The sequence below is a fragment of the Ictalurus punctatus genome, chromosome 8 (genome assembly GCF_001660625.3).
Source record: "Ictalurus punctatus breed USDA103 chromosome 8, Coco_2.0, whole genome shotgun sequence".
Classification (NCBI taxonomy): Eukaryota; Metazoa; Chordata; class Actinopteri; order Siluriformes; family Ictaluridae; genus Ictalurus; species Ictalurus punctatus.
In genome coordinates this window covers 3,323,471-3,462,500 of record NC_030423.2, presented here as the reverse complement: position 1 = coordinate 3,462,500, position 139,030 = coordinate 3,323,471, and the positions used below count along the sequence as shown (strand labels likewise).

The 139,030-nt window shown below is 41.7% G+C and overlaps 5 protein-coding genes across 8 annotated transcripts in view; 4 read left to right on the top strand and 1 right to left on the bottom strand.

Annotated features, from left to right (window-relative positions):
* The window catches only part of zdhhc15b (zinc finger DHHC-type palmitoyltransferase 15b), a 10,088-nt gene extending 2,786 nt beyond the window's left edge, over positions 1-7,302 (top strand). For both annotated transcript variants that reach the window (XM_017474424.3, XM_017474423.2), the window contains exons 8-12: positions 1,083-1,215; positions 1,950-2,076; positions 2,223-2,332; positions 4,567-4,637; positions 4,716-7,302. In XM_017474424.3, coding sequence (XP_017329913.1) covers positions 1,083-1,215; positions 1,950-2,076; positions 2,223-2,332; positions 4,567-4,613 — 417 coding nt within the window. In that variant the 3' untranslated portion in view covers positions 4,614-4,637; positions 4,716-7,302. The remainder of the gene's footprint in view (positions 1-1,082; positions 1,216-1,949; positions 2,077-2,222; positions 2,333-4,566; positions 4,638-4,715) is intronic.
* Positions 6,500-23,542, bottom strand: LOC108268981 (uracil phosphoribosyltransferase (FUR1) homolog (S. cerevisiae)). 2 transcript variants are annotated; one of them, XM_017474422.3, is made up of 7 exons: positions 23,161-23,541; positions 23,033-23,075; positions 15,333-15,402; positions 13,984-14,046; positions 13,723-13,884; positions 9,109-9,207; positions 6,500-9,018 (listed from the first exon to the last, which is right to left on the bottom strand). In XM_017474422.3, exons 1-7 carry the CDS (start codon positions 23,313-23,315, stop codon positions 8,912-8,914), a joined length of 699 nt encoding a protein of 232 aa, XP_017329911.1. In that variant the 5' UTR covers positions 23,316-23,541; the 3' UTR covers positions 6,500-8,911. The 2 variants fall into 2 exon arrangements, with proteins under 2 accessions (XP_017329911.1, XP_047013020.1); XM_047157064.2 differs by lacking the exon at positions 13,984-14,046 and having other exon boundaries at positions 23,161-23,542.
* A 478-nt stretch (positions 23,543-24,020) lies between these two features.
* Positions 24,021-57,344, top strand: abcb7 (ATP-binding cassette, sub-family B (MDR/TAP), member 7). The gene is made up of 16 exons (XM_017474419.3): positions 24,021-24,201; positions 31,781-31,852; positions 32,758-32,832; positions 34,687-34,806; positions 37,533-37,665; positions 39,173-39,441; positions 41,857-41,945; positions 43,393-43,480; positions 45,043-45,217; positions 45,680-45,837; positions 47,638-47,801; positions 47,921-48,050; positions 49,144-49,315; positions 51,105-51,208; positions 52,038-52,145; positions 56,100-57,344. Exons 1-16 carry the CDS (start codon positions 24,055-24,057, stop codon positions 56,322-56,324), a joined length of 2,229 nt encoding a protein of 742 aa, XP_017329908.1. The 5' UTR covers positions 24,021-24,054; the 3' UTR covers positions 56,325-57,344.
* Positions 57,345-69,827: 12,483 nt separating this feature from the next.
* nexmifb (neurite extension and migration factor b) lies at positions 69,828-132,471 on the top strand. Its single transcript, XM_017473458.3, has 3 exons — positions 69,828-69,894; positions 116,387-116,535; positions 120,961-132,471. The coding sequence occupies exons 2-3, from the start codon at positions 116,436-116,438 to the stop codon at positions 124,989-124,991; spliced, it is 4,131 nt and encodes a 1,376-aa protein (XP_017328947.2). The 5' UTR covers positions 69,828-69,894; positions 116,387-116,435; the 3' UTR covers positions 124,992-132,471.
* A 5,793-nt stretch (positions 132,472-138,264) lies between these two features.
* The window catches only part of rlim (ring finger protein, LIM domain interacting), a 7,676-nt gene continuing 6,910 nt past the window's right edge, over positions 138,265-139,030 (top strand). Inside the window, exon 1 of one of the 2 annotated variants that reach the window (XM_017475035.3) lies at positions 138,265-138,442. The gene's annotated coding sequence lies outside the window, so the exon portion shown is untranslated. Of the gene's footprint in view, positions 138,443-138,475; positions 138,772-139,030 lie in introns of those variants that run through there. The other variant, XM_053682171.1, reaches the window with a different exon arrangement.

Sequence of the window (139,030 nt, the reverse complement as noted above, 5' to 3'; positions counted from 1 at the left end):
TGAACACAGGGCTTTGTAGCATCCTGTCATTCAGTATGTTTACACGGACGACAATACTGCGATATTAAGTCGATACTCTAGCATGTAAACGGCGATTATCGGTGACCTTAATCCGACTAAAGTCGTACTCGAAGTAAACGCAAATCGAATAAAGACGTGTGGAGTACTCCTGTTTTAATCGCATCACAGACACGTACACACCTTAATCACACTATCAACGTCGTGTGGGAGTTTTCAGCGTGTTCTGCGACAGGACACGGACACACGCGGCAGCGCTCAACCGTTTGACGGCAAACGAGAGCACGGCTGCGTCCCAAACCGTGTACTCGCCTACTATATACATGTAGCTGATCTACTATACGGTAGGTAAGTGCGCGGTTTGGGACGCAGCCCACGGTCCAATCAGTCGTCTGTTTGCACGTACAGCACGACAAATAATTAACCGCACTCGGAGCTTCCGTAAAATAAAAAATGAAACCCCCAAAACTGTATACGGTACCATAACGAAGACCAAATGTATGTCGATACGTGAAATTCTGGAGGGAACGTCGGACGGCGTGGCGTACTGACGTGTGCCGTTAATCGATCCATGTTCTACAACATGTAAAAGGGGAACACGAAAGGAATATATTTAAAAGCAACTCATATAAACACCTTAATCTTATAAGAATATTATCTTATTCAGAATAAGGTCGATAATTAGATTATCGCTGTCTGTGTATATGTACTGAATGTGTCATCTTCAAGAGAGGGTGAAAAACAGGGGCTGGTGAGGGTAATTTATACTGTTTATAGCTGTTCTAAGTGATTACAGGAACTAACGTCTTTTGTTCAACGATATTAAATGTAACGCTGAACGGATAAAGGTATGATTTGTCATTCTTTAATAAATAAAACAAGGGAATAATTGGCAAGTTGTAGCAACAGGCTGCATCACACCAACCTGACGTTGATTGTTTTCCTGTAACGGCATGCCCCATCGTGTTTTATTCCTTGCATGGTGAAACATGTTTTTTTTTTTTTTTCTTCCCCCCCCCCTCAGACAAAGGAGTAAATTTTACATTTCCTTTGTGTGTTTTCAGGGCGAGCTTCCAAACAGCCATGCTAAGTTCCATGTCCTTTTCCTCCTGTTTGTGGCTGTGATGTTCTTTGTGAGCCTCATGTTCCTCTTGGGATACCACTGCTGGTTGGTGGCTAAGAACAGATCCACACTGGGTATGATGGCTCTGCTGTGTTCTCGGCACTGTTTCGTTTAGTTTAAGTGATGCTATACTGTTTATATGGCGACCGCGTAAGCCGAAAGCACTAGTGGCAGCTCGGACCGTCTAAATAATCGCATGTAATAAAAGGAGCTATTAAGGTGCATGCAATCAGAAACTTGTCTTCAGGTCTAACAAACATTATTCTAATAATATTAATTATTTGATTAATATAGTTCATTCATTTCGACTGCAATTGTATCACGAATGTTTGTAAATACAATTTCGATATAGTATTGGTAGATGGTCGATGGATGGATGGAATATATAGCACAAAGCGAGCTCCATAAAGACATGGTTTGCTAATGTTGGAGTGGAAGAACTGCAGCGTCCTGCACAGAGCCCTGACCGCAACCCCACTGAGCACCTTCGGTATGAACTGGAACTCTGACTGCACCTCAGACCTCCTCGCCCAACAGCAATGCTCACTCACTAATGCTCTGCTGGATGAACGAGCAAATCCCCACAGCCACGCTCCAAAATCTAGCGAAAGCCTTCCCAGAACAGTGGGGGTTATTATAACAGCAAAGGAAGACTTAAATCTGGAATTGGACAATCAACAAGCACACATGGGTCTGATGGTCAGGTGTCCACAAACTTGTGGCCATATAGTGTAGATAATACAGCACATAAACTAAAAACCAAAAAAGCTTCATCTTTTCTTTGTGTCGCACGCTCACTGTTTTTCAGAGGCTTTCTCCGCACCCGTGTTCCACAACGGTCCCGACAGGAACGGCTTTAACGTCGGTTTGCGCAAGAACCTTCTGCAGGTCTTTGGGGAAGACAAAAAGCTCTGGTTTTTCCCGATCTTCACCAGGTTAGTAAAGTGCAGTACCTTACGTTGTGTGTGTGTGTAAAAATATAACTGGTGGAATGGTATTAAAATGAATTGTATAATGATCTCATCATGGCTTTCAGAATGCCGTGTGTATATATGTCATCAGTGTCCCTTGTGGTCTTTAGCCAAGGTGACGGCCACTATTTCCCTCTGCGGACTCTGAGCGAATGTCAAAACCCTTTACTGGCCAGCGAGAGGAGATGGAGGGAAGATGGGTCAGATGAGGACGGCACAGGTAAGGACAAGATAATGGAACTGAAAGAACAACCTCTGCCCCATTCCAGGTGATTTAAGTGTGATTAAATCACTGTGATTGTTTAATCAATTGCATTTGAAAGAACGCCCAAATTAGGCACATTTTATATATCTGCTCTAAATAAATCATAGCAAATGTGTTTGGAGCTGTCATCTCATTTCTCTCTCTCTCTGCATAATAATAGGTGATGAAATACTTGCCGTTTTATTTTATTTATAAAATAAATAAACTTCGCTTCAGTCTGTGTGCAGATCAGCTGACTTTTTTTTTTTTTTTTTTTTTTTCCCCCGCGTTTTTGGATTTGCACGTTGCAACACTAACCGCATTCCTGACAATGGCTATTTAGAATACTTAGCATGGTAGAGGTTTTGAAATAAGGGAAATCATGTCTTCACTGTCTGCGAGCGAGTCGCTCTAGTTCTGAGCCGTGAACATGTTTAAAGTCGACAGACTGCTGAGCTAGCAACTTAACGTTTATTAGCCCAACACTTCTTACTCTAGATACGAGCTAGGTAACTGTAGTTAGCCGCTAACTTTATCCGTTTGAATTATAAACATGTGGGAGCAAAAAAAAAAAACCCAGACAAATGGACTAAAACAAGGAAATATAATATTGGCACCCCCTTGGTAAATATGAGCGGAGAAGGCTGTGAAAAATGGTCTTTATTGTTTAACTTTTTTTTTTTTTATCTTTTGTTCAAAAGAAATCACAAAAATACTCTGCTGTCATGGATCTCAAACAATTGCAAACACAACACAGGTTTATCCACAAAGAAAATGATCTTTTTTAAATATAGGTGTGCAACAATTATTGGCACCCTTTAAGTCAATACTTTGTGCTACGTCACTTTGCCAAGATAACAGCTCTGAGTCTTCTCCTATAATGCCTGATGGGGTTGGAGAATACATGGCGAGGGATGAGAGATCGTTCCTCCATACAGAATCTCTCCAGATCCTTCACATTTCGAGGTCCACGCTGGGGGACTCTCCTCTTCAGTTCACCACACAGGTGTTCTATGGGGTTCAGGTCAGGGGACTGGGATGGTCATGGTAGGACCTTGATTTTGTGGTCAGTAAACCATTTTTGTGTTGATTTTGATGTATGTTTTGGAACGTTGTCCTGCTGGAAGATCCAACCACGGCCCATTGGAATTTTTCTGGCAGAGGCAGTCAGGTTTTCATTTAATATCTGTTGATATTTGATAGAGTCCATGATGCCATGTATCCTAACAAAATGTCCAGGTCCTCTGGCAGAAAAACAGCCCCAAAACATTAAAGATCCACCTCCATATTTAACCGTGGGCATGAGGTACTTTTCCATATGGCTACCTCTCTGTGTACCAAAACCACCTCTGTGTTTATTACCAAAAAGCTCGATTTTGGTTTCATCTGACCATCGGACCCGATCCCATTTGAAGTTCCAGTAGTGTCTGCACACTGAAGACGCTCGAGTTTGTTTTTGGATGAGAGTAGAGGCTTTTTTCTTGAAGCCCTTCCAAACAACTTGTGGTGATGGAGGTGACTTCAGATTGTAGTTTTGGAGACTTTCTGACCCCAAGACACAACTAACTTCTGCAGTTCTCCAGCTGTGATCCTTGGAGATTTTTAGGCCACTCGAACCGTCCTCTTCACAGTGCGTTGAGACGATATAGACGCACGTCCTCTTTCAGGTTGATTCATAACGTTTCCAGATGGTGGAACTGGGTATTTTCATTGCGTGTTCTGTTTTCTTATAGTCACTTCCTATTTTGTGAGGCTCAACAACCTTTTACCGCACAGCTATATTCCTTGGTCTTACCCATTGTTATGAATGACTAAGGGATTTTTGCCTATGTGTTACCTCATATTTATACCCCTGTGAAACAGGAAGTCATGTTTAAACAATTTCCTGAAAAAAAAAATATATCATATGAATTCATGGGGTGCCAATAATCGTTGCACACCTATATTTAACAAAGATGATCGTGAGTTTTCTTTTTGAACAGAAGATCAAAAGGTTAAGGAGGGCACTGTACACTCATGGGGGCCCCCTGGTGGTCCAAAGCAACAGCTCTGATCTCAAGTATCACTAAGAGTGAACAGATGAATAAGATGAATAAAATAGAATACAATTGTGTTGCTCTATCTGTAACAGTCGCAGGTGATCGTTATCTAGTTTTGTTTGGCAAAAATAGAAAACAGACGATGTTACTTTATATGTACTTTATTTACAGATGGTGAAGTAGAGAATGACGCTTCAGTCCGACTGGATATTGAATAGCAATCGATTGAACTACACTTCTCGGTACGTATAGACTTTTTTGTTTATTTGAGTCTGGATGAGGGAAAATATTTGCTCTGACTCTTGTTATATATTTACCAGAGGAGCACTTTCAGCTGCTTCAGGCTTGCACTGTAAAGGCGACGGAACACCAAATCTCGGATGAAGACGCAGCATTCCAAATACTGGAGGATTTCAGAAAAGCATGGCCTCAGAGAGTGGCTTTGTCCTCTTTTTCTTTTCTCTTCTGTTTTACCTTGTATGATCTGGGTTATTAAATCTTACACAAGCACCTCCATCGTCTTAGAGAATCACCAAGGACAATCAGACTGTTCCCAGGGGCTTGGATTTGCTTTGTCTTCTGAGTGCAAGATAACGATGGGTTTTAATGACCTTGCGTTTCATCTCCTATTACGTTTCAGCACATGGATTCATCTTCGAACGTGTTTGCTCCATTCTCGGTGGCAGCTGGTGTCATAGCATTGACAAAAGCTGCAGGAAAGACCGTTTTTCTGCCGTTTTTCCCCTGTGTTCTACAAGTTCTACTAATTGTCCTGCAAGCGTGATCTCTCTCCAAGCCTTAAATATTCATCAAAGACTATAAGGACCCTCCTGTAAAATCACTGTGGTGCAGTGAATACTACTTTATTTAAATATTTAAATTGTCCGTTTTTTTTTTTAACGATGTATTACAGATGTGCGTGTATTGATTATGTGTATTCCTTTAAAACGCAGCCTGCTATTTACAGTTCGCAAACATAGTGTGTAACGAATGATGAACGCTGTTTTCGTGGAAGTCTTGACTCCATGTTCTCCATTCCAAGTCCACATACGGTCCTCCGAAACTATCGGAACGGCAAGGCCGATGCATTATATTTTTGGTGCTCCACACCAAAGACGTCTGGGTTTGAGACGGATAGATGGATATGGGAGAGGAGTTTCGAATTTCAGCTTTTATTTTCCTGGTATTTACATCTAGACGTGTTAAACAACCTAAAACAGAACCTTTTTTTATCGGACCACACAATTTTTAGGTGAGCAAAAGTATAGGAACAGATCGGTTTTAAAGTAAATGACACGTAATATTTAGTTGGATCAAGCCTGTGACTCGATGACATCACCAAACTGTTGATTTTTATCTAGTGTGATGCTTTTACCGCAACCTCTTTCAGTTGTCTGTTTCAGAGGGTTTCTCTCGTCTGTCTCCTCTTCAGAAGGTGAAACGCTGCTCAATTGGGTGAAGGTCTGGTGATAGACTTGGCCAGTCTAAATCCTTCCACTTTTCCCCCCCAATGATAAAGTGCTTCGTTGAGTTGGTAATGTGTTTTGGATCATTTTCGTGCTGCATGATGAAGTTCCTCCTGATTAATTTGGATGGATTTCTCTGGATGTCGGCAGACATGTGCCTGTATACTTCTGAATTCATTCTGCTGCTACCATCATGACTTAATCATCAATAAAGATTAAAGAGCATGTTCCAGAAGCAGCCATGACGCTACCTCCACCATGTTTCACAGACAAGCTTGTATGTTTTGGATCACGAGCAGGTCCTTTCTTTCTCCACACTTTATCCTTTCCTTTCCTTTAGTAGAGGTTAATCTTGATTCCAGAACTTTTGTGGCTCATCTCTGCAGTTCTTTGTGAATTCCAATCTGGCTTTCTGATTCTCACCGCTGATGAGTGGTTTGCATCTTGTGGTACGGACTCCATATATCCGCTCTGTAATTCTTCTCCGACGGTGGATTGTGATACCTTCACCAGTGCCCTACGGAGGTTGTTGATGATGTCACTGACCGTTGTTTCTGTCAACAGCAGTTGTCGTTTTCCTAGGCCGACCCATTCTGTGTCTGTTGTTCACTACACCAATGGTTTCTTTCTTTTCCCCGCCCAGAACATTCCAAATTGCTCTACTGGCTACGACCAATCTTTGTGCCTCTGATTTGATTTTCCTCGCTTTTCTCCCATAGACAGCTCTCTGATCTTCATGTTGGCTCATCTTTTTTTTAACAACAGACGCAACAGTCTTCACAGGTGCAACCGAAGGCTAAAACCAACCTATTTATTGTTTAAACAATCAATCTAACGGGACACACCTGGGTAACAAGGAGCACCTGTCAGTCATACGTTCAACCTGTCACACGTCAACATACAAATACTAGGAAATAAAAAGCTGGAATTCTTAAACTCTCTTCTCACATCCGTCTTTTGATCTCGAACGCAAACGTACAGCAAAACAAGTGAATCGGCCTCGCCGTTCCGATAGTTTCGGAGGGGACTGTAATTTGCTTAAATCACAGCTGATTCGGCTTATCGGGGTCATAAGCTGAACCCGGTGAGCGCAGGAAACAGTGTGGCACTGCAGCTGACATGAGTTTCTTGTCATTTCTCCACATAAATTTTGTACTGTAATCTTAAGTCAAGAGTGCCACTGTTCACTAGGTAACACTGAATGTATTCCATATCAGCATCCTGTGTTTTTTTTTTTTTTTTGGACTTAAGGCTTTTCTTGGTATTACGGAAATGTGTAACTGTATTTGTCATATTTGTCCTTTCTTAAGAGTCATTATGTTGATGTAATATTCCCATGTGACCTTCCCTCTTTTTGAAACATCCTCGTGCTCACTTCTGGTACAATGCATTACACGTTAACAGATTCAAATTATGCATTAAAAACAGTTAGATTACTACACTCCTGAAGATGGGTGATAATTTAAAGGAAAATAATCGAATAAATTCCACGTCCATTTACATTTATTCATTCAGAAGTGACTTACAGATGAAGGGAATACAAGCAAAGCGATATATATATATCAAGGGGAGAACAATACAAGTAGTGCTATTGTACAAGATTTCTAATTGAGTTCTAGAAAAGCAGAGGAGAGTTAGTGTGTAGGTTCTGGAAAGGGAATACCCCATCAGCAAGGTCTATGAACGTAAGACATCTGGGTGAACTGCTTATTTAAACGTGTGCAGTGTTTTGGATGTTTATTGGAGCTTTTTATTCCTGGACTTTCCATCCATTTTCTATAGCGCTTATCTTACAGGGTTGCGGGGAACCTGGAGCCTATCCCAGGGAGCATGGGGCACAAGGTGGGGTACACCCTGGATGGGGTGCCAGTCCATCGCAGGGCACACTCACACACCCATTCATACACTACGGACACTCTGGACCCGCCAATCAGCCTACCGTGCATGTCTTTGGACTGGGGGAAGAAACCGGAGTACCCGGAGGAAACCCCCGCGGCACGGAGAGAACATACAAACTCCGCACACACACACGCAGGGCAGTGACAATCGAACCCCCGACCCTGGAGGTGTGCGCCGAACGTACTAACCACTCGGCACCCTTCCTGAACTTTCCATCAGTAGAAAACCTTACTTGCTGAGATATTGACGTTTGGATGAAACCCATATTCAAATGTGAAATCCCTAACGCTACAAGTATCGGCACCCTGGCTATCGCTCTAGCGCTACAGGTATCGGCACCCTAGCTGTCGGTCGCTCTTTTTCTTTCTTAAAACTACACGTTACTTTCAGATTTCCACCGGAAACTATTTTAAACTTTCATACCAAGCCAACATCAAAGTTTGTTGTGACAAACTTGACCTATCTAGTTTCAGTTCACCCTCACCCTCTCTGGGCTGATTAACGAACTGATAACGAATGAAAGACAACGATGAAGATGAAAACAACGTGTATGATGTTTGGACAGAGAAGTATACATTTATTTCCCCGGGGCAAATTCAGATCAGGTGCTTCATATGTTCATAGCACTAGTCAAAAGTGGTTAGCTGAAGTGCCAGTGTGGCAGTCGACGTGTATATCGATGACAAATCATTAATGTTCCACGTTACGGTTCCAGAGATTTGTAGAAGCGACGCGAAGACTACAACACGTTCCTTTAATTCGCCGCCTATTTGTATTTACGAGTTATACTAATGTATCTAAAGTACTAAAAATAGTAAACGGCTAGCTAGCGATCACTGGCTATTCTTTATGTTCTTGAATCCAGTAAATAGAACCTCTGCCTATTACAGCTTTAGAATAAACCCATTCACTACAAGTCAGACTGTGATGATGGCGGATTGTGATTTCCATTGCTGTAACCCCCAGCTATGCTTCACGGACCCTGCTTTGAGAACCATTGCATTATACAACCATGCACTGCGCTTCTAACACGCTATACTAAGGCACTTCAAACTTTTTCAAAAATTTTATAGTTTAAATTATAACGCAAACCAATTCCAAACTTAGAGAAATGCAAAGAAATACTCAATGGGCTGTCTCCAAATGAAAATTCAGTCGGTCCCAAAATATTTCTCTCCAAAGTGAGTTGGCGCTACAGAATGGACTTCGGTGGTCAGGATGGTGATTTCTGGAAACTCTTGAACTATGGACGTAACTCCTAAAATAACAAAACGAGGCAGAGTCAAAAATCCCTCATGTCTGGTGTATAAAAGCGTCGTGAGTTCAAAAGACTTCGGAGCTATTTTACCATGCGGGGTGGAGAAGAGGCTCAGGAGAATGATGCGTGAAGCCTGGACGCCGTGATCGATCAGCACTCGGACTGCTTCGACGACAGCATTCCCACTACCTACAGGGCAAAAATGATTGATGCAGATTTGTTAGGTCATGTTGTTTCCATTCACATCACCACACCAAAACGACAGTTATATTTCGAAACTATAGAATTAAAAGGGGCGCACGGAGGCTTAGCGGTTAGCACGTTCGCCTCACACCTCCAGGGTCGGGGGTTCGGTTCCCGCCGTGGCCCTGTGTGTGCGGAGTTTGTATGTTCTCCCCGTGCTGCGGGGGTTTCCTCCGGGTACTCCGGTTTCCTCCCCCACTCCAAAGACATGCACGGTAGGCTGATTGGCGTGTCTACAGTGTCCGTAGTGTGTAAATGGGTGTGTGATTGTGCCCTGCGATGGACTTGAGAAATCTTGGCCCACTCTTCTTTACATCATTGCTTCAGTTCATTGACGTTCGAGAGGGCATTTGTTTATGCTTAGCTCTTTTATGATCCCACCACGGCATCTCAATGGGGTTGCGGTCTGGACTTTGACTTGGCCATTCCAACACCTTGTTTTTTTTTTCTTCTTTAAGCAATTTAGATGTTGATTTGCTGGTGTTCTTAGGATCACTGTCCTGTTGCATGAACCAATTTCATCCCAGTTTAAGCTGCTGGACAGATGGCCTCGAATTTCTCAAGAATATTTTGGTGGAGTCCATTGTTGTCTCAATGACTGCAAGTTTCCCAGGTTCTGTGGCTGCAAAACAAGCCCAAATAATCACCGCTCCACCACCATGCTTGACAGACGGTATGTCATGAACATAGATATTTAATGAGTTTACAACATTAAATGTTCTGACCTTGGGAAGGCTCACTCCTGGGGAGATTTGCAACTGTCTTGAAGGCTCCCCGTTTGTAAACAATCCTCCTCACTGTAGACTGGCGAATTTCAAATTGTTTGGAGATGTCCTTATGACCCTTCCCAGATTGATGAGCAGCAGCAATGGCTTCTCTGAGGTCATAGTTGATGTTCATTCTTCTTGGTATGACGTAGACCCATACCCGAGTGCTCCAGAACACCAAACTACCAAAAAGTTCTGCTTTTACAGCGGCACTCCCACTTTTTGATGATTAACTAATCTTGTGCATTTCATTAGTAACACCTGGCTGCTATTTACTCTCTTTAATGAGTGTAGAAATAGGAATGGTTTACTTATTTTTTTCCCCTGTATGGCAGCCTTGGACATGGTCAAATGTTGACATTTTCTGCCATATTAACTTCTGAAAAACTACAACCATTTATAAACAATCTATTTATGTCCATTTTGCTATGGCAACTTGAGCAGAGCATAACATTCACCATGTGAGAAAAGCACTCTCCGGTTGCAAGCTTGCAAGTAAAACGCCTTTAAGCAGACTAACTATTCGTACTAGATCCTCATTCACCTAATGTGACGTCTGCAGAAATCGTAGCCGAGTTTAGAGCGTAAATAAAAACATGTCTTCGTAGTTTCTGGTGAAATAGATTTGTGGAGGCGGCTCAGGCCCTTAACCCTCATCTGCTCCCTCGCTTTGGATAAAATTTTCACTCGGCTGAGCGGATGTTTCTTAAGAAAAGCCCCATGTGAGAAGCTCCTCATTATTGAGAAGATTCCAAAGCTTCAAAAGCAATCCTGTTATCAATTCCTGAACTATACAATTTCATTATATAAACCGTGTTTCTTCTTCTTTTACGTGAAAAGTTCCTGTTTAACGTATAAACGTGAAGCGAAATGAATAACACGCTGCTGTCTAAACATTCCGTGCGTCTCTCTCTCCCCAACAATGAGCCGGATTAATCTGATGACACCAACAGCAAGACAATTAGTACTTGGTAAATATATGTTCCTAACATCCCGGGAAATGACTGACGAGCACTGATGAAGACATTATTCGTTGCGGCATTTGACTTTGAACAGCGCACAATGGTTAAGTGTATTAACGTCCGACATAAACCACCCATTACGCTGCTATTTCAAGGGCCCGTCCTCGTGCTATTCAGCACTTTGTGCCTAACTGGCAGGTCCTGTATAATTTCCTTCCGAGACCCGTAATTATCCTGGGTGGCTGAACAAGCTGGAAACGTGGAACGAGACGCAAAGGTCAGCTCAAACAAAGTGGCTAGGATATAGTGCTCTGGGAATCGGACCGTGATGTAGAAGGCGATGTGAAAATTGCAGGTGTGCCAATGCATATGATGGACAAAATATCTGAGGCAGCCTGGGAAATCCCATTGGATGTCACTATGGCTATATTCTGGAAACCCCCCCCCCCTCCCCCCCCCAACCCAAAAAAAAAATCATTTATTTATTTAAAAAAAATATTCTTCGCTGCTTTCTAACCTTGCCTGCCAAGATCATGTTGATTAAGAAGCCAGTTAATCAAACACAATGGTAAAATCAGTCGGTCTGCCTAGATGTCTAAAGACGTTGGACAGCTGTGTTCCACAGTGAAAGACACATACGCTTAAGTAACTTGGTTTTGTGATCAGATTGTGGTCAAAATACCGATAACCGATTATTCGGAGTGATATCGGCAGATTCGATAACCGATACCGATACTTCTGCCTTTTATGCCTGATTTCAAATGAGTAATAATGAACTCCACAATTCTGAAAGAAATGCAAATAAAAACTCCATTTCAACAAGTTGTTTCACACTAACTGGTCTCATCAACAGAAAACACATCACTCTAATTAACATGAACTCAATTCTGAAGATTAAAAGTAAGATCTCTTAACTTATCGAATGTTATTTATTCATATTAACATTGCCTGAAATCTAAAAAACAAAAAAAAACAAAACCCTCCTGTTAGTCTCACATTCACTCTCCACAAACAAAAGCATTTCTACTTCATCGCTGACATCAAACTGGTCCTATATAATATCAACTTTTTATATATATATATATATTAAAATGAACTGGATAGGAAATACACTACACTACAAATATACTTTTCTGTACAATATATAACTTTTTGTCGACTCATCTTCATTGAAATCTTCCATCGGTGTACTGGCGCGTCAATTCGGCTCTGGCGGCGCGGCGAATAAAGATGTTCGACGCGACGTCGAAACTCCCGCTTCGCTGCTGCGCCGTCCGGTGTAAAAGGTTAGAGACCGCAGTTTTGACGTTATTCCACAAAACAGACATCATCTTTACGTACGGCACGGAATCGATGTGTTTTCCCGCCCTCTTTTGATTGACGGGATATAATCGGCCCTGACGTTTCTAAACCATCAGCCGGTGTATCTCTAGTTAATAATAGGTATAATAGTAGTTGCAGAGAGAATATCCCAGAAAGCAGGTGAAGATTAGGTCTCCTAATCTTAGTTCTCTGCACTCCAAAGCTGGTACTGTGCCTTCACTGACCTGCCCTGGTTATTTCGGGAGGGGGAATCTCTTCGGCGGCTGGAGGATCGTTTCAACATGACCGTAGACTTCGGGAGCAGAAGCGGATTAGAAGGAGATCGCGGAAGGTATTGTGATCTGAAATACTTTCCACTTCTGCTCAGACTTTCTCCCTTTACTCTGCTACCAAATTAGCAAGCTAGCTATTTTGTGACTATCCCATGGACGTAGTTTGAAGAACATTAGTCGTTTCATCTCGGTTGTTTCTTCCTACAGAGAGCGCGTGTGTGTTCTGTTCTACACTCTATACGCACTCACGTATACTCAAGAGCACTTGGGAAAAGTAGTACAATGCAGGTTAGGTTTAGTCGGTGCTTCAGAAAGATATCCTATGAACAAAATAGCATAAGATGAGAAGCTCTTGACCTCTTTCTGTCTTTCGATTTCTGGCCCAGTAAGCTGTAGAAGAGCTTTTCTATTCTATTCTTCCCTCAGAACTCTTTACTTCCATAATCCCTTGTTTAATTATATAAAACCAATTCGACGTACATAATGAGTGCTGCTTAATTATAGAAATGGAACAAATATCCATCCATGCATTTTCCATACTGCTCATCATACACAGGGTCGCGGGGATCCTGGAGCTTGTCCGAGGGAACTCGGGAGACGCCCTGGATTCACGCACTACGGACAATTTTGGAAATGCAGATCAGCATACGATGCATGTATTTAGACTGGGGGAGGGAACCGGAGTACCTGGAGGAAACCCCCAAAGCATGGGGAGAACATGCAAACATGGTAGGCTGATTGGCGTGTCTAAAGTGTCCGTAGTGTATGAATGCGTGTGTGAGTGTGTATGTGATTGTGCCCTGCGACGGATCGACACCCTGTCCAGGGTGTACCCCGCCTCGTGCCCGATGCTCCCGGGGATAGGCTCCAGGTTTCCCCGTGACCTTGAAAAGGATAAAGCGGTATAGAAGATGGATGGATGGAATACGCAAGCAAATCCGGATGGGAATTTTCCATTGACATATCTGTTGTAACTCTGCCATGTGCTGTACACTTTCTCATTTGCACGTAAAGTGTAAACTAGACGTACATAGTTCTTTTCCCGTCGAAAACCCTTGAGGGATACAAACTTTTGCACACAACAGTAATATAATTTTTGTTTAGTCTACAACTGAAATGGGTTCGTTCAGCACTTACTCAGGATAGGATACATGAGCAGGATTTTGCGTCTGTAAATATCCGGCGGGAACTTTGCGTAGTACACTTTAGCTTTCAGCGTCTCCTCGTCGCTCTGTATAAGGATCTTGCCGATGCGGATAGATCGGCAGCAGTCCCTTAGGCCTTGCTCCATCGCTTCACCTGTTTAGGGACAGATATGTAGAGCGTCACGGGAAAACTCGGAAAACCGGTCTGTTTATATATCGAGGTACAACTGTGGAAACGTGGAATGTGACAGACCGCTCCTCATTATACTGACGCCGCAGTTGCCTCTCTTAAATCTCACACCTTCATACTTCTGTCCTGGAAGTTAGAATGGAAAGGCATTGTTCATGAAAACTTGCATAGCAGTGAAAATGTATGGAGGTCAGTAATCAGAAAACACCTGAACAAACCAAAAACACAAGAGCAGACCATAAACACAACAGCAAGATCCAAAGCACGACAGAAAATAAACACACAACAGCAAATAAACAACACAACAGCAATGGCTAATAGAAAGGCAGACTCGCACTTAAGGTCAGAAGACTGCAAGGAAAGTCAAGCACATGCCGTAAATCCCACCCGGGAAAATTGGGGGTCGCGGGCCGGCCTTAAGCGTCTCGCACCTTTCGAGAAACTGCTCGCCAAGGTAACAGTTCAGATGATACGCAGAAATGGCCGTGACATATACTTTCGACGTGGAAGCAGGCCTGCCTGCTTCCAAAAGATGGTGCACGAAACTGGGATGTCTGCACCATGAAGAGAAAATATCCCAGACATGTCGATGCAGCTCTCACGCTGACGACAGTATGAACAACAGCAGGTTCGCATACAGCTCGAGGGTTGGACCCAGGAGCCAAACCCAGAGCTGCAGACGGGCTGGACCTGGATTCCAGGTACCCTGCCGTCCATCTGAGACAACAGATCCTTCCGGAACGGAAGCTGCCATGGTCTACCCACCGATAGTATCAGAAGTATGGGAAACCAAAGTCTGGCTGGCCATCGTGGTGCTACAAGGAGCACCCTGCAGTTGCACTGGGAGATCCTGTGTAAAACCCCCATCAGATCCCTGCTGCTGATTGGCTACAGTGTGTGTCAGTCTGTGGAAAACCGAGAGCTGGAGGGTGTTTACAGTAAAAGGAGATACGTTAAAGCCTAAATGAACACACTGATTTGTGCTTATTTTTATCAAAGATATTGACATGATGTCATTTCAGACATGCTGTCAACTTTGCACAGTATTACGCAATCCTTAAATAAGGAAGCAACTTCATGTTATTGTTTTCGCTTTGCTAAATACCAGCCTCGTGACAGTCATACGCTGGGCCAAATGTTTTGAGTTCATGTCGCTATGTTTCTCAACCGGCTGTTCCGTTTTTGATTCTGTTGCTGGGTTTTGTTTTTTTTAATGTTTGGCATGAACAGGCCACTGTAGATGCTGATATTAGCACAGGCAAAAAAGTTAGGGGAATCAGGGGATTATGGGATTCGTCAGTGGAATGTAACAAGACTCAAGGTGTCCAGTGAACTCTATATCCTGAAAGAAAAGGTTTTAACCGAACGGTGGAAAAGTGCCTCGGCTAGAACATGAAATGAAAAGTACTCACCTGTGGGTGTGGTCACTATGCACTCAGTATAAGGCAGCTGATTTAGTCCTTCTTCAACTACGATTCTAATCTACGGACGGATCAAGAGTGTGTCTTAATGCAACGGCAGCTCACAACACCAAGCGCTTGATTTAAATCACTGATTTAGTTCAAGTAATCCCTTGTGAAGATGAAAATGAGTATGCTTTAACATGACAGCCCTTCATTTATGCAACGGACGCTTCAAGTACGTTGTTTCGGTTAATAGATTTTCTACATTTCGGCATGCTTACGTATATAGCAAAACTATATTTTGGTTATAGTTTGGTACTCGGGATGAGTACCACGTTAAAGCTATACTTCTGTTTTTATACTTGATATATGCGAAGTTAAACGTGTCCCTGTAATCGATTTTACACACCGATCAGCCATAACATTAAAACCACTTGCCTAATATTGTGTATCTGCCAAAACAGCTCTGAGAAGGTGTGCTGTGGTATCTGGCACCAAGATGTTAATAGCAGATGGTTTAAAGTCCTGTAAGTTGCGAGGTGGGGCCTCCATGGATCGGACTTGTTTTGGACTCCAGCACATTTGTCCCATAGATGAGCGGGGGTCAGGACGGGCTCTCTGCAGCCACGCAGCCGCATACGCAGCAAGCTGCGACGCACTGACGCCTTTCTATCATAGCCAGCGTTGACGTTTTCAGCAATCTGTGCTACAGTAGCTCTTCTGTGGGATCGGACCAGATGGGCTAGCCTGCGCTCAGCACGTGCATCAGTGAGTCTTGGTAGCCCATGACCCCGCCAATGGTTCTCTGGTTGTCCTTCCTTGGACCTCTTTTAGTAGGTACTAATCACTGTATACCGGGAACGCTCCCACAAGACCTGCGGTTTTGGAGATGCTCCGACCTATTCGTTGCTCAGATCCTTGCGCTTGCCCATTTTTCCCGCTTCCAACACATCAACTTCAAGAACTGACTGTTCACTTCCTGCCTAATGTGGCGGCTGTGGCTCAGGTGGTAGAGCGCGTTGTCCACTAATCGTACGGTCGGCGGTTTGATTCCCGGCCCACGTGACTCCACATACCGAAGTGTCCTTGGGCAAGACGCTGAACCCCGAGTTGCTCCCGATGGCAAGTTAGCGCCTTGCGTGGCAGCTCTGCTCCCATTGGTGTGTGAGTGTGTGTGTGTGAATGGGTGAATGAGTCACAGTGTAAAGTGCTTTGGAAAAAAGCACTACATAAGTGTAGACCATCTAATATATCCCAGGCACCACTGTAATGAGATAATCAATGCTATTCACGTCACCTCTCAGTGGTTTTAATTTTATAGCTGATTGGCGTATTTTTATGCACTTTAGTTTTGCTAATTTGGCGTCGACAGATGGATGTTCTGGAACGTTATACCACCGCGCTGATGAATTCTCTAATCTGATTGGTCAGAAGGTGTTGATTAAGGTTCTATGTTAGCAGCTCTGAAAATAGGCTTGGCTGTAAGGTAAATCACGTTTATATTAATGTACACGTTCTAACGCGTTAACAGCTCATTCACAGGATGGACAAAATGCTAACAGCGAACAAAGTAAAATATCTAGGTGTTGGTGTAGTGAAGCCTTCTGTAAAGAAATCTCCAGCAGGAGTCTCCAGTGTCAGTGCTTTTTAAAGGTCAGTAAATTTTCAGGACAGAAGACTTCGCGATGTCTTGGTCTTATGAAAAGCTGGCGAGGGAATGAGTGTTTATAGCCGAGATAAGGTACGTGAACGTAGTGATCTATACGTAACTACACTCGTGGGAAAAAGAACGTACACCCTCCTTATATTCTATGTTTTTAGTTATCAGGGCCTAAATAACAATTGGGTGGTCCTCCCCAACTTCTATGAACAAACAAATAACCTCAAGACAACAACCCCCCCCCCCCCCCTCCCCCCACCACCACCAAAAAGTAAACCAACATTCAGAAACCATGTGGGAAAAAGTAAGTACACCCGATAATTCAGTAGCATGTAGGAAATGTAGCACTACATTTCCTGTAGGAGTTTAGAAGTCTCTCACGTCGTTTTTAAGAAATCTTGGCCCACTCTCCTTTGCATCATTGCTTCAGTTCATTGACGTTCGAGAGGGCATTTGTTTATGCTTAGCTCTTTTATGATCCCACCACGGCATCTCAATGGGGTTGCGGTCTGGACTTTGACTTGGCCATTCCAACACCTTGTTTTTTTTTCTTCTTTAAGCAATTTAGATGTTGATTTGCTGGTGTTCTTAGGATCACTGTCCTGTTGCATGAACCAATTTCATCCCAGTTTAAGCTGCTGGACAGATGGCCTCGAATTTCTCAAGAATATTTTGGTGGAGTTCATTGTTGTCTCAATGACTGCAAGTTTCCCAGGTTCTGTGGCTGCAAAACAAGCCCAAATCATCACCGCTCCACCACCATGCTCGACAGACGGTATGTCATGAACATAGATATTTAATGAGTTTACAGAGGCCTGTAGGTCACATGATGTAGCTCTTGGGTTTTCCGTTATATCTCTCAACATTAAATGTTCTGACCTTGGGAAGGCTCACTCCTGGGGAGATTTGCAACTGTCTTGAAGGCTCCCCGTTTGTAAACAATCCTCCTCACTGTAGAATGGCGAATTTCAAATTGTTTGGAGATGTCCTTATGACCCTTCCCAGATTGATGAGCAGCAGCAATGGCTTCTCTGAGGTCATAGTTGATGTCCATTCTTCTTGGCATGATGTAGACACACACCTGAGTGCTCCAGAACACCAAACTACAAAACGTTCTGATTTCACAGATCTAGTCACACTTCTTAATGATTACCTAACCTTGTAGATTTCGTTAGTAACACCTGGCTACTGATTACTCTCTTAATGATGGTGCAAGTCGGAAGGCTGTACTTATTTTTCCCCCACCGGGTTTCTGAATGTTGGTTTAGTTTTCTTTCACTACATGAGACTACATACTGAAATCTAATGAGTTACAACCTGAGGTTATTTATTTATTTATAGAAGTTGATGAGGACCACACAATTGTTATTTAGGCTCCTATTAAAAAAAACAACAACACAGAATTGAAGGACGGTATACTTTCTTTTGCCCATGACTGTATATACAGTTAAAAAGCATGACATGCCATTCAGTAATAAATAAAGAATTGTAGATATTTATAAAGTGCTGTAGTAGAAAAGGAATAAAGCACTTTGGGGCATTATTGGAAAATAATCTACTTCAACTTCAACCAGTTGTTGCTTATTTTCCTATAACAGCACGTCCCAAAATGTTTTACTCCTCACAAATTTACTCAAATTTTTCCAATACTGTGTACTTTGAAGATACACTCTGAAAATGCTAATTTTGCTAATTATTTGAACTGTATGTATATATATATATATATATATATATATATATATATATAAACACACAATATTACACTGTCATGTTATACTGTGTCGTAATTATAATGAGTAAAATTATACATTTGGCTTAGACGTTATATGTGATATATATGTGCTATGAGAGCACGTAGTAGTTACAAAAATTGTTTGCACATGCTTTTAAGGTGTTTTAAAGCTAAACACAAAGAAATCTGCCTGAATTCTATCATAACGATGGCAGTCACATACAGTACTGTGCAAAAACCTTAGGCATACTAATTATTAATGCATATTACGTAACAGACCTCTTTTCAGACAAAACACACAATGAAGTGTTTATTACTGTTTACTGCTCTTTATAGTAGTTTTATATAAGCTCTTTATAGCAGTAGCTGCAACCGTTGAGAGCATCCTGACCAACTCCGTCACAGTGTGATAAGGCAGCTCGGTGGTATCTGAAAGAAAATCCTTGCAAAGAATGATGAAAACCACCCAACACATCACTGGCACCCAACTACCAGCTATTGAACATCTTCACTACAGTAGATGTCTGCATAGAGCACGCAACGTCACCAGGGACTCCTCCCATCCCACTCAAAAACTGTTCAACCTCCTTCCTTCCAGGAGGAGATACAGGAACGTTCGCATCAGAACGAGCAGGCTCAGGGCCAGCTTCTTCCCCACACCAGTAGCATCTGGGTACTGGTGCTTGAAAGTTTGTGAACCCTTTAGAATTTTCTACATTTCTGGATATATGTGACCGGAAACACCAATGGATTTTCACACAAGTCCTAAAGGTGGATTTATTTATTGAGGAAAACGATCCGATATTACAAATCTGTACATATAAGTAGCGTATGTGAACGTTTGCTTTCAGTATCTGGTGTGACCCCCTTTGTGCAGCAATAACGGCAGCTGAACGTTTGCGCTAACTGTCGATCAGTCCTCCACGTCGGCTTGGAGGAGTTTTATCCCGTTCCTCAGTACAGAACAGCTTCGACTCTGGGATGTTGGTGGGTTTCCTCACATGAACTGCTTTCTTCAGGTTCCTCCACAACATTTCTATTAGAGTCAGGACTTTGACTTGACCATTCCAAAACATTAACTTTATTCGTCTTTAACCGTTCTCTGGTGGAATGATGTATGTTTAGGGTCGTTGTCTTGCTGCATGACCCACTTTCTCTTGAGATTCAGTTCACAGCCAGATGTCCTGACATTTTCCTTTAGAGTTCGATGGTGTACTTCACGATTCATTGTTCCATCGATGACGACAAGTCGTCCTGGCCCAGATGCAGCAAAACACCATGTTTCACAGATGGGATAAGATGGGAACCATTGTTGTTCAGTGTTCTCCTGAGGGTGGATTCATGAACATGAACATTGGCCAGTGTGAGAGAGGCTTTTAGTCTCTTAGAAGTTACGCTGGGTTCCTTTATGACGTATTACACATCTTGCTCTTGATGTAATCTTTGTTGGTTGACCACTCCTGGGAAGGATAGCAATGGTCTTGAATTTTCTCAATTTCCTCAGGTTGTGTACCTGTCTGACTGTAGATTGGTGGAGTCCAAACTCTTTAGAAATGGTTTTGTAACCTTTTCCAGGCTGATGAGCATCAACAACTCTTTTTCTGAGGTCCTCAGAGATCTCATTTGTTCATCCCAAACATGTGTTGTGAAGATCAGACTCGGATAGATCCCTGTTCTTTAAATAAAACCGGACGCTCACTCACACCTGATTGTCGTCCCGTTGATCGAAAACACCTGACTCTAATTTCACCTTCAAATGAACTGCTAATCCAAGAGGTTCCACCTACTTGTGCCACTCACAGATATGTAATATTGGATCATTTTCCTCAATAAATAAATCATCAAATATAATATTTTTGTCTCATTTGTTTACTTGAGATCTCGTTATCTACTTTTAAGACTTGTGTGAAAATCTGTTGGTGTTTTAGGTCATATTTATGCAGAAAAATAGAAAATTCTAAAGGGTTCACAAACGGTCAAACAACATTGTATCACCTACATATATTTATGACTAATACTTGCATATATATACACATAAACAGTTCCTATTAATAAAGTTGATATACTTAAACAAAACAATAAGGAAAATGAGCTTTTTCAATCATTTATTCAACAGTAATATCAATAGATGTCATATTCTTCTGTGGAAAAAGTAAGTACACCCTTGACCTCAGAAGCTAGTATTGCCCCCTTTAGTAGAAATAACTTCTTGTAGGCGTTTTGCATAATTGTCCACCGAGCTTGCTGGAATATTTCACCACTATTACATGCAATATTCTTTCAGTTTCAGTTGAGTTTGAGGGTTTTCTTGCATGTACTGCCCCTGTTTCAAATCCCCACACAATGTTTCAATAAGATTCATATCCAGGCGTTGACTAGGCCGTTCCATAATCCTCCATTTCTTCTTTTTGAGCCATTCCTTGGTGGAATTGATAGTGTTCTTAGGATCATTATCCTGTTGAAAGGTCCATTTCGGTTCAGCTTCAACTTTCGGACAGACGGCCTCACGTTATCTTCAAGCATTCTTTGATATGATGCAGAATTAATAATTGAATCAATGAATGCAAGCTGTCCAGTCCCTGAGGCAGAGAAGCAACCCCAAACCGTAACATTTCCACCACCGTGCTTCACAGTTGGTATGAGGTGCTTCTCCTGAAAAGCTGTCTTTTGTCTGTGCCAAACATGTCTACAGCTACTCTGGCCAAACAACTCTATCTTTGATTCGTCTCTCCAGAGCACGTTATTCCAAAAGGTCCGGTCTTTGCCTATATGCTCATTTGAAAACTGTAATCTTGCAAAGGCTTTTTCCTGACACGCCTCCCATGCAGGTCAAATTTGTGCAATCTCTTTCTGATTGTAGAAGCATGCACTTTGACACCAACAGTTGCAAGACTTACTAGCAGATCTTGTGGTGAAATTTTGGGGCTCTTGGAGACTTCTTTTTACATCGGACGGTCTGCTCTTGGGCTGAATTTGCTGGGACGGACATCCTTGGACAAATTGACAGTCGTTTGAAATCTGCACCACTTGTAGATTGTTTTCCTTACGGTGGAATGATGTATTTCAAGTGGTATTTCAAATAATTTGGAGATCCGTTTAAATCCCTTACCAGACTCATAGGTATTCGCAACCTTTATTCTGAAGGCCTTACAGAACACTTTATATCTTGGCATGATGACCCCACACACCTCAATAACAAAGGGAACACCAGACACTATATACGAGAGGAGTATAACTAAGACCGGTTCCACCTGCACTCCCTAAGCAGGTTCTAATCACTTGCACCCAATCCTGAACACCTGAATCTAATCTTATGAATTTGAAGGCGTACTTACTTTTTCCATGTGTCTGATGTGGTTTTTTTTTTTTTCATTTAAATTATGAAAATGATTACAAAATTTTGGTTTTATGTGTCATTTGAGAGCGTGTATCAACTTTATTAAGAGGAACTGTTTCAAAGAGGATCAAATGTTTGCTTGTCCAAATATGTGATAAATGCCAACAATTTCCATGGGGTGTACTAATTTTTTTCACATGACTGTATACATACATACATACATATATATACACACAAACATACAGGGTGTCCCAAAAGTCTCCATACACAGGAGAAATGAACACTTTTTAGCAAAATATCTTCCAAAATTGTCCCCACTTAGTTTATATATATATATATATATATATATATATATATATATATATATATATATATATATATTTATTTTTCAGATAGCCATATTGAAATCATTCTCATGGCTGGATCGAGCAGCTGTCACAAGGTTCAAGGTTGCGATGGACTTTAACAGTAGACGTGGCAAGCATATATACTGTACATATACATATATATGCTGTATGTGTGTATATGTATATACACAGCATGTATGAATGTGTATATGCATATATATATATATATAAACCTCTATTTATATATAGAGATATATATAATACCTCTATATTAACTTTGTTAATTTGCACACTATTTGCACTTCGTTGTTGAGTATCTGTACTGTGCAATAACGATAAATCTATTGTCGATCTAATGATTTGTAGGAACATTTCATTCTTTTTGAAGGCATCTCTGCTTTTCAGCATTTCTTTACATGTCCCTAAGACTTTTGCACAGTTCTGTATGCAAGTGTAAACGGTATACGTCAACTGTGAATTACACACTCGTTTGTGTAGAGAAGGTTTACACATAAGCATGTAACTATTTCAGCACTGACTTGTTATTAAGGGAACTTGACTGAGGACTTTACAATCATTGTAGTAGTTTGTATAGGTCAGATTTTGTACAGGATTGTATACTCTAAATCTTACCAGTCTGTCAGCACAGAACACAAACTCCCCTCTACTTGTGGTTCTATAGGGAACACATTCAAATGTTAGAGTACTACACGTGTTCTAAGTGCAGAGCATGCATGATTCAGGACATGGTTGAAGCTCACTTGTCCCTGATTATGGTCTGTAGTTCATGGATTTGATCAGTGAGGGGTAAAAGCTTCAGCTGGATCGGGGGGTCGCTGTTTACTGCTTCTTCACTCTCTTTCTCCAACGACTCGTTCTCAGAACCATCGCCATTGGCAAAACGCACCTGCTTCATTGTGTTCTGTTCACAGTTACCACCACGTGCAACCTGTTGATTATAGCAAGGCACGCTGATAATGGCACATAATCTACGTCTAAGTATAAAGTGCCTATGGAAGAATATAATCGTTTACAGAACCCTACAGCACGCACACTAAAGGAAAAAGAAAAAGAAATGGACTAATAAACAACGTGTCTTCTCACACAGCGGCAGCACGTGACAGCGTCACATCCTTTGGCGGCTGTTTCGGCGCGTCAAAATTGCATATTTTTTTAAAAATAAAATTGTCATGCTCATTAGAAAGTCCTTCATCATACTAATTTGCACCGAGGTGGAGTTATCTTTGCGTGTAAGGGGAGAAAATCTGTTACACAAATAACAGAAGAAAAAAATAAATAAATAAAATCTGTTGCACTTTCAATAACCATGTGTATTGAGGCAGTATGCGCAAACGTGTGAGAGTTGAGTTACTTCAACGCACCCTTCATTCCGTAAAACCCTGTATGTACTGCGATTTCATTGAATGACATAGAATTGTGAGTTAACTCTGGAATATAGTATTGGGCATACTTTACGTATAATTGTCGTTCATAATTTTTTAGCGTAAGTTTAAATAAAAATAAATAGATAAATGAATGAATGAATAAATAAATAAATAAATAAATAAATAATGCACCACCAGACGCAACCGGTGTTTCTTGACTGGAAACTTTCCGGGGACTTCCGCGTGATCACGTGACCGCCAGTCACCAACATGGCGCCGCTCTTGGTCCCGGTATGGTGCGGGTTCAGCTTTCAGAGACGAAACTTAGCTCTCCTCCTTCAGAGATCTAGCTCTTATCATGCCTGGAGTTGTAACAGTAAGAGTGAATTCAAACGGAAACAGAGGAGCGCATATGAGGTACGCTGTAAATGAAGTGTGACCCGTGTCGGACTTTAATTAATGGCAACCTACCGGAGCTAACGGCTAACTCGCTAACTAACAAACAAGGACGGACGAGCTAGCAAGGCTAACGTTGCCATTTAGCTATGACTAAATTTCCAACGGGGTCACGTTAAGAAATAGTGTGTCGCATAAGCTGTTAATTAATGGGTAGTGTTTGTAAATAAGCAGTTTGTTGTTGGGATTCGTGTAAAGTAATATAAATACGCTTTACGTTATAAAAATGACTTTACCTGTCGTAGCGTTCAGGTAAAAAAAAAAAGAAAAAAAAGGAGTTATTTATATGGAGGTTTCGACAAATGTACAAAACTCATATTATTATTATTATTATTATTATTATTATTATTATTATATATTTTTTTTACCACTATAAGTTTCATGTAGTTTATGTCTGTGGTTTGAGAGTTCACTAAAGCTTTGACACTTAGGAAGTGTGCAATCAGGTGAGCAGTGTTTTCTCATGTCATGTAGTAGGGCTGGGCAATGTGATGATATAATATCGATATCGTGATGAAGTAGTCACAATATCATTATTATGTCATTATATGGATATCTTGGTATGCGATGCGTGGTTTAAAAAAAAAAGTCACTAGAGGTCACCGGATGATGTCTTGGACTAATCAATATCGGGATAAAGTATGTCACGATATGCTTTTCTGGTAATCATGAAATGTTTTTTTTTGTCATGTTGCCCTGTAACATACAGAAAAATGATCTTAAATGTGTTTTGCGCAATTCCAAAACGGACATTGTTTACTGATGACTTTCCCTCAGCACTGTACCCCAAACAGCTCCATACAACCTTACACAAGTGTGATATGAAATCATATATATATATATGTATATAAAATAAGTTTTGTTTTTGTTTTGTCAAGTTTCTTCATGGGAAAGTAACTAATGCGTGGTTCTAAAAGTCACTAGAAGGCACAGAATGATGTCTTGAATTAATTTGCATATTTGCTGAATTAAGGTGATCATCTGAATATCAAAAAACAAACTGGAAGGAAAACATCTGAAGGCATACTGCAGAGTGGAATACAGTAGAGTTTTATCAGAATAGAAACAATAGATTATAACTTATTTCTTAGAATCTTTGGTCAGGGCACCACACACTAACTATTTATGTATTTAAACAATACTGTAATTTCTGTCAAGCGTGCCTACAAAATTAAGCTGTGGTAGTGAGTGTCAGGGGAAATAGACCTGAAGGAACCAGTTACAGATGGAATAACTGTCTTTCATTACTTGTAAATTTATCCAAGAAGAGATTTCAAAACAGTGGGACATTGGTGGGTTCGTGGGACAAACAGTGGTGGTCAGTGATTGGTCTTTTGGGATACGGTGGTGGTCAGTCATTGGTTGTTGGGATACGGTGATGGTCAGTGATTGGTCGTTGGGGGACGGTGGTGGCCAGTGATTGGTCCTTGGGAAACCGTGGTGGCCAGTGATTGGCCGTTGTGGAACCGTGCTGGTGAGTGATTGGCCGTTGGGGAACCGTGCTGGTCAGTGATTGGCCGTTGGGGAACCGTGCTGCTCAGTGATTGGCCGTTGGGGATCCGTGATGGTCAGTGAATGGCCGTTGGGATCCGTGGTGGTCAGTGATTGGTCATTGTGATACGTAGTGGTCATCAGTGATTGGCTGTTGGGGAACCATGGTGGTCAGTGATTGGTCGTTGTGATACGGTAGTGGTCATTAGTGATTGGCCGTTGGGGAACCGTGCTGGTCAGTGATTGGTCCTTGGGGAACCGTGATGGTCAGTGAATGGCCGTTGGGATCCGTGGTGGTCAGTGATTGGTCATTGTGATACGGTAGTGGTCGTCAGTGATTGGCCGTTGGGATCCATGGTGGTCAGTGATTGAGTAATGAAGTTGCTAAAGTGGCCTAAAAAGTCATCAAATGTAGTTAGAAATCTTAGAAATAGACTTCCGGTCTGCACTCTGTCCCATATAGCTCCCTACACAAATACAGAGGAAATAATAGTTTATACACCCGATCTAGTAGGGCTGGGTGAAAAATGATCATCCCAATATTTCCTTATTAAAACATCATGATAATCCGTCATATGAATTCTGTTCAATTGAGCTCAGTATTGAGAAAATTAAGGAAATAAAACGTGAGTTTGCGGAAACTAAACAATCTTTGAATTGACAGACGCGAACATGAATGACACTAGGTTGGTTTGTACGAACGGCCCTACAGCATCCATTTGGCAGTATTTTGGCTTGAAATCAAACAAAAGAGGAAAACTGGAGGATCCGATCCAAGCTATTAAAAAAAAAAGGTAAAAGCCTGAGACTCTCAAGCGTCGAATCTCCGCTCCAATATCCAAGTCCATCATCCTAGAGGATCTATGTCTCTCAGACCTAGCTTTGCATAATTTGGCATTGTGATTAAAGGCATAATTTGCTAGTGATTAAAAAACACCAGCTCGCTGTGTTTACACACGTTTACAACCGCTCTGTAAACATTGTCATCGGGTCATGTTTCAGCCATCAGTGACTATGTTAACATGGCCAGCGGTAATCTAATTATTGTCCTTATTCTGAATAAGACAATATCGTGATTAAGGTGTTTACACGAGTCGTGTTTAGAATATTCCTTTCATGTTCCCGTTTTACACGTTATAGAACGTAGATCGATTAACGGCACACGTCAGTACGTCCCCACGCCACGCCGTCTGACGTTCCCTCTAGAATCTCAGGTCTGGCACGCAGTTCGTAAGACGACGACCGATAGTTCCACCCACTGTGATTTAGTGACATGACAAATTCTGAATAAATAATTAAGCGAAAGTAATTTAGTGTGCTGTAGATAAACCTCTGTCCTGAGGTTAAGTCTTGCTCTTGTTCAGTGAAAATAAGGTGAAAGGATCTGATCTGATCACCGTAACAACGACCACTTTATTAGGAACACTTGCACACATTCATGCGCTTGTCTAATCAGCCAATCATGTGGCAGCAGCACAATGCATGCAGTTAATGTTTGCATCAAACATCAGAAGATCAGCAGTTTCTGCAACACTCAAACCAGCCCTTCTGATACCAACAACCACGCCACGGTCAAAGTCCGAGAGTTCGGACACTTTTACCCCCCCCCCCCCCCCCCCACTCCCCCCGTTCTGGTGTTTTTTCCTCACATTGCAGTGCTTCCACATGATCGTCTGTTTAGATAACCGCATGAATGTACAGGGGTTCGTTATAAGGTGGACTTTGGTTGGAATATTCTGCAAGATTTAAAAACAAACAAACTGAAAAGCCTGCCTTTTAAAGAACAAACACAGCAGGTGAAGCTCAGAGTAATTCTACATCTATTGACAGCAAAGAGGGATCAACCGACAGGTGAATTCTCGACTTGTACAAAAAACGAAAGGGTCTCAGTATCACACTAGTCGCCACGTTAAAGTGCGGCTTTAGCGTGACCCGCCTCCGCGTAGAGGTCGTGGAGCATTGTCGCATTGTCACATGACCGCAGCTGTCGAAGCAAATGTCTGTCAAATTCCGCCACTTGTGCCAAGCTAAGATAAGGCCGCAGAAGCATTCCCTCCCTCCACGAATGAGATTAGGTAGCCGCGAGACTCGCGGTAACGGGTGTGCGTGTCTGCAGATTATCAGCACTCAGGCTTGCACAGAAGTCTATAAGGAGCACACTGGCTTCCTTTTACTGTTTTACCAGACGCTCATTGATTCGTCCTTAACGTTTCCTCGTGACGGAGTCCCGATCAGGGCCGATCCCAGTGCTTTAATAGCTCGAGTGAGGTTTGGTTGCGGGACCGAGGGATCGAGATTCAGCTACACTGTAGTAGAGTTCAGGAGCAGCACTTACTGATGCGGTTTCCTCGCGAAAACGTGAAGAAACGTGGCGCTATGAAGATGGACGTTTGAAGCGCAGAGTTGTGTAGAACGTCTCGGTTTGCGTGCTGATCACTGTAGCTAGCTACACACCTGGACGCCGTCATCGTCCCTGTGTTTCTTTCCACGTCACGTCGCTTTTTAAGTTAAGATGAGTTAGCTGGGAGTTGAAACTCCAGGACTTTCAGAGAGTTTCGCTCGAGCCCTTTCTCAAGCCGTTTAGCATTCGTTTATATTTAAGCGACTTGTGAGTGAGGTAGGATTCACCTAAAGCGAGGGGGGGTCTAAAGCATGTACAATCGTGTTGGTGCAGTGGCATGTGTGTCAAAGTGTTCTTTAATTAGTGCGGTATCTAATGAACCTTTTGTCAGGGGTTCTCGTTACTAGGCGAGAGTCTACGTATGCTAAAAATATAGGTTGCATAGGCACAAGTCAGGTTTGTCCTTTCAAACTGACAGGTGCAGATGGGAGATTTCAAAGCGCCTGTAATTGCACGCAGATTCGATGGACTTTCAGTTTTCAGCCGTGTAGATCTGCGCTCTGTTCCGAAACGCGAGCAAACCGTCCTCCCGTTGGTCAGAGCGCACGTGTTGACGTTCCGGGGTTCTGCTCATAGCGCTCGTCTGTTGAGACGGATGGACGGCATTACATTACGTTACGTTAACGGTATTCGGCAGACGTCCTTATGCAGAGTGAGTTATATTTTTTTATTTCACTTGTACATCTGAGCAGTTGAGGGTTAAGGGCTTTGCTCAAAGGCCCAACAGTGGTAGCTTGGCAGTGCTGGGGTTTGAACTCGCATCCTTCCATCACATCAGTAGCCAACCGTCTTAATCGCTGAGCTGCCACTGCCCCAGCAGCGCCGCAATAATACCAATTTATTATTTTTTTGCTCTTATCCTGTTTATCGTATATTACATACATGCGCTGGTCACTTTAATAGGACACCTGCCCATCCATGCGTTTACCCAGTCGGCGAATCGTGTGGCAGCGGTGCAAAGCGCAGTTCAGACAGTTGAAGATTGGGGGGAAAAAAAAGGACCGTTTTCCATCCCATTGGCATGTCGTGGGTTTCATGTCACATTCCCCTCCCGCCCCCTCATTCTGATGTGAGATTTACCTGAAGCCCTTTATTTCTATCTGCATGATTTTATGCATCGTGCTGCTTCCACATGATTGGCTGATTGGGATAAGTGCATGAAAGCGCAAAAAAAAAACAAAAAACAGCGGTATAGATGTTCCTATTGAAGTGGCCGGCGAGCTTCTGTCTTAAACTTCAGTCTTATGGCTTTCAGTGCCTTTTTCCTGTGTGGTTCTTGTGTGCTTAAGTGTGACCTTTTACACAGCACGTTGCTTGAGTTAATGGTGGCTGGTATACCGGTAGAAACGAGGCGTATTATACAGTCCACTGAAACAACTGTATTTCTTTGGCTGGGTGCATTATGGGTCACTGGTGGGCTGTTTGTACATGAATAAAACATCACTAAACTAAAACTAGTATCTTTTCCACCCACCCAGAGAGTGAGGCTTTTCAATATCAAATCGTGTGTGTGTGTGTGTGTGTGTGTATACTAGTGTATATTAGCAGTACACTTGTACAGGCCACTGAAACAGTTGTATTTCTTTGGCTTGGTGCATTATGGGTTCGTAAGAAGATTTGGGTCAGCTGGTGTTCTGGTAAAACCACTTCAGAGCCATTTAAGACACTTTTTACACTCAAGCTGTTTGTATTATTTTATATATATATATATATATATATATATATATATATATTTTTAGCCTGACTTGCATGGACTAGACAATCCATCAATAAACTATGAGAAGAGTAGCAAAGAACTCGGCTAGCACGTCATTTAATAGCCCAGGATTGGTTTAATAGCTCTTTCTCACAAGCAGATTTGTGTCTTTACTGTTCCATTTTGTGTTCATTTCACTCTTTTTTTTATTTTTTTATTTTTTAAAGTCGATTTTCCGTCTCGGTAGTTGTAATCAGGCCTCAGGTGGCTCTTCACGTTAAGTCGTAAAAGACTGCCATTCATACACACGCCATTAAGTGCATTTTTGTTGTAACATCTGAATGAGCTGAGGACTTTAATGCCCAGTTTTAATTCTTGACCGCTCATTTGGTTTTCAATTTGAATACGGGTTTATGCCTCGGTATGAATTCATCGTGAAATTACGGCTCGAGAACTCTGAATACTGTCGGGTTAGGTTTGCAGGCATTTCAGCGTGCCAGTACAGAGCTTAAAGTGGGATCTTTTTCGTCGGCTGACTGTTTGTTTGTTTGTTTGTTTGTTTGTTTGTCGTCCATGCTCATGGTCTGTGTAAGATTTTCAGGATTGTGCAGTCCTGTCTATCTTTTATGATCTATTTTGAGCGCAGTGCACATAGCGTAATACAGAACTCAGAAAAGGTTCTGCGTTTGTGTGGGATCTGTCACGGTGTGCACTTTGACGAAGGTCCCAATGTGTTCTTAAGGTGTGCGGAGAAATTATTTAAAATGTGGTATGAAAGCAAAGTAACAGAGTCGTCGTAGGGTGTTTATAAGTAACCTTTTCACAGGCTCGCTTTGAGTGAGTTTAGCATTGGATGCCATCCATTTTCTATACCGCTTATCCTACAGGGTCACGGGAGACCTGGGGCATATCCCGGGGAGCGTCGGGCACGAGACGGCGTACACCCTGGACGAGGTGCCAATCCATCGCAGTGTATGATGAAATGAATATTCATAGTATTTTTAAAAAATCTATCATTTTAGATAGGAAATCATTTTGAAAATATTTCTTATGCCTTAGTAAATGGTTTTATTTTTCCTTCAGTGGGTTTACTGGGCTCCGATAGTTAGGCAAGAACATAACCGAGAAGCCACACCGTAGAAAATAGATATGAATAAACACAAAAAATTGTTAAAAAAAAAAAAATAATTATGGGAAAATGTTGCCTCAGAAACTTCTGAGGTACAGTCTTTTTTTTTTTTTGGTCTTTATTTGTGTTGAGTGGTCAGCTTCGGCTTGGACTCGTCTAACTCAACATGCCTCAGAGGTGTGTGCTTCCTCCCAAATTTTATGCAAATTACCAGAACGTAACAAAAAAGCGCACAGCAGAACGATACTTACGGACCTGACTGTATGCTTTTATGTCCATGATTTTAAGTAAAAAAAATTATCCTAATATTTATAATTGTTAGCTTGTCCAATTACTTTTGAGCCAGTGAAAACAGAGGGACTATGTATTTAAAAAAAAAAAAAGATTTTTTTTTAATGGCTGTAAACCCCTTGAATTAATGCTGATAGTCTACACTTCAATCCCAGCTTGATTGCTTCATTTCGAATCTATTGTGGCGGTGTACAGAAGCAAAATTATGAAAATTGTTTCACTGTCCAAATACATCAGCGGCCCCCCCCCCCCCCCCCCCATGTATTTGGTTATTAATGTTCTGACTGTTCCACTATACTATAATATAATATATTTCGTTATACTATAATGTAAAGGTTCCCTTTGTCTTAATCATAGCATTTCTGCTTTTACATTTGCTTTTGCTTTTGCCCTCATGTGGCTTTTGCCTGGCCCCCATTAGTGGAAAAAAAATGCACACAAAATGCTTCTCTTCTGCTTTATCTGCTCTTGTAGATTTTGGTTTAATCAATGCTTCTTTGTTTTTTTTTTTGTTGTTTTTTTATTGTTACAGAGTTTCAGTCTGTCATCAACATGGACATCAACACGAGGAGATACCAGTCGACAAATACTGGAAGCCATGAAAGTACATATTATGACCTTCCTTGTATCAAATGTTCTTATAAATGCAATCATCCATGTTTTGGATTAGGATTCTCATTGGATTGGGATTCTCATTCACATTGGATTGGGATTCTCATTCTCATTGGGATTCTCATTCTCATTGGGATTGGGATCCTCATTGGATTGGGATCCTCATTGGATTGGGATCCTCATTGGATTGGGATCCTCATTCAGTTGGGATTCTCATTGGATTGGGATTCTCATTCTCATTGGATTGGGATTCTCATTGGATTGAGATTCTCAGTTGATTAGGATTCTCCTTCAATTGGGATTCTCATTCTAATTCAGTTGGGATTCTCATTCGATTGGGATTCTCATTAGATTGGGATTCTCATTGGATTGGGATCCTCCTTGGATTGGGATTCTCATTGGATTGGGATTCTCATTGGATTGGGATTCTCATTCTCATTGGATTGGGATTCTCATTGGATTGGGATTCTCAGTTGATTAGGATTCTCCTTCAATTGGGATTCTCATTCTAATTCAGTTGGGATTCTCATTCGATTGGGATTCTTATTCGATTGGGATTCTCATTCGATTGGGATTCTCATTGGCTTGGGATTCTCATACAATTGGGATTCTTATTTTCATAGTATGGGATTGGGATTCTCATTATATTATCTCATTTTGAGATAATTGAGCTCCTACACACAGTTTTTCTTTTATCTTGTATTATCTGCTCCGATATAAGCTTGTAATTGATACGGGGTTATAACGCACTCAATGTAATTTATTTTCCCATTAAAACATAAAAAAATATATATATATATTTCTCAAAGACTTGATCTACCGACGTATTCCGAAATCACTGTATAAATGCCCATCTTGATGAAAACAGTATGGTTAATCTGTATATTTGTCTTTCAGCATGTAAAGATACCAGACAGAACATGCTGGCATGGTCAAGCAGGGGGAGGCCTGAGTGCAGATCCCAAAAATGTGGTAAGCTTTACTGTTTGAAACTACTCTTTACAACCATGGTGTACAAAAAAAAAAAAGCATCATCCAAAACGCACAGCACATCAAACCTTCAGGCGCTGTAGGTCTTCTGTTCTAATCTTTAACTGTCCAGTTTCAGTGAGACCGTGCCCACCGTCGCTTCAGATTCCTGTCCTCGGCCGACAGATGCAGAACTCATTCTGGTCTTCTGTTGTTGTAGCCCCAAGGTTCTGCGTGTTCTGCTCACCAATGTCGTAAACAGTGCTGTAAAGTACAATCATAAAGACTAACCTTCCTGTCAACTTGAACCAGTCTGGTCGTTCTCTTCGGACCTCTCTCCTCAACAAGGCGTTTCTGCCCGCAGATCTGTCCCTTTCTGGTACCAACCATCACGCCACAGTCAGAGTAACCGAGATCATGTTTTCCCTTCCAATCCGATGTTTAACGAGAACCTTCACTGAAGGTCTTGATCTGTTTTGACTTGATTTTATGCATTACACTGTAGCCTGGGATTGGTAGGATTATGACTATGATTATTACATGAACGAGCAGGTATTATAGGTGTTCTGACTAGCTCAGTATTTACACGGGACTGAAATCGAACCAGTTTTCTTGTCATTGTTCAGACAGAGAAGTGAAGTGAAGCTCATCACTTGTTTTAATTTGATTTATTTATTTGTTTTTCATTTTCTCCTCAACATGTTGCCTCATTGGATGCATCCAAGCACAGGTGTTGGCTGTTTTTAATTTGATTTATTTTGTCCCATTGCCATTCTGCCAGTGCCTCATTTTTTTCTGTTAGCATATTGACAGGATTAGAGGGAGTTTGCTATTATTTATTTATTTATTTTTTTAAAAAAAATAAAATAATTTTGCAACAGTAATGGCAGCAGGTGGGTTGACTGCATAAACAGGTTGGTTGGCACGCACAGGGTGGCTCTAGGGAGCTGTGCTGTGTGGGATGCCAGGCACCACCTCCAGTGGCTACTGCTGCTTTCTGCCTGGGCCATATGACGCCGCATCCCTTGGCAACGCAACAACGTGTGTCTGTCTGCGGTCTCCGAGAAGCCTTTACCTTCTAAACTTGCCCATGTCTTTTTTTTTTTTTCCGAGGATTGAATCGTGCAGAAACTTTCAGTTGGTTTCACCTTTTATATGCAAAGCGAGCTACAATCCCAAGCATCGAATGCTTCAAAGAGTTCACAGCGATGCGATACTCACTCACTCACTCACTCAGTCACTCGCAGCTTGTAGTGATCAGGGCGAAATGTAGTACTCGAGCATAGCTGCAAGTTTGATTAGGACAAGAGGCTATCTTTAGCTGGTTACTCGGGCATCAGTGTTCTGTTTCAGTGGCTGTCTACCATGTGCATCGACACGTATAGGCCTCTTTTAGTAAAAGAGATTTTAAAGTCATCCGGTCGAGCTGGCTCGAATTCCGCGTAACGTACGAGAGAAATGTTTAAAAACAAACGAATCGAATTATATTCCCGGAGGACCTTCGCGCACACAAAGCTTTCATGTGCCATCAGATTCATCCCATGAGTTAATTATCAAGTCCATCATGAGGCGAATTGTGTGTCGGAGAAAGGAAAACGCTAAACTGTGCACAGCTGTGAGTCACGCGGAGCCAGACTTTGATGCTCTAAAACTGCAGTCAAATCTTTTTTTTTTCTTTTTTTTTCTTTTTCTTGTGAACAAACTCATATCTGAAGGACTGACCTTCCAGCCCTAGAGTTGATTGCATGTGTTTTTTTGTTTTTTTTTTTTGTTTCCATCTCTTGCATCCTTTCTCATTAGTATGAAAAATGGTACAGAATTAACGCTTTATTTTCTTCTTCTTCTTTCTTTCCCTAGCTAAAGGAGGTGGATTCGACCAAGATCCTGTCCGCCATGTTCGCATACGTCTGGCCTAAGGATCGACCGGATCTGCGAGCTCGAGTGGCCATCTCGCTCGGCTTGCTTGTCGGAGCGAAGGTAGGTTGACGTTGTTGAACCGTGGGAAGATGTCTGTTAATTTGTCATTTCCCCCAGCGCGATAGACATTTCATCCATTATGTCGATGCCCGTGATGTCTCGTCTAGCTTCAATTAGCTCGAGCCCTTCTGATGTGCTGCTGTGTGAATCATTTCAAAGAGTAATAGACCAGCGCCTTTTCCCAAAAGGATGATTGTGGCTTAACAAAGAGGAGCATCACAATTGGGCTGCTTATTTGTTTTCCTTGCCGGTTTGGTTTGACTTTATCTGTTCAGATTTCCGGGACAGAAATTCGTCTTTGACACTGGCATAAAAAAAAAAAAAAAAAAAATCTTCTCAGACAATACTGCACATCCACTTACATACCACATAATGAAGCACATGGAACACACATTTGTCCCCATTAATATATATATATTTTATATATATATATATATTATATATATTTTTTATATATATATTATATATATATATATATATATATTTTTATATATATATATATATATATAAAATATATATAATATATATATATATATTATATATATATATATATATTATATATATATATATATATATATATATATATATATATATATATATATATATATAGGGGTTCAGATTATGTCTGAGTATCACTATTCACAACACCAAAACTATTGACAAAGCTATGGGGGTCATCAACAGTCGTATTCGTTTCTGTTGTCTGCCCGTCATTATATTTAACCCCCTCCGTGCATCTCCGACCTTACCGGATTTAAATTCCTTCTCAGCTTTCCCTTTTATACCATATTCGCACCTCCTTTATCTTACGTTTAACTCCATTTAACTCTTTTACCTCGTATGTCTCATTCCTTAAAAAAAGCTATTCTCTTCTTATTTATCTTATTTAAGATCCATGTTAATCCAGGGTTTGTTGTTTGGGAACATTCGAATATTTTTTTATTTTGTTTGTTTGAACCACCGCCACCTGCGCAAAAATGAACGCAAGTAGTAATTCAACGACTCGTGATGACCGCAGCATCAAAAAACAAATCGGCGCTCTCAAAACCAAGTCTTTGGCCCACGAGTGATCCTGCTGGACGACAGGTTCGGTCCTTTTTAACATCTGTCTATGTTTCGGAAGGAGATGAATGACATTATGGTCTGAACGTCCTAGCGGTGGGCGTAACCTTGGTGCACCATCCACGTTACCGAAACGTTCGTCTAAGGTTTTGCCCAGTCTCATCGGACACGGTATGTACTGTTCCAAGTTCGGAAAAAAAAACAGGAAACGCGGATGTTTCACAGCTGTTCAAGTCTCCACAATGGAACACTGGGTCATCCGATGAGTTGCGTAACGCAATGCCCTCGGCTGCGAGTGTTCTGTTATGATTTGTCACTAATTGGCACCCAAAAGAGGACCGACAGGATCTCGACTCGCACGTTTATTTCTGCCCGTTCTCACTCAGCATGAGCACAAACGAACGGCTGCTGCATGCACTCTCCATTGTTCTCCATCGGTGAGCCCAGCCACAGTAACGTCTCGTATACTGTATAATTGTATTATTGGACGCGTCTTTGAAGGATTGTGACTCATGATTTGTGACTCATGATTTGTGCCTCCAGCGTGCCACAGTCCTGCAGGATCAGGTGCGAGGGGAAGGGGGCATTAATATTTCCCAGTGTGCTCACACCGGAGTTCAGGAAAGGGCATATCTGGAAACGTAGATAAAGATTGACAAGCGTGTCAGGAACCGATAACCCGCTCCGTTTTATCAGCCCGTCTGGCTCCGTGCCACCTAATCATGCTGGGCAGATTCATACGAGGAAAGAAACGTCCGTCAGCAGTCCTTCGTTAAAGTATATATCACGCTGAGAAATCTTTTAAAAATAAAGCCATTTTTTGTAGTGTTTTTTTTTTTTTTTTCAAGCCATGTTCGTGTTATCATACGAAGTTGCATTAGTAATTAAACTTGGTTGCAGTCTAGTCACCCTCAGACATGCTCTTTACTGAAAAGGGCAGCACTATAGACATATGGAAGTGAGACTCAAAAATGAAGTTATTAGTTGGGTGTTGGCAGCAAATTCTCTGGGGTTTTTTTTTTTTCTTTTCTTTTTTTTTTTCTTCACAGTAATTGGTAATTGGGCTTTTCTTTCCTGTTGCAAAAAAACTGTTATTTCGAAGCACTATTTCTATTCATAGCCTTGCATGCATGATTGTGGTTAAAGGCCATTTTCTTTGTGCTTTGTTCGTGCGCAAACATTATGCAGTTCACTAACACAAGGGGGGGGGGGGTCGGGGGGTTGGGTGTGTGTGTGTGTGTGGGGGGGGGGGGGGTGTGTGGAGGAAATTCCCCCCAAAAAATGCCATTCACCTAAATTTCCATCCCTCACTTTCATGGTCCTATTGGGCATAAGGGTTTAAAACAAAAGTAGGGGAGGATATTAAGGGGAAATGGTACATGGCGTACACACTCCGGCCCTGTCTAATGCGCGGCAGAGCTCGACAGCCGAGCAGCTGTCCCCAAGCTTTTAATTAGCTTTAATAACCATTTCAATTCCATTAGCGGATGCATCAACCAACTCATTTCCAGATCCGTCTAGAGGAGTGTGCACAAAACACTCTGCCCCTAATGTACTGCCACTCTACCGCTCATCAGCATGCTTCCAAAGCCCGCTCCGTCTCTCACGCTGTTTCCCTGTATTGTTTCTTTTCTCCCTCTCCCCATTTTCCTCCCGTCCTCCAGCTCAGCAATGTGATGGTGCCCTTCATGTTTAAATATGTGGTAGACAGCCTGAACCAGATGTCGGGACACATGTTGAACCTGAGCGACGCGCCAAACACGGTGGCCACCATGGCAACGGCCGTTCTCATTGGCTGTGAGTAACCCCACTCCCCACTCCTCCTTACTTGGCAGGTGTTTGACTTCATCTCAGGCAGAACAGCATCCTTATGAGCCAAGTGACCTTTACGTAGAAAGACTGGTATCCATATTGCTTTTAAACCTTTTGTTGTTTTAGTGAGGACCCGCCACGTCTGCCTGCACAGATGCTAATATAATTTGGTGTTTTTTTTTATTTTTTTTATTTGGTGACGGTTTTATTTCTTCTGATGGGGAGATCCTCTGGCTGGCTCCTCGACACTGCCTCTGTCTTCCAGCTCGTATTTCAGATACCATGCTTTTAAACGTTCATGAACGCGACAGAGCAAAGCAGTGCTGTGTATTTTTTATATATGAATATGACCTGATCAGTAAGTCCTCAAATAATGGCTCAGACGTTCAATAAAGCACAGATTACACTCGATGGCGTTTCTCCAGAACTAGACCGTATACAAGGTTGCCTGCTCTATAATACAGCTAACATGTATGTGAACGCACAAAGGGTGACACTCATGTGAATTCGAACATACTCGCTTATGCGCTTGCTCACTTGAGGACAATAAAACGAACTTAACGAGTAATAACAACCACGAGTTATTGTAGCATGCCGTCCAAATATATGGTCACTTCTCCCTGTGGCTGCAAATTTAATGAGAGCCATTAGGTTCTGTGCACACAGACAATTAATTGGAGCTGTCTGTCTGCGCCTCTGCAAATACACACACACATACTTTTATTTTTTTTTTTTACCTGAGCAGAATTAGCCATCATAGAAATCGTATGTTGCATTCACAAGCTTGAATGCTGAGGTCGAAGGATTTATTCTGCTTGTGCAGAATTTGTCTTTATATTCAAGGGCGAAATAGCCATGTGATGGCTTTTGTTCCACCCTTGTTGTCCTTCCGAGGCCTCCTGAGAGAGTCCGGTAACATGATTGCTTACCCTTCTATCAGGGCAGAAACAACGGTTAGAGGGCGCAGGGCGGAGTTTTTAGTTCTTTCTAATTTTTTAGAAAGTTTTTTCAGTGCAGGTTTTTTTTTTTTATTTTTATTTTTTTTGCCAGAATTGTAAGCTCTGTAGAAACATTCATGTTTTAACAAAAATGTTATTTACGAACTAAACCGAACTGTGTGGACGTGAAGCTGAGGAGGAGTTTATCGCTAGACGAGGAGCTACCTCTACAATCTGGAACTGGTTCGGTTCGAGAAAACCGGTTTTATTTTTAGATCAACGTTTCAGTTTCTGAGGCTCTCATGATCACGGCCATCACTTGTAGCCAAAAACAGTGGCGCATGGTGCTATAGTTATATCGTCACTGAAATCGCTATCGCGATAAATACCGGAAAATATCGTGATATAGTTGTAAGTCCATATCGCCCATCCGTAATATAGTGTAATGTTGAATGACTTGAGCATAATGTTTGTCCTTTAATCACATCTGTAACAAGGTTGTGCTACGTATTTGGTGAAGCACTGTTGTAAACCACACTGTTTGTTCGTCTCAGACGGCGTGTCTCGAGCGGGTTCGTCGCTCTTCAACGAGCTTCGCAATGCCGTGTTCGGCAAGGTGGCGCAGAGCTCCATCCGACGCATCGCCAAGAATGTCTTCCTGCACCTGCACAGCCTGGACCTGGGGTTCCATCTGAGCCGGCAGACGGGCGGACTGTCCAAGGCTATCGACCGGGGCACACGCGGCATCAGCTTCGTGCTCAGCGCCCTCGTCTTCAATCTCGGACCCACAGCGTTCGAGATGGCTCTAGTCAGCGCCATCCTGGTCAGTACATAACAAGTTTGAAATATAACATCAGTTCTCAGATATTATGTTTATATATAATATGCATACGTGTGTGTGTGTGTGTGTGTATATATACAGTCGTGAAAAAATAAGTACACCCCATGGAAATTGTTGGCTTCTTTGACATATTTGGACATTTGAGCCTCTTTGAAATAGTGCCTATTAATAAAGGTGATGTACTCGATCAAAAGACAATAAAATTTTGTAGTAGTTTAAATCAACAAAATTAGATCGTTCACACGGAAAAAGTAAGTACACCCCTACATTTATCACACCTTCAAATCCATAAAGTCAGATTCAGGTGTTCAGGATTGGGTGCCAGTGATTAGAACCTGTTTAGGGAGTGCAGGTGGAACCGGTCTTATTTATACCCCTCTCATATATAGTGTCTGGTGTTCCCTTTGTTATTGAGGTGTGTGGTGTCATCATGCCAAGATCTAAAGGCCTTCAGAAAAAAAAGGTTTTGAATGCCTGTGAGTCTGGTAAGGGATTTAAAAAGATCTCCAAATTATTTGAAATGCATCATTCCACTGTAAGGAAAACAATCTACAAGTGGTGCAGATTTCAAACGACTGCCAATTTGTCCAGGGATATCCGTCCCAGCAAATTCAGCCCAAGAGCAGACCGTGTGATGCAAAAAGAAGTCTCCAAGAGCCCCAAAATCTAAGTAAATCTACTAGTAAGTCTTTCAACTGTTCATGCCAAAGTGCATGCTTCTACAATCAGAAAGAGATTGCACAAATTTGACCTGCATGGGAGGCGTGTCAGGAAAAAGCCTTTGCAAGATTACAGTTTTCAAATGAGCATATAGGCAAAGACCGGGCCTTTTGGAATAACGTGCTCTGGAGAGACGAATCAAAGATAGAGTTGTTTGGCCAGAGTAGCTGTAGACATGTTTGGCGCAGTCCAAAGACAGCTTTTCAGGAGAAGCACCTCATACCAACTGTGAAGCACGGTGGTGGAAATGTTACGGTTTGGGGTTGCTTCTCTGCCTCAGGGACTGGACAGCTTGAATTCATTGATTCAACTATGAATTCTGCATCATATCAAAGAGTGCTTGAAGATAACGTGAATCCGTCTGTCCTAAATGGACCTTTCAACAGGATAATGATCCTAAGCACACTATCAATTCCGCCAAGGAATGGCTCAAAAAGAAGAAATGGAGGCTTATGGAACGGCCTAGACAAAGCCCGGATTTGAATCTTATTGAAATGTTGTGGGGGGGATTTGAAATGGGCCGTACATGCAAGTACACCCTCAAACTCGAGATGAATCTGAAAGAATGTTGCATGGAAGAATGGTGAAAAATTCCAGCAAGCCTGGTGGGACAGTTACGCAAAACACCTACAGGAAATTATTTCTGCTAAAGGGGGCAGTACTAGCTTCTGAGGTCAAGGGTGTACTTACTTTTTCAACAGAAGAATATCACATCTATTAATATTTCTGTTGAAAAATTGATTGAAAAGTTAATGTTCCTTGTGATTTTGTTCAAGTACGTCAGCTTTGTTAATACGCACTGTTTCAAAGATGATCAAATGTTTGCCTGCCCAAATATGTCCAAAAACAACCCCCCCCCCCCCCCCCCCCCCCCAACAATTTCCATCGGGTGTACTTATTCTTTCACATGACTGTATATAATAGTGTTACAGGTTATCACCACTCATCCAGTATCACCTAAAATGTTAGATAGCGGCTATCAAATATTATATAACCTTTTAAGAAAGCACGTGAAGAGCATTAAGATACCAGATGTCTGATAAAGGGCATTAAGATATCAAGCACTTATCTGATCTCGGATAAGAAGCATTAGCTGTCTGATAAACAGCCTTTAGAGATACTGATTGGCTTACGATCCAAAAGCAGCAGTTAAATCTGATTTCAATGGCATGTTACGGTATAGTAATTTAACTAGATATACCGTTCAGTATATTCTCATTAGGTTCTCATTATAATATTAATGATCCCGGTGTCGATTTCTCAGCAGCGTCGCACCGTAGCGACGGGGAAAACATCAAGAAATCAGGGGGAAAACAAACCAGTTGAATCGCAAAGCAGTTCTGCTTATTGTAGGCTGAATTAAGCCGGTCTGTACTAATGCAGTGCTCTCGCAGATCACGCACTCACTCCATATCCGCTAGCAGTGTGTGATTAACGTCCTCGTCCTCGTCACCTTCTGGTCCTTTAATGATGTCTGTGCTCCGATGATTCAGACGTGAACTCTGACCGCACCTTTACTTTGTCCATTTGTAACACTCAATTTAATGGGTATAATCTCGCCGCGGAAGCGCGTTAAGTGCTACGCGAACCGACCGCGGCTGCTTTTTAGCCGGGCTGAAGAAGGTATTCCGTCATGGTCTGTGGAAATGTGTGTCTGTGTGTTTGTCTCTCTGGCAGTATTATAAATGCGGCGGTCAGTTTGCTCTCGTCACTCTGGGGACCTTATCGGCGTACACACTGTTCACCATCGCAGTTACACAGTGGAGGTACAGTATAACACTTTAATTATGTGTGTGTGTGTAATGGAGCATATTAGGTGTGTTCATTGTTGTTGCGGTTTATACCTAGTGCTGTTGGTCAGAAGGTTCCGGTTTTCTGTAACAGCACGGCTCCGACGCTAGTTCGGTTAAAAGACAAATCGCAGGTTTACAGGTGCAGTCCAGGATTATAAGTGCAGTCCAGGTTTTTAGGTGCAGTCCAGGTTTTTAGGTGCAGTCCAGGATTATAGGTGCAGTCCAGGATTATAGGTGCAGTCCAGGTTTACAGGTGCAGTCCAGGATTATAGGTGCAGTCCAGGATTATAGGTGCAGTCCAGGTTTACAGGTGCAGTCCATGGTTATAGGTGCAGTCCAGGTTTATAGGTGCAGTCCAGGTTTACAGGTGCAGTCCAGGATTATAGGTGCAGTCCAGGTTTATAGGTGCAGTCCATGTTTATAGGTGCAGTCCAGGATTGTAGGTGCAGTCCAAGGTTATAGGTGCAGTCCAAGTTTATAGGTGCAGTCCAAGTTTATAGGTGCAGTCCAAGTTTATAGGTGCAGTCCAAGTTTATAGGTGCAGTCCAAGTTTACAGGTGCAGTCCAGGATTACAGGTGCAGTCCAGGATTACAGGTGCAGTCCAGGATTACAGGTGCAGTCCAGGATTACAGGTGCAGTCCAAGTTTATAGGTGCAGTCCAGGATTGTAGGTGCAGTCCAAGATTACAGGTGCAGTCCAGGATTACAGGTGCAGTCCAGGATTACAGGTGCAGTCCAGGTTTTTAGCTGTCCTTCTAAGACGTTGTTGTTACTATAGTTATAGCTCATTCGCAGGGACTTGTACAGCAGACGCTTGATAGTAAACAGATTTTGAAAATGTGTTCTTTAACAGCAAACCTCATACCGTCGATTCGGTGAAGTTTTCCGTTAAGCGACGTTTATTTAACGCTTTTGGAAGGAGTTTCCTGCGTGAGCACTGCGTGACAGTCATAAGGAGGTCTTCGAGACAGATGTTTTTGCAGTTTCTTGGTAACAAGCTGCATTCTATATCGTCTTACTCCCTTCGGGAGAGAAATAAATAAACCTGGTGAGGAAGTAAATGTTTTAGCTGTAATAATGTCAATGCAGACGACCTAATTAAACACATTTTGAATGAAAAAGAGACGAAATCGCTGTGGTTTGAGAGGAATATAATACTTCGGGCCGTGCTGTTATAGGAAGAGAATAGACTTACGGGTGGTAATGAGTCACCCCACCCTACCGTTGATTATTTAACCTGTAACGGCACGTCCAAACGTCTTTTATTACTACTTTATCCGTACGTGACTGATATGTCATTTCCCTCCGTGAGCTTGTTTTCCTCCCGTCTGATCATTTCAGTGCAGAAACCATTAGTACAAAATGTTACATATTTGTAAATGTTGAACTCTCCTTGAAACGCTGTGTATTTTTTGATCAGGACCCAGTTCAGGATAGCAATGAACAAGGCAGATAACGAAGCGGGCAACGCGGCCATCGACTCTCTCCTTAATTACGAGACCGTAAAGGTGAGTCACGCTCGTCATCCCAGCCACGAGCCACCGTATCCATTTTTACAGGCACAAATATTTCTCTTGCGCTCGTCATGTTTAATCAGCTGGTTTAATTCCGCGACGCTTAAACGTCTAAGACGGAAATAAAGTTAATCTGCTTCTGGGATTTAAACGCAGAGTGCGAAATAAACCAAATCTGTACGATGGGAGAATATTAAGTCTCTGTAGAAATCCTTTCGGCTCGGTTTACCGCCGTAGTCGTTAACACTCTCCACTGATGCTTTTGATTAATGCCTTCATGTTTCTCTGTCAGCGCTCGAGTTTCTCCTTCCTGTCGGATTTTCTTCTGTTCCGCCGTCTTTTCTTTTCCTTTTTTCTCCTCCTCTCTTTCTCCCCTGCCCTTGTTGTTACGTGCAGGTGTATTATGTATAAGGCTTTATTTTCGTGTCACTGATGTCAATGCAGCTGGATTTAGTATCACTGTAAGCCAGCGTGCATGCATAATTAGATCCGCACCCACTCCTGATCTGTTCTGCACTCGCGAAAGCTCTTGCAGAACATCAAAACACACACACACACACTTTACGTTACTGCACACTTGTCTCCTCTATCCTGTTGAGCATGTTCCCTGACAGCAGAGAAATTGCTCTGAAACTCCTCTGCTTGCTCTTTGATACCTTTCGCTCCCCTAGCTAATTGGCACAGAAAGTTCTTGTTAAGTTTGTCGCGGTCTGATGAAATATTCTGATTGTCATTACGGTCCAGGGGATTTTATTATTTTTTTTTTGATCATGTTGCCAGCGGAGGCAGCCACACACAGTGGTAATGCGCTAATGAAGCCAAGTAGCGCTCACTGCGTGTAGCCAAAAAAAAAAAAAAAAAAAAGGGGGGTCTCAAAACACTGTCAGTGTGGACCGGTATTGGAGAGTCTTCTCTCATTTGCACCGATGCTTTTTGTAATCATGTCATCAGCAGTTCTGTTGATAAGACCGATTCATTTAATAAGCTGCGTTTATCGCCTCACCTCTGTTTCGAAACTAATTAATATAGCTGTGCGATGCAGTTCTATTTTTGAACAGGAGTGCAAGGGAAGTCGTGATTTTTTTTTTTATTTATTTTTTTTATTTTTATTTTTTTTCTTCCCCCTTCCTTATCTCTTCATTCAGCTTTCGGGTTCCTCGCCGCAGCACACGGATCCTGCGTGGCCTTTAAGCCTGTGCTGAAATGTGTTAACTTGGTCGCTACCTTGTTTTCGTAAACCTGCGTGCATCTCCACAGCACATCAGCCAATGTATTATTATTATTATTATTATTATTATTATTATTCTTTGAAACGCTATTCTCTCAGATAGTCGTTTACTCAACAGACCGAGGTGATAAAAGTGCACACGGGTGCAGTTAGAATACCTGACTGTTGTCATTTGTCCTCGCATGTCTTCAAATAGCTGTGAATTTTCACTACGCGTCCAGTCCTCCAGTTATCTCACGTGTCCTTTTGTGCTCCTTTATCTCTCTCTCTCTCTCTCTCTCTCTCTCTCTCTTTCTCTGTCTCGCTCGCTGTGTCTCTCTTTCTTTAGTACTTCAACAATGAGAAATATGAAGCAGAGCGATATGACAGCTTTCTGAAAGTCTACGAGTCCTCTTCGTTAAAGACTACCTCGACCCTGGCCATGCTGAACTTCGGACAGAGCGCGATCTTCAGCGTCGGGCTCACGGCTGTCATGGTGCTGGCTAGCAAGGGCGTAATGGCAGGTGAAAATCCTCAGTGCACGTTAAACATTAAGCCTTTCCATATCTATTAGTAAATTGAGCAGTATTTATTTATTTATTTATTTTAAGTAAGATCTGAGGGCTGGACAAATCAGGAATGTATTGTCTTGCCCACTGGGCAAGTGAAAGCTCCAGTGTGGTGCCCATTCCTATGTATTGACTAGTCTAAAAACACTTTTTCACGTTACGTCTGAACCTTTAAGAACAAGTCCGGCTAGCGTCTGGGTCTCCTATCGATCCGGGTTAAGGCGGATCGCGAGACGAGTGTGTGTAGCGAGCGTCTTGAGGTTGTATGTCACCCTTGCGTTAAACTTCTTCACCTTGCATTGTCCGTCTTTCCACAGACCCGTGCGTCACCCGTACACGCTAATTTAAATCCGCCTGGTAAAACTCCGCCCACAACGCTGACTTTCTAATTCCTTTCGTCGTGGTTTGTTTTGAAAGGAACCATGACCGTGGGAGATCTGGTGATGGTAAACGGACTGCTGTTTCAGCTCTCGATGCCCCTCAACTTTCTCGGCACAGTCTACAGAGAGACCAGACAGGCTCTCATCGACATGAACACGCTCTTCACTCTGCTCAGCGTGGACACCAAGATTAAGGTAGACCGACTTCCGCGATCTTTTTTTTTTTTTTTTTTCACGCCGCACGTCATCGCTCAGACGCCGCCACTCGACCGCCGCCACTCGACCGCCGCGTTCGTTTTATCGCCCGTTCAGTTTGATCTATTATTGTGGCCCGCTTGATTAAAGCGATTCACTTTAAATGCTGTTGAATTGTTCATCATGTTAATAACTGCAATCCCAGCTTCATCAGAACCTTATTGTTCCGGCGCGCCTGAAATGTCAGTGCTTTTTGCAACAGTCACATATTCTTAACCGTGGCTCTTTCTGTGGATTATAAATTAGCATAACATTTTGCTTTAGTATTCATTTTAATCCCTGCAACATTTCTTTCTTTGGGGCGGGAGAGGGGGGTGGAGGGGGGTTGTTGAAATGCATTTGAGGTTGATGAAGCTCATTCTTCATGCAGCCTATAATTATTTCGAACAAAATCCGTCGAGTTGTTCCCAGCGATCAGTAACATGTCACGGTCGTTAAACCCCCACCCGACCCAACGCCTCTCTGCATGACTGACCAGCCCATCAAAACATTACAAGGAATTTTCATTCGATTTCTTCTCAGCTAACACGGATGAATGTAGCATTAACTTAAAGTATTCACCCCCTCCACCCCCTTTGCGGTTTTCCCATTTTGTTGCATTACCTCCTGTAATTTAAATGGATTTTTCTTCGGATTTCATGTAACGGACGTGCACAAAGTAGTCCACATTGGTGAAGTACAATTTAAAAGATGACTTATTTAAAAAAATTCTAAAAAAATAAAATAAAAAATTAACGGAAAAGTGGTGCATGCGTATGTGTTCAGTCCCTTTGCCATGAAGCCCCTAAATAAGATCGCGTGCAACCAATTACATTCAAAACTCACATAATGAATTAAATAGTTCACCTGTGTACAATCTAAGTGTCACATGATCGCAGTATATAGACACCTGATCTGAAAGGCCCGAGAGCCAAGGGGCACCACCAAGCAAGCAGCATATGTATGTGTATGTGTATGTGTGTATGTGTGTATGTGTGTGTGTGTGTGTGTGTGTGTGTGTGTGTATATACAGCTTCTCAGAAAAGTGAGTACACCTACCCCTCTCACATTTTTGTAAATATTTGATGATATCTTTTGATGTGACAACGCTGAAGAAGTGACACTTTGCTACAATGTAAAGTAGTGTTGTGTACTACAAGGTGGAGGAGCACACGGTCTCTAACATCCACCAGCTCCGTGATGTCGTCATGGAGGAGTGGAAGAGGACTCCAGTGGCAACCTGTGAAGCTCTGGTGAACTCCATGCCCAAGAGGGTTAAGGCAGTGCTGGAAAATAATGGTGGCCACACAAAATATTGACACTCTGGGCCCAATTTGGACATTTTCTCTTAGGGGTGTACTCACTTTTGTTGCCAGTGGTTTAGACATTAACGACTGTGTGTTGAGTTATTTTGAGGGGACGGCAAATTTACACTGTTACACAAGCTGTACACTCGCTACTTTACATTGTAGCAAAGTGTCATTTCTTCAGTGTTTTCACATCAAAAGATATCATCAAATTCTTACAAAAATGTGAGGGGGGTAGGTGTACTCACTTTTGTGAGAAACTGTGTGTGTATGTAATATGTTATATATATATATATATATATATATATATATATATATATATATATATATATATATATATATATATATATATATATATATATATATATATATATATATATATAAAATATTCATTCATTCATTCATTCATTCACTAATAAATAAACCCATCCATTATGTGCTTTCTATGTCCCAGGAGAGAGACCTGGCCCCCCCACTGCTCGTTACCCCACAGGACGCCTCCATCCGGTTCGAGGACGTCTACTTTGAGTATCTAGAGGGACAAAAGGTCCTCAACGGGGTTTCCTTCGAAGTACCCGTCGGGAAAAAAGTGGCCATTGTCGGCGGGAGCGGATCCGGGTAAAAGCGTCACTTCACCGCGTCATTACCCGCTTACAGGAAGTCCTGTTTTATGATGTTTCTCCAGTAGCTATTACTAAACTTTTTGTTTGTTTATTTATTTATTTATTTTTAAATAGGAAGAGCACGATCGTACGGTTGCTATTTCGCTTCTATGAACCCCAGCGAGGTAACATCTATATTGCAGGCCAGAACATTCGAGATGTAAGCTTGGAGAGCTTAAGAAAAGCTCTGGGTGTGGTGCCTCAGGTGGGTTTTATATAAAAAAAAATATATATATATATTACTATTTCCCAGTTAAAGTAATCCTGCAGTACGTATTTGACTGTTTCCCCCTCTGTTAAACGATACTTATACAGTTAATATAAATAAACTGGCTCCATTGATCCCAGATCCCAGAAATGTTCCTTGTGGAGTCATAGTCCTGATGTAAATGCAGAATAAAACTAGATTGTCTGTTGTTGTCCAGACTCTAAGTGGAAGAGTGGGATCAAATTGACAGGAGTTATCTCTAGACACTGGTGGAATCCTGGCAGAATTGACACTCTTATTAAGGCGATGAGGCGTAACCAAGTTTTAGGGGGGGAAATGACACCTGTGACAATTATTTATTCATTTATTTATTCATTTATTTATTTATTTATTTATTTATTTTTGGTCTGGGGAGCGTATTTGCAGAAACGTGCAGTAAGAGCTGATTTGAAACGAACCCATGCACGGCATTTAAGAAGGTGGATGCACAACTACATGAAGCATATAGGATCGAAGACGTCGGTGGATAATTAAGAGCGCAAACGGATTAATAATAGCGTAACACCACAACTCGTGCGTCACTAAGTATTAAACACAAAGACAGCAATTTGATTATACTTATTGATGAGCCTCACATTTGCCAAGGCAGACCTGCTGAATTCCCTTGACATTTATACAGAAACATAGGCTAATAATAGGGTAATCCTACACTGTTTATATTCTCTTGCATGAAGCGCTCATGTTGTAATGATGACATTCAGCTAATTTGTTAGCTCAGTACTCCCAGCGTCCTTCGCAGATAGATATCAGACATTAAGAGACCGAAACGGTCAACGTCATTATGCATTATTATTACAATTACATGTATTATTAGTGTTCAGATTATTTAAAAAAAAAAAAAAAATATCTGGGTTCATTCTTGTTTGTTTTCGATCAGTGGTGAAATGAACATCTCTCGGTACTGAATTCTTGGCCTATTTTTCCTCACGTAACCTCTTGGGAATAGAATCTTTGAGAGATTAATGCAGTATAGGTTTAGCGATAACAGACAATTGATACAAACATCTGATTTCCCCTCTTTGTGCTTAAGGATGCAGTCCTCTTCCACAGCACGATCTTCTACAATCTGCACTACGGTAACATCAACGCCACACCAGAGGACGTATACAGAGTGGCCAAGCTTGCCGGCATCCACGACGCCATCCTCAAAATGCCGCGCGGATACGAGACGCAGGTCGGAGAGCGAGGCTTGAAACTCTCAGGTATGACGAACGTCAGTTTAAAGCGCGCGTCCTTTTTAATTAAGGCTGTTACGGTATGAAGCTAGTGAGGACCAGGTCGTTTATAAGAACGGTAACATGGCGACGTAAACCGAATCCTCCGTTATTGGTTTTATCTCCGGACGCTTAACGCGCGTCGTAATGACTTGTAGTTTGTGGTCGAGATAAAGCTGTGGGTTTACTCGTACAGCGACTCGGGGATGGTCGAATCACTGGGACGGGTAGATGTTGCGTCCAAGCTATTAGTTTGTCGAGGCCCAGAGTATGAGAACCAAAAATAACGGACTTTTACCAAGCAAAAGTTTTCAATTTCCGTTTCTCCTTTAACCTTAATGTGCTTCAAGGTGAAGCTGTGTACGTACAGATTCCTATAATCATTTCTTTTTAAGACGGATATCCGCTGTTAACGACGACATCTCGGTCATAATTCATGTGTGTGGTCATTTAGAAAATCTGTCAAAAACACGTTCTCGTTCGCATGAACCATTATTTAAATCAGACTTCTAGAGTTTTATAGCCAGATACGGTTGCCAGGACAATTTACTAATATGAATACTAAATGCTAATGCAATTTTAATGAGAAACACTGTGACAATGCATGTAAAGTGCAGTGACCCGAACACTCGAGCGCACAATTATTCAAGGGCAGGATATGTTGCTGCTTGGAATAAAAGCTGCTTGTCAGCAGTAATTACAGTTGTCGATAATAATTAGCACAATTAAATGTGAACGGTGTCAATTGGGCCATCGGCTAAGAAGTGACTGTGTGTCATTTTTATAAATAAGTACACCGATCAGACATGACATTAAATCCACCTGCCTAATATTGTGTCGGTCCCGTTTGTGCCGCCAAAACAGCTCTGACCCGACGAGGCATGGACTCCGCAGGATCTCTGAAGGTGCGCTGTGGTATCTGGCACCACGGTGTTAATAGCAAATGTTTTAAGTTGCGAGGCCAGGCCTCCATGGATCGGACTTCTTTGTCCAGTACATCGCAGAGACGCCCGCTCGGATTGAGAGCTAGGGAATTTGGAGGCCGAGTCAACACCATGAACTCTTTGACGTGTTCCTCAAACCGTTCCTGAACTATTTTTGCAGTGTAGCAGGGCGTGTTATCCTGCTGAAAGACGCCACGTTGCCTAGAAGTGGTGTATTTAGATTGCAATAGTGTTTAGATAGGTGGTACGTGTCAAAGTAACATCCATATGAATGCAGGACCCGAGGTTTCCTAGCAGAACACCGCACATGGTTCATCAGACCAGGCCACCTTTTTCTGTTACTCCATGGTCCAGTTCTGATGCTCACGTACCCTTTTGTAGGTGCTTTCAGCAGTGGACAGGGGTCAGCGTAGGCATTCTGACCGGTCTACAACTATGCAGTCCCATACGCAGCAAGCTGCGATGCACTCTGTGTTCTGAGACCTGTCGATCATAGCGAGCGTGAACTTTTTCAGCAATTAGTGCGCCCCGTAAGACCTGCCATTTTGGAGAGGCCCCGATCCAGTCGTCTAGCCTGCTCAATTCGGCCCCCGTCAGAGTCACTCGGATCCTTGCGCTCGCCAATTTACCCGCTTCCAACACATCAACTTCGAGAACCGACCGTTCACTCGGTGCTTAATAAATCCCAACGCTTGACAGGTGCGACTGTAACAAGCTAATCAATGTTATTCACTTCACCTGTCAGTGGTTTTAATGTTATGGCTGATCGGCTTATAATGATGTATTGCTTAATGCCTTTGTTAATGACCTCACACCTTTCCGGCTGCTGATAGGTGGAGAAAAACAGCGTGTAGCCATCGCCAGGGCGATCCTGAAGAACCCTCCTATCCTGCTCTACGACGAGGCAACTTCCTCCCTCGACTCCATTACCGAAGAGGTTCGGTATTTCAGGGTTTTTTTTTTTTTTTTTTTTTTTTCGTTTTTGTTTTTTTAAAACACAACTTCTAGGAGCTCCATACCAGTGCGCTAACCCTTGCGTACCTCTCTCGGAGTGTTTGACAGACTAACCAGTGTAACATCATACCGAAATGACGTTATTTGTGATCCAATAATCTGACTGGAAATCTGGACAAATCGCAGTATTAACCAATCGCATCACTTCATAATGTTAAATTCATTTGCAATGTATTTTTCGGGGGGTTTGTTTCAAAAAGTATTATTGTCCTTGAAAGCAAATTGCATCAAATTCTCTCAAAAATAATCAAGACGGCTCAGACATGACCAATATAGCTAGGCGTGAATGTAATATTTGAGTAAAATAGCACTTATTTCACTGGTATACAGCTATTGTTAAGAGTACAGCTGACGGTAAACTTCAATAGAGCAAAGATCATTTTTCTCTCAGTTCATATTTACATTCAAAGAGGAAGCTCAGTGTTTTTTTTTCTTTTTTTTCCTCTTCAGGAGGACGAGGCTTTATACGTTATTACAGACACGGGCGATGTTTGCTTTTGACTGCCTTCACTTCTTATTTAGCTATATCCCCCCCCCCCCCCACCTATCCTGTCACAAGGAAGTCCTCATATAAATCCCGTCAATCATATTGTTGCTAGATATTGGAAATGAACCGGAAGGCTCTCTCGTTGAAACATCGCTGTGAGGGCAGGCGGGGGTTCATTTTAATGTTTTGAAATTGATTGAGTTTTACCTTGTTGAATTATTATTATTATTATTATTATTATTATTTTTTATTTTTTTTTTTCTAGAACATTCTGAGCTCCATGAAAAAAATGGTAACTGACAGAACATCCGTCTTCATCGCCCACCGGCTGTCCACCATCGTGGATGCAGATGAGATTATTGTGCTGAATCAGGTAAGATCACTTGTAGGAGTAATTCCTAACAGTGTTCGGTCTGACTCTCGGACCGCACACGTCCGGCGACCGTTTGTCCGTTTACCTTAAATCGGACCGTCCGGGATTTTTCCATCGCAGAGAATAACGGAAAATCGAGCAAACCTTAACGATATTCGGAGGAGCGTAAAATTTTTGATTTCCCACGGATCTGGGCCACGTGACACCATCACGACGCGCGTCCAGTCAAAGATCTCTTCGATTCACGTGCGCCGAACATGAGTACGGCTAAATGTTCTCGTTTACAAACAAGCACCGCTGTGGAAGACCCGTCCAAAACGATTTGCTGCGATCCCGATTTCGCCAAATTCAGGCTCCAGGGCCTTGATGAGGGGTTCAGCTGCTGTTCTCTAGTGGCTGGAGGAGAACTTTCTCAACCGCTGATCGTTTATTCCACCCGATTTTATTTTGGAATGATTCCAGTCTTGTTTGACATACTTTTAATAGTTTGCTTCAGCTCAGAATGGCGATTATTTCCGAGCATCGTTAACGATAAATCCAAAGCATAGCAGTGATGGCTAGTATTTGAGACAAAACCGGACGTGGGTTTGGGCACATTCTTTTCCCACCTCTATTTCCACTGCGTACGTTTTCCTCGTCACCATAAGAAAAACAAGTCTTTAGTGTCGAGCTGGCCTTGAGCATCATGCTGGTAAGAGGACGCTCGAGCCGAGCGCGAAAGTCCTGTGAATCGCACGCGTGCCGTCCTCCAAAGCTGACCTCGAGGAAAAAAAAAAACTAAGGACGTTGTATCTTTTCATAAGCAGTAGTGATTTAATAGTGCAGTCATGTGGAAATAAGGCCGTTTTCTCTTGCCAAGAGTTTAGCAGCGAGGCTGTAGAAATCACATCACTTACAAATCATGATCACTCGTGTCATTCTCTGTTAGTGGAGAACTAAAATGGCTGGCATGGTAGTTAATTTACGGGACATCCTTTAGTAGCTTTCGTTCTGTATGGTCAAAGTTATTTTAATGGGGTGTGTGTTATTCGGGGCCAAGCGCCGCAGGTGCATAGGCCCCTATCGTAATCGTTATTGTCGTTGTTCTTTTTCTTCTTCTTCCTCTGCTGTTGAGTCTATGGCAGCTCATAGAACCGTACATAGGAAAGTTAGGAAATTTGGCACACCGATAGGGGACGGTCCGAAATGTTACCATGGCAAATTTGGAGTCGCTATCTCAAAATCCACGTGATCGAATAAACCACAGCAGAGGATCTGCTACAGAAGCCGAGCTGGTTCGTCTTAAGAAAACTAGATTTGCTGAACTACAGAAAGTTTTTTTTTGTTTGTTTGTTTGTTTTTGTTTGTTTTTTAATACACTAGCTCTTCTACACTGCCCCCCCCCCCACCCCTTTCCTTTTTCCCCCCAAGTGATCTGAACCGTGGTCCACCTATTGACGATCCCTTAGTTAGGCAATATGTAAGGACTAAAACACAACAAAATCTATTTATTCTTCTTACACAACAGCAAATTGCCAATGATTACATTTTTAGCAGTTCCCTCAACGACCTTGCTTTCCTCAAGAACAAAAAATGCATTCCTTCATGTTACGTAGAACGTCCTTTATCCTGAAGACTTTCCTTTGTCGGAAAACGTAACAGACAAACGTTTTTTTTTATGCCTGTTGCAAACTTCTGGCACTGGAGACTCCTTCAAAAAAAACGCTATAAGACATGCATTCTCTCTGAAAACATATCACCACCCTACCAGTCCCTGTGTGATGTGTTACTATAACATATCAGAATGATTAATATCATACGTTAATATCAATATTGTAGCGGGACGATTGTCAGAGCTGGTCGTATAGAAATGTAATTAATCAACACTTTCCGACCAATCGTTATCAAGCTGTGGTGTACGTGAGGAAACCCAGCAATATGTCCGGATATAAGAAAGCAACAGATGAGGTGACCACAGTGTGATTCTCATATTGGAACACTTCATGCTCGTAAAAAGGTTATTTACATGTAAGGATTATTATTTTTTTTGCCCATAAATGATCTGAAACACAGTCCTATTATATGTAAATTACTTGCTAGTCCCCTACACCCACAGGCTATTGCTGCAATTATCACTCCAATAGCACATATGTAACTGTAGGCCTAGTCTGAACCATTATTTATGCTCATTGTCATGGTTACTAGCCAACATGGTTAAATAGTAAGCTGTTAGGAGGATAGATGTCGTTATCCTGACTTTTTTTTTTTTATGACGTGAAAATGAAGCCCGCCAGCCAATCAGATACGTCGTGTTAAACGGCAAGGCAATTTAAAAGGCGAGGCGGTTTTCAAACGAAAATGTAATATTGTAAATGGCAGTTATTATTTTTCTGACGTGTGTGTGATTTTAGGACGTAACGGTCGCTCATACACGATGTTCAGGGTTCAGCATGGTCGGCGCTCAGGAGAGGGAGGATGGGGAGTGCTGGAGCTCATTAAAATAATGAGTGGTAGTGCTTCATGCTTGGCTCTAGCTTCAACACCGCCATGCATCGCTCAAAGGTGGAGACCTTTTCAGCTTCGGGAATGGAAGAGGCATCGAGGCAAAGGTCAGAGGTTGTGCCTCATGCCTTGTGGAGGTCATAGTTCGACTTGACGCTGTGCGCTGCAGGACATGATTTTGCTGTAAATCTTGCGTTTCTTGAAAGGATGGGTCTCAAAATTGCTCATGCCTGAAAATACAGCGGTACATTGGTGGCATAGCGGTTTCTGACATTCGGCTGAACTAATTTAATGATTTTATGTGTGTGTGTATGTGTGTGTGTGTGTGTGTATATATATATATATATATATATATATATATATATATATATATATATATATATATATATATATATATATAATATTTAAAATTTTCTTATTCTTTTTTCTTTGTTGCTGGCAGGCTTTTAGGACCTGGTGCTGCGAGCGCGCCCACACACCGCCTGTGTGAGCCTGCTCAGGGCCGCTACATGTTTTCGCGGTCTGTGTCTTCTTTCTCTCATACGCCCTCTTTCTTTGGCTCATCTGCCATTGCCCCTCATCTCAGTGCTCTCATTTGCTTTAGAATCATATCCATTTAAGACAGTCAATAATGCTCGGGCGAACAGCACTGTAATACACTCATGCGGACTCTTCAAGTGCTCCCAAGGCAAAGCCTGTCTGAACTGGCAGATTTTGTGTGTGTGTGTGTGTGTGTGTGTGTCAGAGAGAGAGAGTGTGTGTGTGTGTGTGTGTGTGTGAGCGAGCGAGCGAGCGCGCAGCTTTTGTTTACTTACTGCGTAGAACAGTATGAGGAACAGAGAGCTCTAGATTGCAGAAGAGGAGGCTACTGTCACGACAGTTGTGGCAAAAAATAGATACAGTAAATTGTCATTAACCTCGACTGCTCTATGGAAGTTTAATTGTGTCTCTCTCTCTCTCTCTCCCTCCCTCTCTCTCTCTCTCTCTCTCTCTCTCTCTCTCTCTCTCTCTCTCTCTCTCTCTCTCCTGTGATTCTTTTTCATGCACCCTCTTAACCCACCCCCACTCATCACTGCCTTCCAATCTCTACTACCTCTCTCTCTCTCTCTCTCTCTCTCTCTCTCTCTCGATCTGGTTCTTATCTCCGTCTTGTATGCACTCACGCCCCCCTGTCCAATTTCCTCCTTTCTCACCTCCTCTGATCTACACCTCCTTCTGTCTTTGTCTTATGCCCCTCCCCCCGTATTATCTCTTTTACCCCCTCCTGTGCCCTCTCTTCTCTCAACCCTCTTTTTTTTTTTTTTTTTTTTTTTTTTTTAATCCGTCCCGGCCTTCCGTCAACCCTCCTTGTTTCTCACATCATCTATTCTATCTGTCCCTCCACTTATTTCTCTTTCTTTATCCACCTGTGTGTGTTTCACTCACCCTCTCCTTCTCACCTTTTGTTGTCTCTCATTTCCCACGATGCTGCAGGGAAGGGTGGCAGAGCAAGGCGATCACCACACACTCCTGAGCACTCCAGGCAGCCTGTACGCCGATCTGTGGCACACGCAGAACAGCAAAGTGCTGAACAGCAACGGAGACAAGACGCCGCATCCCGCTCCGGCCGAGAGAGTCTCTCAGAAGGAGGAGGAGCGCAAGAAGCTGCAGGAGGAGATCCTGAACAGCGTCAAGGGCTGCGGCAACTGCTCCTGCTGAGACGCGCACACAACAAGTCGTTTATTTTTTCTTCCTGGAGACATTATGGGAACGGGTTTGCACATGCCGTCACACCTACGGCAAACTTTCTCGACTTTCTTGATCACGTGCCTGAGTTTAGACCGCGCTCAGCAGTGATGGACTCGGTAGGTTCAGCAGGTCTCCTGGCTTGGTCTGGTATTCTGTAGTCTTTGTCACGTGAATTACACACGCCTTTTCTCTTCAGCACGTTATGCGGGCGTTTTGAACTTTTAAAACATTTTCTCCACGCGCGAAATCTTTTTTTTTTTTTTTTTTTTTTTAATCATGGATGTGTACATATTAATATAAGAAGAGACAAGAATCGCGTTGTACAGGTGTACACGTGTGTCTCATGGCTATTTTTTAAGAGAAATATTGACCAGAAGTAACAGGAACACTTTATACCTGTCCTTTTGAATATAATATGGCGGCGGAGTCTTGTTATATCAGGTGTTCGAACCAGCATTCATTTGTACCAGTGATGTTAATGGAGCTTCACAAATATCAGCTTGAAGGAAATTTCGTAAAAATTTGGTTATTTAAGAGAGGACGTGATGATTTTTCACATTCCACACCGCACATCAACTGCAGAATTGACCCATGCCTCGATGTGCTCGCTGTGAGCAGTATTCAGCATAACGACACTATATTTAGCTCTGTTCTTTTTTTTTTTTTATTTCCATCAGCCCAGTTTATTAATGGATGGACTTGAGATATTGTCAAAAAGCAATATAGAAGTAATTTAACTCCAAATCAGCTTTCTGGGTGGGGTCGTATATAGTAATGCGTAGTGATTTTCTCCTCAATGACACTCAGATGTGTTACAGTGCTCCGTCAGTCGTGTTCATTTAAAATAAAATAAAGATATGCTCATTGAAGTATACTGAAATCTGAAAAAACATTTTCTGTAGTTGGCCCATCATAATGAGACGTTACATCATAAACTTCCGGTGAAAACGCAGAAGGTGTGTTGGAAATAAAAGCCCAAATAATTCTGAACGTTTCACCCTAGTGTGTGTTTGCGCTAATTGTTTTCCTATGATAAACGTGCCACTCGAGCTCATGATTGATGTCTGAATGTTGTTCAAGGTCTAATTTGGAATCTGCTGGCTTGTGTGTAGGTGTGGAGCAAGATAATATTCGACCAGATGTTCATGGTTACATCTAATCGAGCACACGTTGAGGAATCCATATGCTTATGGGGCGACTATACTGCAATTATCGTCTGGATTCCACAAAGGATAAAACGATAGGACTAGAAACCGCACTTGAATTCGAAACCCCTTCACGAGCGTCCGGCGATGCAATGAAGTAGCAGGATTACGCTCATCTTGCCACTTAATTAGAGGTTCGTTTTAGTTTGCGTAATATGTGTGGTGCAACTAAAGGAACGTGATACGAGCGGGATTATTTTGCCTTCTTTCTACTGGAGTTACATCACCAGAAGCCATTAAAAACAAACAGTGACGATATTAGTCGGTTCGAAAAGGACAGATTTAACCCGGCTTAACAAGCCGCTGAATGAAATAACTGACCGTGTTCAACAAGCCGAAATAAAATGCCATTGAAATCATAAAAGTATAAACAAATATAGCCTCAAGCATCAATCTAAGTGTCCAAGTACCCTTCAGAAATAGCGCCTACGGAGGCCGGTTCTTACTAAGATGCACTATATGGACAAAAATATTCGCGGACCTGACCGTCATACCCGTACTTGGTTCTTTCCCAAAGTTAGAAGCACACAGTTGTATAGGATGTACAAATTCCCTTCACTGGAACTAACACACCCAAACATTTTCCAGCATGACGATGGCCCTATGCGCAAAGCGAGCTCCGTGAAGACATGGTTTGCCGAGGACTGGAAGAACGTAAGCGGCCTGCGCAGAGCCTTAACCTCAACCCCACTGAACACCTTTGGGATGAACTGGAACCCCGACTGCACCCCAGACCTCCTCGCTTGTAGCTAAATGAGCAAGCCACACTCCAAAATCCTGTCGAAAGCCTTCCCTGAAGACTGGAGGTTATTATAACGCCAAAGGGTGACTAAATCTGGAATGAAATGTTCAAAAAGAACGTATGGGTTTGATGGTCAGTTGTCCACGTTTAGCCATATAGTGTACATAGAACAATGAAGAAGCCGTAGATGTACATACTGTTCATTTCATGATGGTAGCTCGATGCTAAACCAGTAAACGCCTACTGAAATCTAGTCGGCTGGTGATTGCTATGTTATTAAATAATCCACTTAAAGGTTAACACAATATGGGGGGCCACGGTGTCTTGGTGGTTAGCACCTCCGGGGTTGGAGGTTCGATTCCCACCTCAGCCACGTGTGGGCTTGAATGTTCTCCGCATGCTTCGTGGGTTTCCACCAGGCACTCCAGTTTCCTCCCCAAGTCCAAAAACATGCGTTGTAGGCTGATTGGCATTTCCAAACTCTCTGTAGTGTCTGTGTGTGTGCAATTGTGCCCTGTAATGGGTCCAGGGTATCCAAACTTAGTACACCGAGTCCCCTGGGATAGGCCCCAGGTTCCCCCGTGACCCTGTGTTGGATAAGCGTTAAAGAAGATGGACGAATCAACACAATAATGCCGGATTTTTCATCTTTTAACATTTTTGGGAGGCTTTCACTCATCCAATGCTCTCAATCTTCACACACTAATGCCTTCTGATAATAGTATGTGCGATGCCCTGCAACAGGTTCAAATATTTAGGACCCGGTAATGATCTATCAATCAATAAACGTATCATAACAAGCGTTTTTATTCTCACGACTGTACATTCCCAAGCTGTCACTAAGACCGGGTACTGATTCCTATTTCGTCAAGTCACTCATGCCACCACTGCTTGAGTAGCTTTACTCCCTCTCCTGTCATTCAAGCAGCAAATCGCACAAGGCTGCTTTGTTTTAAACCAAGCTCTTCTGAGTTTTTTTTTTTTCTTTTTTTTCTTCTTCCCCCTCTCTCGCTGCTGCTATTCAGTGCTCGCTGTTCACATATGGTGTGTTACCTGATATCTGTGTAGCCCTGTACACATTTCCTGGAATCCGGTAAATATGTTTGAAAAACATCTGAAATTGTGGTTTCTACTATCCATTCTTTGGGCTGGGTTTTCTTTGTGTATAAGTTAGTTACAGCTACATTTAGCATCCACCTGGATGATGTGAAGGCAGCCATAGTGCGACAGAACACTTACAACACACCAGATATTAGTGGAGAGGGGAAGAGAGTGATGTAGCCAGTTCAGAAATGGGGATTATTAGGGGGCCATGATGGAGAAGGGTCAGTGGGGGAATTTCGGCAGGACGCCGGGGTTATACCCCTACTCTTTTACGAGAAGTGTCCTAGGATTTTTAATGACCTCAGAGAGTCAGGACCTCGGTTTTAACGTCTCATCTGTTTTTACAATATAGCGTCCGCGTCACTATACTGGGACAAGTACCTCTCAGGAGGTACTCTATCTTAAATAAGTATTCCAACCTGGAAACCTGGAATTGAAATGGCTTAATTAGACATTTTACCATTGGATTTACACTATAACAAAAAAGTGCCAAATATTTTTATTGTGACCCAATGGGTAATTAAACACTTAAGCTAAATAAAATGGTAACATGGTAAATGGTCTGAACTTGTATAGCGCCTTTTAACTTTAGCTGTTAGCCGTCCATCGGGACCAACTTGTGTCTTTACCCTTCAGTGTCTTGCCCAAGGACAAGCACCAACCCTGTGATTGGTGGACAACCCGCTCTACCACCTGAGCCACAGCTCCCGATATCAATATTTGATAGAACCATCTTTGGCTGCAATGCCAGCTGCGAGTCTTCGAGGATGGATTTCTATCAGCTTTGCACATCTGGATCCTGACATTTTTGCTCATTCTTCTTGACAAAATTGCTCAAGTTCTGTTAAATTAGATGCAGGCCGTTGGTGAACCGGGCCGTGGATTCTCAGATCGGATTGAGGTCTTCGCATTGACTTGGTCAACTGGACCTCTCTACCACATGTACTGTAGGTTCCTGGTTTTGAGCAACCCTAGCGTAGATTTGGCAGCTCCGGGATCCTGGGTTCGATCGTAGCATTGGGTGACTGTGGAGTTCTGCATGTTGTTCCCGTGTCCATCTGGGTTTCCCATAGGTTCTCCGGGTTCCTCAGACTTCCCAAAAACATCCAGGTAGGTGGATTGACTAGGATAGATTGCCTCTAGGTGCGAATGATTGTTTAAATGAGTGTATACATGGTGCCCTGTGATGGACTGGCATCTCATCCAGCGTGTATTCCTGCCTCCGAGGATAGACTCTGGATATACCAATACCTGATAAACTGGTTACTCCGAGTAAGTGAGATGTTTTGATTTTTAACATAATTTTATAAACAAAAGAGCATTTCGAATGTGCCATTTCGAATGTGTGGATTTAAATGTAATAATGACTAAGTAAACTCAAATGTGTATGAGTTAGCTGTACTCGAAGCAGTCAGTTAAATGGTAGGGCAATCAGTTTTCTTAAATGATTTGAATAAACTTGACTCACTAGATATTTCAGTGCAGCTTTGTGGAGTGTCTGGATTAAAGCTGTCCTGTGTCTACCGTCTCCCATCTGAGCTCCAGCTCTACTTCCTTCAAAGTTACCCTTGGCCTCTTAGGTACCCTTGACTTCTCTGACTAATACCCTTCTTATCCAATCACTGACATTTGATGGATGGTCTGCTCGTGACTGTTTCTGGTTGTGCCATATTCTTTCCGTTTTGAAGTCCGGGATTGAACGTTGTCCTGAACTTGTTTCGATAGCTCTTCAGTCTTCAAGATACTGTAAGTATGTTTGTGAAGATCCCATTAATAATTAAAACTAGGGTGATGTGGAAAAAGTATTTGATTTCTTCTGTTTTTGTATATATCTCACTAAATTGTTTCAGAAATTCAAACTAAGATAAAAACAAAGGCAGCCATAAACAAACATCATAAAAATGATCCAATACCAACTGGGCCTGTGTGAAAATGTATTTGCCCCCATAGTTACTAATTCCCCCAAATGGGGTTCAGCTGGACCAGACGCAACCAGGCCCGATTATTGCAAACCCTGTTCAATCAAATCAACACTTAAATAGAACCTTTTCCGCAGCATGAAGTTGGTTAAAAGGTCTTACCCAGTAACACACTATGGCAAAGTTGAAAGAAATTCCAGAAATGTTGAGGAAGAAGGTTACAAAACTTTTTCAAAGGCTCCTGGACTCCAAAGAATCACAGCGAGAGCCGTTATCTCCAAATGGAAAAACTCGGCACAGTAATGAACCTTCCCAGAAGTGGCCGACCTTCCAAAATTCCTCCAAGAGCACAGCGACGACTCATCCAGGAAGTCACGAAAGAGCCAAGGACAACATCAAAGGAACTACAGGCCTCTCTTGCATCAATAAAGGTCACTGATCAACGACTCCACTATCAGAAAGACACTGGGCAAAAATGGCATCCATGGAAGAGTGGCGAGGTGAAAACCACTGCTGACCCAGAAGAACATTAACGCTCGTCTGAATTTTGCCAAAACACACCTTGATGATCCTCAAACCTTTCGGGAGAACGTTCTGTGGATTGATGAGTCGAAAGTGGAACTGTTTGGAAGACAGGAGTCCCGTTACACCTGGCATAAACCAAACACTGAATTCCACAAAAAGAACATCATACCTACGGTCAAGCATGGTGGTGGAAGTGTGATGGTGTGGGGATGCTTTACTGCTTCAGGGCCTGGCCAACTTGCAATAATTGAGGGAAACATGAATTCTGCTCTCCACCAGAAAATCCTAAAGGGGAATGTCCGGCCTTCAGTCTGTAAATTGAAACTCGAGCGCACCTGGATTATCCAGCGAGACAGTGAACCAAAGCATAAGAGCAAATCCTAGTCCTAGAGGTGAGTGAAAGACTGATCTCCAGTTATCAGAAGCATTTGCTTGCAGTTATTGCTGCTAAAGGTGGCGCAACCAGGTTTACATTTTAAGGCTGTAATTAGTTGTTTTTTTTTGCTTCAATAAAAAATAAAAGAAATAAAAACTGTATTGTATGTTTACTCAGGTTGCCTTTGTTGTATGTTATGTTGTATTTTGTTTGAACATCTAAAACTACCTAGTACGAGATGTACACAAAAACAGAAGAAATCCGGATGGACGCTAATACTTTTTCACAGCACTGTACAAAATGTGGAGCGGGTCCATGGGGTGAATCCTCCTCCAAGGCACTGCATTTATAGAATGGTAGTATAGTAGGACAGGGGTATAAACGTATTTACAGTATCACTGTCTTTAAAAATGTTTTGATATTGCAGACCGACAAAGGCCAGCGCTCGGCCATGTCAATTCTTTATTATTATTATTATTATTATTATTATTATTATTATTATTATTTTAAACGACTATTTTCTGGTCGAGCAGCTCGAACATTCCTTATAATAAGGAATCTTGGTATGTTATCACCATTTTTTTGTTTTTTATAAAGCAAGTCGAAACCTACGTTCCAACCCAGGGTAACCTAACATTTAAAGAGTATTTGATTTAGCATGTACGCCCTGTATGTCATTCATCTCAATAAGTGAACTGAGTCAGCTTACTGTAAAGGTAGTGACTGCATCAGTGTGATTCATTTCAGAGGATTTTTTTATTTTTTTTTTAAATACAGAGAATTTTGTTTCAAAGTGGTTTTTGAAAGAAGAGTAAATGAACTGTTCCAGCCACAGACGTCCGTGTCTAACATGATATGCGCCTGCGTAGATTCAAGAGTTCAGGACGTAATAAGGACTTTTCTTTTCACCGTTTGCTGGGATAATGTTACAACGCGGGCAGTAAAGCACACCAAATGCTCTAATAAGGCCAAGTGTACGTGTGTGTGTGTGTGTGGGGGGGGGGGGGGGTTGTAGGGAGAGCCAGGGCAGTAGGAGATCTACCAGTGATTCAAGCAAAACCTTTGTAGTGATTATCTTAAAAGCAAGACAGGCGATATTTAGTAGATTATGTGGTTGGGTTTCATCTTTTTAGTTGTAGTTAAGTCTTCTAAAACTAACTAAATAAATAAATCTGTAAATTGGGCAGATGAGGTTTGTAGTTTTAGGACTGCACAATCGTTCCATGATGTCTTTTTTATCATTCTGGAAGAAAGCGGAGTACACGGTCATGCTGAGTGATGGGGCAAGCTGCTTGTATGATTTTTCTTTTCAAACAAAAGATCATTCCATCTTGTTTTAAAAGATGTGGTATTACAGTTTTGTCACATTTTAGTAATACACCAAAGAAAAAGGAAAAAACAAAACAAAAAAAAAAGGTTTAAGATCCGTATTTTATTCGTAAACGTTCAGAAAGTACTTTTTAAATGAATGAAATTATTATTATTATTATTATTATTTAAGCAGGCATTTCAATGAGAAACGTTCCTCAGACTAACTTACCACTTTTGAAACATTCAAACATTGGAAATTGAACCTATCCTTTACCAGGAAACGGTGTCTATACGGCTGTATCCCGTGCTGTGTTTATCCTCGTATCCGCCTCTGTCACTGCATACAGTCTGAACCAGACTCTGCGTGACTCATGTTGGCTTTTGACAAGCTGAATATACACTAGATATCCAGTCAGGGCGATTCTCTGTCCAACTGAGACGGAGGGGAAATGGCGTGTCTGCTTCCTCATAACTGATACACCCCGACCCTTCCATTGGTGGATGTAAGGAATATATTAATTGGAATCAATAAATAAAGAGTTTTAAACAAACCCAAATACAGATCCAAATAGTACAGTAGGTGCAATATTCTGTTTGTGGGTTGTTGTTTTTTTGTGTTTGTTTGTTTGTTAAAGATGTAATCTCATTCAAATCTCATTGAAATTAGAGGCTTACATCGGGACTCCCACACAAAACATCACAAAAGTCATGGGAGATTTTTAATTTCATGGTTTTATAGTATAATAGTTGAATAATTCATACTCACTAAGGGCAAGAGAGCTCGCAGGAGAACGACAATATTCATTCACGAATGAGAGGTGCATCTTGTAAGCTTATTCTTTTTATTTTTTATGTAGCGGCTGTGGATCAGGTGGTAGAGCGGGTTGTCTACTAATCGTGGCGTTGGCGGTTCGATTCCCGGGCCCACGTGGCTCCGCGTGCCGAAGTGTATATGGGCAAGACGCCGAACCCCAAGTCGCTCCCGATGGCAAGTTAGCGCCTTGCATGGCATCTCCACTACCACTGACTACGTTTACATGGACGGCAGTAATCTAATTATTGACCATATTCTGAATAAGACCATATTCTGATTAAGGTGTTTACATGAGTCGCTTTTAGAATATTCCTTTCATGTTCCCGTTTGACATGTTATAGGACATAGATCGATTAACGGCACACGTCATTACTTTGAGTACGACTTTAGTCAGATTAAGGTGATCAATAATCGCTGTTTAGATGGAAGTTTCTTAATCAGAGTCTCGTCTTTAATCGGGTTAATATCGGGTTATTGTTGTCCATGTAAACGTAGCGATTGGTGTGTGAATGGGTGAATGAGAACCGGTGTAAAGGACTTTGTAGGACCGCTAAGGTTAAAAAAAGCGCAGACCATTCACCAGTTTTTGTCCATCATCAGTAGTTTGCTACAGTATCCCAGCCTAAATACAATACTCGCCTCTAAATACCTACAAATTGGCCCAACTTCACAAACAAAACATGCTTTTATTGATCGAGCTGCAGCTCCATAGCCATGTTCTGTGCACAGATCGACACCTCTCCGCTGGAGTCTCTAAAAATAAACATTTCATTCATTTAAAAATAAATAAATAACTCGTACGTTCATCGCGCGTGCTTTTCGTCATTCTTAAATGAACGTCCTACAGTAAATCGTACCACGTCCGAGCCTCCAAGTCCAATCGGATTACACGTCTGGCGAATCTTTCTGGAACGTACGCGGGTAACAAACCCGAAAGACTGAAGGAGATCTAATCGCATAGAGTATTATTATGGTAGCTGTTGTTGTTTGGAAAGATATTTCCCTAACCTGCTCGGTTACATTAGATAGAAAGCTTGCAAGAAAGTTCCACAGGGCAGCTCAGGTAGCTGAGGAACTGTACAAGAAGTACAGGTTATGTTCTGCAAATTGCTGTTTGTTTTTAATCTGGGAATGGGGGGGGGGGGCAAAAAACAATGACCCAGCGGCTCTGTGTGTGGTTTTTATTTCTTTTTTTCTAATCTTTCCAGGGGCGTAGTGGTATGTATAAAACAGTAAATAAAAATCATACAGGTAAGGATACAGATATTTTGAGCACTGAAGAGATGCAGATTCAGTTAAGGCGTTGTGTTACACTTCTAACTTCTAACTTCTAACTGCTGGATGTGACTTAATCGATTGTCTCTGCAGAAACCATAATTCTTACTGTTAGCAAAAAAAAAAAAAGAATTATTATTTAAATAGGATTAAAATCTGACTGGGGTCATGTAACTATGAATATATATATATATATACACACACACACACACACACACATATATATATATATATATATATATATATATATATATATATATATATATATATATATATATATATATATATATATATATATATAAAGCGCAAAAAGATCAAAGGCAGAAATTCAAATGATTGGTTCATTAGCAGCACACTATTTGGTGAAAGTCAATACACATTGGAATGATTAAATAAATGAACTTTAAGACAATTCATTTATGTGCCTGGGGTCAGAGAAGCTCAAGAAGTGTTGTTAATGGGTAACACAGTGAAGCATGCAAGTGTGTGTGTGTGTGTGTGTGTGTGTGTGTTGGGGGGGGGTGAAAGATGAATATTCATTATAACCTGCAAGAAGATGCCGTTATTCCCACTGCTCTGTGTAGGAGGGTAAATCCACGTGGGTAATGCATGTGTAAAGTCTCAGTGCTTCCGGTCAAAACAGATATGAATATTCACATGCAGCTCAAAGCTCTTTCATCACTCATCACTGTAAGGTGAAGTCGATAGAAAAATGCAACACAACAGGCATACCAAACAGTTGTGCGATCCGAACTATAATGTACAGAGCGACGTCATAAACGTCATGTTTTTCTTTTTTTTTTTTGGGGGGGGGGGGGGGGGGGGATTATTTACATAACCAATAGCCTAGTTCTGCAGTCATAATATGGAATTTATACATAGTCAATAATTATATCTATTATTATTAGTCTCAATCACTCAGTAGTACATTAGTTGCTTGCCCCGCTCTAATAACTTTACTAGTTTCTAAAAAAAAAAAAAAAAATTAATGTAGATTATTCAATATAACCAAGGATTAAATTTTAAAGTAAGCATGGGCACATTCATATTATCAAATAAAAACGACCTTTTTCTTGATCTTATTTTGGAAATGTCACAGGGGTCACCGGAAAACGAGAAAAAAAGAAAAAAAAAAGTCAAGTTTGCAATAAGTCGAGATAACATCCGAGTTCTTCAAATCTCACGTAATGAGATGAGACGGAAATAGATGTCAAGGGATATAAGCATACAGTATACTGTCACATAAACACAAGATTTTAGCATATTATGGGTAAACAGGATGGGACCAACGGGGTCTTGAGGGACCAAGTCTGAGCTTGAAAAGTAAAGCGTAAACAGCAGGAAAGGGTTTTTTTTTTTTTTTTTTTTTTAATAAGAATTTTCTTTAGTTATATTTCAGTGAACTAACTAATCATAAGAGTTAAAGCCCTGTGTTACGGACTGGAAAGGTTATGGTTTCAAATCACAGGACTGAGAAGGAATTAAGGACCTCTGACCAAAGTCCTTAACCCTCAACTGCCCGGCTGTATCATTTACATTGGATAAAAATATCTCAAATCAACTGCTATATTTAAAAAAAAAAAAAAATTGTTGACTAGAAATCTGCCTGAAGAAAAAATTCCAGTATAAAAGCAGCCAATATGCACTGGTTTAACAGCACAAATAAATAAACGAGCTACGTTTGACCTCGCGCCTCTGCAGTTGAGAGTTCGCTTCACACCTCTGCCCTGTGTGGGCGGAGCTTCCGTGTTCTCCCTGTGCTTCCATGGTTACTTCTGGGTACTCCGGTTTCCTCCCACATGTTGTAGGCTGATTAATGATAATGAGTATTTATTAATCACATATACATTTCAGCACAATGAAATTGTTTACTTCGCATACCCCGGCATGTTGGGAAGCTGGGGTCAGTCATGATACAGCGCCCCCTGGAGCAGAGAGGGTTAAGGGCCTTGCTCGAGGGCCCAACAGTGGCAGCTTGGCAGTGCTGGGGCTTGAATCCCCGACCTTATGATCAGTAATCCAGAGCCTTAACCGCCAAGCCACTACTGCCCCCACCACTGGCATCCCTAAACTGTCCATAGTGTGTGCGTGTGATTATGCCCTGCTATAGGTCAGCAACCCGCCCTATGCCCCGAATCCCCTGAGATAGGCTCCAGGCTCCCCGCAACCCTGTGTAGGATAAGCGGTATAGAAAATAGATTGATAGATACATAAATGGTTGGAGTGGGATCAAGGAATCAGATACTTCATTAAAATGGCATTCATTTTTTGGTCCTGTATCAAGTAGCGTCGCTGCTTCACACCTCCAGGTTCTCCGGTTCGATCCAGAGTTTACTATCTGTGTGTAGGTTCTGATGTGAGCTCCTGCCTCGCACCCTCGACCCTGACCAGGATGAAGCAGTTACTGAAGATGTAGGAATGAATAAATAAATTCATTACTGGTTGAGCTCCTCGTTCAAGTGAAAATCTTCATTTCATTTTAAAGTTCATTCTTAAATATTTACCATGAAAGGGTGCAGTGGGCAGATATAACCATATCCACAACATTACACCCACTGAGGACGTCGTCGCTCCGCCTCCTCGCTCCGCTGAGGGCGTCGTCGCGCTGCCTCCTCGCTCCGCTGAGGGCGTCGTCGCTCCGCCTCCTCGCTCCTCTAAGAACGTCGCTCCTCCCCCTGCTTTGCAGTGTACTTCGCTTCCCACCTTATTTTGCAGAGGACGTCGCTTCCCCCTCTTGCTTCGCGGAGGACGCCGCTCCCCCTTCTGGCTCCACAGAGAATACCGTCCCCCCCTCTGGCCTCCCAAGGATGCTGCTCTCCCCTCTGGCTTCACATTTGGATGTCACTCCACCCTCTGAACTTCACCCCCTGCTGGCTCCACAGTGGCCGTCGCTCCGGGCTCATGCTCTGCCTCGGACGTCGCGCCACCCCGGAGGAGATCGCTCCGTCTCATTGCCTAGACGTCACGTCACCTTCCGGCTCTACTATAGGTAGAACTCCTATTTTCAATCACTCACACCCGTGTCCCGTCTCACCCTGATCAGCACCATTATATTATTATAAGTCCCTGTCTTTCAGTGTCTGGTTGTCAAGCTTTTGTTGTTTTCATGCTGCTGTGTGTACTTTAGTCTCTATCGTAGTCTGTCTTCTTTGCCTAGTATTTCTAGCTCAGGTTTTTGTTTTCAGTGTTGTTTTTCCTTTTACCTTTGTTTGCATCATTCACTAATAAATCTGCGCTTGCGTCCATCGCTGCCAGGAACGGGGAGTTCCTGACCTTCCCTGACATCTGGCACGAACAACCCTGGCTTCCTTTGGGAACATGGATACAGTGCAGCTTTAATAAAGACTTAGCTGCATCATTATGCACAGAAGGTACATTAATGAACCATAATTAGTTTGGAGAGTAAAGCCACAAGGTACCTGTAAGGGTATTACGGTAGTGTTTAGCACCTTTTTATTTTCTTTCTGAGAATGTGTGTGTCTCTGTGGTGTCCTTCAATGGACTGGCGTCCCATCCAGGGAGTGTTCTTGCCTCGTGCCTAGTGTTTCTGATGTATGTTCTAGGGTTCCACTGCAGTCCTGACCAGAATGGATGGATAAATGAATGAATGAATGATTGTTGTTGTTGTTGTTGTTGTTGTTGGTCCAGCTGAAGTGACCTAATTTATCATTTTTATTGAGCCACGTTCCGTCAAAACGGGTAGCGCGCGCACTTTCACAGGTCAGAACAGGGATGGGGGGCGGATGGAACGGAGACTTAACGGGTGCGCGTGCGAGCAGAGCAGGTTGGAGGGGGGAGAGGAGAGGAGGAGAGGTCCAGCTGCAGAGAGAGGGAGAGAGAGAGAGATACGACTTGATACGACAATGGAAGCAGCCTCGAGCACCCGGTAGGAGACGACGAGAAGGCGAGGAAGAAACGAATAGCACGAGGGAGGCTTCTTAAAAACGCGGGATTTAAGACTCGTCTCGCGCTCCTGACGCGGAGTTTTGTTCTAAAATGGAGCAGTGAGATTTTTTTTTGTGTGTGTGTGTGTCGGGGGGAAACGAGGCTCCTTCTCCATCACCGAGAGGCGCGTCCACCTGCTACGAGCCGAGGCCCGGGGAAAAAAAGAAGAAGAAAAAAAAAGAGAAAAGAAAGAAGAAAACATGGAGAAGTGGGTGCGCTGAAGTGGGGGGCAGGAAGGGGAAGGGGGAGGGAGGGAGGGGGGACGTTTATCCGACCGGCACGAGCTTTGATTTGATGCGAAGCGACGCGACATCTCAGTCAGAGGTAAGGAGAAAACCGTGTCAACTTCACGCGCTTACATTTACACTTCCGCTCCCGGACATAAACACGCGGGCATTTGATCTCGCGCGCCCATAGGAAGAGGTATGCGTTCAGGGGGACCAGGATCCGTCTGCATGAAAAGCATATACTGTATGCATAAGAGTTGAATAATCCCCACACTGTCCCGTCGTTGGGAATCGGAATTAATGGGCAATAAAGGCAGCAGTGTGTGTGTTTGCGTGCGCGTGCGTGCGTGCGTGCATGTGTGTAGGATGACTTGACAAGGCTCTGCCAGGACAATCTGTATCCTTAAGAGATTTTCTACTGGGGCAGCACAGAAACATTTATATTCCAGTGTATATGTGTGTGTGTGTGTGTATGTATATATGTATATATATATATATATATATATATATATATATATATATATATATATATATATATATATATATATATATATGTGTATGTATATGTATATATGTGTATGTATATATGTGTGTGTGTGTGTGTGTGTGTGTGTGTGTGTATATATATATATATATATATATATATATATATATATATATATATATATATATATATATATATATATATATATATATATAAAATGTGTGTATGTATGTGTATATACATACATACATACACACATATTTTATATATATATATATATATATTGTATGTGTGTGTGTATATATATATATATATATATATATATATATATATATATATATATATATATATATATATATATATATATATATATTTATATATGGAATGGCACTGCTTAAAATGTGGAATTAGATATGTCACTAGGGATGCTTAAACAAAAAAGTAATCTATTTGTTTGTTTATTTATTTATTTATTGCTTTTGTCTGTGATTCAGATTTCTGGCCACTAAATCGTACCCACTTCGGAAGTGCCTGACTGGGTTGCAGTAGTGATCACAAACCCACTACTTTGTCATGCACAGTTTTTATACACACTTTCTGATGTGTGTGTGTGTATATATATGTATATGTGTGTGTGTGTGTGTGTATATATATATATATATATATATATATATATATATATATATATATATATATATATATATATATATATATATATATATATAATATAAATAAATAAAATATAATATAAACTATGCAAAAGGCCTTGTGTTGGATGCAGCGTCGAGAGGATTAAAATCAGAGTATTATATCACTGTATCTGTTTTGCTCACCGGCTGACTCACAAGTCCGTCAATGGGACAGTCGTTCTCTCTCTCAACCCCCTCTTCCCCCTCAGTATATTTACTCATGCGCACTTGTTTGTTTTCGCCGTGGTCATCGCAAGAATGGTCGTCTGGACAGTGGCTATGAATATGAATTCATTTAGAGGTTGACCAGATGGCTAAATGGAATGGTGGTTGAACCAGGAACTAGGCTGAGCTGCACAATGTGTAAAAGAAACACACTTATGTAAATGGAGAATAAGGCTGGCGCTGCACCCAGCAAGCGGTTCTCGCTGATTCACCATTACATCAATTTGTGGTTGATATGGGCAGGGGTGGCTCAGTGGTTAAAGGCTCTGGGTTACTGATCAGAAGGTCAGGAGTTCAAGTCCTAGCACCGCTACGCTATCACTGTTGGGCCCTTTTGCAAGGCCCTTAACCCTCAACTGCTCAGTTGTATAAATGAGATAAATGTAAGTCGCTCTGGATAAGGGCATCTGCCAAAATACTGTAAATGTAAGTGATATGCTTTAGTGAAAACCTGGACTTTTGTTATCATCACATCTATTTGTTGACTAATACTACAGATACCGTTTTTGGGCTTCAGTTCAGTCTTCGGTATTGATTACTTGTGAAATTTGCAGCTAATATTGATTAAACATGCCAAACGTACCGTACGTTGGACGAACCCTGCCTGGCGGGTAAGCTTTTAGCAGCGTCTGTATGTCTTTTATTAGAATATTGAATATATGCCTGCCATACCAATTAGGGTCTGCTTGAAGACATGCTGTGCCTCTTGTGCTCCCTCGTACTGGATGTCTTATTTCAATTCTACTATTTATCATCGTGTTTTGCCCCCCCCACCACCAACCGTCATTCTGAAGCAGAACCGCTCACTTTCTTATTTTACTCTGTGGTTGTCTTCACAGCCTCGTGTCTATATCCGCCATTAAAGGAAGTTTGTTTAAAAAGACCTTGGCCTAAGGCGTTGCTTCATAGAGCGCCATACTTGCGAGAAGAAAAGAAAAGAAGAAATCGTATTAGTCAGATTAAAGAAAAGCAAACAATTTTTCATCCCACACGAGATGACTCGCTTATTCCCCGTCAGAACAATAAGTCCTTGATTCACATTAGTGTAGTCTGTTTACGCGGTAGCGTTACATTTGTATCATAGCAACATTCCAGAATAGGTTGAAGTTAATGTAATTAGGAACAGTTTTAAGCTGTGAATTTAATTCACGTCTTGTGTATCGAGCTACTTGGTAATAGGCAGGTGTTGAAAAGGAAAGAAAAAAAAAAATCAAATAAAACAGCATTTATTTATCGTTTGAGCCCGTTTCTTCCCACTTTTAATCATTTTCCAATTCCCACCCACTAGCTAGCTCTTTTAAGTGGTTAGCACCTTCGCTTCACACCTTCAGGACTCGGGGTTCGATTCGCGACGCGTCCGTGTGTGTTTGCATGTGCTGCCCGAACTGCCGGGGTTTCCTCTGGTGCAAGTCCAAAGACATGCACGGTAGGCAGATCGGCATGTCCAGAGTGTCCGTAGTGTGCGAATGGGTGTGTGATTGTGCCCTGTGATGGATTGGCGCCCCGTCCAGGGTGTGCCCCATGCTCCCTGGGATAGTCTCCAGGTTCCCCGTGACCCAGTAGGATACGCTCTATAGAAGATGGATGGATGGACCTACTAGGGAGGGTGAAAATGACCTGTATCCAGCCACCAAACTGCCGTGCATGCTATGTCACAGGGCAGCTGAGCACACTCAAGAGGAACTCACTCTCTTGACCTCCAGGCCACGGATTGCTTTGGCATTGTCCTCAGACTATAGGGCCAATGTTTTTCTGTTACAGCACTTGTGAAGCAGGAAAGCTTTTCTTTCATCCTTTTATTTATTTATTAATTTTTTTCCCATTCAGTTTTACATCCATTTCAGGAGAAAAAAAAAAAAAAAGACAAAGAAAAAAAAAAGCGGGTGGGTGAGGGACAACAGCTGTCTAGAACTAAATCTATTTTATTTTTACAGACAAAAAAAAAAGGTTACACAGCACATCGAGACTCCCTCACACTCATCTACTTACATGCTTGTACTGACCACACAGGCAAGCTTTTCTGAATTATTATTATTATTATTATTATTATTTTTACGATTATGCACGTAATGGGTAATAAATGCATACTGTAATAAATATCAATGTATACAGTCATAGTTTATCATATAGAACAGGGACAGTCAACTTTTGTGATGGTTCAGTTGCAGACAAGTGAATCGTTAATAACGAATAACCGCTAAGGATCCGTTTCGTTCCGATGTAAATGCAACAATCTGAAGCGACTGTAGTTCGGATTGTTGTCGCATTTCACGTCTATTTATTTATTTATTTATTTATTTATTTTGTTACCAGTGCCACCGACCCTGAACAGATGAGACAAAGCTCTTGCGAATTTGACGCGGGAGAAAGAAACGCGTACCTCGAATCTGTTCGGTCGTTACATTTTTATTTATTTAATTTTTTTTTGGAATTCTGCTTTAGTTGTCTGAGAAACTCCCCTTTCTGAGCTCGCGTCTCTAGACCTGAGGCTAGGCCGTGGCCTGCTAGATATGAGTGCAGCTCTAGAAATTTCGTGTCGTCTCGTCTCAAGCTGTAGGCTCACACGCTTGGTCCAAATCCGCATCCTTCGATCAGATCCTTTCTGTGTTGGATATGGAGCCTCTCAATGGCTGCTGTGTCAGAAATAGGCAAGCACTAAAACGCCTTAAATGGGTCACGGATGTTGGTAGAAATGCTGACATTGGCGTTCCTTATATCGTAGATTAGGTCTCCGTCCCATGCACTATTACAAACGAGAGCCCTACTGCACCCTCGACCCTCAAGCTACATAAGATCCGTACTCTTCCCTAAACACCCCCTCCCCCTCCCTCCCACAAGGGCTGCCAGAGCGTTCTGTAATTACACAGAGGTGAGATCCAGAGGAGATTTGCTCAACGCCTTGATTGCGTTTCATATCCGTGTGCAATCTGCCCTCCAGACTTCCTCCTGCTTGCTTCCATATTTGCTTACATTCAGCATTTTTCCTCGTGCCCCGTCGTAATGCGCTTTAAATCAAGCTGCTGCAGAATTTGTTCTGTTTCTGTTTTTTTTTTTTTTTACTATTATTATTATTTGAGACACAGACGGAGATGACTCGGTGTTCAGGACTGTATCGAACGCTACGCATGACCGTGATCGACCAGGGCTTTATGTGAATAAACAGCACGGTTACAGCGGCGTTACAGTGGAGTTTGGACGTCCGGTATCGGTCAGTATTAGAGCAGCCGCTGCAGTGTAAGCGTACCTTCCTTCAGTTGAGACGTAGCTTTCGGCCTTTTACGCTACAGACAGGCAGAGTGCACATGGTGCGCACACGGCACTTTCCCTCACATCCTTCGACAGCTCTCTTATTAAATACCCCATATATCACCTAATGTCTCTGTTCGTGAATTTCTACATCCTGGCAAGCGTCGTTTATTTTCCAATGGAATAAATATGACTTGTCTACACCTGGATAAGCAGCACGATTTAGCCAGAGTGACTTTCGGGCCTTTTTAGGTATCGGGCCGGCGTTTTCATCTCCAAGTGCGTAGTGCACGGTTTTTACACCGCATGTAAATTACTCTACTTTAGTAGTTGCGGTCAAGAGCTCCTTGATTAAATTATTGTACCCATCATGTGACTCTTCAGCGTTGTCAGCGGGGAAATGACTCAGCGATGGGTGATTGCAGGTGCAGAGGCACGGATTATGACTGTGAAAGGCAAAGCGAGTGATAAGTGTGTGAACGCTTATGCACTTTTTTTTTTTTAATGTACACAACATCCTGGCGTTCAGGTGAGATGTCTTGTTCTGTATGTTTGAAGATGGTTTATAATTATTTTCCCATTTCCCCTTACTGACAAACCTCCAAAAAGGCTAAAAAAAATCAGCCTTTGGTAGAAGGCTTTGACTAGGTGGTAAGTGCACGTCCTGCTTACTGGGCATTGTAAGAATTGCGAGCGCGGTAACTCGGATAAGGGCGTTCGTTCCCTCTGGATCTGCAATGGGCAGGTCTGATGTGAGAGAGAAACTGGGACCTGCCCAGTGCTTAAGAATGACAGGAGGTCCTTTGTGTGCTCGGGCCCTTCATGCTGCAAGCTCTTGTTTCAGGCTTTGGTACGGGGGCCAAAGAGGCCGCTTTTTGGAACAGAGGGGACCAGAGAAGGGGCAAGGGGACGTTGTTTTGCAGGATGTTTCCTGCACTTGTCATTCTTTTATGGAAAAGGTGGTTTTGTCCTCGCAGAATGGCTACGACTCAACAGAAATCTGCAGGCAGGAAGTAGGAGGGTATTTCGTTTGTTTAGACGCCACGACGACACATTTGCTGGCGTGTATTTCACGGAATGACCAATAGAAATCTCTCTTCCGCGCACCGAGTCTCATTTAGGCACGTCCAGTTCATTTTCCTTTCGGGGTCTTCACTCACGGTGCCCCGTCCTTGGAGAGATATTTCGAAATACCTACAGCGTTTTATTAACGATTACAGTATGTAACACGTTACAATCCGGTCGTTTCCTTCCCTTCTACTCCGGGTTCTTCTCGGAGATTCTTCGGAATCTGAACCGAGTCCGAACTGAAATCGTCCCGTCGACGTGTACGTGCCAAAGGCGTGACTTCGAGTCGGGACATCTACAGCCCCGGAAACATTCGGAAGCATTTCGCCGACGTTTCGAAACGAGCCGGTTTTCACGCTCGGCTTCAACGTGAACGTGTCGTGAAAAGGACAGACCTAAAGAAGAATTCCTCCGAGCTCTAACATCCTCCTCGATTTAGACAGCACCGTGACTTCAATTCGTAATTAATTTATGCGTTACGATTGTGCCAATAATGGCATGAAGCAGAATTTGCCATGTTAATGAGTCAGTTCAGCTCCTGCAAGGCGCTCGCATACTGTTTGTGTTTCAGCGCAAAATGATTTCAGTGTCGAAGAAATAATAAACGGATGGTTTGGGTGGAGGTTTTTCTGTCTTTTCTAATGGTGAAGTTGGTCACAGCCGTGTGAGTCGGTCCTGCTTTAAAATAAAGTAATATCGTTCGAGTTCTATCCATGAATAGGCAACAGTGATTAAGCACTCTCTGATGTTATGGCTGGGGTAATGATGTCTTGGCGGTTAAGGCTCTGGGCTACTGATCGGAAGGTCGGGGGTTCGAGCCCCAGCACTGCCAAGCTGCCACTGTGGGACCCTCGAGCAAGGCCCTTAACCCTCTCTGCTCCAGGGGGCGCTGTATCACAGCTTCCTAACATACTGGGGTATGCGAAGAAAACAATTTCACTGTGCATGAGTATATATAATCAATAAAGCTCATTAACATATATGAAAGACCGTGTCGGTATTTTCCGTCTAAAGCAGTTCCTTTAAGATTCCAGGGCCGAGGATTTGCACGTACTGTTCTCCAGTTTATTTTATCCCTCTTTTTAGCCACGTGTTCCGCTTCAATTTAATATAATTATGGATGGGATAAAAAGTATGACCCATCATTCTCTGCTTCACCTCGGCAAAATTTCACAGCAAGTCTTTGTTGTTGGTTTCTCAATTTGGCTAGTATTGCAAAAAAAAAAAAAAAGAGAGAGAGAGAAATAATTTAGGCTTTTTGTGCGGTTGGAGGAAACCAGCGAACCCGGAGAAAACCCGAAGGGAGAACATGTGAAACACACAAACCCTTAGGATTGAACCACGGACCCTGGAGCCGTGAAGCTGCGATGCCATCCATGTGTTGGACCAGTAGTAGTTATATAACAATTTTGTGCTGCATAATGTGCACTGTACTGTGTTTTGTTTCGTCGCTGCACGTTTTTGAAGCATTAGTTGGCTATCCAGTGGTACAGCCTTGGTCCTGAAGTGACTGTCTGTCTGGGTAAGTCTTACCTGAATTCCTGCTCTAACTGCATAGTCGCAACGTTTCAAATGAAGGTTTCGGGTCAATTTATTTATTATTATACGTCAATACATCGCTTTTGAGTCAAATATAAATGTGATAAATCCTGCCTTGATCTCACTGAATGCTACATTGAGATCCCAGTCGGTTGAGTTTAGCTGTATGAGCTCTATTGCATCATGTGTTTTCAGCTCTGATGTTTCTGCAGTATGGCCTTGAGTAAAAGAGAGAGATTGTGGGCATGCCGCATTGTAGCCAGGTAAAATGAAGAATAAATAAATATATAATATATATATATATTTTTTTAAAAGTATGATTTATTCATGGTGTGTAGCTCGGAGCTTCTCTCCGGCACTTCACACACGTCAGTTAATTTTTCAAAAGCTGCGATCTCCATAAATTATGATCTTTTTTTTTTTAAGCAACGTCGGTCCGATTCAAGTAAAATCGCACCGTTTGGAAATAACTTCACTGCAAACATCTCATTAAAACCGCAGAGCTAGAATTACGCGTTATGCGAATCCGTTTTTCCGATTAGATTTTATCGGCCTTTTTTTTTTTTGATGAATAAAAAGAAATGGGGGGTGGAATATTTCTCTGACACATGCCGCAGATGGTAATGTATGTCGCAGATGCAAACATGGGGGAGGAATCACGCTAAATGAATTTATTTAGCTGACGAACAAGGATGAGTCACGATTCTCGAAAGCCGAGCCTTTTTATCACCCTGAAGTCTCTCGCCGGAGCGTTTAAAAGGGGACGGGGAGCGCGTGATTAACGATATTAACGAGATTAAGCTCGGAAAGCTTTCACCTGTTTGTCGACACACTGTCTTCTCCAGAAAGCCCGAGCCGCCTGGGAAAGCACGGATGAAATCAGTATGTGTCGCCACATTGTGACCCGTCAAGGTTTTACTGTCGAGGCCTGTACGGTCTGATTATTTATTTATTTATTTATTTATTTATTTATTTTTCTATTCCTTCTTTCCTTTTACTCAGGGGAAAGGAAACATAAAGTATTCAAAACATCATCGTTCTCAGCCCATCTCATTCATTATTCCATTAAAATGTTTTATCAGGTTATACTCTGGCACGGACAGTTCATTTTCCTGTCAGGTTCGGTGAGAGTTTTCTCACAGGGTCGGTCCTTGATCAATCGGTGGGATGTGAAATTCCAGTCGGTTATGTACTGTATGTTGTTTTCCATTCTATTAGCTTTTTTTTTTTTTTTCCTTTTCTTTCCTCTTCTAGGAAACGAATTAATTATCGTACCAAGACCTTGCCCGTTTCACTCCTAGAAACGAAAATCTGAGACGTGTACCGTTATCGTATATCCCTCTCCTGTCTTGATGTACGTCCTTGCCTCCGAAAAGACGGGCCTCGGTACGACACGTATTCACCAGCTCCAGGCGTTTACTCAGGAGTGCCACATATGGGACAAGGCTGAGTAGAAAAACAACCCCCCGCCCCCCTGCCTGAAGAAACGATCCAATGGAGAAATGATCCAGTCGAGAACACCCCCTCGTTCATTCCCTTGTTTGTGAGCTGCTTATAGAAAGCATTAAGGCTGACGCGCGGTGCCCTCACCTTTTTAATATCCCTACTAGGAGGAATTGAAAGGCACATGATTGCCTGGTTCCTCGGCAAAATGAGGAGAAAAGCCTGGTGCCAGCGTAGCAGTTAAGCAAGAAAGGGAAAGGCGTGAGACAGGAGAGGATGTAAAAATGGGTGTGTGAGCACAGGGACATGGCCTTTAGCTTTAATCTTTAGCACATGAAAGTGAGGGAAGACACATCGAGCTCTGGGGATTTGGAAGATCCCCTCAGCTCCAGGGTCTGTTAATGAATGTAGTCCGTTTATTGCGGTGGACCGATAACCTCGCTTGGCAGGATTCTGGGTTTCCTACTGGCACCTGGCAAGCTCAGAGACTCGATTAGCGACAGGGCCACCTCTTTTGGGTGGGCAGATTGTTTTCGGAAGCAGTAACGGATGGATGATATCGAAAATAGAGGCAATCCCGTCGTCCTGGTCGTTCGCAGCTCCGAAATAGATTCAACGCGGTATGTTTTTCGATGGATCGGAAAAGTGCCATATTTGGACCACACGATTCACGCGCCGCCGGGGGAAATAATTAACTCGGGAACCCGTGCGACGTTGCTCATTGCTAGCGGGTGTGGCGTTTGGCTGTGCGATGTAAGATGGGTAGAGCGAAATAAATGTATTTTTTGACTTTACAGTAGCACGGATGACTTCAATTATGGCTCGGATGTCTTCCGGTTTGACGAGTCATGTATGTCCTAGTGGGATTGAATTGTCAAATTGATAGTTCCGGATAATTTACAACCGGTCGTGTGACCATGTCTCTTCCAAATGAGCTGGTTTTAATATGATTAATATTAAATCATTAACCGTATTCAGTTCACATAAATCATCAGGCTCACGGAATCTGGACAATTGCAGATTCCAATCTTTATCCAATCGTCACGTGTCCAGTTTCACTGAGCCTCTACCCAATGTGGCCTCAGATTAGAGTTCTTGATTGACCAGAGCTGAAGCTGATGCTTTTCTGCTCAACGCGGTTGTAAAGAGTAGCTATTTGAGTCACCATAAGCTTCCGTCCTTGAATCGGTCTGGCCGTTCGTCTCTGATCAGCAGGTCTAACCAGGCACTCAAAATACCGTAGTTGAAATGATCAGAAACATCGGCCGTCGTTCGGACCTTACGGCTTCTCTAGCACGTCCTGTTGCAGCTAATCACATGCATTCGTGTCAATTATTAACCATGACAACGGTCACAGGGTTTTCAATTTTTCCATTTTTCGGTGTGTTTAGCGAAATGACCGCATCGAACCCGTCCAACATTAAAAACAGTCCCGCGAGTCGTCTTTTAAATAGCTGGGCCGTCACAAATTTGAGTCGGAGAGCCTTGTTCTACAGTGCCACAGTGTAAAAGAAAGAAATGTTCGCTGAATGTCTGAATGTTAGTTCAAATGAAAACCGGCTTATTTTTAGCTACTCCGATCCCATATCATATCTATTCTGAAAGAAGCACTTTAAGGAATCTGGCTCGAAAATTGATCTAACGTGCAGATACGTTGGGGAGCGTTTACTTTGAAGCGCCAGAAACGAGAAGCTCTAACGATTTCGTTCCATCCGCGTCCGTCCTATAGTTCTTTTCATTTTCCACGCCGTGACGTCTGTGTTAGGAGACGGCTTAATACTGACTGAAGATTTATTGTAATTTTCGCAGAGCCGTGTTCCCCTGCCAGTTCCGTGCTGATGAGATCCAGACGTACCAATCCCATCCCCCGCCCCCCTCCGGAGACGGTGGCTTTCCCCGTCACTTTTAAAATCAATTACTTTTTCCTTCACCCGCGTGTCCGCAGTTTTCCCTGGACTCTCGATTGTCTGGCTTTCCAGTTCAACCCTTTTGTTCTGAGGCATTTATTTTTTTTTTGTCCTTTCCAGGGCTGTTAGCAATGAATAACGAGTCCTCCAGAGACCTAAATGTCCATGCTTGACTTGTATTTAGCTATCGATTCCAATTGAATTCCTTCCATTGAGATGGCTATTTTCACATCTTCTTTAGGTGTGCATATGGGCATATGACAAGACGATTCACTTGATGCCTTGTATTTTGTGTACATAGATAGATAGATAGACGCTGTGTTTGTATCGGGAATGGAGGGGGTTAGTCCCTTAGATGCGTTGACACAATATAGCCTCTCCACGTATGCCAAGGTGTACTTGTCGAAAGGAATTAGCGCACATGTTCTTGATGGCTCTGTCTTATTTTAGCACACGGCAGGTAGGCGGATAGCTTGAACTGCGGAGGCTCTCTGTGCAACAAAGTCTGCGTCTAATTAGTTTGTCTAATTATGTCTTTGTGCTGGAAATTTCTCAAATTAGTGGTATCATGCGGAATGTGAGGATGCTCATTAAGAACTGTAAGGCTGTTGCATTGTTCCAAGTGTGTCCCTGTTGGCTCTCAGTGAGGTCCATGTGGCCATGGTCTTCCTCTGGGTTTACCCTCCAAGTCCGGGCCGTTTATAGCGCACGAAGCATACCGCGTTAGCGATTAGCGATGGATCAATTTAAAAAAAAAAAAAAAAAAAAAAAAAAAAAAAAAAAGAAAACCCGTCATGATGATTCAGTATAATAACCATAGAATTCATTATCATGATATTTTCGTTCGTATTTCGTAAATATTAACTCCCCCCCCCCCCCCCCCCCCCACCTTTTGGTACATTCTATGGGGCACTGTGTAAATTTCCTCGTTATGATACGCCGTCATACAATTCAAAACAATTTGTACACTATAGAATTTATAATAACCTCCAGTCTTCTGGGAAGGCTTTCCACTAGATTTTGGAACATGGCTGTGGGGATTTGCTTATTTATCAACAAGCGCATTAGTGAAGTCAGGAACTGATGTCAGGTGAGGAGGCTGGGGTGCGTTCCAGTTCATCCTAAAAGTGTTCAGTGGGGTTGAGGTTAGGGCTCTGTGCAGGACACTCGAGTTCTTCCACTCCAGCCTCGGTAAACCATGTCTTCACGGAGATCGCTTTGTTCGCAGGGGCGTTGTCATGCTGGAACAGGTTTGTTTGAACAGCCCTTGGGCTCCAGTGTAAGGAGCTATTAATGCTACAACATACGAAGATATCTTAGACCAGCGCTCACCGAACGTGTTCCTGGAGATCTACCTTCCTGCAAGTTCCATGATTAGATGGCTAAGTGCGCACGATTATAGTCGGAGCTAAACTCTTCAGGAAGGTAGATCTCCAGGAGCAGTGTTGGTGACCACTGTTCAAGACAATTATCTGCTTCAGACTTTGTGAAAAGGCCTACGTATGGGTGTGATGGTCCGGTGTCCACAAACCTTTGGCCACATTTATGCAGCGCTAAGCAGTATTACAGAAATCTGGATGTAGATCTAGATCCCTAATGAGCAAGAAAAGACGAGCCGAACAGCCCTCGTAGACGGCGTGTCTTCCGTGTGACATTGGATAGTAGAATTTGAATGATTATAGTATACACGCTGTACGGCGTTCATACAGAAGGAGAAAATCTGCACTGTGTTGAAAAGGTATCGGATGTTATACAGTATATTATCACGACGGTAGCAAGCAAATGGAGTGCACACACTTTCCTGATCCCATGTTTTCACAAACAGCATGCTCATGTGGAGCTTAGGGACCTCTTGTTTCTCGGTGCACTCCCACTGCTGTGCGATGGCTGCTGTTAACCCCTCTCCCCCACCGTCCGTCCATCCGTAAGCACACAGTTATTGGTATTCAGACAGGCTGCTGGGATCTGCACAGCCATGGCAGACAGCGAGCGAATTCAGTGAGTCAATACGCTGGTTCATTAGAGCACTGAGTCACTGCGAGCTGCCTCATTTGTTTGTGTTTGTCCAATACTTGCTCTTAAGAAGCACCCGCTGCCCATTCATATGACAGTCCTGACAAAAAGATTGCAGACTGCCTTGCATTCTTGTCCTAGCCAGTCGAATCATGCTGAATTGATTGGGCTGGATTCATGAACCCTGCGTTTTCTCGATGAATACTATAAAGCTGTGAAGTCGAGCGATATTGTGGAAAAAAAAAAAAAAGCAGTACATGGTGTCCATTTAGTGTGGCTTTTGAACCGAAATTCACAAGACGCTATACGTCCCTTCCCTTTTACGTGGGAATGACTCCGTAACCTTGCGTCGAGTGCAGGACGGCTTACCTTCGTAAGTGTTTTTCTTGAGTAAGATGTGGGTTGGTGGGAGAGAGCGTCCGTGTCTCTTTGGCCGGCTTGTTTAACCGTCGTACATCTGTACACACAGTGTGTCTCGACCCTCATTATGGTTGCTTGGGAGAGCGTGTAAATGCGTGCATTTTAACCATAACTCCAAAGGGCAGCAGGATGGAGGCACCTAACCTTTGAAACCACCAGAAGACGTCAACCATACAAATAACTCATTAACCTTATCCACTTAATGAAATGACCCGCCTTTTCCCCTGCATTAGATTTGTTTAATTGGGCATTGCGGGCTCTAAAACGGCAAGTTCTTTTTACGAGCCACCGCGAAAGTGGGAATCGGCACCTGCTTACCCTAACGTTCGTCCCGCTTTGCTAGCAGGACGTTCAGAGGTTGCCTTTCAGCTCGGTTCGGGATCACAGAGAGCCATTGATTAAAGGGGGGAGCTCAATAAGAAGGCACTTTTAATCACCTCACTCAGAGGCACTATTGTCTCGAGGCAGCGCAAATAAACCTGCCAAACACCCCCAACGTATATACGCTGATCCGTGGATGCACAAAGCCCTCTAGAAAGCTCCCACACAGACCGATCGATACGCTTGATTACGGAAGGGAAAAGAGCAGGGGCTTTGGACTCATTCGTTCTCTTGAAGGATCGCCTTGCAGATATGTTGCATAGCTTAAAGTAGTCTATCCTCCCTCTCTCTCTCTCTCTCTCTCTCTCTCTCTCTCTCTCTCTCTCTCTCTCTCTCTCTCTCTCTGCAATTTCATGTTACGTGAACATGTAAGAAATTTAAAAGTAACGATCTTGTGGAAACAAGGTCGAGCTCGCGAACTTATTAACTTAAGGTTCTTATTTTAGAAACGCGCTCGCAAAGTGTACGCCGAACGCGGTATTGTGTGCCAGTTAATAATCAAGTAATATGCAGTAATGAAAGATTCATCAGGTGTATGTTCCTGAGAGGTACTGGGATTAAATCGCTCCTACTAATAGAGTCTCATTACCAGTTTGTTTGGTATAATCAAAAACAGCAATCGGCGGAGAATCACGCTCGTGCGCACGTGTTTAAACGCGTATGGCGGAAATCTCATACATCTAGCCTATATCATCCGGATTGTGTCGGGCCACCGTAGGAAACGGTTGATGGTGACAGAGTGGTGTCAAAATATGGAAAACGCTCCACCTTGCTGTCTGGTATTCTGTTTTATTCCCTTCCAAAGCCATACAGTGAATGGCAGCGTTCCATGTGACGGGCTGCCATTCCGACGGCGGTAGATAAAAATGCGCGCGCGCGCACACACAAAATAAAAAAAAATAAATAAAAAATCAAATGACATGAAAGCTCTGACGGTCTGCTTGTCTATGCTGATAGCGTGCTGCCAATTTATTTCAAAGAGCGAATTCTTTCAAATGTATTAAAAACCAGTCAGAAAGGATTCATTACAGACACAGTGAGATATGAATATCTAAAATGCACGTTGGCTGGAAGGAACGCGTAATCAATTAAAAAAAAAAAAAAAAAAACGAACACAGTTTTTACAGAATTGAACCGGACAGTCCGTTCAGCTCTGCTGTTTGAGTCATGCATCAAAAATAATCATATCAGAGAAAGGCAAAAGCACATCAAAGACAACGTTGGAGCCAGCAGTCTAGCTACAGTGTCGTAAGGTTAGAAAGAGAGAGGGAGGGAAAAGAAAAAAGAAAAAAAAAACCCACCCCGGCTGAACTTGTGAAATTATGCTACCTTTTGAGAGATGTCCTTGGGATGAATCCTGCTGAAAGGGTTGTTTTCTTAAGCAATGGCGAAGGTTCTGGAACATAGAATATAAAGAAACAAACGACGTGAGAGATTTTTTATTTGATTAATTTTTTTTTTGAGATAGGATAGCTTTGGCGTAAATGACAAAATATGCCGTCTGGTAAATATGAGCGGCATGACGTACGGAAGAAAGCTGATCTTTAGAGTAGAATGTCATGAACTTATGACGCTCGAATGAATGTATTGCGCCCGGTGGACTCGCGGTGTCGGAAAAGAGGACAGCGAGGACTTTAGGTGTATTAGATAACGGCTGTTTTCGGTCGGTTGTTCTCCAGGTCAGTGCTGGGAGATGTTGTGGAGGGGTAACGAATGCGGTTTGGTTGGTTTAATATGGGGGGGGTTTGAATCGAATGATCTGAGCGTGTCGGAGTTGTCCGTCTGGGCCGTTAAGAACCCAGATATCTATGAACTTGTATATCCTCTATCACATGTCATGGTTTGCTGAACTGACTGAGAGTCATGACACCTCGTTTCAGACCGACAGGATATCGCACAATCCACGACGACATGCGGTTCCCGGAGTCGTTTGTTTATTTATTTATTTATTTATTTATTTATTTATTTATTTTACAATGCTCCTCTCATTAACAAAGTCTGCTGCCTGTTACAGCCGATAAAGTTGGACAGCTAGCTTGATTTGATAAATAGACTGTTTACGAGCATCAGATTTCATGTGCTGGAGCTGCCAGAGACGTGAGAGCTGTGGATCGGCGCGATGAGAGGAGACGCGAAGGAAAGATGAGGAACAGCATCTCATTGATCCGTCTCTGCAGCGTACACAGCACGAGTTGTGCCAAGAGATTCTTCAGTCGCTGACAAACACACACACACACGTACTCGCGCACACACCACGGCGCAGTCTTTCACGCAGGCCCACACACGGCTTATCGGCACTTTTTTTTTCTTCTTCTTCTTCTTCTTTCCCTCCTTCCTTCATCACTGCGGGTTCAGTAGCAGTGAGCCGCAGAGATGTTCGTGGCGGAATACGTCCTCGTACGTCATCCGACGGCTCGGTGTGAACTCCGCTCGTATTGGCTGGAAGAATTTGCACGGATGTTAGTGTAGATGTGTCAACCAGGCTAGGCTAACTCGACGAGCTGGTGGTTTTTATTTTGTCGAGTGTCCAGATTCGTAAGAATTACCGTGCAATCATCGTGCAACCTTTTTTCGCTCCCTCCCCCTCCCTGCACCGAGCCAAGTTCAATACCCTCCCTCTATCCCTCCCTCCTGTCATTTGAAATGTGCCCTGCATAAATGGAGGCAGCTGCTTGAGCATAGACCAAGGGGAGAGAGAAGAGGCTGAATCACAATTAGCAAGGCTTTTCCTTTTTCCATGCAGCAGCATCCCAAAGCTAGGTATGCCATTCACGCTAGACCATTCAGCCACGGCGATTTAAAAAAAAAAAAAAAAAAAAAAAAAAAACTGACCGGATGTTAAGATGTTCTCTCTCTCTCTCGTGCTCTTTTTGTGGTCAAGACTTGCTGTGTGTAGAAATCCTAACCCTTTTCTATGACTCTATTTTTGTTATATGCACACGTTGATTGAAGTGGAAGCTCAGTCGGGGGTTTTTTTCCCCCCCTGTAATGAAATTTTAATGCAGCTCATTGTATTTGGGATGAACAGCATGAACGTTTTTTTTTTTTTTTTTGTCTTTCTTTTTCTTTCTCCCCTGCTGTAATTTGCAGACCTCAAGACAGTTTTGTCTCTCTTTTAAAACAGCGCAGGGACTTAAAACTAACTCAATCCACTGCAGATGGCATTAATGGTGCTTGCCATATGGAAGCTAGAATTCTGCATGTACGTGTTTTTCAGTGAAGCTTTCACTGAATAGGGAGCAGCTCTGGTGGGTGTGTTTGCTGTGTGCGCTCTCTTTATTCTGTGCTTTTCTTTAAAAGCATTGGCCAAAGTGCGGAAATACACGGCGCCGGCGACATATATCCGGTCGTTAGCGACTGTCAATCAAACCGCCAGCAGTCCCGGTGGAGAAGATCACGGCGAGATGGAAAGCCAGTGTTGATACGAGATGATTTAGAAGAACTCTAGCAAGGTCAATGCGAAAGCAGCGAGCGAAATGGCTTTCAGAGCCTTTGACATGGCATCTGTTGACCTTGATGCCAGTTAAAGTGTATGAGTCCTGCTGTTCATGCAAGCACCCCATAGTGCGATGTCCACCGCTGGACCCTAATTTAGGTTTGCAAGAACAGCATGTGGATTACTAGCGATGTCGGATAACATCACGGGTCCGCAGGTCATTGTGACTTTATTTTATTGATGTTTTAGGTTTATTTCCTGCTTTTTTAATAATACATCCTGCCCACGATGTATTAAGAATCTGCTCGCTTCTAGGGAATAGTGAGTTGTGGGAAAAATCCGCTCCATCCAGCTCGAATCAAGCCGTACTTTATTGCTCCGGCCAAAAACGCTCGATTTTGCTGCAGCTTGCCGAGTTTTTTTTTTTTTTTTGCGGAAAACTACTTGGCGACATTGCAGTCGCACAAAATAGTTCCGCACGGTCTTTCGCAGTGATGCGTGTTGATAAGAGATCTTTTAGCTGTACTCACGTTCGACGCACGTGAATCGAAGGAGGCTTGGGTTGAGTGCGCCGGGTGATGACGTCCAAATCCGCTGAAAATCTGCGCTAATTTTGAAAAATTGCCAGCTCCTCCGAATATTGCAATCCTGGAGGGACTGCTTTCAAAGCAGAACCAGTATTGTAAAGTTTCCATTTTTGTATTTCAAACCCAACAATGTTGCTAAATTGATTAAAACTAAATTTTAAAAAATGGTTTGCGGGCCCCGGGGTTCGAGTACCGGCGTGGCCCTGTGTGTGTGGGGTTTGCATGTTCTCCCCGTGCTGCGGGGGTTTCCTCCGGGTACTCCGGTTTCCTCCCCCAGTCCGAAGACATGCATGGTAGGCTGATTGGCGTGTCCAAAGTGTCCGTAGTGTATGAATGGGTGTGTGAGTGTGTGTGTGTGTGATTGTGCCCTGCGATGGATTGGCACCCTGTCCAGGGTGTACCCCGCCTTGTACCCGCTGCTCCCTGGGATAGTCTCCAGGTTTCCCCGTGACCCTGAAAAGGATAAAGCGTATAGAAGATGGATGGATGGATGGTTTGCGGGCCCGATATACTAAAATAGTATGTTTGGAAAGCTATTAGACCCAGGAGCTGTGTTTGTATGGATAAGGACACGCAGTCATTGGAATGTTACTGTTTGTGCTCTTACATATTACACTTAAGGTTTCTGTGCGTGTTCTCCCTTGTCCGCATGGGTTTTTCCAGTTTCCTCCGACCTCCCAAACACATGCGGGGATGTGGTGCTGAGTTTCCCATGTGAATGTGTGTGTTCATTGTGCCAAGCGATGCAATGGTGTGCCATTCAGAGTGTATTCCCACCTCACTCCCAGTGTTCACATGATAGGCTCCCTATCCACCATGACCCTGACCAGGATAACGCAGTTACTGAAGAGGAGTGAATTTCTTTTCCAGAGGTTATTATCGAAATGAGTCCAAATGCAATGTTGCATATTGTCAATAGAGTCAGCAAATTTCGAGAAATGGAGTTAAAAATGCATAGACATGCAAGCTGGCTAAATACCCATTCCTAGTCTGGATTAGCTAGCTAATCTGTTTAAATCTGCAAACTGTTAGCTAGCTCATCTGTTTAAATCTGTTTGCTAGCTCATCTGTTTAAATCTGCAATCTGTTTAGCTAGCTAATCTGTTTAAACCTGCTAACTAGCTAATCTGTTTAAATTTGTTAGCTAGCTAATCTGTTTAAATCTGCTAGCTAGCTAATCTGTTTAAATCTGCTAACTAGCTAATCTGTTTAAATCTGCTAGCTAGCTAATCTGTTTAAATCTGCTAACTAGCTAATCTGTTTAAATCTGCAATCTGTTTAGCTAGCTAATCTGTTTAAATCTGTTAGCTAGCTAATCTGTTTAAATCTGCTAGCTAGCTAATCTGTTTAAATCTGCCATCTGTTTAGCTAGCTAATCTGTTAAATCTGTTTACATCTGTTAGCTAGCTAATCTGTTTAAATCTGCAATCTGTTTAGCTAGCTAATCTGTTAGCTAGCTCATCTGTTTAAATCTGTTAGCTAGCTCATCTGTTTAAATCTGCAATCTGTTTAGCTAGCTAATCTGTTAGCTAGCTAATCTGTTTAATTCTGTAATCTGTTAGCTAGCTAATCTGGAAAAAAAAAAGAAGTTAAATTTGATCTTCGTTCTTGAATGGACTCTATAAAACGATACACTGAATGAAATCACGCAAGACATGATGTTGATCCGAAAACATTTGGAAGTTGTTTACGTGAAGCATAAATAATAAGCTAGTGGACTAGAAAAATAGTGTTATTAACCAGCAACAGAGATTTCATTTTAACATTTATATTCCAAAATGATTGTGATTTTGCTGGTTTCTTGTTCAGAGCCCTGGTGGAAGCACGATCAGCTGTTGCCTTATCCCATGTATAGATTTGGAAAGGCAGCATGTCTTATTTCAGTCCTTCTGAAAAGGCAAGTCCATGTCAGATGCCTTCTGACACGCTTTAGTTTAAAGCGTTTTAGACTCAGCCGAGTTTAGAACGTGTGATTAGGAAAGTAGTTAAAGCTGCTGTACACGATGCTAACTGAATGCGTCCATTCCTCCACGTCCTTCATCGAAGATCTTCTAGCTCTTACAGGTTTTCAGGCAGTACCCGTGATTAGTTATCAGGTGTTAGATTGCCAATGTCTAATAGCTATAAACTAGCACATAGATTTTAATAGAGGTCTGTTGCATCTCAGAAAGACTGAATGGATTACCACCATGATATGTTATGGCTTGTTTGTCCCCGATATGTCTAAATTGTCCTAAATATTGTAATAGATCTGGTACCGCACGCTTGCTCAGTGCACCCAAAGTTAAGTGAAGCACCCTTCTGTTTTTATGCACCTAAAAATGTATTGACTTTTGAGAGAAACAGGCAACCAGTATATAAAAGCAGCTAGAGATATATATATATATTTTTTATTCTGGTTTCTCCTCATGTTGTTTGTTAATGTTTTATTATTATTGCTGCTAATATTCTATCTCTGCTGGATTCTTATTCTTATCTCTTTGATTTCCTCGTGAAGTGCTCTGAGCTACATTTTATGTATGAAAGATCCTATTCAAATAAAGATGATCATTATTATTACTATTATTTCACGAGCTGGGAAAGATATAGGATATACAATTACAAGGCCAGCATAGAGCTGAAGTCTACAAAATGTCAATGCTAGCATACAATTTAAATGGACTCTATACCAGGCTAGGACAAAGCTGAAAATCTACATATAAATACAAGGCTAGTGGAAAGCTTAACATTTAACAAAGCTAGCATAATGCTGAAAAATGACAGAGGCACCAGGTGTAGCACAAAGATGTACATGTACAGTTGCATACACATAAAGTGAAATATTTCAATCCTTTTAGTTGTTTTAGTCTCGATGATGACGGCTTACAGCTCACAGAAATCAAAAATCCAGTATCTCAAAATATTCGAATAAAGAATTTATAATACAGAAATGTCGACCTGAGAAGACTCTAATCAGTGAATTAATTAACTCGAAACACCTGCGAAGGTTTCCTGAGTCTTTAATCTCTCGGTCTGGTTCAGTACGCAACCACAATCACGGGGAAGATGAAAGTCAATGTTGTATTTCATTTGGAAATCAAGGTCCCAGAGTCTGGAGGACGAGTGGAGACGAACAGAATCCAAGCTGCTTGAAGTCCAGTGTGAAGTTTCCACAGTCAGTGATGATTTGGGTTGCCATGTCGTCTGCTGGTGTTGGTCCAGTGTGTTTTCTCAAGTCGAGAGTCGATGCAGCGTCTACCAGGAGATTTTAGAGAAGTTCATGCTTCCATCTGCTGACGAGCTTTATGGAGATGCTGATTTCCTTTTCCAGCAGGACTCGACACCTCCCACAGCGCCAAGACTACTAGTAACTGGTTTACTGTCCGTGGTGTTACTGTGCTCGATCGTCCAACCGACTCGCCTGACCCGAACCCCATAGAGAATCTACGAGAGACACCAGACCCGACAATACAGACGAGCTGAAGTCCACTATCAAAGCAACCTGGGCTTCCAGAACACCTCAGCAGTGCCACAGGCTGATCGCCTCCATGCCACGCCGCACTGATGCAGTAATTCCTGCAAAAGGATTAAAACCCAGACCGAGTATCAGCGCATAAATTAACACACTTTTCATCAGGTCGACATTTCTGTATTATAAATTCTTTATCCTAATATTTTGAGATACTGGATTTTTGATTTCCATGAGCTGTAATCATCAAGATTAAAAAAAAAGCCTTGAAACATTTCACTTTATCTGTAATGAATCTAGAATATATGAAAAGTTCCACTTTTTGAATTCAGTTAAAGGGGAAAAAAAAAGGAACTTTTCCACGATATTCTTCACGATATGTTTTTAGATGCACCTGTATACAAAGCTAGCACGAAGCTCAATGTTTACAGAGATACAAAGCTAGCACGAAGCTGTTCCAAAGCACAAGGGATGTTGTCTGTTAATCTCCATAAAGACCTGATGGGTTTTCATACACAGCATCACTGTTGCTGGTTATCACCTTTTTATACTCTTCAGATGCTGTGATGTGTTCCTTTCCGTCGTCGTCTCATTCGTTTTACTTCTGGGATATCCTAACCATGCAGCAGATAAAAAAGTGAGAAGGAGGGACAGCACACACACCCACACACACACATGATATCACTCACTCACTCATTCACTTTTACTGCTTTTATTAAGTGCTTTTACTGATCCGGGTTGCAGTGGATCCAGAGCTTATCCTAGAAACACTGGCTGTGAGGCTGGATGACACCCTGGGTGGGACACCAGTCCGTCACAGCACACTCTGCATGCACTCATGCACACCTAGTGGCAATCCACCTACTGGTATGTTTTTTGGGAAGAAACTGAAGAACCCACAGGAAACCTACTCAGACAAATCTCCACACGTACAGCAAGCCAAGCTCCGAGTCAAACCGGGGACCCTTGAGCTGTGAGGCGGTAATGCTACGCCACTCTGCCGTCCCATAAGACATCAATATCTATTAATATCACTAACTGTCATAATCCTACACTTGTCTCCTACTCCATGACGATATCACTTTATGTATCTCTAACCCTTGTGTGCTCCAATAATTATTATTATTTTTTCTTTTATGATTTATTAAATACAGCCATACCTTACAATTTACAATAGAATTTTTATAGTTTAAATGACAGTTTTCTGCTGTGGAGCGGAGAACCCAGGACTGACACAGAGACTGTTCCCCCCCCCCTCTATTTTTTAAAGCTGTTTTTACTCGATTATAGCAGTTTAAATAATAATAATAATAATAAAAATTGAAGAGAGAAAATCTAAGCATGCTTTGGGGCTTTAAAGTGGCTAGGCGGAAAAGAAATGCTTGGATGTAACAAAAAAGCTCTGAAGAACAGTGCAGTGTGTGTGTGTGTCTTTGGTCTTATTCGTCTTATTTGACTTTAGAATACCGGTAATATCTATATTTTTTCCCTAAATGTTTTTATTTTATTTTATTTTATTCCAGACCTGCATTTAAAAAAAAAAAAAAAAAAAAAAACCCTATAGTGTGCTATATGTGCTAAACTAATAAAAAAATACCGCTTCTAATGACTTCAATAATATATGAAATAGTCCTATGCAGCTTTTTAACCTTTGTGAGTACTGATCTACGCGCTGTGATGTATAAATACACGCACATAGGACACAGAAACACTGCAGGATTCATCAGGTCAGTGCTTTCTGGATTGGCCGAATCATCACTTTCATATTTTGTTGGACAGAAATACAGCCAATTATTGCCATTTTGTATACACACATGTATAGAGTACCAGATTAATGGTTTTCTTTACGCATACCCGCTTGTAATGAAGCTGAGGTTTTGAACCGTAGTTGATGAGTAGCTCTGAGTCTTGCTTTCTGGGCCCTAACTTCTTTTCAAATTCGGTACGGTTACAGGTACTTTACTACAAGCGACGTAACATTTGCATTGCCCAAGCTTGTTTTACAGAGTGCCTGAACAAACAAAACTGAAGATGTACTACGACATATAGTTGTCTACTATACTATACACAACTTTCAGTATACTGAGTTTTACGATAGAAGTGCCAACTTCTCTAGTTTATGTGTAGCATTTTTTTTTTATTTTTTTTTGTGCTATTTTTCACCCTTTGATATGTGCGAGACACCAGAACATTTCTTTCAGATGAAGCAGCTGTGAAATTACCCAATTTACTGAAGGCAAAAGGACACGGTATGTGAAAAGCGTATTTTTTCGCTTCACACCGACTGTGTCTAGGTGGACGTACGAGCCAATGGGAAATAAGAAAGCAGGACTTGTGGTGTCTTGGAGAGGTAAAAAGAAATGAAGTAGCTGCTTATTACTAAATCTTACTGTTGCTTGATGCGCATCTGGAACAAAATATACTGCCTCATCCACCGAAGTACAATAGGGTTTTTGCATAAGACTTCTGTTTTTATTTATTTATTTATTTATTTATTTATTTTTTTATCCTGCTCTACTTGCTAGGATTTTCTATTAGTGATGTCAGCACCTCTGACCCTACAAAAGACAGTTTAAAACACATCCAAACTACATAAATGTACTACTACTACTACTACTACTACTAATAATAATAATAATAATAATAATAATAATAATAATAGAATTCTCTAATCATTTTTAATCAATATGTGCACCTAAAGCAATTCAAGTGAAACATACAATGTTAAGATACAACGATTAGCTAGTTTTCAAAAGCCTAAAGTTATCATGTAGTCCTTGTTCTGTACCATGACGCAACGCGCAAAACATGCAAACACTACCGCCGACGTATTTTGTAACAAACCAGACCGAGTTACCAAGATGAAACCGGTTTACTTACGGTAACGCCAAACTTAAAGCTTTACGAGGCACCTCTTGGTTTTGTTGTTGGCGGCGCGGACGTGGGGTGCTGGTGCATACAAGAGTTGCTGTACTTGATCGTTTTTGACTTGTGTTACACTTGCAGATGTATTTCCATTAATGCGCTTAATGGAATTTAAATGAGCGTTTTTCATTTTAAGTGGCCCATGCTCCAACTCGGGCTTAATTCATAGCATTTATTGTGAAATGAGGGTTAACACACTCTGGGATGACCTAAAGCGTTTTACAGCTATTGCAAAGAGTGGCATCACAGCTTTGGGTCAGCAGGAGTGCATCACCTGCTAACCAGATTGCACACAACTCTGCTTTTCTGGCTGTGCACCACTATTGCAAAATGCACACCATGTTAGCGGCTGTGCCAAGTACATTGTGTCACTCTGTCACTTTGTCTCCTGGTATTTTTCCAGCATGAGGGTTTTTTTTTTTTGTTTTTTTTTTCTCGTATGTTTCGGTTTTTATTTTCTCCCTGAGATTCCAGCCCACCAAGTCATACACTGATGTTTAATCATAAGGTACAGTTGGTCCAGAACTTCAGAATGTGGACCTTCTGGTTTCTAATTATCTGCTGTAATTACTGAGTCTGCTGTAGTTGAGTTGATTAAGACAATAACACTAGTTGTTTGCACTTTATGATCATGTCATATAAATGATTATATATATATATATATATATATATATATATATATATATATATATATATATATATATATATATATATATATATATATATATATTTTTTTTTTAACAATTAAACAACAACTGCATTCAAAAACAAGATGTTCATATGATTCTTGGATGGCTCGGTCGGATGATAAAGGTTTCTGAACATAACGGCTCAGTCGTTATCTCGCAAAATGGGCTTAATGGTTCTGATATCAAGATTATCGCACATGTGGAATCCAGAACTACAGACCGGTGACGAATAAAATGAAAAGAAGTCTCGGTTGTGCCGTCTGAGGAGTTTTGCTCCATGTTTTGGGTTCATAATTTGTCCTCTTAGAGGGAAAAGTCATTGCATATGGGTGTGGTGTCTTCCAGGCTGACAGGTCAGGGCACACTGAAGGATGAATGTGATATATAAATCATATCGTATAGCCATCATAGTCACCAGAACTCAACCCAGATGTACACTAATGAGAGATTTCGGACTGATTTGTTAGACAGCACTCGACATCATAACACCATCATCGAGACACCAGCTGAGGGAACGGCATTACGGAGAATGGTACAGTTCCAGAAACTGGCTGAATCTTTGACAAGACACATTGTGGCCCAACACCGTATTTAGCCTTTGTTTATTCCTTTAATTTGTCATCTGTCTGTATCTAGCTAGCTAACTAATGTACGTTCGTTCGTTCATTCATTCATTCATTCATCTTTACTGACCACTTTATCCTAGTCAGATCACAGTGGAGCTGCAGCTAATCCTGGTAACACTGGGTACAAGAAGTAGGTGAGAGAATTCATCCTGGATAGGTTGCCAGACCATTGCAGGGCACCAGACTCACACACACACACCTATTGCCTATAGGCAATTTAGCACAATCAGTCTGCCTTACAGTATGTGTTTGGAGAGTGGTAGAAAACCACGTGAACATGGGGAGAACATTGCCCATGCAGTTACACCACAACCAAACAAGGCAAGTTAGGTCCATGGATTTATTCTGTAGATGCCAGATTTGGAAGCTACCATATGCACGTTGTAGCATAAATCAAGATTCATCAGACCGGGTGATGTTTACTTCAAATGTCTAGTTTTGGTGAGCTTTAGATTGTTATTCTTGGCTGACAGGAGTGGAACCTGTGGTGGTCTTCTGTTGTTGAAGCTCATCCACCTCAAGTTTTGATATGTCCTGATGTGCGTTTCTGCTCACCGCGCTTGTAAAGAGTGGTTATTTGAGTTACTAACTCTTGAGACTCTTGATTATGGAAAATCCAGGATAGTAGCAGTTTCTGAAATACTCAAACCAGCCCGTCTAGCACCATCAGCCATGCCACGATCAAAGTCACCGAGATCACATCCCCCTCCGCCCCGCCCCCCGGCTGTTCCCCAAGATTATAATATTTTTAATATTATATAATTGCACGAGCAGGGCGCAAGGTGGCTTAGTGGTTAGCACGTTCGCCTCACACCTCCAAGGGTCAGGGGGGTCGATTCCCACCGTGACCCTGTGTGTGCGGAGTTTGCATGTTCTCCCCGTGCTGCGGGGGTTTCCTCCGGGTACTCCGGTTTCCTCCCTCAGTCCAAAGACATGCATGGTAGGCTGATTGGCGTGTCTAAAGTGTCCGTAGTGTATGAATGGGTGTGTGAGTGTGTATGTGATTGTGCCCTGTGATGGATCGACACCCTGTCCAGGGTGTACCCCGCCTCGTGCCCGATTCTCCCTGGGATAGGCTCCAGGTTTCCCCGTGAACCTGAAGGAAGGATAAGCGGTATAGAAGATGGATGGATGGATGGATGGATAATTGCATGAGCAGGTACACAGGGGTTCCTAATAAGGTGGCTGGTGATTGAGTGGGTGTATTTGATCTGAAAAACGATGTTCCAAACAAGCGTGTCAAGGATTTTCAACAGCACAAACATCCATGGTTTACAAGGTTTGAAGTCATTATTTCATCAGAGTTAAAAGAGCACCAAAGCAGCCCTATCCTAATCACAAAGTGCATTCAGTCATTACTTAGTTAAGCAGTGTCACTTTTGATGTCTGCTGTTGAATCGTGAAATGCAGCATGATTCAATGCAATCCTGCTGGTAAGCATGAATAATTACAGCAGTTTTGCCACCTGAGGCAAGTTCCTGACACAAAAGCCAACATTTCTATGTGAGGTCGGCAGTCAAAGGTGGCCGAATGGGCTTCTACGCACCAGGAGGTCAGAGTGTGTAGCGGCAGCTTCAGGCGTCAATGCTATCACAAGCCCTTCCTAAACCAGTCCTAGCACTAACAAGTACCCTTCAAATACCCTAGCCCTTAGGTGTATCGGTGTGGTGGATCAAATGAAAAGTCATGCCCAAATCTTTCTAACGAGACGCCACTTTTTATTCAAATGTACAGGGAAAGGGTTTTTCAATCGATGAAACAGTCACGAGTAGTGCAGTCAGTTTAATGAGACCGCAGGTTGACTCGGTAGCTTGTTGTGGTTTCTGAAAGCTGTGTTCTGAATCCAAGGCGTTTTAAAACATTTTAACTTTAATGTACGAGTATACTAGTAGGGGGGCATGGTGGCTTAGCGGTTTGCTTGTTTGCCTCGCACCTCCAGGGTTGGGGGTGCCCATTGGATGTCACCGTTGCTGTGACGAATGGCTAACAGACAAAAGGCTGTTTGTGAGCAGATACCAGAACGTCAAATTCCCGTGACGCTCCTGTGCAGTATTTGAATGCGATTCAATTCTGTCTTTTCGGTGTACTTTACTTCTAGTCGGAATGCATGCGATAGAGAAACTTATTCCAGGAAAGCTTTCGTTTTCAGAACGACACGTAGTAGAATACGTCAGAAGGCCACCACACATTTACTACCATGGTAACTATTCTCTACAGATGCATTCATATAGTTGAGCATAAACATCATGTTTTATGGCATTGTTCAGGAGCAATGAAAAAGATTTTGTACCAGGGGAAAAAAACCCAACAAATTATCTTAATTTGTCCCTTATGTCTGATTTCTTTCGGAGTGGACAAGGGTTCTGCCCTCACGTTCATTCTCCGCACTTCCAAAAAGAATTCTTTTAAGTATTTACCCCATGTGCTTGTTTTATTGTTTGTCACTCACATTGATTGACAAGGATCTCCCCCTTTCTCTCTCTTCCTCTCTTCCTCTCTACGTACTGCGGGTGCTCTCGTGTGGAACTAAAGATAGCTAGCACTAATTGACGATCGCGTTACCCGAGTCCGACTCGATTGCGGGAACGCGGCTTTGTCGATTTGTCGACAGATTCTTAGATACATTGTGTACCGTTTTTATGTTCCTTTTAAAATAAAATAAATACATTTTTTATTCTGTTCAACAGAAAAGATGGTAGAACAGTAATTGTCATGGGCTTCTTGCTTTTCGTGTCCTTTTTCTGGATGTATCTTCGTACTACTGGAGCTCAGAAGGGGTTAAGGGGACAATAGCTGGCACTAATAGGAACTTCCCCACCAGGAATTCATTAAAGGGAACAAAGCCAGCTAGCCGAGTCTGCCTGACGCAACGTTCACCTCTGTTCCTATATATAATAGATAATGACTAGACACGTCCATATCACAACCTTAGCAGGTTTTATCTGTATAAAAATAATGTCTAGAAGTCTGAGCCCCCTACCAACAGAGCTGGGAAGTAAGAAGTACAATTACATTGGGGGGAAATAAGTATTGGACACGTGCGTCAACATTTTCGACATGGTCCGGTCAATCACCTGACTTGAATCCAATTAAAACCCAATATGTTTAGAAGAACGGGCCGAAATCACACCTGAATACCGCGACCCGTTCAATTCTTCATACAGGAAGCGTCTCGAAGCCGTCGTTACAAAACAAAGGCTTCTCCACTACGTATTAAATACGTTTCGCTTAGCGTGTTCAGTACTTTTTTCCCGTCTCATTCCCGTGTCTTTATTACACCTAACTTCATTTATGGACTTTAACGTTGTGAATTCTTTATATTTCCGGATTTCCTGAGTTAACACGGATGTCTGGTGAAAATTCCACGGGAATCGCCTCATTGGAAAAATATTGACTGAAAACAATGTTGACACGCCCAGTACTTATTTCCCTCACTGTACGTTACTTACGTTTGGTTCTGAAGTATCTGTGCTTCACTTGAGGTTTTCCAAACCTTTCTGTATTTCAAATGAAACGGCTCTACGTTCCACTCGATACATTTTCAAACAACACTCCTCTGTAATCACATTTCTGATGGTAAAACGGTGACAGATGCATTCCCACCTTGTGCCAAGTGTTCCTGGGATAAGCTCCAGATCCACTGCCACCCTGACCAGGATAAAGCAGTTACTGAAAGTTGTGTGTGTGAGTGAGTGAGTGAGTAAAATATTAGTGGGCAGCACAGTGGTGTAGCAGGGTCTAGGGTCCAGGCTTCCATCCTAAGCCCTCATTACTGTCTACTGTGTGGAAGTTTTCATGACCTCCCCATATTCTCTCCTTGTATTCAGTGTCCCTGTGATAGATTCAGCATCTGTCTCAACGCCGAGCAAGATAGAACTACTGAACCTTTGTTTCTCATCACTTATTATGATAAAAACAATTCACACTTGGACCCTGGTGTGTCCTCTACCTGCACATGTAGCCTACTAACAGTAAGCCTAGATTCACAATTTGCCTCCTTCTCATTGTTACCCACCGATCTAAAAAAAAAAAAAAAACGAAGGAAAAAAAAGTCCTTGTGAAAGGTGGTGATATAAAGAGAGACAAAGAAATATTCCCGCTTAAAGAGGACACTGGATGTTTGACCTGTTTCACTTGGTATTTCAGCATATGAACCTTTAACTCTATTGATTCCATCGATATCCATCGTTTGTTGTTTTTATCTCCTCGGTTTTTTTTTTTCCTCCACAATGGTCAGAACAGCATCCTGGAACAGTCGCATTATCTCACTTCATCAGAATTTTTTCCTCGGACCTGCCAGCTTCTGTGCGAGGATGCTCGCTCTGCCAAGTAGGCGACTGGCACGTGCCCAGGGGCTAGTGACAACAGCCGATAGTAGAGAGAGATCCGCATGGACGTGCCAAGTCTATTCTTCTGACTGGCGCATGCACGCCAAATAGTGTCGATTCCTTAACTATATATCCGAGCGAAGCGTACAGAGAGTACCGAGTGTGAGTTTCTGTTTTACACGTTCCACTGTAGGAAGCAGTGTGTCCTTTGCAGTACATCCTGGGATCTGAAGGTAGGACGATCGCTACATGACTAGCATCGCTCTACCCGACAGTAAACACTGAAAAGGTATAAGAATAGCAACGTACGATTCTTTTGACTCTTGGCCTTATCGACCTTCACAGCGAATTCCTACGGAAACAATTTTCTGGCATTGAAAAGCAAACTGAACCTTTTTTTTTTTTTTTTTAGCCTGGCTGTGTCACAGATGGTGGAAAAAAAAACCTTTGTAATGCTAATATAATATCAAACCGTGCAAGGGCCAGCTCAGCCTGCGCTTTCTGTGCTCCCAGTGCCATGGCATGATTGAACAGGAATTACGGAGAGGGAAACGGCCACCCTTGGACACAGCTAAAAATCCAACGTTGCCAGTGGGTTCTGTTTCACGGCCTTTTTTAAAAAAAAATAAAATAAATAAATTTAGAAAAATTGTATTTCTCCTTACTGCCTCGGTGCAATGTTCAGTTAATTAACTCCGGCCCAAAGCGCACAGCACAATGTATAATCCTCCTGCTTTATACGTTAAAAAAATGCCTCATGGAACTTAATAAGATTTGCGCCTGATATGCAGGATTTTGCTGTACTTTAATTCGATCTGATTCTTGATTCAGAAGAAAAGAGTCGAGGCACCGTAGTTAGGAAATGAAGTGTGGAGGAAGGTGGAGAAGACTGTGTCAGCAGTCACAGGTACAGAAGGAAGAGAGAGAGAGAGAGAGAGAGGGAGAGAGAGAGAGAGGGAGAGGGAGGTAGGTAGCAGACATCCACCAAGTCCCTTCAACACTTCCCTTTAAAATCATTCATGTAGCAGCGCTTTAGGCGGGTTGCCGACTTTCACTGTAGAAATCCATCAGCTGTGGTGGAGATAGTGGTGTGTGTGTGTGTGTGTGTGTGTGTGTGTTAGGAGGATGCTGGGTAAATTGCTCCTCCTGGATTATTGCGTCACTCTGTTTTGGCCGGTATCTGAATCACCAGCAAGACTTTATTGTTGGAAGAAGCTGCTTGTCTGTCAGTATAATAGTTCACGCTGGATTAAGAGGTTATTTCCCTCGAGTGCAGATATACGAGTGAGAGTTTTTCTTCTCCCTTCTCTCCTTCTGTCCTTCCAACTCTCAGTTTTCCTTTCTCTTCATGCAGCTCTTTCTTTTCTTCTTCATTTCCCCCCCCCCCTCTCCATCTTCTATTTCCATCTTCCTTTGTTTTTTCTCTCTTTATCCATCATGATCCATCCTCGTCAACTCCCGCTACGTTACTCTGCTTGGTTTCTTTACGCTCTTTATTTTCTTTCACCTTTCTGTTCTCTCTCCTTTCTCTATCTGTCTATCTATTTCAGTCTGTTTTCTTAGTCGCTCTTCTTTTCTAGGCTTCTTTCGTTTCATTATCTTCAGTTTTTCTCTCATTATACTTTTTTCTATTTTTTCTTCTTTCATCTCCAACCCCACCAAACCCCCCCCTGCCCCCCATTTCTGTGTGCTCTGTTCCTCTCCGTGCTCTTTCCTTTTAACTCATCTCTCTATCCTCCTCTCTTTTTCATCTCTTTCTCACGGCTTTATCCGTGCTCCTTTCGTCTTCCCTTCTCAGTGCTGCCAGTTATCCCTTCTTCTACTTAGTTATCCCTTCTTTTTCTGTTCCTTTATATGCTCTTCTTCTTTTTTTTTTGTTGCTTTTTCTCCCCCCACACATTTATTTTCTCCTCTTGCTTTTCTTCTTCTTCTTTTTTTTTTTTTTTTTAAATATATATCTTCTCCATGTTCTTCTGTTTCTCTCGATATGCTCTTTCTGTTCATCTTTTTTTTTTTCTCTCTCTCTCTTCTTCATTTTCCGGAATAATTCTCATCCTCAGCTCTTCACTGTAAGTGAGGACTTAATCGGTCCTCTGTGTGTTTTCTTCTCTTCTTTCTTTTTGTGTTTCTCTTTTGAACTTTTCTCTCGATTATCTACTCTCTCTATTGTCCTGTATGCTTTCTGGTGGTGGGGGGGGTTTTCGAGCTCTTTTCCTTCCTCTCACCTGATCACTTCTTTCTTATGTCTTTGCTCCTTATACTGTTATGTCTCTCTGTCTCTCTTCATGCTCCAGTCTTTCTGTCTCCCCTGCCCTTCTCCCTCTCTCTCCCTTTTCTCTCTCTCTCAACCCCCCCCCCCCCCCCCCCCTCCCCCTTCGTCTCTGTGTCTCTGTTTTTGGCATGAGCCCCGGCGTTGCCAGGGAGCCTTCTTGCACCAAAATTTTTCTCGTGCCTGTGTTCTGTACACTTTGCCATGCGGTGGTGAAGGAGCTAAAATGTGCCATTTGGAGATTCGTTGTTATTCCAATCACACTTCAGATGCAGCGGGGTCCAATAAATTTCAGAGTAATTGGCTGGCTCCAGCAGCTATAGACAGGCAACGAATAAAGCCCAGGTGGGGCTTTTCAGAAGGATTTATTATAATGGCTATTTCATTAATTAGCAACACTAATGTGCATGTTAATCAATACGGAGATGTGATTCAAATGTGGCACAGATTGCGAAATGTAGATTAAGCACTAATAGGCGCACCCTGGTAGTCTAATGTTTAACTTGATGTTATCTGAAGGCAGCTTCGAAACTATTTCTTTTTCTAAATGATATTTTTCATTTGCGGCGTTCATTAAGAGACGTTTCGAACGGCGTACTACTTCTCTGCGAGAGTTTTTGCACTCCTTGAGAGTCCAATCCATGGGAACACTTTAGAATGTTCAATAAATAAAATGTATTTAGTGAGTCGAGACACTGCCATGTACTAACCAAATTCTATAACCATATCTATCTATATGTGTATGTATGTGTATGTGTATATATATATATATATATATATATATGTATGTATGTGTATGTGTATGTATGTGTATGTGTATATATATATATATATATATATATATATATATATATATACATACACACAGTTAAGCAGAGTTAGAAGTGCTTGTGAAGCACTCAGAGAGGACAGGCTGTGTGGCTTAATGCAGTCAGATTCAACCTTCTATAGCAGAGGAGCAGATGTGTAATGCAAACACTCTTAATCATCCAAGGCTGGCTTTGGTCAAAGGTCCTGCAATAACCGAATGAACAGCGTCCGTCTCCCCTGAGAGCGGTTGATGGAATAGACTCCTGCACTGGTCGCTGATCTGCGCTCGTCAATGGGCCGGAACGGCGTTGTGAGCCCATCACCCGGAGACAGACAAGATGCTTCAGTGCAGATTTCATCACTGTAGCAGCTGACATGCAGCACAAAAACTGACCTAGCTCCCTCAGGAAAAACCAGAGAGTTGGATTTACATTGATTTTAGTGGCATTCAGCTCAAAATTGAGATCTCACCCCCACGCTGCCCTCGTCAACGCGAGGGTGCGTATTATTTTTCATCTCTGCAGAGATATTCAGGCGCTGCAGCAAATTAAGTGTGACTGGTGTAAACACTGCTGTCATGGTTAGTGTTATTTTCACACCTGACTGATGCTTCTGCTATGTATTCCTACTAACATGCCATCAACTGAATAGCATCTGGCTGTACTTAGATTATTCGTGTCGATTGCATGATCAGATATATGTATGACACGTTGGACAGGTCGGTACAGCAGTTCACTGATGCTGTCTAGACTCAGACTTTTTTAGTCTAAGGCCTCCTCCGTGGATGGAAAGCGTCACCGTGGGAACCGGAATCTCCCCGACCCCACTCCATCCGCAGCCCGTGATGGCTTGCATCTATGACAGGCATGATGCTGTTCACTTCAGTTCAGTTTTATTTGATTTGTATAGTGCACTTAGCAATAGATGGGGGCACGGTGGCTTAGTCATTAGCGTGTTGCCTCACACCTCCAGGGTTGGGGGCTCCCCATGCTTCGGGGGTTTCCTCCAGGTACTCCGGTTTCCTCCCCCAGTCCGAAGACTTACATTGTAGGCATTTCCAAATCGTCCACAGTGTTCGAGTGTGTGTGATCGTGCCCTGCGATGGATTGGTACCCTGTCCAAGGTGTCCCCCGCCTCGTGCCCCGAGTCCCCTGGGATAGACTCCAGGCTCCCCCATGACCCTGTGTGGGATAAGCAGTACAGAAAACCGATGGTTGCATGGATTTAACAGTAGACATCGTCACAAAGCAGCGTTACAGAAATCCAGAAGCAGCGGTGGCAAGGAAGAACTCCTTGAGATGACATCATAAGAAACCTTGAGGTTAACCATGGCATTATATGATGACATTATAGGTATCTCGTTAAGTCGGTACAAGATAGCTATTTTAATAATGTGAACTAATCTAAAAAATAAATTGTTGACTCAGCTTCATCGATGCTTAAGAAGCGGTCACTGACAGGCAGTCGCATCGGCCATACTGGCTTAAGACACGCCCACAGCCAACCGTTGTGCTAGAAGATGATCAAGTCAAGTCAAATAATTATAATTATTTAAAAAAAAAAACAAACAACACTGTAAATACAAACTAAAGAAAACACATACCATTTTGACACGTTATAAATTGACAAAAATATAACTGACCATGTCGAGATTTCTCTGCACTCCCCTCGGCACCCTCTGTTCCCCCTAGTGGTCTAAACTGAAACACATCTTAATTGAACACGGCTCTTAAAGTGACCGATGTTACTGTCAGTCATAACATGTCCTGTTAGACGCTCACACGGACATGCACCTGAAACAGCCCAAAAACATCAGCGCCAAGGGAACTTTCTTATACTATAAATGTCGATTAGTTTGCAGGTTGTGCTCAGGCAGAACAAAGTGGCGGTAATAAAAAATATTGATTGAGTTCAGCAATAACGTGTCGGTCCAATAGCGTGTGAGTGGAAAAAGACATTGATGGAATGCCTGAGCTGCCTGCAACACCTCCAGGACACGATGTGCCTTGTATTAGCAGTGATCACTGCAGCATTACCGCAACCCCCCCCCCAATACCTCACCCTCCACCTCCCAACCCCCCATGCTCCTGATTGGGATTCAGGCAAGCAAACAGAAATGGCGTGCAGGGAACCAAGCCTGCAAGTGGGATAATTACATCTCAGATAGATGACCTTTTTTGCCTCCTATTAGATATCATTTAACGCACATGGTGCACACAGATATGATTATTGCCATCACTGGATGGCCATGTATTTTCCAATATTTGATCAAGACAAACAAATGTGTTTCTCCATCAATTACTGTTATTTTTCTGGCTGCATTATTTCATCAATCAGTGTATCCGCCGCTACAGCGCACCTGTCCAGACCTTTGTGACCGGTGAGCAGCAGATCCATTAGCTGAATGCGACTAGCTTTGGCTCATTAAACTGTAAGACTGTGGGCCTCTGGGATGCTGACACGGCCGTCGGTAGGTGACCTTTAGACACCTAATCAACTTTTAACACCTCCCCGGATCCCGTCACCTGGTGAGACAGGAAGGAAGATGGCCAGTGGCCCAGAATCACCTGGTACCACTTCAGGGAAAATCTACTCACTTTAGAGGGTGCTTCTCATGACTGTGGTACAATCATATAATAAAAGACAGAAGTGTTTTGGCAACTCCTCGAGGTTCTGTAAATTTAGAAGCAAATAAGGTTGTGTGATCTTCTCTGTAGGGATGGCTGTTCTGTTTTGACCGACTCACGTGCTCGGAGGGTGGTTATTTGTTGCGCTGCTGCCTCTGCATAAAGAAAGAACGGCTCGATTCTGAAAGCTATTGTTAGCGTCTGCCACCGCTTCTCTGCCTCCTTTCTTCTTGCGTTGCCTGGCTTGTCAAAACCCACCCTCACAACATCGTTTTATCAGTATTGTCATCTGTCAAAGGTGAAGGCTTTGTTGGAAACAGAGAAACGCGTCAGGGAAAGAATTAGGAGGGAGTATTAGGCTCTCGGCGTGTACATAGCGTGTATTGTTTCCCTCCCCGACAATGCATTAACGTACTGTTCTCTATTCACCAATCCAGGAGTATTTAAACGTCACAAACGAGGCAGAAACGACAAAACCGTAGATGATTGGTTCGAAACCTGAGAATATAAGACGCACCTTTGCAGCCACATGTGTACTCCTGAAAAGGGTAAGGTTGTTCGGCTTCTGTTTCTTGACCTTTCGGAAAAGCAAACAATAAGACGGTTTACTATCGCTGGTCGTATACACGAGCCTTTTCCTGAGATCCCAGTCACAGTACAAGGAGAGCCTCTCCAAGCTACCCATCAATTAACGAGTGAATGTCAACAGTGGGGATAATGAGAGGCAGATAAGAACAGATGGTGAAACTCAACCCTTCCCCATCCTCTTGGCTTGAACACACAGACGAATATGCAGCACAACACGATTCCACAGGCCAAGGCTGGGGGATGGATGGAATCACTGCAATGTTTTTGTAATATTACAACTCACAAATGGTCCATTTTTTTTCGTGCGTGTGCGTGTATCATCTCTAGAAGATTTCCAGACATGCAGCAAACAGAATATTAGATGTCAACTGACTGACTTTTAGAGGATTAGTATGACCCTCTGACTGACGCATTAAGTGCCACTCTACTGAGTATGTGACTAGATCAGAAAGAGTGTGATATTTGAAGAAAAGTCCAAATTAAAGCTGCCTTCACAAACGCCTGCATGATGCGATAGCATACTTTTAAACTCGTATTTGAATTGTATGGCGCTACAGAAAAGGCTGAAGGCCCTAGAATGCTTTTTGCTTGACAGCCCGTGCTGATTGTACAAATGGGATTGATGTGCTAAGTACAAAGATGAATATTGTCACAACTCAACTTTGTGGCTTAAATGGCCTGCATATAATAGCCTATTATGTTTCAAGTACTGTCTTCTACGTGACACAACTCATTTTTGCCGACTCTAAACCTCTTTAGAGTCTATTACGCTGTCTATATCTAATCCACTTTCAATCTGAACGTAACCCACTAACTGCAGGTTTCTTCTAAAATAGGGCTAATTAAACAGCGGGGACTAATGAAGGAAAAACGAACACGTTTCCCGTGTTAGCGTTTGTACTGGTCGGATGCGTCGCTGTTTAGTCAGAACTAACCCAGTGAATTTATTACCATTTGGACTTGTTGCATTTTACTCTCCAGTGAAGAATCATTTCCCTTGCATTACTAAGAGTAAAACAGGAAGGCGGCGCAAGGAACTTTTGTTCGTTATTGTCGAGGCGGCTTTGCGTTTTGTCTTAAAACGGCGTCGTTATGGAGGTGTCCTTTAAGAAGTGTAAATAGTTGTAGGATGACACATTACTGTCACTAACAGCAACACCGTTTCCAAGAAAAGGCACCCAGTCGGGTGAGATTGCGTCAGTAGGCGCCGTCGCCTTCTGTCCACAGTTAGCGTTTCCCAAAAGCCTGTGCACCCTGCAAACAATGTAGCCTTACTTACGCTGCTGTATAACGACATTAGTCAAATTAACCATGACAGGCACTCAGAAAAGATTTATTTCTTTAGCACCGACTAATCAAATTGAACTCAGGTTGATTAGCTTGCGGGGCCTGGTGCAGAGTCTGGCTTTGCTGCCAGAATGATTTCTTTTTCAAAAGTGTGAAGTTACATAAAATGGCAAGGCAAATGCTGAACCTATTTTATTTATTTATTTTTTTAAAAATGAAACTTCATTTATCATCGCATAAGCATGCCAATAGATTCAATAGATGCTTTTCCTGCATTAGAATGTGAGGTGGAGGCCCAGCGTGAATAATCCCCCCTTTAGTCATCGCAAATTAAATTTGTGACATGGTGGATTTACGTCACGTTTAAGAGCTAGATTACAAAAGGTTCAAACCCTGAAACTGTGATTCATAGTCCATTCAAGGCTGCCAGATATCGGGAGAATTAAAGTGAGTGACTGTGGAACTAAATATGCCAGGTAAAGGCTCTCAGAAGCTGGACAACAAGACGGGAAAAGACCCGGCAGTATTTTTCCGATCTTTGACGCTGCAGTTTGAGTGAGCCTGGGCCCAGTATAGCGTGAGATTCCTGCTGGGTGGCAGGAGTGAAACCCAGTGTGGTCTTCTTGTGTTGTAGCCCATCCACCTCAAGGTTTGATGTTTTGTGCATTCTGAGATGCTGTTCTGCTCACCATTATTGTAAAAATACTGCTCTACTAATTGTGTTACAATAGAACTTCCTGTCAGCTCGAACCACTGTGGCCAATTCTCCTCTGACCTCTCTCATCAACAATAACAACAACAACAACAACAACAACCAACAAAACTCTAGAGACGTTTCTGTGGGAAAATTCCAGGAGATCGACAGTTTCTGAAATACTCAAAGCAGCCCGTCTGACATCAACAACCTTGAATGAGCAGGTGTACCTGTACAGGTGTTCCTATCAAAGATATATATAAAATTTATAATAATTAGCTTAATAATTTAGCATTTTTGCATAAATTGCATATATATATATATATATATGCATATATATATATATATATATATATATATATATATATATATATATAATATACATATGTATATGTGTGTGTATGTATGTATGTATGTATATATATATATATATGTGTGTATGTGTATATATATATATATATATATATATATATATGTGTGTGTGTGTGTGTGTATATATATGTATATGTGTGTATATATATATATATATATATATATATATATATATGTATATGTGTATATGTATATATATATATATATACACATATACACACACATATATATATATATATATATATATATATATATATATATATATATATATATATATATGTATTAGTTTTTATATGTATGTATGTAAATGCACTTAATTATTCGCAATCAATATCAGTATCATCAATAATTTTAGCAAGCATAGTAAGAAGAGTAATATAAATAAATAAAAAGATGGCAGTTAACATTGATAATCACTATTGCACATGCAGGAACCTTGAACTATGAAAGTCATAGGTAATGGCTTTTAGGGTCAACATGTAATCTGTAAATGTGAACCAGAGTCACACATTGTTGATTATTATTAGTGGATTATCAGCTCATTAGTCCTTCAGTTGGGAATTAGTCATATCCTCCGATCTGGATGCAGAGTCGTGGACTGATAAACGACACGCCCGGGTTATTTAATAACGCGTGGATATCACTATGCATTTTTATGTTATTATCTACTCACTGCTCAAACACACCAGATGCTATTTCAGGTTTTTAATACATTTCTTTCAAAGTTTTGTTTATAGGAACTAGGATTTGTATGTTTGATAAGGAGGGAATATATAATTATACATACGTGTTTAATTAAACCTGAGAAGTTTCAGTTCTAAAAGGAATGAACACCCGGGTATAAATAGAGTTTATATAAACTCCTGGGGTTTATTTGGGGTGTCTTATGTCTCAGGGTCTTATGAACATGACATGTATGTACTAGGGATTAGTGTCAAAACCAGTTTAAAAACAAAACCAGTACTGAGAAATTGTACTGTAAGTGTAAGTTTCACATTGTAAGTGAAAGTATATTGTAGATATGTTAAAATCTCACTCGGTTCAAAGTGGAAGTATTTACCCAAAAATATACTCAAGTGGAAAAAAAAAAAAAAGTTCCTACTTTTAAATGTACTCAAGTGTTAAAAAGTAAATAAAATTAAGTTAGTCATATTTTCATGTGGAAAGTATCTCTATATGTGACTAAAGCTACGTAGTTTGCTAATGAATTAATCAGAAGTTAAATAACATGTTAATCTGCAATACTTACCGATGTTAGCCTGCCTGGCATTAGCAAAGAAAACAGGCTAACTGAGTTCATGATAGCTAGTTAGTGTTAGCAAGTTAAGTTAGTCATATTTTCATGTGGAAAGTATCTCTATATGAGACTAAATCTACGTAGTTTGCTAATGAATTAATCAGAAGTTAAATAACATGTTAATCTGCAATACTTACCGATGTTAGCCTGCTTGGCATTAGCAAAGAAAACAGGCTAACTGAGTTCATGATAGCCAGTTAATGTTAGCAAGTTAAGGAAACTTACCTCAACATGGTTTTCCAGAGTAGACAGAGTTCACGCACTCTAAGGAGGCAAAGGAGACGGCACATTTTATACAAGTCTTTGCTTACGTCAGCATATTGAAACATTGTACTGAGGTAGGGCCTGAAGTTTGGCACTGCAATGCAGCGGCTTATCTATATTCAGACACACACGGATAGCTATAGTGCTAGATACATTGTGTAGCATGTGAAGGTCATGGCAGGGTCGGGGGTTCGATTCCCACCGTGGCCCTGTGTGTGCGGAGTTTGCATGTTCTCCCCGTGCTGTGGGGGTTTCCTCCGGGTACTCCGGTTTCCTCCCGGAGACATGCATGGTAAAGACATGCATGGTAGGCTGATTGGCATGTGTATGTGAGTGTGTATGTGATTGTGCCCTGAGATGGATTGGCACCCTGTCCAGGATGTACCCCGCCTCGTGCCCGATGCTCCCTGGGATAGGCTCCACGTTCCCCCGTGACCCGGTATAGAAGAATAATGGATGGATGGTTTTTCTGCACTAATGAACGTGAATGCTAAACTGAAACTAATTAACTTGAAATGTGAAATGGACCCCATTTGATTGACATATAACCTACAGTACAGCCATTGGCTGGGTAACAGAAGAAGAGACCTTTTTAGATTCGTAAAGAGGACTTTGAAGGTCTAAATAAAAATTTAAGGAGAAAAAAAAGCATGTTTTTTTTTTTTTTCTCGGAAATGTAATTAAGTGAGAATACAAGTATTCCGTTTAAAAGTGCGACGGTATTTAAAAAAAATTCTTATTAGTACAAATATCATGAAAAATATGTAGAATATGATTTTAAAAAAAAAACAAAACGTTTTAAGCCATGGCCTCAGCCCGAGTGTTTTTTTTTACGTGGCTGGGAAAAACTGTTTTATGGTCCGGAAGGCTTGTTTATGTTTATGGATGAGCCTCTTGTCAGTCATTTTATAGACGCTGCCCCAATGCCCCTTCACTCCACCCCATCTCAGTCTCAAATCAGCAAGCTCCCAGTGCAGCCAGGTATCTCTCCTGAGAAAAAGAAATCACTCTGTACTTCGAAAAATCTCAACAACAACAAACAGTATAGCCTTTCCTGTGCTTGGAGTAATATATTATTTATTATTTATTACTGGTGAATAGATTGAAGCTGGACACAGAATTAGCGATGATGCTTTGAATTGTTTGACTGGCTGGCTGTACATAACAATACACCTTTTTTGCCCTTACAGAAAAGAGGACTGTACTCGTGAACATCCTCTTAAATCATTATGAGCTGAATATCGTGTGTTTATACGGCTGTAACTCAGCTTTTGGAAACCGAATGTCCGAATGCGCTTAAAAGAGATGCCGTGACAGTGCTTGTGAATGCTGACTCTAGTTGAACCACCATAGGTTCTGGAGACGTTGTATACATGGGTGATAATGGGTCTCACGGAGTAAAAGAACTCGAATCCAAATCTTACTCAGTTGTAAATGTTTAACCATTCCAGACCTAATCTTACCAGATTTGGACAAATCTTACCTAATGCACCTTTAAATAACTCTAAAATAAAGTATGAAGACCACAAAGTTATGTTTAAGAACAGTAAGGACTACACTTACTTACTGATAAAAATTTTCACTCTTTTATTAGCTTCACAATGGCTTGCCTGTCTCCCATAGACAGCTGGTCTTCATGATGGTTTATACTTTTTAACAACAAATGGTGTTTGTTCTTCACAGGTGAAACCCAGGGCTCAAACCAAGAGTAGACATTCAGAGCTAATAATAATGAGATGTTATTGGTCACATATACATTATAGCACAGTGTAATTCGTTTTTCTTCGCATATCCCAGCATGTTAGGAGGTTGAGGTCAGAGCACAGGGTCAGCCATGATACGGCGGCCCCTGGAGCAGAGACGGTTAAGGACCCAACAGGGGCAGCTTGGCAGTGCTGGCACTTGAAACCCCCGACCTCCTGATCAGTAACCGAGAGCCTTAACCGTCAAGCAACCACTCGCTCCTTTAAACAAACAGTTTAACAGGGCACGCCTAGGCAACAAGAAACACCTGTCAGTTCCATGTTCCAGTATTTTTTGATCGCTTGAAAAATGGGTGTTCTAAGTTGTTTAACACATCTCGATGTAAATATGAGGTAATGATATCTGAAATTCTGATCTACTGTCTCGTATTCATCGTATGATCTCAAACCCAAATGTCTTCGACGTATAGCAAAAACAGAAGAACTGGCTTTGCGTGTTCCGATATTTTCGGAGGGGAATGTATACACAGTGGCTTGCGTAAATAAATGTTCACCACACTCGAATTGGGATATGTCATCAGTATAGTTAATAAATTAGTTCTTTTGAAAAGAGTCACGAGTTAAATTTTCTGTTTGCTAATGAAATTGTTTATTGCTCTATTTTGCCCTCTAGTGGAATAACAGAGACTAGCTTTTTTTTTCTGAAATAAACAACAACAGAAAAAACAACTTTCGATTCATGTATGGTCCACAAGATGATTTTAATTTGGATCACGCAGTCAAAATTTAGTTGGTGGGCCAGATTAGAACATTCATGGGGGTGGTCCCAGCCAAGGGGTTGAATGTTTGACATCCCTTTCAGAACATACGCTATATAGCCAAAAGTTTGTGGACACCTGACCATCACACCCTTCCGCAATCTGTAAATTGATGTCTTTTGTATGCTGTAGCATTACAGTTTCTCTTCAGTGGAACTAAGGCGCCCAGACCTGTTCCAGCATGACTGTGCCCTTGTGCACAAAGCAAGGTCCATGAAGACATGGTTTGCTAAGGTTGGCGTGGAAGAGCTTGAGTGGCCTGCACAGAGCCCTGACCTCAACCCCGCTGAACACCTTTGGGATGAACTGGAACGCTGACTGCACCCTAGGCCTCCTCACCTGGAATTAGTGCCTGGCATCACTAAGACTTTTGTGGCTGAATGCGCACATCCCCACAGCCACCCTCCAAAATCTAGTGGAATGCCTTTTCCAGAAGAGTGGATGTTATATTTTATTATAACCCCAAAGGAGGACGAAATCTGTAATAGGATGTCATGGGTGTGATGGTAAGGTGTCCACATACTTTTGGCCGTATAGTGTGATTTTCGAATCGATCGTTTTACATCGTTGTTCATTTCTGATAGTAAGGTACACGATCAGACGTGAAACTAAATAGACTTTAGTGATGCATATTTGGTGGCTGAGAACGGAGAAGCAGCGCTAGAGCTCGGGAGATATTCAGCTGCCGTTTCTCTTGGTGCCATCTCGCTGTCGCTTGATGACCCAAAATCCCCTCAATCCTAAAAATAAACAGAAAACAGGGAGGAGATTGTGTGCTCATTAGGCACACTGCATTGCATACTTTTTGAGATTTTTTGCCAGGGTTCAGGGTTATTTACTTACCCTAAAGTGATCAAAATAAAGCGCCTCTAATTACTCCATGCTTTTGTCCTTGCATTATGATGTTATGGGAAGTTATTTACTTTTCTAATGTGCAATTTGTAATGAGAGTCTCTGTTGTTTTTGAAAAAAAAATATCATGCGCTTTAATGTGTTTAAGGATTGATACAGTATATTAAGAAGTGATCGGTAACGAGCCAGAGGAGGTCGGACATTATCACATTTGCCTCTGAAACGAGCTTCAGTGTGTGTTCCTCGGGTTTCGTTGCCCGGGGTGGATCAGACACTGGTAAGGGTCCAGGAGAATAGACCATGGGGTTTTTGGACAGCAGCCAGTCAGTCTGTTCTTGGGAGCTCTTTGGACTAGTTGGTGAAGCAGGGTTCTTCGTACGTGGTGACGAAGCAGGCGCTGTAGAGGACAGTGCGGCAGACTGACACAACATGTTCCCAGCTTGCTCTTTAGGTTTTTGTTACAACGAACAGACCCTGATATGGCACGGAAGAAATCTCACCTCATCCAATCCACATGCTCATCTGACTCAATTTGACCTTACATAACTTAACAAAGTTTGTCTCCTGACTTAGGGTCCCTGCCCAGTCCCCAGAACCCCCTTTGAAAAGAATTGAGGAATTTTGTCGCACTTCAAACTGATGCTTCCCATAGCAGCTTTTGATTTAAAGAGGGCACTGGGGCTATTGGAAGAGAGACAGAGCGGTGGATGTATGTTAGGTCAGTCTAATCAAGGTGACGCTGCTTGCTGCATCCATGTCATGGCCTTCTGCAATGCAGGAAACCTGATGAGTCTTTATTTATAGGTTTTTAGAAAATCAACGGTATAGCCAAAGACTATAAACAACTGCAAATTTCAAGGTGAAGAGCAGACAGGCACACGTCAAAACCCATAGCTACATGACTTAGACAGAAAATTAAGTTAAGAGGATAAAAAATACTAGCTTCTGCAAAAAGAACCTTACACACACGTACACATGTGCGTCTTACTATCTTTGGGAGGACCTAATTAATACAGCTTTATCGCTAATTATCGGTATGCTTACACCTAAATGTTATTTTATTTTTTTAGGTGAAACCCACAGTTTTTGTAAAAAAAAAAAAAAAAAAAAAAAAAAAAGGGGTCTTTCCTTGTAGGGATCAACCAAATATCCGTACAATGGTCACAGCTGTCGGATTTTCCCATCGTTGTGGGGAGATTTGGTCCCCATCATTCTTTAGAACTGAGAAAGTAAGACTTGTGTTTTATCACAAGTTCCCACAACAACCATCCACTCGTTTTATTGTGGCAATTAAACATCACTGCGGTGTTAAGCCCTTTAGAACGGATTTTCTGCTCACTAAAGCATATACAGACTAGTTCTATTTCAAACCGCTGTATTAGAGCATTTTGGCTTGAAAAATCATAATGCTTTTCCAACGATGATACGATCTGCGTCGGCGATGTATGCTTCCTATAGCCTTACTTCCTGTGTTTTCTCTCATGCTGCATCTCTGCTGGTACTACTATACAGTAGATGTGTGTATGAATAACGACAGGGACGCTCGAACGCTATTCCTCACACGAGCAAAGCTATGAATGGAGAACCCGGGGTGGAAATTATGGACGTGGATGTGAAGGGCTGTGTCGGTTTCATGCGCCTGGACGTCTAAATGGCAGGCTTTGTAGATAATGAGTTCAGGGCCCACTTGAATGAATCACACTGCTGTCCAGGCTTGTTAGCTTTGCGTTTAAAGGCAGGCTTGTACTATCATACTCTTGCACTATCACACGGTCAGCCATCATCCCTTTAATTCAACCTCTGCATGTTCCTTGTTCTGTTAAATATCCCGATCATTTTATATGCCGTTGAACACGATGCTGGTCAAACGGCTACGAACGGTATTCCTCATTCAGCCATTACAGGTCAGTCTTAGGATGTGTAGAATTAAAATAGCAATTCATGGACATTGTGCACTTTACATTGAAGATGTTATGGCGTGTAAACAGGATCTTTTAAGTGCAAGGGCAAGCAGCCTGAGCACGTAGGCCAGTGTCAGAAAGCATTGCCATTAGAAATGAGTGCAAGACGCAATACGCACCTTAACTCATGAGCAAAGTTCACGAAGCATGCATGTCTTAAGTGCTTAAAACCCCCCGAAAAAGCACATCTCAGTGATTCCTTCTATCATCAACAACGTCGTATTCGCTCGTCCTGTAAGTCAAGAACGCCGCTTTATTGTATTTCTCAGCTGTTTGTTTGTCTCTCTCAGCGAATATCCCTAAGTGAATACGTCCTCTCTAGAAACAATACAAGTGTAAAACAGCCTAATTGACTTTTTGCCCAAAGACGAGGCTCACCCCACGCAACATCGTAAACACTCACTTCCTCTACCTGGAGATGGATATGAGGTCCCACGTTTGACCTTTGCTGTACTCGACTGGTGTCGTATAGATACAACAGCGTCAATTTGATGCCATGTTCTATTATCAAACTCCATCACTTGGCAGATACATTTTGCCCCGAATAAACCTTTTGAAAAAGATTTGGCATTTATAACTGCTGTGAAATTCACGTCTAATAAATTAGAAGCAAATTGGCCATTTTAAAGGTTGCTGCAGGAAGGGCAAGACACTGGTTTTTATAACTAATTCATTCAAATGAGTTTGTTCTTAATTGGCTATCCTAGTTAAGCAAAGGTTAAATAAACACAGCATTAAAAAAAGAAAAGAAAAAAAAAAGTTGAGTGACAGGCCGGCTTAACACAAAGCCAATTATGGAAGGATTTCCTGTGCTAGGGGGCCATGGGCACATTGTTGGATGTTGGTTTATTCTTCAGCTGAATGCAAAAGCCAGAGGGATGCTATTTCATGCAATCAACATCCCTCAACTGACATTTAATACATTGTGTGCACGGCTGCGCGACTGCAGAGGGCCTCTCTTGCTCTCCACCGCTTTAGGCAGCCTTCACTGACAGCACACACAATGCACAGTGCAAACTGTATTATTTCAGCCCTGTGGCTGACTTCCCTGCTCATAAACTTCTTCCTTTTCGATAAGGACAATCTCTTCGTCTCCTTTTTTGAACCTTCCTTTTTGCTCATTGTGTAATACATGATCTTTATATATAAATCTTACATATAAAATGGTTAGAGTTCTACTTGGAAATCTCATTTTGCTTTCATCTGGTGTGACTGAAATTCAGCTCCATGGTTCACCTGCTCCTTCAGTACATGTTAATTCGACACATTAGGAGGCGAATGCGCCCGACTACTTTATTTATAATAAATTGAAATCTATGTTTACATAGCAAGGTTCCTGGGGTTAACAACTATAATGTCAAGTTGAAATTGAGTGGAACATGTTGTATTGTGTTACCTTGGTGATGGTAGATGCAGCTATTTACAAACTCAAGTTAATACTGTGAATGACTCAGGTGCTTGACACGGTAGAATCGGAGTTAAATCGCTGCACAGGTCAGCATACTGAAAAATACATTCTCAGCTGTCGCCGTGGCCAGAGGACATGTTCAGTAAGAACACGATATGTCAAGTCCTGTTTGCCTCTCTCTGCAGGTGGGACAGTGGAGATGATGCACGAGCGGAGCGACGCCCTCTCTCATTGATGGATGTCCTAAAGGAGACCGGTCTCCTTGTACCGGCTTTGAATTCAATGCAGACCGGTGCGTTGGACCAGACCGATAAGGCAAAAAATCTGATATCTGGTACTGTTTTTCATTTTTCTTCTGACCCCATTGGTGTTAAATGAGTCCGAAGACAAAGTCTTAGCTTTCTGTCTTTTCAGGATGACTACTGTTCTTTTGTTAAATGAAGAGCAGAAATTGAAAATGCTTTGAGGTAGTGCAGACTCCATGACATTGCACGTTCTCTTGCCTGGATTTATCTAATTGTTGCCTTAGTCTCTAGTCTTAGCTCACTGGCTTGTTATTCACTTGGCATACGGTGACATGCTCTAGTGCAGGTAGCATCTCTACGTAATGTCTATAAGCCTGTCAGGCTTTAGTTTATCACGAGCAGCCCCCTACTCGATTCCAGCTGCGGGATTTGGAGCCAAGAGCCGAGCCGACTCCATTGTCATAGTCGCAAAGATAAATACCGGAGCACATCCGCAGTCTGACCAATTGAAAAACGGCACCATTGAACTCTGGATCAGAGCCTCTTTTTTTTTTTTTTCAGGGAACAGTGATGAATCATTCTGCAGTTACTCGGCACTCATTACCCAAATCTGGTGTGGATACATTGATCTTTCGCCATCATTAACAAATGCCAGAGACCATTAAGGACCAGACTGACAGCTGCTTTAACAAATGCTGGTAGTTGCTTGCTCACACGTTCTCTACACCCCTGGAATTTATGTGCTTTGGTGTTGTGTAGTGTCGGATGAGAGAACGGGCGGGACGCTGGAAATGTCAGAAAAGAAAATGGTGTTCGTTCACTGCGGCTTTCGCTTCAATTCCACGGTGCGAAGTTATTGGGAAATTGCCAGTGTGATATTTTAATTTCTACCAGCTGTAGACTTCCTGCTGATATCCTCCTCTCACATTGGTAAATATTTCAACATAGGAAGATGGGGTAAGGTTTGTGAATAACCATATTATAAGGCTTTCGCAGCCTGTCGGTTGTCTTGACATGCTTCGTTTTTGGCTCATCTCAAATCAATGGAAGAGAAACTTGCTTCTCTGAATACAAGCATATAAGCCAGGACCTTCATCCTGCCAATTCAAAACAGGCAGGCATGTGGTCATTTATTCACAGAGCTATCTGGCAGAAACCAAACCTGGACTGGGGATTGGAGACTGACTACAAATTGCAAATGTCTGGGGATGCCACCACCCGCCTGGGTCCAGACCACTTTAATAAACCAACAATGTTTACTTTCGAGCATGTGGGGCATTAATGAGGGTATTTAGATAGAACCTCTTAAATCCTAACAGTCAAACAAGGTTTAGGTTGTTCACATTACTGTGTGTCTAGCATAAACAATGTTGGCAATGTAAGGCTCAGGACATCGTAACCTATTGCCAAAAGTCAGGATAACCCCATATGCTGCTTTATGGCTGCCCAGAGATTGTAAAAAAAATATTTTTACACAGTTGTAGAACATAGAATAAAAATAACAACTATCTCAAAAACCGATTTAGTTATTATTATTATTATTATTTTTTTTTTTTGTATGTACACTCTTAAATGTTTCAGATATTTGAGAGCAAGCAAAATATGTGATGCTACTTCCCTCTCACCCTCAAGTGTCAGAACCAATTAGTGAGCTTCTGTCAACTCCCTGTGATACTCTGCTCCACAGCTTGGCAGAAAGAGGAGCAATCAGATGTTGGAACAGCTGAGGATTCTGGACGAACATGCAAAGTCGATTCCAATACATAACAACTAAAACTGTTACATAGTTAGATAGTGAATTGCCATGGAGTGTCATGAACATGGAGTACAGTCATAAAATGGTGCACTAAAATTTTATTAAAAAAAACAAAACAAAACGTTTTTCGGTTTCAACCCACACTGTAAATCCGGATAAAAAATTTGAGGAAACTAATTAGCTCAAAAATTTTAAGTTGATAAAATCGATTTCTTTAAGCCAAATACACTTAAATATAACAAAAATTCATTTTAAATCACAGCGTTTGAGTTGAATTTTTGTGATATTGGACACATCGTTCACTGATGACCTGGAAGGTCAACGCCATCCGGTTAATACAGTGTTTTCTTCCTACATTTTTCTTGTAGTTTCACCTTGAGCTTCATTTACTATTGAATACATTATAAGTCATTCAATTCAGTTCCAGTTTAATTTTTAATCATATAGCATTTTTAACAGTACATGTTGTCAAACGAGAAGCTTTGCAGAAATCCAGATGTGCATTTACATCCCGAATGAGCAAGAGAGAAGTGACATCTCTGACACTAAATGAAGTTTAGTGTCGTTACCTTAAAACCCTTAAAAAGTTACCCTTTTTACAACTATGTTGTATAACGTCAAACAGTACGAAGTGTGTTTGAAGGATGTTTAGTATGAGTATATTGTTAATACGGGGGCGCACGGTGGCTAGCACGTTCGCCTCACACCTCCAGGGTCGGGGGTTCGATTCTCACCGTGGTCCTGTGTGTGCGGAGTTTGCGTGTTCTCCACGTGCTGCGGGGGTTTCCTCCGGGAACTCCGGTTTCCTCCCCCAGTCCAAAGACATGCATGGTAGGCTGATTGGCGTGTCTAAAGTGTCCGTAGTGTATGAATGGGTGTGTGAGTGTGTATGTGATTGTGCCCTGCGATGGACTGGCACCCTGTCCAGGGTGTACCCCGCCTCGTGCCCCATGCTCCCTGGGATAGCCTGAACAAAAAAAATCACACAAAAGCAGTTCATGTACAGGTACTGGTTACATTACTCTTAATTAACCTTTGTTGTCTTTTCTTCGTTGACTTTGTGTATCAGTCCAGGTTTAGGCTGCGATCATCTTTCAAAACAATTTTATTTTTTGAACATGTTCCTGTGGTATTTTGATTATAATGTGCCCCTAGATTTGATGGTTGGGATTAGTGTTTTGACTTGGAGGGGTAGCATGCTCTCATGCAACCATCTGTTTTCAGCTGGACCATTAGCTTCTCAGCTGTTACAGTGCAACACAACCTTATAACCAGCCAGATATTCTATAAATTGTTTGCTGAGCAGGATTCCACTCGAACACATTGCAAGGCATCCATCCATCCATCTTCTATACCACTTATCCTTCCTTCAGGGTCACGGGGAAACCTGGAGCCTATCTCTGGGTGCACCGGGCAGGCTGCCAATCATTGCAAGGCATTCCTCTATTATTATTTTTATTTATTTTTTAAATCAGAATTTAACAAAGCCCTTATTAAGTGGTTGCGCTATTACTTATTCATTTATACATCATGGAATTTTTTTTTCATTTGTACCCGGTTTCAGCCTTGTTGTAGGAGGATTTGGTTTTCAATTTTCCAAATGCAAAGGCTCTTACAGTGGTACTTATGCGGCACTGAAATTAGTACCCTTAAAACATGCAAACAAGGTACTCTAATTTCAGGAGATAAGCATTCTATGCAGCAATTTTGAGTGCTACTTTGTAGTCCAAGCTATTTAAAGCATTTCCATGTCTTCAACTGAAAGAAATATTTAGTTAAGTTATGTCTCATTCGAAATCGTGTCTGAAATGCTACTCAAATTGAAAATGGATTCCTCTTCTTCTTCTTTTTTTTTTTTCTTTTTTTTTAAAAATGTGCTGAGTAATTTTGGATTTTCAACCTTAACCCAAGCTGGATTAAGAACAGTCTGAAAGTCCTGTTACTATTTGTATAAGGAAGGGTGTGCGGCACACAGATAAATCTGAATAGCGCCTTTATAACGTACTGCAAGCCAATAAAATTAAGCTTTCTTTTGCTTTTTGCTTGTGTGTGTACATTGTCTGCTTCAGCTGATACAGATGAATGATTCAAATCAAGCAAGCGTACTGTATATCTTTTGGATTAACTAGCTTTCAACCCTTGATATACACTATATGGCCAAATGTATGTGGACACCTACCAATCACACCCATATGTGCTTGGGTTGAACATCCAATTCCTGATTTAATCCCCTTTTGCGCTTATAATAAGCTCCACTCTTCCAGTAGATTATGGAGCCTGGCTCTGGGGATTTGCCCATTCATCCGCAAGAGCTTTAGAGAGGTCAGGCAGTTATGTCTGGCGATGAAGCTTGGCACGTTGTCACCATTCATCCCAAAGGTGTTGAGGTCAGGGCCCTGCGCAGGCCATTTGAGTTCTTCCACTGCGTTCTTAAGGACCTCGCTTTTTGTGCTCGCTGTCATGTTGGAACAGGTTTGGGCCTCTTAGTTTCAGTGAAGAAAAATCTTAATGCAACAGCAGACGAAGACATTCTAGACAATTGCGTGCTCCCAACTTTGTGGCGACAGTTTTGGGAAGACCCATGTTTGCGCATGACGGTCAGGTGTCCACATACTTTTGGACACGTAGTGTACGAGGAACTGTGTCCTTATATTGATTCAGTGATGGACTCCGAAGTGAAAATGAATCTAATGTCATTATTTCTTGGTTATATCTATGTTGTGTAGTGCTGATATTATGTTTTTGTTTCTTTGTGTAGGATCATGTGAGCTGAGAGGTAATCTAAAGCTGTATGGCGCTGCAGATAACACCTTCCCCCTATCCTCCTCGGTTGCTGTATTGAGTGCCCAAAGAGGTGGTTCAGATGGCCACAGAGTAGCACTGGCATTAAGAGAGTACTGTCTCCCAAGCCTACCCTCACCACAGACTCTAACTGAGACTCCTGAGCAGCCCACTGATGAATCCAGCAGCTGTGCCATATCCCTCACAGCTTGTGTTACCAAGGATGTAAATCCCTGGTCCCTGTCAGAGGACAGTAATAAACCACCCCTCAACATGATGGAGCCAATGGGCATGTCTGAGATGGCAGAGGACTGCCTAATCCAGCAAAGCCGCACTTGCCTGGGCTGCATCATTGAGACCAAGGATGCACTGGCTAATGAGCCCATTATCAACTTAAAAATGACTGACATGAATCGTGAGTATGATACTTGCTCCATCTCAAACATGCAGTGTATGGGCCTCAGTGAAACAGGCAATTGCTCAGAGCAAATTCTGGCTGATCAGCTTTTGAGCTTTCCCATGCCTAAATCTCAGATGGGGGAGAAAAAGAATTTAGATAAAACAGAAAATGACCCAGATCAGTCATCCAGAAACATTTATGAAGGCCTTCTACTGGACAAATGCAATGGAGAGGATGGTCTGCTCCCCAGTTCAAACCAGGACTGGGGTTACATCGAGTCGTTTATTACTGAGAGCAAAATGGAGTTGCTGGACCTATGTTCCAAAAATGAGCTCTCAGTAAACCTTTTCTCGGAGGAGGATGTGGATAACTATATGTTTGACGACGATGATGATTCTGCCCTGAGCACTGACATGTGCTCACTGAAAATCCGCTACGAGTCTTTCCAGGACAACATGAGGGAAAAGACGAATGTCCTGCAGGAGGAAACACAGTTTAACTTTTTTCCCAGTGTCCTGGTAAACTCCACGAAAATAGAGGGTAGTGTGGTAAAGAAGAGTGCAGACGACCTCTTATCTAAACCTGAAGACCTTGCATTAGAGAATGAACATAAAGAAAATAGCAGTGATAGCTCCTTAGAGAGGGCATCTGATTACAGTCCAAAAATTAACTACGTTATCGATTCTAGCAACTCAACTGAAGACTCGGAGGACTACAGTGATGACAGCTCTAGCACTGTGTCCTCCATTGACATTTTTCATGAGAGCAAAGAGAGAACCTTGTTTTCACGAAAGAATGTTTGCTCTTCCAACCCCCTGAACTATGGACTAAGAGCGAAAAGAAAAGTCAGGTACAGTGACGACTACCTTTATGACGTTGACTCCATCGAAAGTGAAAAAAACAATGAAAAGCGTGAACAAGCACCTTCCGGTCCAAGACAGGACGAGGATGATGACTGGTGCCCTAAAAAGAGAAGAAAATCTTCCCGCAAAGAGCCGCCCGTGATAATCAAATATATTATCATCAACAGGTTCAAAGGAGAAAAACACATGTGCGTAAAGCTCGGCAAAACTGATCCAACAGTCACGACTGTAAGTTTAAACGAGAACGCAGTTAGTGAATATGAAAAACTGGCTCCTCTGAAGGATTTCTGGCAGAAGAAACAGAGGGAGCATGAAGAACAGCTTAGACTGCATGCAGAAGATCGACACAATTTTCATCTTAATGGCCGGAATCGACCGTTTAGTTCTAGCCCTCCCAAAAGGAAATACAAGCTAGCAAACAGACTTAGGATTCAGAGGATTCAAGCCGTGCTGCAATCACCCCACAAACAGGGCTTCTCTTACTCTGACCTAAGGCAGGAATCTGCCTCTAAAGAAGACACAGCTCCCAGAGAAAGACCGTTAACAATATCCAGCCCCAGTTGTTCAAGTACATTAGGTCCGAACGACATCATACAAATCGTTACCCCAAAAAGCAGATCACAAGAGAGGGAGGAGAGGAGAATAGGAAATAAAATGGTTAGAATCCGGAAATTCAAAAGCGAAGCAAGGCTCAGAAGCGAGAAAATGAAGAAATTTGAAGAGAACTGTGAAAGCAAGACAAACAAGACTGAAGCATGTGCTGTGGCAGAAAACAAGGACACAGTAGGGGGTGGGAATGAAACAGAGATCAACTCAGCTGCACACAGTCCTCAGAGTCAAACAGCTGAGACCACTGAAAAAATAGTTTTCATGTCTGACACATGCTCCTATAACAAAGCTACATCATCTGATGATGTGGCCACAGGTATGTCTGTTATCCCTGGTGGCTATCTGCAGACATTGTTGGAAGCCTCAGACTCCTTGGGTGGCTCTGGCGCCACCTTTTTTCCTCAGCAGAACCCTAGGCAACAATCTCTGGGTCTGTCTCTGGAAGAGCAGCAATTTGCTTCTCTTCAGCTGGCCCAAAGCTGTGTACTCTCCCCACCCTCTGAATCGGAGCTCCAACAGTCTCCTCAGAACTGCCCGAGTCTCACTCAAATGTGGCACACCCAGCTTGACCCAAATCAGCAGTTCACTACTGATATCCCTGAGACAGCAGTCTTACCCAACAACTTCCCTAGTACCATGTCTTTGCCAATCTCAGCGAACCTTGCAGTTCCAGGGTACAGTCAGTTGGGGCTGGACACCAATAGAATGCTTTATGAAAAAAATTACATGCCTGAGCAGGCACTGCCACCTGATTCAGATTTCCAAGCATGTCAAGTTCCCAGCATGGAAGGCCAGCTCCAGGTTCAAAGAGGGACACTGCACAGTGACAGTGGAAGGCTCATCAGTTTCGACTCAGTTGGCTCGTTGTCAGCTACTTCCAGCAATTACAGCTCTCTAAGTCTCAAGTCTTGTGAGAAAGATGGCGAGAATAATGTGAACGAGAATTTTCTGGCTCACTGCAGTCCCAAACTGGTGATTCAGCAGAGCATTGATGCAATCACGCCATTGAGGGAGTCAACAGACTTGCTAGATATCTCCAACTTCACTCCTGATAAATTCAGACATGCATCACTGTCAGAGCTCTCACCTCCTGAGACACCCAACTTGTCCCCGCAGGTCACATGGCGAGAGTTGAAGATATTGGGAAATCCCAAGGTTCTCCAGAATGGGTCTGAGCTGACACTGGAGGGAGCTCAAGAGGTGAAATGGAATTGCAACATGATAGAACACCAAGAACACCTGGCTGGATTCGCAGTAGATAATCACCAGTATCAGTCGCACAGTTCTAGTAATGACAACCATATAAGCCTGGAAAAGAAGTCAATAAAAGAAACTGACTTTGATGAGCATGGTCCTGACATGATCAGTGGGAAAAAGGGCTCAAAGAGGAAAAGCGGCAACAAGCAAACTTCAGGACAAAGTGCTAAAAAAAGCAAAGCAACCAAACCAAAAGCTGCAAAGGGAGAGAAGGTCAAGACCCCACGACAAAATTCGCGAGCATCCAAAAAGCTGAAAGCCTTACTGGATGAAAAGACTAAAGGTCATCTCGAGGACTCAAAGTGTATGACACACCAGCTGACCGATAGCAGCTCTGAGGACTGGCCAGGAATAGGCTGGTCAGAGACCAAGAGTTACACAGATGACCAGCGAGAGTTTGAAGAGCCATCCAACATCCTCTCTAACATAGTATCAGGGATGGCCGAAGTGCAGCGTTTCATGATGACCTCGATCGAGCCAATATGGGGTCCTGCAACAGACATCTGTTTACCCTCAGAGGCAAACAGTCTAAAGTTAAAGACTCTCAAAATCCTGGCAGGAACCTCATCTGAGCCCAAGAAAAAAGGTGCCGTGTCAGCTGAAGGTACAAAAGGCAAGAAAGGAGGGGGAGGGGGAAAATGTGGCAAAAATCAAACTAAGTTCAATGCCTCTCATCCACTTTTCCCCCAGTTGACTCTGGGCTGTAACATGTTCGATAAGTCTAATCTTGGAGTACCAGGCACAAATGGACCTGCACACAAAAAAATGTACCGTCACAAAACCAGCGCGAAATTCCCTCGGATTGAAAACGTTAAAGGCAAGCGGGCTGATCCAAATAAGGACATAGCATTGATGACCTCATTTGAAAAACTGAGGTAATATTTTGTAACTAGCTGCTGATGCACGTTCCTCACTTTCCCCCACTTCCTGCTCAGCCCTTAGTCCCTGGCATACCCGCACTGACTCAAAGCCAGAGATGCATGGAATTACCCTTGACCCCACCCTCCTTATTTTGGCCCTCTGAAGAAGATATAGATATCTTGCATGAGAAACTACATGTACTTACAAACTACCTATTGAGTGATTGTGCAAGGCTTGATTGAGATTTTAACCTACCATGGCTGCATTTTCTTCATGCTTTTGCAATTTTTTCCTTGTAGTTGTTTTGGTTATTTTTGTCTGAAGATAAAAAAAAAAAGAAAAAAAAAGAAAAACACCTTCATAAATGCAATGTGTCTTCTTGGGAGCCATTTTTTAAAAGTGAAATTTGCTACCCTAAACATGTGATATTATACTTCTTTGTTTGAAACGTAGCTATTTGGATTTAAAAAAAAAAAAATGCTGTTGTGTAAAGTAAGCTCCATAATTAGATTTTGTATGCAAAACAGGATGACCTCGTCTTGCTCTCTCCCTCAAACTGCCTGACTTTTTCAATCGAAAATGCTCATCCTGCTAGCTTGGATAAGCGACATCCTTTGTAGGCCCTAAAAACATCAATAGCACATATTTGGGACCATTTTGTATCAAAGACATATCAGATTAATGTTTTGTCCTATTTTTTCTTACTGATGGCTTGGAATTATAATTTTATTCTTATGCTTTTACTATGCTTTTACAGGAGTATTACTGGAACTTATCTTAGAGGGACATTTCTAAGCCATGGAAACTCACTTTTTCGGGTGTCCCTGTACAGAAATGCACTATTTAATGACAACATGAATTCTAAAGATCAATGTGCCAAATGTAAACTCTGTGCAAATTTATTATCAATATAAATACTGGCTCTTGAATTTTACTATTCATAAGAAGTTTGGCCATACCCTTTTCAAGACTGAGAGTTAACATTCCAGATTTTTCCTCTTTCCTTTTGGGATCCTATATTGTGAAGAGCACCTGCAGCTGACAGTGGTACATAGCCACTCACATAACCAAAACAGCGAGACTGAACTGTTCTTTTTTTTGTTTTGTTTTTTTGTTTTTTTCCACTGACTTGCCAAAATCAATTTACCTCAGCATTATGTGGCTTTGAAAATAAAGACAAACAAGAAATGATGAAAAGCACAGAAGAAGATATGGACGCTGTCCCTTCTGGGTAGACAAGGACACCATACTGACATTAAAGGGTGAGCATGGTAATGATTATTTGATTCCTTTTACTGAAATGAATGGGAATGCTCGTTTCAAGTTATTTCAAATGAGTGCTGAAATTAAAAGGAATACTTTGGGAGAAATGCACATAATTCACATACGTTTCTACATGCCTCCAACGCAAGAAGGATTAGTCAGTCAATTCAGGAAAGATAAAAATGTACAAAAATCTTAAAATATTTTGGTAGTCAGATTCTGCTTCAGGAACTACATGGCTAACAAACGCATAATGGAAGTACTGATTTACGAAGGTCCGAAAGGCCATCCATTTTTTTTTTTCTTTCCTCCAAATGATCTCAAGATAAAGACGACTTATTCACATAATCATGAGGTAGCGAATTGTTTTCTATCGAGACAATGAACTGGTCAGGTAGACTTGGAGATACATTTATAGGAGATTTCTTACAAATCTTTCAGTCAAAGGGTGGCACAGTAGCACAGCGGGTCGCGTTGCTGCCTCTCAGCCCCAAGGTCCTGGGTTCGAGTCTGTGCTTGGGTTACCGTCTGCATGGAGTTTTGTGTCGGGTTTCCTCCTACTTCTCCGAAAACATGTAGGTAGGCAGATTAGTGATACTAAATTGCTCCAAGGTGTGAATGTGCATGCATGGTAAACTGCATCTTCTTGTGATACAGTTGTGGGAGCTTTATGCGTTAACAATGTTAAACACAACAAACTTTTTTTTATAGCCAGTTATCCTACACAGCAAACGCTTGAAGGGCGGTATATAGAAAGCTAGACGCGAGTTGGTTGAAAATATAGTTTGAACATTATTTTAAAGTACATGCTTATTTTGTTATCGGTGACATTGTCATATAAAAAATTATTATTTAGCCAAGGTCAAGGTGTCTGAGGACATGGGCATGCGTTTTTACCTTAATTGGTCGATTGTGGGCGGTAGTAATTAATGATCGTAAACTTCTACTACTTATTAGCGACATTAGCATTATACCAATGCAAAGCTGTGTAAGGCATTTACGGTGTTTGAAATTTGAAATGTATGTTCAGGTTCATAAGTAGTTGGACAATGACGCAATTTTTGTTATTTTGCCTCTGTACACCACCACGATGGATTGAGCAATCAAGATGTGAAGTGTAGACGTTCAGCGTTAATTCACGGAGTTTAATTCAAGTACAGCTATTTTTTTTTACATAGTCCCTTCATTTTCACAGGATCAAAAGTAATTGGACAAACTAACAATTATAAGTATAATGTTGAGGTCATGTGGTGGACTCATTTAAGAACATTCCATTTCTTTGCCTTAAGAAACTCTTGGGTTGCTTTCGCTGTATGTTTTGCGTCATTATACAGTACTATCAGTTTTGCAGCATTGGACTGAATCTGAGCAGAAAGTATAGCTCTATACACGTCAGAACACATTCATCCTGCTACTTCTGTCAGCAGTTGCATCATCAATAAACACAACTGACCCAGATCCATCGGCAGCCACGCATGCCCATGCCATTACACTGCCTCCACCATGTTTGACAGATGATGTGGTATGCTTTGGATCATGAGACTTTCCTTTCTTTCTCCCATCACTCATCACTTTCACTCTTCTCTTCCCATCATTCTGGTACAAGTGAAATCTAAATTTCATTTTCCCAAGAATCTTGTTCCAGAACTGGGCAGGCTTTTCTAGATGTTCTCTAGCAAAATCTAATCTGGCCTTTCTGTTCTTGAGTGCTACCGGTGGTTTGCATTTTGAGGTAAACCCTTTGTGTTTACATTCGTGAAAGCGTCACTTGATTGTAGACCTTGACAGTGATACGCCTACCTCCTCGAGAGTGTTCTAGACTTGGCTAGATGTTGTGAAGGGGTTTTTCCTTCACCGAGGAAAGAATTCTGCACCTTAGTTGTCTTCCGTGGTCTTCCGGGCCTTTTGGTATTGCTGAGCTTGCCAGTGTATTCCTTCTTTTTAAGAATGTACCAAATTGTTGATTTGGCCACTCCTAAATATTCTGCTATTTCTCTGATAAGTCTGTATTTTTTTTTCCCTTCAGCCTAATGATGGCCTCCTTCACTTGCATCGACATATTGGACCGCACATTGAGAGTTCCCATAAATGCAAATTCACCTAATGCAAATTCAACACTTTGAATCAACTCCAGACCTATTATTTCTTTAATTTCTCATGAAATAATGAGGAAACAGGCCACACCTGGCCATGAAACTGCTTATCAGTCAATTGTCCAATTACTTTTGAGCCTGGGAAAATGGAGGGACTCTTTAAAAATGGCTGTAATTCCTAAATTGTTAATGCAATATTTTTGTTAAACCCCTTTATTAAAGCTGGAAGTCTACATGTCGATCACATACTGATTGCTTCATTTCTAATCCGTTGTGGTGGTGTACAGAGGTAAAATTACGAAAACTGTGTCGCTGTCCAAATACTTATGGATCTGACTGTATGTGAATTAGATTTTTCCCTATGTTGCATATTACATATCGAACACATTATATGGTGAAATAATATCAATATCCAGCCATTTAAATGGTCATCATCATACATACAATCTCCTCCGGAACTATTGGGACGGCAAGGACAATTCATTTGTTTGTGCCATACACCAAAGACATTTGGGTTTGAGATCAAAAGATGGATATGGGACGAGCGTTTAAAATTTCAGCTTTTATTTCCTTGTAATTACATCTAGATGTGTAAAACAACATAAAACATAGAACCTTTTGTATCAGACCACACAATGTTTAGGCAAGCAAAAGTATAGGAACAAATAACTATTAAAGTAAATAACACTTAATATTTGCTTGCATATCCGTTGCTTGCCATCAAGCTTGTGACTCATTGACATCACCAAATTGCTGGATTCTTCTTCTGTGCTTTTCCAGGCTTTTTCCGCAACATCTTCAGGGCAGTGGTGGCTCAACGGTTCAAGTCCCAGCACCACCAAGCTGCCAGTATTGGGCCCTTGAACAAGACCCTTAACCCTATGTGCTCCAGGGGCGCCGTATCATGGCTGACCCTGTGCTTTGACCCCAACTTCCTAACAAGCTGGGATATGTGAAGAAAAGAATTTCACGGTGCTGTACTGTATATGTGACAAATAAAGGCTTCTTCTTCTGCTTCTTTCAGTCGCTGTTTGTTTTGGGGGGTGTCTCCCTTCAGTCCTCTCTTCAGGAGGTGAAATGTTGCTCAATTGGGTGAAGGTCTGATAATTGTCTTGGTCAGTCTAAAACCTTCCACCTTTCCCCCCTGATAAAGTCCTTTATTGAGTTGGCAGTGTGTTTTGGATCCTTGCCTTGCTGCATGATAAATTTCCTCCCGATTCATTTGGATTTCTCTGTAAATTGGCAGACAAAATGTACCTGTAAACTTCTGAATTCATTCTGCTGCACCCATGATGAGTTCCATCATCAGTGAAGATGAATGTGAGCCTGTTCCACAAGCAGCCGTGCAAGCCCAAGCCATGACACTACCTCCACCATGTTTCACAGAAAAGCTTGTATGTTTTTGATCATGAGCAGATCCTTTCTTTCTCCACACTTTGACCAATCCATCACTTTGGTAGAGGTTAATCTTGGTTCCTTTGCGATTTCCAATCTGGCTTTCTGATTCTTACTGCTGATGTCTGGTTTGCATCTTGCTGTATGGCCTCTTTATTTCTGCTTTTGAAGTCTTCTTCGAACGGTGGATTGTGATACCTTCACCCCTGCCCTATGGAGGTTGTTGGTGATGTCACTGACTGTTCTTTTTCGGTTTTTCTTCACAGCTCTCAGTGTGTTTCTGTCATCGGCCGACCCATTAGGTGTCTGTTTCTCAATACACCAGTGGTTTCTTTCTTTTTCAGGACTTTCCAAGTTGTTCTTTGGCTAGTCCCAATCTTTGTGCAACACCTCTGATCGATTTCCCCTCTTTTCTCAGCTTCGATATAGCTCGCTTTTCTCCCATAGACAGCTCTCTGATCTTCATGTTGGTTCATCCTTTTTAACAACAGACGCAGTCTTCACAGGTGCAACCGAATTCTAAAACCAAGAGTAGATGTTCAGAGATATTTATTGTTTAAACAATCAATCTAACAGGACACACCTGGGTAATATGGAACACCGGTCAGTCATATGTTCCAATACTTATGCTCGCCTACAAATTGGATGGTCTGATACAAAATGTGCTATATTTTATGTCATTTAACACGTCTACATATAAATATCAGGAGATAACAGCTGATATTCTAAACTCCTCACATTCATCTTTTGATCTCAAACCCAAATGTCTTCACTCTACAACAAAACAAATGAATTGGCCTTGCCATTCCAATACACATACACACACACACTTGTACCTGAAATATTTTGCCATTACTGATTTTTCCCAGTGATTACTGAAGTACATTGCACTTACTGCCTGCATTTTGTATATCTGAATGGAAATATTGTGCAGTAGGTGTTGGAATTATTAGGTAAATGTGCCTTTGTCTGGAATTTCAACTGTGAAGGTTTCACTCATAAATGCTTACTGGAAACAGGTCACACTTGTTAACATCTATGAATGTCAAGAAATTTGCTTGCTGTATAGGAGATGCTGCATTTGGGGATTCAGTTCTTTTGTGTACTGGCTAACTAAGCCAAGAACCAGGACCTATTTCTACATATGTACAGATATATTCACTAATATTCTAGTTTGGATAGTACGGAATTAATCACTGAACTTGAATGATCCATTTAACACCCAACAGCCACTTTATTAGGAACGCTTGTACTTCTGCTTAATCATGCAGTTACCCAGTCAGCCAATCATGTGGCAGCAGCACAATGCAAAATGTCATACGGATTCTTTTTTCATACGGGTCAAGAGATTCAGTTAATGTTCACAAAATCCCAGGAGATTCTGCAGTTTCTGAAATACTCAACCCGTCTGGCACCAAAAAAGCCATTTTCAAACTCACTGAGATGACTGAGATTCGTCCCCCACTCTGTTGTTAGATTTAAATATTAACTACAGCTCTTGATCTCTAACGTCTTAGTTTTATGCATTGTGCTGCTGATACGTGATTGGATGACCTGCACACAATACAGGTGTTCCTATTAAAGTGGCTGGTGAGTATATGTCCATGTTGTATTTGTTCACATCTGATTTAAAAGTGAACATTCTTGAAAATATTTTCGAGGTTTGAAAGGACATGGAAAATGCATTAAAGCCTAAAAGTACTGTATGTTCATTCATTACTGCAGCACTTCAACATAACATTTTTTCTCAGTTTTGCTCTATGTCCTTTTGCCTCCCTCCATTCTGTCTAGCATGCCATAATTAAGGTCCAGGACATGCTGGTGATGGAAAAAAAGAAAAAGAAAAAAAAAAAACACTGCACATGGGCTGTCATGCCCTCTTGCCTGCCTTCTTTCATTTCTGCCTATTTTCAATTGAATGTACTTCTCTGAGATTTGTACAGTGTGCCACTGTTGAGCTGCCTCTTCTTTACTGGTGCTAAGAAAGCAAATGTTGTCCTCCCTGATATGACTATATCTAAATATATATAGTTATAAACCAGACAAAAACCCCTAATCCTCTCTTTATGAATGTATAATATATGGTTATGTTTGATGTATCCACACCATAATTATTTGACGTTAATTGGATTACTTTTTGATTTAAAAAAAAAAAAAGATTATTGAGCTTTATAAATATTGTCTAGAGTTGATATTAGAGGGATTCTTAACAAACTCTTGACATAACAAAAAATACTGTATATTTTTCTCCGTGCCAATTTGTAACATATTTTGTAAGTGTATATTTTTCTTAGAAAGTGCTGTGAAGTATTAGTATGTGTGAGTAACCTTTTTTGTGCCTATGCAGGCAGTGAAAAGGATGGATAATAAAAAGGTTTCTGGTTTTAAAAACCAAAATATCAAGTAACCTAAAAAAAAAAATTCAATAATAAAAAAAATGATCGACATTTTTGTTGGGAGTTTTGTACGACGAAATCGACCTTGTTGTGGGAGTATTGTGTTACTGTGAAAAACACAAATACATAATTGAAGAAAAACGAAGACAAAAATCTAATTTGTGAACTATTTGCTGTTTTATAGATTTTTTCATGTAAATTATTCTAGTATTTTTTGGTTTATGTTGTAACTGTTGCAAAAGTTTTAAATATTTGTGAACCCGCCTGTATGGTGACAATGTAATATTGGTAACTTGCTGAGTTTTGTAATAATGTTTATGGAGTAAATATACAAATTAAAATGAGATTTTGAATGCTGCTTTTGGAAATCGTCAAACTTTGTCCTGTCACGATCTCTTTTTTTAGCTTCCCAAATCTTCTTAGCTGCATGACTTGTAGATGTCAACCGTGGCAGTTCACATGCTGTTCTTAATCATAGGCCTAATGAACATTTGTTACGTGGGTGCAATGTATGCCATTTTTTTCATTTTCCTTGTTTGCAGCATTAAGAATTAACTAGGCAGTTCTAGTTAACTCCAGAACACTTCCACTCTGGCCATTTAACACAATTAGTAACTTCTCAGGTCAATATCGGTCTTTGAATTGAAAAACAGTTGAAAACAGCTTCTGTTTTTAAAACCACGCTTGTGCCTATTGTGATCATAAATGACTTTCTATTTCTACCAGCCAACAAAAAAATGTACTTTAAGGCATTTCTTGATTAGTAAAAAAAAAACACCCTGAAGTGGATAAACAGTAATTAATATGAAAGTGTTTCTTTTATTCGCGTGATTCACCAAATGTTTGGTTTTTAAATTATGGTAGAAATGATGGTACTCGCATGATGCAAACTACGAGCATTCTGAAGCTGTCGACTTGACTTCCACTCATGACCCAGAAGTTCATATCAGCCACAGAAAATGAACAGCCCCAAATCGATCCAGTGCCTTTCATGAGTATTCAACCTTGTGAACTTTTCTACATTTTGTAGTGCTACAGCTGGAAGTGAAATGGACTTAAATTGTGATTTTACCATTTGATTTAAATAATATTTCTAACATTAAAACACAACAAACTCAACTCTGACTAGTTGGTGTAACCGTTATTTTAAAGTCGTTTTAATTGTCTCAGCCGATTCACTGGAACTGTTGCCAAGTGGTTAAATCGGTCACGGCATACTGAATCGATTTATAACCAGTTTCCATCTTCCAAAGAAAATCATATCGGTCTTTAAACAACCTTTCCCTCATAAGTGCGTCTACTAAATGCTGTAAACATGATAAAAAATAAAAATAAAAAAAAAGCCATTTAAACTTGACAGTATTATTCATATACAAAACATGTTATTTTAGTTGTCTACCACACTGGGGTATTGTTAACTTAAATAAGGAATCATTTAATTGGAAGGTATTTACATCCAAATCTGTTGAATGGTGTAGGAGTTACAGCACTTTAAATTTGATTGATTGATTTATTTTTTTACATGTGGCCCCTCTGTTTTTTTAAGGGACCAAATGTAATCGGACAATCGGCTCAGCTATTCCATGGCTAGGTGCGTGTGTTATTCCTTCGTTATTTTAACGTACACGTAAGCAGATTAAAGCTCAGACTTGATTTCAAGTGTGACATTTGCCATTAGAATCTGTTGCTATTAACTCTCAATATGAAAGTCCAAAGAACCGTCACTGGCAGTGAAGTATTGCAAGTATGACCGAATGAAGTTATCATTAGGCTGAAAAATCAAAACCATTCCAGAGAGATAGCAAAAACATCAGGTGTGGCCAAATCAACTATTTAGTACATTATTTAAAATGCAAGAATGTACTAGTGAGCACAGGAACACCAAACGGCCTGGAAAAAACGACAGAAAACAACCGTGGTAGATGACAGAGATTTCCTTCTGTGTTTAACGAAAAACCGCTTCACAACAGTTGGCCAGATCAAGAACATGCTACAGGAGGATCTGTATCACAGTCAACCATCAAAAGAAGCCTTCACCGGAGTACATACAGAGTGTTTACTACAAGATGCATACCATTGGTACGCCTCAAAAACAGGGAGACCAGATTAGAGTTCGCCAAAAAGGTCTAAAATATTTCTGCACGTTTCTGGAACAACATCCTATGGACAGGAAGAACAAAAAGCTCAACTTGTACCAGTTGGGTACCATGGGAAGGGAAGACTATGGAGCAGGGAAGGAACTGCTCATGATCTGAGCAGTATGTCCACCTTATCTTATAGCATGGGCATGCATGGCTGCCAATGGAACTGGTTCTCTTGTATTTATTGATGCTGTGACTGCTGATAAAAGCAGCAGGATGAATTCTGAAGTGTACTCTACAGGGCTATATTATCTGCTCAGATTCATTCAGCCGAATGTGTGAAAGCTTGTTGGATGGTGCTTCACAGTGTCGATAGATGACCCAAAGCATACTTCTAAAGACTTTTTGAAGTTGAATTCTCTGCAATGGTTTAGTCAATCACCTGACCTGAATCCAATTGAGCATGCATTTAAGTTTGAAAGCAAAAACGCCACCAGAACAAGCAGGAACCGAAGACAGCTGCAGTAAAGGCCTGGCAGAGTATCAACAGGGGAGAAAACCAGAGGCTGGTGATTATTAAAGTCTGCACTTTGAGCTCATATTCATTATTTAATTTCAACTCCAATATACTGTGGTAGATAGTGAAAATAAATCATCTGTCAATGTGCAAATATTTACCTACCTGACTGTATTTGAAGTTGATCAAAATTACGGTTTATACTAGTTTGTCTCCTTATGCATAATATTATGGACACAGCATGAGTAGGACATGAAATCTTTCTGAAATTATAGGATTTTCATGGAAACCGAATTTCCTATGTAAACGCTCCCATGTTCATATCCACCCATATTGGTCATGTTACCATACGCATCGAACACTGCTAACTTAAAGTGGTGAGCACAGCATTCATTAAAATGTAAAACATTTTCTAAATTATAGTTGTGTGATAATATAAGTATGATGACTTTACCTCCGAGCCATGACGGACTAAGTTCTCATTTGCTAGCTAGCTCACATTGGTCGATCCATCAAGTTAATCAAAGTAATTATAAGTAAATATAAGCAGCTAATGTAATGTACCAGCTGATAATACGCTGGAAAATAACAGTACAAATTTACACTCTGTACAATCATTTATGAGGAATAAGTTGCTGCTCTCCGAGATCGTTAGCTGCGGCGTCTACTCTCTTATGCTCTGCTCATTCTGTCGGTGGAGTACGTTTAAAAAGGAATCACTGGCTAACCTAACTAGCTAAATGAATTGGATCTTCACATTATTTATTTCGATATGAAGTGACTTGTCCAATTTTAATATCCCAACCATTTAATATCCATAAAAGCATTTTTGGCTGCAAAAATCACACACACACACACACATCACTTCATGATGTTTTAGTTTGCTGGTGTTATCCTGCAGCTAGCTAAAGTGATTTTTTTTTCCGTTAGCTAGCTAGCTAGCTAGTTAATGATCTAGTTTAGGCATCAAAATGAGCCACACACCTCAAAAGAACTGTTAGAACATTTTATAGCAGAATAAGGCATGCTTTTTGCTACAGACTTGTCAAGACTACTTTTTTTGGTACAAAGTTTTGAAAGACGTTAAAATTAATTTTGCTAGGCTAAAGTCTCAGTAAGGGCTTCGGATGCCTGTTGGAAAAAAGTGTGCATATTCATGAGCCTAGACTGTCAGTTCTAGCTGTTCATAAGCCACCCCAAAACTGTCAATCACCTCATCAAATAATTATTAATATTAATCATTATTATTTAATATCATCAAATAATAAAGTAAAATGTTAGGGGAAATATCAAGGTCAACTGAACTTGTAAAAATGACAACACTGTTCCAGAAAATAATTTGAAGAGATGTTATTTAGGATGTAAGTTTTGCTTGTTTTCTTTTCACTAACATGTGAATGTACATGGTTGAACATCCTACTGCAGCCAGCCACTAGAGGCTCTCAGAGATATTTTGGCTTCACCTTTAAAATCCCTGTAAAACGCATCCACTAAAATACACAGTCTTTGGGGGCGACGCAATGCCACCTTCTGTATCTGTAATTGGATTTGAAGCAAAGGTTCAAATCTAAATACAACTTTGAACCAGACGTTCAAATCCGACGTGATTTCTTTTTAAATGACAAAATGAAACCTTACCACGATGACCCTGAAAACACTGTTCAACACAACAACAACAAAAAAACATAGCTGCTAGGGAAAAAGAGGAATTTTTCACTCCCAAAATATAATAACAAATAGCAATTTGCAGAATTTAGTTTCATTCAACTCCTGGGGTAGTGGTGACTCATACGCGGGGACAGGTGGGACAGAACCTCACCATGTATATCAGCCAGGTATATCAAGTCCTCATTCAGCTCCATTGTTTAAATTCCAATGAAACATTAATGACCTCTTTTGAGTGACCAACGATTTTTGAAATATTGATATTAGACAAATATTAGCCAATGTTATTTTATACACTTTATGATAGTTTTATTTTAAAATGGATTAGATTCACTTTTTTTTTGCCATCAGTATACACATAATAACCCATAATGACATAGTGAAAACAATGTTTTAGACTTTTTTTTTTGCAAATTTATTACGAAAAAAAAAAAAGAATAAATCTCAGTTAGATAAGTATTCAGACCCTTTAATAAGGCGCTCCGAATTGAGCCCAAATTCATCTTGTTTGCTATAATTATCTTGAGATGCCTCTAGAACTTGACTGGAGTGCACCTGTGGGACATTCAATTGATTGGACAAGATTTAGAAAGGCACACAAGTGTGTATAGTATAAGGTCCCACAATTCATAGTGCATAACAGACAAGAAAACAAAAACAAAAAAAATGAACTCAATCGTCACTCTAATAAAGCTTCAGATGCTTTCCACAGACATGGGAGAACCTGCAGGACAGCCTCCTCAGAAAAATTCCATCAATTAGGCCTTTGGCTAAATGGAAGCTACATCTGAGTAAAAGGTATATGGCAGGCACTTAGATCTTAGAGCTCACTTAGAGATTCTTAGAGCAATGAAACTCTCTGGCCTGATGAGACAAAAATGTTACTCTTCGGGTGGAACTTCAAGTGTTACATCTGGCAAAAAAAAAAACCAAACAAACAGGTACTGCTCATCAGTTGGCTAATACCATCCCTACAGTGAAGCAGGGTGGTGGCAGCATCATATTCTGAAGTACACAATGATGCATGCAATTTTTATGTATCGCATACTGGCATAGGTTGCTGTTTTTAATGGCATATTGGTAACACAAATTGTATAATAGACACTTGCACAAGTGTGCCCTCGATCTTTTAACTCCAAGAGGTCCATAGAGATATAATTAAATATGCTTTAGAGTTATTATTAACAATGGGAACTGCAACAAGTGCTAATACGGGCTTGTTGGAACAGGAATCACAATGCCCCATGTTCGGGGAGGAGCCACGGACAAACAGTTAATGACAGGGTTTAAAATTACTCCCCCCCCCCCCCCCCCCCCCACACACACACACATACATACAAATAGGTATATATATATATATATATATATATATATATATATATATATACACACACACACACACACACACACACACATATATGTATGTATGTGTGTGTATATATATATATATATATATATATATATATATATATACATATATATATGTGTGTGTGTGTATATATATATATACACACACACACACACACACATATATATGTATGTATGTGTGTGTATATATATATATATATATATATATATTATATATATGTGTGTGTGTATATATATATATGTGTGTATATATATATATATGTATGTGTATATATATATATATATATATATATATATATATATATATATATATATGTATGTATATATGTATGTATGTATGTATGTATACACATACATACAATTATACCTATATGTGTGTGTATGTATACACATACATACATATATACCTATGTGTGTGTGTGTATGTGTACACATACATACATATATACCTGTGTGTGTGTGATTTATAGGACGTGAACGTCTTGTTTCGAAACGATTCTAGCGTTTCGTAAGATTTCCCAGCATTCCTGCGCACCGGAAACGGAAACGAGTGTGAAGATAACGGATGGTCTGATGTACGACAAAATAGGTTCCTAATGCCGGAAAAGATCACCGTTTTGGAAATACACAACTAGACACGGTGTTTTGAAGTTTAGCATCAAAAGAAACGGATCACCAAAAAAAAAAAAAGGTACTCTTTCAGTGGATCGTTTCATTTCTAGCCACCGATGAGCTCCAGCTCGTGTTCTGCTAACTATGCTAGCTGACTCGTTGGCTAAATACGTAGTTTGAGGCCAGAATCTCAAACCTCTCCTGATTTCCATTCTTTACTGTTGTACTTCACTAGGGTCTGAAACTGCGGCGTTTACACGCTAACTGCTGCAGCGTGTGTTCATTTATAATGCATCCGGAGTGTTTACTAGCTATAGAACTCTCGGAAGTGACAAGGCCTCTGAGAAGCTAACTAGCAGGTAGCTAATTCCTCAGGAAACATTATGATCCGGTTGTGTAAAAACAAAGGTAACGATCGTGTTATCTGTCCATAATATTGATCTTCGACTAGTTTGAACTTACTGACATTAGCACCGTGTTGTGGTTTTGTACACAGATGGCTAGTTTACTAGCCGAGCGGTTATCATTGACACGACTTTTCAAGCTAACACGAATAACAATGGCAGTGCTTTTTGCTAATTACATTTTCACGGTGTCGTCGTAGATGTAGATGACTAAACATTTTTTTTCCCAGCGGAATTATAAATATGATAATGTTGTATAGGTA

Bases quoted from the DNA above. Each gene is read 5' to 3' on its own strand.
- LOC108268981 (XM_017474422.3), bottom strand. From the start codon at position 23,315: ATGAAGCAGGTGCGTTTTGCCAATGGCGATGGTTCTGAGAACGAGTCG. The intron at 23,076-23,160 runs GTGAGCTTCAAC...TGTTCCCTATAG, and splicing joins CAGACCATAATCAGGGACAA to AACCACAAGTAGAGGGGAGT. The intron at 9,208-13,722 runs GTAAGTGCTGAA...TTTGCCCTGTAG, and splicing joins GCTCATGTATCCTATCCTGA to GTAGTGGGAATGCTGTCGTC.
- nexmifb (XM_017473458.3), top strand. From the start codon at position 116,436: ATGGATGTCCTAAAGGAGACCGGTCTCCTTGTACCGGCTTTGAATTCA. The intron at 116,536-120,960 runs GTACTGTTTTTC...TTCTTTGTGTAG, and splicing joins GGCAAAAAATCTGATATCTG to GATCATGTGAGCTGAGAGGT.
- abcb7 (XM_017474419.3), top strand. From the start codon at position 24,055: ATGGCGCCGCTCTTGGTCCCGGTATGGTGCGGGTTCAGCTTTCAGAGA. The intron at 41,946-43,392 runs GTACAGTATAAC...TTTTTTGATCAG, and splicing joins ATCGCAGTTACACAGTGGAG to GACCCAGTTCAGGATAGCAA. The intron at 45,838-47,637 runs GTAGACCGACTT...TCTATGTCCCAG, and splicing joins GCGTGGACACCAAGATTAAG to GAGAGAGACCTGGCCCCCCC.